This window comes from Rhododendron vialii, chromosome 9a (assembly GCF_030253575.1).
Source record: "Rhododendron vialii isolate Sample 1 chromosome 9a, ASM3025357v1".
In the NCBI taxonomy this organism is placed as follows: Eukaryota; Viridiplantae; Streptophyta; class Magnoliopsida; order Ericales; family Ericaceae; genus Rhododendron; species Rhododendron vialii.
Window position 1 is genome coordinate 193880 of NC_080565.1, and position 119756 is coordinate 313635.

Consider the following 119756-nt stretch of genomic DNA (forward strand, 5'->3'; position numbering starts at 1 on the left):
GGGCAATTAATGTTATTTGATAGTTTGATATAAATTTATGGGGCCATTTCCTAATAGTTTAAGCTTTTAGGACAAATGGTAACTTAACATGGTATCAGAGCTCATGTTCGTGTTGGGAAAGGACTTGGGTTAGGATTTTTGGTTCATCAATGGGGAGTTGAGGTCGACAAGAACAAGGCGAATGCCTTGATGGAAGCAAAGCCTCCATCAACGAAGAAGGAGTTGCAGCAGATCCTTGGGTCCCTCAATTATTTGAGGAGGTTTATCTCGAACTTGGCGGGTAAAGTCAAGGCTTTCTCTCCTTTGCTGAAGATAAAAGACCGGGAAGACTTTGTTTGGGAGGCCTGTCATCATGAGGCCTTTGAAGCAATCAAAGGATATTTAGCACAGACCTCGGTCTTGATGCCTCCAATTAAGAACAAGCCATTGAAGTTATATATTTCTGCGGCTGAAGACTCGATTGGAAGTTTGCTGGCCCAAAACAATGAGCAAGGCATGGAGCAGGCGGTTTACTATTTAAGTAGATTGTTAACTCCTTGTGAAAAGCAATATTCTCCTATCGAAAAATTGTGTCTTGCCTTGTACTTTTCAGCAATAAAATTGCGGCACTACATGCTTCCCGTTTCTGTTTACATCATGAGTAAAACAGACTTGATTAAGTACTTGCTAACTCGGCCCATCTTAAGAGGCCGAATTGGTAAATGGTCTTTGGCTTTAATAGAATTCAGTTTTCGTTATGTCCCTCAAAGGGCAATAAAAGGCCAGGCATTGGCAGATTTCTTGGCCGATCATCCATGTTTGGAGCTCAATGACGAAGTCTGCCCAGGCCTAGACGCGTTTGAAATATCTGTGAAACCTTGGAGGTTACTCTTTGATGGATCTAAAACACAAGAAGTATCAGGCTGTGGAATTATCCTAACTTCCCCAGAAGGCCTGAGAACTGAACTATCATTCCAATTTGATTTCCAATGTACAAATAATCAGGCCGAGTACGAGGCAGTAGTAATAGGCCTTGAAATTTTGAGAGAATTGGGGGCTGGAACTATTGAGGTAATAGGGGATTCAAGCCTTGTAATAAACCACTTGGCAGGAACGTTCAAGTGTTACAACGAGGATTTGGCACCTTATTACATGGCCGCAATGCAGCTCATACAAGACTTTGATGATGTAATGGTGAGGCACGTTCCACGGAGGATGACCGAGGAGGCTAATAGTTTAGCTCAGGCCTCAACAAGCCTAAGGCTTTCTCCATGCACCTTCTCCAAGGCCGTGACGGTCTAGAAAAGACTGTTGCCCTCTGTCCGAAGGAAAGGCTTAGGCCTACCAGCACTTATAGTAGAACCTCTTGAACCAACAATGGAGAGGGACCAAGAGGAAGGTGAGCAACAACGGGACGATTGGCGTGACCCCATTATTTCATTCCTTAAAAATCCCCGTACCAAGGTCACCAAGAAAACCAGGAGGAGGGCTGTTAGCTATCTTTTGGTAGGAGATGAGCTATACAAGAAGAGCCTAGAGGACGACCTACTCCTTAAATGCCTTGATGGAGTGGAAACATTGAGGGTCATGGGCGAGGTCCATGAAGGTGTTTGTGGCGCCCATCAATCAGGTATCAAGATGAGGTGGTTGATTAGGAGATATGGATACTATTGGCCTAGGATCCTTGAAGACTACATCCGATATTCTAAAGGATGCCAGGCCTGCCAGGCCCACGGTCAGGTCCAACACGTACCAGCTGCCAACTTTCAAGCCGTGATCAAGCCATGGCCTTTTAGGGGTTTGCTTAGACAAGGGTAGATTCCACAACACTGATCCCCATTGTTTTTCCTTGTAGGGCAGTCGCAGCAGAAAATTTTCCCTCTTGGTGTCATGTTCACATTCATAACCATCTGCAATTGTAGAATGAGCTTAAAAAAAAAAACCCGTTCCACTTTCTCAAACTTTCTCAAATAAGTACTTAAAAAATAAGGACCTATTTTTAAGCTTAAAAATAATGGGCTTACGAAAATAATTTTGTAATTTTTTTCAAGATTTGATTGATCTCATCGAAATCTATCAAACAATATCCATATTGCATATTTTTTTATTTTAGTAAGCCTATTATTTTTAAACGTGAAAATTGCAAATATGTACTTATTTTTTAAAGGAAGAATCTGGAACACTAGTTAGATTTCACACTTTAAAACTCCCTCCCTCTCTATATACCTTGTATCTCAAGCCAAAACTTGCACACTTCTTTTATCACTTGAAGCCTACCAACTGAAGAGGTTTCCTCTTCCATCTTTTGCTTTCCCTTTTGGTGTGCCAAGTCCACAAGCCTCAAGTTTCACTTACAAGTTTTCTTTTCAAATACTGTTACAAGTTGTGAATTTTGTCCTTGTTTTTACCTAGTTGGCAAGGCAATAGCTTGCAAGGAAGGAGTAATTTGATACATATATAGTGCCCTGGTTCGGGAAGTCCACATTTCAAACTCGTGCTTCCTTTCTGCATCAGTTTCTAGTCTTCTTGGCGAAGCCTCCTGGCACATGTCAATGTCAACTTATTTCATCCAAAAAATTTCCCATAAAAAACTCCGTGTCTTGAGTTCTTTGTTTCTTTTCTCAATTATTTTCACTTGTTGTGTGTTTGTGGTATGGTCGATTTCTGAACACATGATTCAATAAAAAAATATCTAAGATGAGATATATCATCTGCATCTTTTCGGGCTGGTAGCAATTTAATTCATAATATATTTTCTCAAGGTATAGATTTTGCATTCTCGCTATTATAAAATGCAAAAAAGTGTAACTTCAAACTTTTGATAACTTCTTTGAAACAGAAAATTGACTGACCTAAAAATTCATATAAATCATAAACTAAGTGCATATGGATCCTTGTCTATCACTTTTGATCACATCCCATGCAATTATCAGACAAGGATCCAACTTGTCCATCTTCCAGTGATAGATGCTGACTTTGAGCATTCTTCCGCCTCCGTTCCAACAAGGATCCAACTTGTTCATCTTCCATGATAGATGCTTGCGTCCTCCCATGGCTTCGGCTAGTCGTGCTTCGTAATTTGCCATCAGTTGTTGGAGAAAAAAACCAACCCTAGACTCCAAACTTTACTTCACATAGCGTTTGTTGCTCCGGAAGCTATTTTCTGATACTTTGGGGACGCATGCTTTCAGCTACGAGAGAGCAACTGCCTGTATAAGCTGGTGGGGCGGGAGAGGACGACTGACTGTCGAGGATATGGCCGCAAACATTGGCATCATGGCCACAAACTTTTGTGAAGTCGTGTTCATCATTTTGCTTTTAAACTTGAAACTTCCACTGTAGACTTTTCCATCGTGGCTTCATTTTTTGACACTATCGCCGCGAACTTTTGCATCATAGTCACGAACTTTTGCAAAATCGTGTTCGTCATATACGCTCTTGCACTAAAAAAAACAGGAATGCTACGTAAACTACATCACTCACTACACCAGCCACTACACGCCCCAAAACAACGTAGGGTAAGAGAAGGAGAAGGAGAAGAAGAAGAGGAGGAGGGGGACACCACAGCCAACCCAAACCACAGCCAACCACCACCGCCGAAGAAACCAACGAAGAACACGCCTCCACGATCGCCGACCACCACCACCAACGTATGCCGATGAGCTTCGAACCACAATCACTGGTATCGATTTCGAACGCTCAAAAAGGTCTCGACCACCACCATCGCCGCCATACGCCGACAAAGGTATCTCTCTCTCGATCTCGAACTCTGGTATCAATTGACCAAGGGTTCCAATATCAATTCGTAAATATTGGGGATTTTTGCAAAAAAAAAAAATAGGGTTCCAATTTTACTGAAAGGCTGAGGTTAAATGGAGCAAAATACTGCAACCCACCTACATTCTCACCTCATTGTGTTGAATGGGGACTCTGGTGCTTCAAAACCAGTTCCGAATGGAGCAAAATAATGTTATTTTTGAGTGCATTGAATAGTTTATAAATAGGGTATCTCAGTTTGCAATGAACTGTGCTTCAAAACCAGTTCCGAATGGTAGTCTATTGGATTGTATTGATTCTGTTGAGGTACCAAGATTCTTCATTTCCCATTTGATGGTTGGTTTCATGTGTAAATCCTGTACAGTGAGCGAGGATTGTCTACAAAGTATTATGATAGTAAGCTGATGGTAAGTCTGTTAAAATCATTTTGCATCAGACTTTCTTATACTGTATGTTTGTTTTGGAAAATCCCCATGTTGTCGATGTACTTGCTGCTCATCAAGAAACTTTTGTTGAATTTAAGCCTAGCCCGCTTGTGGTCCCCCGACATCAAATACACGTTGGACACATTAAGGATACGGCTTGGATACCAGACTCTTATGTCCTGCGTCTAAAACACAAATGGAGGACTCTTACATAGGTGTGCTAACTGAAGTCTTTAAGATGCAATAGTCTGTTGATGAGGTTAGGTAGGATATGTTGTATTTGTATGTTCATAATGGTTTTCTAGATTTAGGTGCACTAGTTTATTCAAGAGGTTATATAAGCTTGTCAGTTGCTCTTCTTTAGGTGCACTATGTTCATATGCAATTTTATATGATACATTGACTGCAAATCCACAAGACTTTGTCTCATTCCACACGAACCCATCTTTTACATGGTATGTGTTCAACTGCTCCACCAAGTGTGAAGCAAAATCTATAGCTAATCCTTAACTGATAGTTGAATTATTTGATAACCGAAATGTTTTAAGCACAATTTTCTTGCCATTCTTGTCATGGTTTGAATTTTCTTATTATGTATTGAGGTAATTTAGATCGCCAATAAAGACAGAATCTCATTTTTTGCAAGTTGTGTTCTGTTTTTCTGCAAGGTGAAGGTCATAGGTTCAAGTTTCTTTGTTTGTATCAATTTCCATTTAATTATGCTTCTGTATTCTTGGCGCACATTATCCAAACTTTAAAATTTGCTTCTAGAAACTATAGCATGATCTTATGTTGATCACTTGTTGATCTACTTTCAGATTTTTAGAAGAATCCTACCAAAGATCAAGAACAAGGAGTACCACGACACCACTTTGAATGGTGCTATGCAAGAGAGAGGGAGAGCACAAAGCAGTTCCACAACTCCAAAATCCAGTTCCGCTTGGTGTGTGGAGCATCCAGCCAAGAAGAGATGCTAGCTACACTTAGGATTTTTCTTTTTCATTTTGCTTGTAATATAGCTTAGGGTAGACGATGATGATGATGTTCGGCTCATGGCCTTTGCTCCAATTTGACAATGTTTCATGGCTTGTTTAAAAAGACAAGTTTGTACTTCATTTTTGTTGCTGTATTGGTTTCAGAGTGGTATATTTTGAGATAATGAGTAGTACATTATGAAATTCAAATATCACTATGGTGTCAATTTCTTGGAACTTCTCTACATAGGTTTCTTGATGATTTATTGCCTTGAAGCTCTTAAGGCAAGGCCTGATTTATTTATTTATCCTTCAGAGGTTCTATCTACCTTGAACATTTCTGAAACAATGGGAATGATGTCTTGCCATGAACTGATGTTTTTGCCCTTTTTTTGTTGTTACTGCTGCTGACTGAGACGCTATGACATCAGGCTAGACTAAAAAAAAGGGAAACTCTGTCGAATTTTTCAAAAAATACGGATACGGATACGACACAATACATCTTTCAAGATACGATACGAATATGGATACAATACGGATACGGATACGGATACGACACAATACATTTTTCAAGATACGATTACGATTACAATACATCTTTCAAGATGTGTATATTGAAAGATGTGTCTCAAGGTCTTTTCTAAAAAATTCGACAGAGTTTCTCTTGTTTTCGGTCTTGCCCGACGTCATAGCGTCTCAGTCAAACGCATTGTCATCTTTAGTCAATAAGTTGCCGCAATAACAAACCATTCTAGATTGCTATGAATTAAAAGAAAAGAAACCAACAGTGCCATCCATCAACCTTATCAACAAATTTGAGCATTTGAACAATATATCTTGACCATGTGATAGCAAAAAGAACTAGATTGCTCTCCAATGAAAAAAATACATAATGTTTTACAAAAGAGGCATGAGCCAAACATCATCATCGTCGTCTACTCTAAGCTATATTACAAGCAAAATGAAAAAAATCCTAAGTGTCACTAGCATCTTTTCTTGGTTGGATGCTCCATACACCTAGGGGAACTTGATTTTGGAGTTGTGGAACTGCTTTGTGCTCTCCCTCTTGCTGAGACAGTAGCAGTTTTGATGATCTTGATGATCTGGAAGCAAAAAGCACCCAATTACAAGATTCTGATCTTCAGTTTTCAGCATAATAAGCATTGTCCTTCACTTCCATGCACTTTAAGGCCATTGGCCATCCTTGTGACTGAATAGGCATTGGCTCAACAAAGCCCAATCTGGTGATAGTCTCCAGACAATAACCTATCAACCACATAAGATCAAGAAGTTAATCAATAACACATCTTCAAAAGCTGTAGCAAGAACTTACACGTTTAATCCAAACTCCAATACATGACAATTGATGCATTAACAATCTCAATGTGCAAAACTAAGTAGGAAGAGAAATAATGCGGAAATGATTTTCCAATTCTATGCTATGCTACATCTTTAAATAACATAAATAGATTTTCCAATCCAGGAAGCCTCTCAAGACCAACACCATCTGTCTATGAGCTCCCTTTAGGCACTTCGACACTAATTAGAACCCTAAACGACATGAAGCACGCTCTCAAAGCTGTTCTAATCTTGACAATAAGGGCTTCATGAAGCCCCTGCAATTCCTTTCACGCCATAATCTACAGATTACAGTAGCCAAAGAAAGCTTCAATACAGTATGCTTCTTGACCTTGGAACTCCTACGATGCAAGTAGAATATGCACAACTGAAAAAGAAAAGAAAAGATGATCATGGGTTTCTTGCTCTGATCCACACAGATCACACCCATCATTATTGACAACTCCCCATGCACATTGTATCATCTCAAGTTGGTTTAACTTCTCAATCATCCAGAGTAAATTCCACAAAAATAATAAGTTACAATATGGCCATGGGCTAGCTATTATCGCTAAACAAGCAATAATTATCCACAGGATTTACCGAAATCCTGACAATTGCATGTTCATGACTAATGGATAAACTACCCTTTGAGCCAACAGGAATAACCTCCTCCTTCAATCCACCACCAAATTCTTGGCCTCTTCAATAAAGCAACAACTGCCTGCACAATCGGGTGCAACAAAAATGTTAAAAAAGAAGATTATATCGATAAGCAGAGGAAAATAAAGTCTCCTGCAATCCTTTTTTTAGTCTCATGTAATGTAAATTATACTAATAAATACAGTTTCCTGACCGTGGGGAGTTCAGTCTCTCAAACAGAAAGAGGAAAAATGGATATAAGTGGTCTAAGAAATTGTCAAGTCTCAAAACTCTCTGCATTCGAACTATCATCAGACACAAAACTCAACAGCCAAAACTGATTGAAATTGAATCACTAATTGGAACCCTAATTTTTTGTGCTAAAATCCCCAATATCTACGAATTGAAATTGGAACCCTAGTTCGATCGATACAACTGAGAGAGAGAGAGAGAGGAGAGAGAGAGAGAGAGAGAGAGAGAGAGAGAGAGAGAGAGAGACCTTCGTTGGCGTACGGCGGCAACGGTGGTGCTCGAGTTCTTCGTTAGCGTTCGAGATCGATACTAGTGATTGTGATTCGAAGCTCATCGGACAACGGAGGCCGTGGTGTTCGGCAGTCATGGAGGCATCTTCTTCGTCGGTGTCGTCGGCAGTGGTGGTGGCGGTGGTTGGCGGTGCGTTGGGTGCGGTGCTCTTCTCTCTCCCACTCTCTCTTCCTCTGGAACGACTGAAGCAGAGGGGAGTAGAAATTCTGGTTTTGAGAGTTCGTTTTTTTTTTTTTTTTTTTGGACCCCAAAACGACGTCGTTTTGGGGCGTGTAGTGGCTGGTGTAGTGAGTGATGTAGTGTACGTAGCATTCCTGAAAAAAACTCCCGGCCGCAAACTCTTCCATCCGATAAGCTCATGGCCCCGAACTTTGTGATTGTCCTTAGTCGACACTACTGAAAAAATACAGACCTAATCTCTCTCTCTCTCACACACACGCAGAGTAACCGGTGGAAGAATCAAGCTATCTCTTTGCACTGGGAATTCTTGGAGGCTGCCATCACTTCCATTGTCTTTCTCAAAGGAGGATATCCTTCTGGTGAATCGCCCTTTTTTTCTCATATCTTCACTTGAAAAAAAGACGAATGAAAGGTTATAGTTGATCTTTTATAGGCATGTGAATGTCAATGTGTCATATGAAGAGGTTTTCTTTGGATCCCATATAGGAACTGGATTTTCCTGTCTCTTAAATTTCTCTTGCGTATTCTTTGATCCAAGATTTTGATTAAATTTGGTCATGATGGGTTACTCAAAGGAGAAATGGTTAAAGGGTAGGGATAGGAATGGGGTGGGTTATTCGGGTAACTTGTCCATATGTGAAGGGTGTATAAGCCAATACACCCGGATGAGGTATTGACGTGACTCTTTTCGCACCGTTTGGAATCCATCCAAACCCCTATATTTCCTCATCCCCCTTTTTCTATTCTCCCGGCGAAGCGGGATTTGGGGCCATAATTTTTGGCTACCTCTTGAGATCGCAATAGCTCATCCGGCCTAACACACCTTGTTTTTTGACCTTTCTACCCTCCCTCATTTCCCCTCTTCATCTCCTCTTCGCTTTACAAAAAGGGGGAAATAGCTTTTGTGTTGTGGTGCGCGATTTGTGCAATTCTCTGGTGCGATTTCTCTGTTGCGCGATTTTAGTTGTGGATCGATTTCTGCTTTGGGTTTTTGTACAATTTCTGGTGCGCGATTTGAGGTACGATTTACACCTGTTTTTTTGTCCGATTTCTGCGATTAGGGTTTCATTTTGTTGGTATTTTTGGATCGATTTCTGGTATTTGGGTTTCGATTTCTTGCATATGGACTAGAATAGGGTTGCGATTTCTTGCATATGGACTGGAATAGGGTTCAATTTATGGTATTTGGGTTTCGATTTCTTGTATATATTTCGAACATAATATCTGGTTTATTTAGGGTTTCAATTTGACCAAAAATCATGTCAAGTGCAGGCTTTGTTTGTGTGTTGGGTGCAGGTGAGTGTGTAAAAAAAATGGTGAAAATTGTTGGCTGAAAAATAATCTTTATTATTACAATATTAATTCGATAGGTTGTTAGAAATGGAAAAAATGGTTGACGTATTTCAATGCGGAGTAATTTTCGAACATAGTAGTAGTTGAAGTTTAATTGTTGTAGGCTTGATAGGATGACAAGATTAAACAGAACCCAAACAAAGAGAAGAAAAAACGAAGTGGCATTCATGGCGTTATACACCTTTGTTACTGCTGCATTGAGTTTGTTTTGCCTCTACTTCTTCATCACCTCCACAACACGACGTGCCTGTCCAAACTTGTCTCTGAATCCGACGTGCCCTCTCTCTACCGGGGAAATTCAGAGTACACTACATGGGTTAGGTTCAAGGCATGGGTAAGGCATTTGTAACCCATCAGGATATGGGAGGGGTTACGGTTTGGGAGTCACCCCTAACCGGCTAACCCACTGTGTATGAATTTGTATAAGTCTCCCATTGACAAACATAGAGAAGTATGGCCTCTCGTTTCTGCTGGAGTTTTTTTTGTCCATGTGGGTCCCAAGTTTTTAGTTATCCTTTTGTAGAGAATTCAAAGGGTCAAAGTTTGGGGTATGTCCTTAGTTGCAGGAACCTTCAACTATACCCACGTTTCTTCGACTGAAACGCGTTTCCGCGTTCCCGTCGAAGGAAACTCCAAGAAACCCGTTCTAATGACGACGGGAACTCGTTCCTTACCTATACGGGAACTTACACCCAAAAAACTATTGAGAGACTTACGATTCAAGTTGCAATTGGTACCTTTAAAGTTGTTTTGATCTTGTTGGTGAGCACATCTGATATTAACCTTCTAGAGTCATATTAATGCCCTTAACTTTTACGCCTACTTAATATGCACAAGAGCTCTATTGTGCAATCATGTGCTATAATAAAAATGTTGAAATATAACTAGAAACTTATAATTTTAATAGTAATATTTTATGTGGTAGAATAATATTTTTATATTGACATTTAACAATATAAAATTCCAAAATATATTTATAATTTTAATAATTTTTCCTAACCGCTCCCGATGGCGCTCCCACACTTCTGTGATCATCCGCTCCTCCGCTCCCGCCCCCGCTCCCGCTTCATGTAACTAAGGGTATGTCATTGGTCTCCTGGGAAGCTCCCATATTCTTTCTCGGAAGTAATTGTTCCTCTGGGAAATATGTTGTCATTAATTGGTTTGTCTTCATGGGTAATGCAGTTCTGGCCACATACGGGGGTTTATAAAGCCATGGGTTTTCCTTATCTTGGATATGTGAAAAAGAGAGCAATTAAGGTTTAAACAGGTGTGGGATAGGACTGACTGGACAAGGACAGGGCTTGCCATCACAATTTATCCACTTTGAGAGCATTGTGGGATTTAGCAAGTGAAGAAAAGGGGTGTGGGGAAAATATCAATTGGGCCTTGGGTATTTGTATATCACCGTTGTGATCTTCATTGTTATAGTGGATTGCTCTCTTTCACCTGTGGAGTACACATTGAGGTTTGAGGCTGAATCACGTAATTTCTCGTGTGTGTTTTTTTTGTGTGCGCGCTTATTTTTACTCTGGTGCTTCTGTTGCGAGTGGGACTAAAATTTCAAGCAGTTTCTATGGTTTTGTTTGGTTGAGAGTTTAGTTTAGTTTAGTTTTGATAGTGGGTAGAGAGAGAAATAGGGTAATGATTGGAAATAGGGGTAATGATTGGAGAGAGATAGAGAGAGATGAGAAAGTAATAATTGAAAAAATAGGATAATGATTGGAGAAAGAAGTAGGGTAATAATTTGAAAACAAAACTAAAACTAAAATGAAATGGGAACCGAACATAATTGACTCGTTATTTCCAACAGTTATAGCCTATAGGGCTTTACTTATAAATCTTCTTTGCACCCGCTGCGGAGTTGTCAAAGGCGATTGCCTAAGTGAGAGGCGCCTCAAGGCAATGGATTCTCGCCTTGAGGGGTGCAAGGCCAGGTGACTTCAACTAGGCAATGCCTAGGCAAGAAAGGTGTGAGAGGCGACAAAAAAGCTTGCCTTTGTCAAATTCGATCACAACTGTAGGATTTAAGGGTTTATGGTGTTACCTTTAAGTGATTCCAGTCATCAGTCAGATCTTCTTCTTCTTCTTCTTCTTCTTCTTCTTCTTCTTCTTCTCTCTCTCTCTCTCTCTCTCTCTCTCTCTCTCTCTCTCGGCAGCTATCAAAGCTCTCTCTTTCTCATCTCTAGCAAACAAGAAGGTAAACTTATCCTATCCTCTCTTCTTCTTTTTTTATAAATGAACAAAGTCTACAATCATTTACAGTCATAGATGATTATGAATTGGGGAAAAAAACCCCTAGCGTTTTGTGGATTTGAATGGTTTAGTTCTTCTCTATGCAAGAGTTGTTGGCTATTTGACATTTGGTGTATGTTTTTATGGATCTTTTGGATGATACACTTCATAAAATTCATTGGCTTAGTGTTTATTATTTGAAATACTAGTGTATGCTATTTTTTCTCGTTTAGGTTCGCCTCCCTTCAAAAAGGCTTTCACCTCGCCTCTCGCCTAGACCCTAGCAGACTTTATCGCCTCGGAGTGCCTTTCGCCCTTGACAAATGACAACTATGCCGCTGCCCCAAGTTTTGGCGCAATTCTCTTTCATTTTTCCAGTGATCTCTTGCAATCTCTGCTTGAGGAGATACAAATAGGATCATGAAACACCTCCCTTCTACGTTACATGGGAAATTTTCGTGACAAATATGTCATTTTTTTGGTTATTTTAGAAGCTTTTTAAAGTGTATATATATGTTATGAACTTTTTTGCTTAGTGACGTATGTTTAAACTTAGTCCTGTCTCATTATCCTTGATTGTGGGAAGTTTCTTTTAAGTTTATGATCTATAGGCGCCCCTCTAATCAAAATCGTCGATCCACCAGTGCTACTATTTCTTTTTTTCTTGCAAAATTTATGTGTGCATTAGCATTCCTGTTACTGAAGATATTTGAACCATAAAGTTTGCAAAAAATTGTGAGATGGACAGAATGAGTGCAATATAGTGGTTGGAGAGGGGAGAAGGAAGCGGATTAAAAAGTGGAAGTGGAGAACAGAACAGAACAGGACCAAAGCATGGCAACTGTATGGCATCAATGGTTAAGAAAGAGTATCCAGTCTTCATCAACCTTGAGGGCTGTACATACCTTAAAGGTTGACCCCAGTCAACCGATGTTAAAGTCTCCTCCTCTTATTTCCCTAGACCTCCCTGATGTATGGACTTCCAACGTCATGGATTTTGATCCTCCATCAATAGGAGAATGCTGTAAGTACTCTCTCTCTCTCTCTCTCTCTCTCTCTCTCTCTCTCTCTCTCTTGAACTTCCATTTTATGTAATGCAGATTCAAACAATTATCTCCCATTCCCATTTCTGTATTTGTTTCTCTCGAGCTTTCTATTGCTTTTGTTCTTCATCCACCCACTTGTTAATCTATTCTGATGTTTGATTTTTGGGTTCAAGACAGCTAATGAACGAAGAGCTAGAGTAATTGATGGGAAGTTGATGGCAGAGAAAATTAGAGCAGGAATAGCTGCTGAAGTAATCCGGATGAAGGAGTCCATTGGGAAGGTTCCTGGCCTAGCTGTTATTTTGGTGGGTCATAGAAAAGACTCTCAAACCTATGTTCGTAACAAAAGAAAGGCTTGCGAAGAGGCTGGAATCAAGTTTGCGATGGCCAGACTGCCTGATAGTTGTACCAAGGATGAAGTTTGTGAGGCTTTGTCAAGCTTTAATGGAAATCCCTCAGTTCATGGTATTCTAGTGCAACTTCCTCTCCCAGATGTAATTTCTCTAACTCTTTGCAGATTATCTCTTACCCTACTTGTCTTCCATAACAGCACTATCTAGTGAAGACAAAGATAATTACCATGTGTACGAGCCATTACACAACAGTTATGGTATCAATATTGGTCAATCATAACTTCCTTTAATTACGAGTTTATCTGTTTATTTTCCAATAAGGCACGACATGTCGTGTTATCTTGGGGTTCTGCGAACATATAGCCCCGTTTGTTGCATACGAGGATATTGCAGTTGTAACGGCCTTGCACGCTGGTACACGATTGTTATGGGAAATCGGGAATCAGAGTTGCTACACCTAATTTTTCATATTTTATATGGCTGTGTTAAAATTCTGAAATCAAACCATGAACTTTCAGATGATTGAGATACTAATTTGAAAAGTTAAGAATCACATCTTATTCTTTGATGATATTTGATGGCATGCAAATCATTGAGGTTTGGATGTTAGGATGTTTTAACATGCCTTTTTTCAGCCAATTGTTTTAATATATATACTATTTAAATCACGATTTCTCCACCCAATGTTGGCTTAAGTTTGCTTTGTTCTTAAACCAACCAGGGTTAGTGCAGTTGGTTCCCCTTTTACCCTTCCTAAGGGAGGCCAGGGGTTAATCCTTGTCATAAACAAAGATTGATTATTTCTTCCCTTGAATGAGGGTTCTTTGTTTACTTAATTTTCCATTGATGGCGCTATCAGTTTGGCTAAGTGTAATTGTGGGCTTATGTCCAATTTGATGTAATTCACATACTTGTATTATCCTACCATGGTGAAAGAAAAGTTTGACTTGTTCTTATGTAAGTTCAATAAAGACATCATTCTATTTATTCTAGATAGCAGGATGAACTTTGCTATAAGAAATTCTTTCCTTTTTGGTCTTGACCCTTCAAAGAATTCACATAAATTTTTTTTTTTTTTTTTGGGGTGCCATGTGGATTAGAGCCAATTAAAGTCGTTCAAGTTATTGTAGATAAAGTTAGAAGAAGTCTATGGTTGTAGTTTTTAGAGTTTGTTAGTGCTTAAAAATAGTTCACGACTTTGAAGTTTGATTCCTGTTACACATTCATTGGTACTCCCCTATACCATTACACTATTTGCACCTCGCTGTTATGCTGTGGCCGACAGATTCAAAACCCTTAGATGCTCCCTATGCCACCTACCTTACATGGACTTTCGAAATTGTATAAAGTACTCGTGTCTGTCAATTGACACTCAGATAAGGGCATGAAATACATGTCTGCCACGTTTAGTTGGATATTCATCTAGCAAGTCTATTTTGCAATCAAGCTTTACAGTGAACTCTTGCATGAAATTCCCCAACGGAACTTATAAACACAATTCTCCTAGAAAATGAAAGGAACATATATATAAGGATATGGATATCTTAGCATTTCCCGTGATGAATATTAGACTCATACTGTACCTATAAGGCATACCCAAGTCCTTGTAAATTCAATATAAGTCCATGCTACTTATTTTACAAGAATTATAGAAGCACTAGTAATTTCAGCTTCTGGGAGGCTCTTGCTAGATTTCTGTTGCGTCTTCCTCGGTTACCTGTATCAACAATATCGAGATAGATCCTCTCCTTTATAGCCTTGGGTTGGAATTTTAAACCATGGATAGCTACTGCTTGTGATTCATGTGAACTTTTTCCCCATCTAGATTTGTTAGATGGTCAGAAATCCTGTTTTCCCAGACTATTTGGTAGTACGCTAGTCACAAGTAAGAGCAAGGCAAGCGTACAAGACTTTGAGCATGAACTGACACAATGTCTTAGCGGAGATGCACTAAACAACGTTATGTGTAAGTCTGTTGTGATATATCTCATATGCATACCAGTGGCCATTTGTTTGAGGTACAGATTGAAACAAGAAAATTTGTTGGCATTATGTGGATGTGTAACCAAATATCTGGTACAGCATTTGGATGAGGAGAAGATTTTGAACTTGGTGAGTTTGGAAAAAGACGTGGACGGCTTTCATCCACTGAACATGGGGAATCTAGCCATGAGGGGAAGGGAACCACTGTTTATTCCATGCACTCCAAAAGGTTGCATTGAGTTACTGGTGAGGTCTGGTGTGGACATCATGGGTAAGAAAGCAGTGGTAATAGGGAGGAGCAACATTGTTGGATTGCCTGCATCTTTGCTCTTACAGGCAAGACCGGATATTCCCTCTCCTCCTGCCTCTTGTTCATCGTCCTTTTGAATGTTTTGTGTAGCTTATGCTTCATCATGGGGATTAAGTTCGCATTCATTGGAAAAAATTTGTGCAGCGGCACCACGCGACGGTGAGCACTGTGCATGCACTCACAAGTAATCCAGAACAGATCACCCGTGCAGCAGACATTGTAATCACAGCGGCAGGAGTGCCCAATCTAGTCCGTGGCACTTGGCTTAAGCCGGGTGCTGTTGTTATTGACATTGGAACATGTCCTGTTGAGGTATCAGTAGATTCATGTCAATCCTTAAGTGTAGAAATTGCATGAGCTCACTAATATGTTAGCTGCGAGTTTCAAAAAACTGAGAAACTGCTAAATATGTTGCTGCCTGTTTCATGAGTAAGAAGAAACAATGATCAGAATATGCATCGACTGTTTATGGAATAGCATTTTTTTTTGCTAAGCATATGGAATAGCATTTTGCAAGGGCCTTTTTTTTTTTTTTTCTCCCTTTGTTTGAAGTATTCATGATGGGCAGGATCCAAATAGTGAGCATGGGTATCGTCTTATGGGAGATGTTTGCTATGAAGAAGCAGTGATGGTGGCATCAGCAATCACCCCTGTGCCCGGAGGAGTGGGACCAATGACAATCGCTATGCTGCTTGTCAACACACTCAACTCCGCCAAGCGTGCATTCAACTTTCACTAATACGGACTGCAGTTGCAGGGTAATGTAAGTTATTATGTCGTTCATGTTGAGATTTTCTCAATTGCTCATGTATGTGTGAAACTTCCATGAACACTTGCTCGCATTTAGAGGATTGGGTTTCAGATGTGGAAGTTGAAGATTGTCAGAAAACTATAAGGTCATTGAGAGAGGTAGTGTGTGTAAAGCCAAATCAAAAAACTTAGACAGGGAACTTCGCCCTTGATATTATCTCAAATAGTAAACGAACAACAAAGTTAATTGGCCATTGTATGTCAACTCATGTCCACTAGGAAACCTTTGAAAGCAAAAAAGAAACATCATTCAGAATGAACAGCAGAATAGAGCTAAACGTTGAAAGTACCGGAAAGGGACAGGTTCAGGGTCGTCATTAGCATTTACACCACCGAGCGGCAAGTGCACACATTTTAATGATCACAATATGGTTTCATGATTTTTCAGAAGGGGCGGGGAGAAGCCACAAAAGCAGTATACATACCAACACTTCTCATCTCTATCCCGACGGAAAGCAGGGCAGCTGGAAGAAGGATTTGGTTTTGGGAGAGCAACGACTACCCATTCATATCAGTAAAGGATCTATCAATTCTCCATTGTGGATGTATATCATCAACTCATCAAGTAGCAAAGTTCCATCTTTCTTATCTCTCATGATATGTGCACAAGGTAGACCCATAGTTCTTGAGAAATGGCCAGTACAAGGACCCAAGACATAATCTGTCCGAGCCAATTCACATTGCTTGAAAAGCTCTCCAAGTGCAAAGAAGGAAACATGACTAACAAGTTCCTTTAACATAGGAATCTGAAATTTATGGGTAACGCGAAGCTTTTCACTAGCAATTTTTGTCTTGATTTCATTGTATTGATTGTCAATTGCAAGACAAATTTTTTCCCTTACCTCACGGAAATTACCTATGGAAACTGTCAAATATCTCTTGAGTGTTGAATGTGCACCTTCAACCCTTGAAGTGACACGATGCCCAAAGTGTGGATGTTTCCCTATCCATGCATTTACAAATCTCTCTTTGAAAGGAAGCCAAGTATTCTTGAGATAATTGATAACATATTCATTCTCCTTGTATTGAACTTCAAGCAGATGCCAAGCTTCATGAAAGGAAGATTCATCAACCGTCTCAATCACATTAGTCTAAGTTGATAAAAAAGTCTCCCAATCTTTTCTACTTTCAAATTGTGACTTACATTTCGATAAAACTTTTTTCTCAATGTGCCACACACATAAAACATGAGCAGTTCTTGGAAAAACAAGTTGAATAGCATTCATTAGTGATAATTCTCTATTTGATAAAATCACCAAAGGTTGTTGGTCATGACGCAAAAGTTTTTTGAATCTTTCCAATGCCCACACATAATCTTCTTCTTCCTCTTTTTGCATGAAGGCAAAACAAAAATAAAATGATCCATTAAAATTTGAAACTCCCACTATATCAAGCAATGGCATCTTATAGTTGTTCGTCTTATATGTGCAATCCATTGCAAAGACATATGGATAACTCTTGGTTAGTGCAATTGAAGAAGGATGTGCAAAAAACAAATGAGTCAAATGACCATCTCCATCACGTTCTACGTCGAAAGAAAAATCTCCTTTACCCAATTCATCAAATAATGCTTGAACCATTGTACGACCTGCTAAAACTTCTTTTGTGATGGCATTTTTTGCATTATACACTGTCCTTGCTATCGCTTTACAACTTGGATCACTCAGCCGCAATGAAGAAAGAACTTGTCGAGGTGGTATACCGGCCAATGTCATTTGTCTTATGCTTTAACATATCTTCTTGTGAAAAACGATGGCAATAGGGATGTCCGGACATATCGCTTGACAATCATGATTATGAGATGCATTTTTAATCTCCACTTTCCAACTCTCACCAACTTTCTTTTCTCCCTTTATCTGGAAAGGACAATCTATAAGGCGAGATGCCAATATTTTTTTCCTTTCATCCAATACTAGTGCCACGAGCTCGATATTTCCCACCTTTATCACAACCAATATCAACATAACGACCTAGTTTCAATCTCCTGATTGTTGTGACATAGCCTTCCATTAATCCCACCTTGCAAACCCTATCAAGGAGCTCTTCTCGAGTTGAAAAATTCTCGGTTAACAATGATTTTAGCCATTAGACTCGACATTGTCCGCTTTGGTCATTTCATTTTCTATGTCACCACCCGTTAAAGTACGAATCCACAAAGTGGATATTCAATGTTAGAGTTCTAATGTTATCATACGAATAAGAAATTAACCTAAGCAAATTAGTAGGTATAAAAAATTGAACTAATTGAAGTAGTCAAATTATAATATGAATGTGGGGTCTTGATAGTAGGTATAAAAAATTGACTTAATCAAATTATAGTCCAAAACCAAGTTAGTAGGTGGGGACCAAACCAGTCGTATATAAATGAGGTGCAAAATACCCATAGTGTTTCCAGAAACAAGAAGAACCTAGAATTAGTTAGAACTTGGAAAAACTTCACAAGTAAAATTCCTCTATTTTAGCATAAGCCGAAGAAGAATAAATTTCAAAAAAAAAAAAAAAAAGCCCTAGATCTAGAACCCAAGCATAAATGAAGGGATATTACCAAAATCAGTTGTAGAGTTGAATGATTTGTACATCTCTGATATTTTTTCAATGTTACTTGTGGCGGTGAGATTTATTATATCATTTAGTTTAGAAAAATATTCATGAGTAAATTCCATGGTTTGTGGCAAGTCACAAAGGTCTTCACCATCATCATCCATTGTGGAACTTGCAAACAAAAGACTGACTCAGAAAGAGAATAGACAATAAATTGGAAGGGGATGAAGAAGGAAAATGGTCACTGGTGAAGATGGATTGACACTTACCTGGTAGAATAAGGAAGAATAGTGGATGTGCACTGGCTGGAATAGGAACAATGAGTACCCTTCTTTGCTGATGCAACCTCGCTGGAGATTGCAACCTATCCAAACCTCTTTCCTCCCTTGCTGCCTTTGAAAAAGGGGATTCCCCAGATTCGAATGGGATCTCGTTCTTGAGGGAAAAGAAGTGAATAGAGGTTTTTTTGTAGCAGGAAAGAAAAGGGTGAGTCAGTCATTTGGCAAGTGAGAGAAAGTAGGCATCATAAAGAACAAGGGTATTCTACTAACTTCACACAATAAAAACAAAAAGGGGAGTGGCATTAACAATTTAGGGCGTGGCAAAATCAGCTCCCAAATTTTAATGCATTAAATAGTTGATAAAACTATGAAAACCAAGTAGCGTTTGATTTCGTGCTCAAAAGTAGTGTTTGATAATTTGATCTTTCCTTGGGTGCTTGTTGAAATAAGTCAAAAGTCTGTAAATAGCACTGTGAAACCCAACTAGTACCGGTACCTATGTTTTAGGTGGTATTGGTGCTATCACAAATTTTTTGATTTTGTTATCGGTACTTATGTTTGCCCCAGTACCGGTACCACTTGGAAATTTTATGCTATGTTCTTTCTTCCATTGTTTCGACCCTCGATCACTTCTAACACATTCTCAACACCTCCAAATCACACGCAACATTGAAATAACATATGCCAATGACCCTTGGACATCCGTCTTCTTAGATTCATAGAGCAAGATTCGGACCTCAATATATTTTTTATGGGAAAATGAAGAACAAGGATGTGTTTTGATAATTAATATCCGCCAAAGACATTTTCAGCATTAACAAATGTTTAATGCTGAAAATGTCCTTAGCGGATATTAATTATCAAAACACGTCATGGGCCGTCATTTTCCCATTTTTTATTGAACTCTTAGGCACATCTTTGATGTGTGATGACATAAAAAGTCGAGTAATGATGATATGATATGGATGTTATGAGAATTTGTGAGGTATAATATATTATATTTGTTTGAAATTGAAATGTGGATATCTAATGCAATAAACAGACTATCACTAGGTCCACCTTCGGGTGTGTCACTAGGTCGACGGACAGGGTCCCAAATGTCCGGACTAGGTCCACCAAATGTTGTGTCGCTTGGCAGGGGATGTACGGGGTCCTGAATTCCCGGAATGTAAATCACCCATGATGTATCAACATTGAAATGGAAACTTCAACGGGAATGATTCTATAAATGATAAATTGTTGCCCAGATAGTAAAGTGTGTTCATTTCAATATTCGATTTCCAAAGATATGAAAAATCTTTACTTGTCTTCCGTTTTACATTCTACCAGTCATCTTATATGCATATAGAGTTAGTGTAGATTTTTCTACTGAACTAATGTATCTCAATCCTTCATTTTCCAGGTACAAACTAGGGCCAATAGCATGGAGTGTTTTGGCGTGGATTGATTGACACATCTTTTGAAATCTAACATTGAGGATTCATTTGTTCATCTATGTAAATCATATTTTGGTGATGAAGATGTTGTCTTATTTTTATTTCTTTTGACTTGGAAAGATGTAAAATGTCACGCCCTCGTTTTCCAACATAAATAACAATACCATTTGAAATATAAATCCTCACAATAGTACATATAATACCTCAAATACAATACTATTCCCAAGTCCTCAAACTTGTCCACAAATACGATGTTCCAAATTATGGCATTCCAGTACAGTACAATACAATTTATTTTACAAACATATAGGTAGCTCGTGAAAACAACCTTTAAAACAAAGATGCCAGTCATGCACTTCACATCACTGCTCCTGTATTGTACCTGAAATGATAATAGGTTTGAGCAAACACGCACCCAGTAGAGAAATCTTTACACAAGTTATAAGAAAATGCGATGAAATATACACCAGAGATGAATGAGTTTTCAATGAACAAACACGAACAACGGAGATTTGCCACAATAGACAGACATACTTCGACTTCAAAGCTCTAAGCATCTTATCGAGATTCCTATCATGGCACATGTCAAACTAGAAATTGTACTAAGTTCACATCAAGCTAAACAAACCTACAACAGACTCTCAACCACTTCATTTGCTTCATGCGCGAACACCATAATCTGTCTCAATTTCACATTACTGATTATCAGATCTTTTTCCCTTGAAACTTTCCCTTTGATTTTAAAATGACTTGTGAAAACAAAATCAGACCATTACGAGTCAAGCTCCGTAATTGGAGCTTGAATACTAGAATCCATTCATTTGTGCCCAAATACCGGAAACCGTGATTCACTCAAGAATATCGGAGGATTTTCATCAAAATCCTTTAACCATAACCAAAATCCTCTCATTAACTTCATAAACCAATAACGTATCATTAAAAGTCTGAGCTGAAGCTCCTGCCAGGCACTTACTCGACAACGAGCCCTGAAGACAAATGATATGAGCGTTTAGCTCCTGCCAGGCATTTACTCATTAAAGAGCCTTGAAAGCATACAATATGAGCATTTAGCTCCTGCCAGGCATTTACTCATTTAAGAGCCCTGAAGTCCTCTTTGTGTCCATTTAACATTTACATTCTTTCCACATTCCCATTTCATAAACATCAAATCATTCAATCGAATTCAAAGGCCGTTCAATCAATCACAACTTAATCATCCCAAACAGTTCTATCACGACATCGATTAAACTTCAAGTATTCTAAACAATCTAACAATACACCACATTGATTACATTTCGAAACGTTCCAAACTGTCAACCATAGCATGACTCCGACTAATAAATTAATACTCATCCTTCCCTTTAAGTAGACCATAATACCACACGTTACATACTAACCCATCACCATCCTACGGCATGTCTCTTGCTATTGTTGACACCTAGACCTCATGGGATAAACACCCAAAGAATTGAAAGAAAAACAACAAGACGGATCATGAAGACACAAATTTTTATGACACCTTTCGATTCACTCAGTCGGCTCACCTCCACCAATCATACCCAACACAACACCTCGTGGAGCCTACGGTACTCCTAAACAGTGATACGATGCGTTTTTCTTTCACAACGGTACTACGATTTCGCTCAACGAGTGTCTCAGGGATAGGAACGATCAACGAATCCTTACTCAAAGAACAACCAAGCTACGAGATGCTTTATAGGTATTTTAGAGGTGTTGGAAGTGATCGGGGGTCAAAACAATGGAGTCGAAACAAGGAACAAAACTTGGCCTTAAGGCATTGAAGTATAGATACTACGAAATTCAGTATCCATACAACTGGCCTTAAAAACGTTCCAGAGGCGATTGTATCGATACTGATTTAATCAGTATCGATACTTCAATAACTAAGTTCGTTCCAGAGATTATTGTATCGATACTGAGCAGAGCAGTATCGATACAGATGGGTGTTCGAGCAGATTTTTTGCAGATTTCAAGGAATCCCACTACAACTACAACGATAACAACCACAAGCACGATTTATGGCACAAACTCATCTCATAAACGTTTAGAGAGTGTAAGAAACCCCTACCTCGAGCATCAAAGTTGAACCCCAACGAGAGATCGAGCTCTAGCTTCCAAAATCGACTCCGAGAGCAATACACCTCCACCGAGCACTAGCCACCGATGTACGAGCTCCAATACGCGCGTAGATGATGGATTGGAGGTTGGTTGTCTTGGGTTTCGAGTTGTTTTGGTGAAATTTGGGTGGAAGAGTGAGAGAGGGAGAGGAGCCGAGAGAGGGGAGAGAGAGATCGGGAGAGTAGAGAGAGAATGGGATTGGGGATTTTAATCCCCTACACCCCTACACACACACACATATATACTAGGACACACACACTATCACACTTGCACTCCCTCCACTTTCAATCTTTATCAATTAAGCCCCAAATCAAATAAATCCAACAAATCCCTCATTTATTCCATATTCTAATATTAATAAATCCTTTAAACTATTTTCGAAAATACGGGTCTCTACATAAAACCTAAATTTTCTTTTCACTCTCTACTACTTATCTAATGTAGGGCCGCGAACCCTTTTTGAAAGCAAACTTGAGACATTGACGGTGTTACGGATGGTGTGAGTATGGCATTATTGGTTATTTATGTATTGAGTCAGAGATATTTTATTTATTAAAAAATTATGAATATATTACGTTTACAATCGAAGGCGGGCATGATGTGTAGTTAGTCCACGTTGAGAGTGTGACTTCATTTTAATTTCTTTGATTCTGGTGACTCGTCTTACTCCTTCGATTTATTTCTAGCAACAATAGAGAGAGAGAGGGAGGAGAAAGAGAGATAGAAGAAGAAAAAAAATGAGGAGGGGGCGATGGAGCTAAACGTTAACAACTCTTTTGTTGCTTGGATGAGAAATGAAAAGAAATGAGTGGTTTCTCTTGATGGTGAGAAAATAAAAGAAATGAGTATGTTTTCTCACCATGCCATTTGGATAGACCTTCAACTTTCTCTTCTCACCAAATCTCAACAATTTTAGTGAAAAAAAATGGCTCCATGAGAGGTTTTTTATTTTCACCATCTCTCACCCTTTTTCACCTCTTTAATCATCCAAAGAAGTGAGAGAAAGCTTTCTCCCTCTATTTCTTTTCTTTCTCCCTCCATTTCTTTTCTTTTCTCTTGAAATCTCTCCATCTAAAAGGGTTGAGAGAGAGAGAGACGATTGTAGTGATAAATTAGGGGCAATTAGGGCATAATAAAGAGGGAGGAGAGAGTTTGTGGTGATAAATTAGGTATGATAAATAATGTAAGGTATCGATCGTCTGGCGGCCGGAGAAGGCCCTGCACGACCCTTTGTACAATTTCGATAGGGACCCGTCGGTCCCTATAGGTTTTCTGAAATAAATTAGCCAAGTCAATACAGACTTGTAGTCAATCGGTTATCTCCTAGTCTTTCTATAAGGAAAGCGATTCAAGCCCTGTCAGAGTGTTTGGGTTCAGGGCTATGTACAGCTGCGGTTATCTCTTAGTCTTTCTATAAGGAAAGCGATTCGAGCCTTATCGAGATGTTTTGGGTTCAGGCCTATGTATAACTTTGAATCCCGCTAACAAAAGATGTATACAAATGAAAAATGATTTTTGCACTCTAATTTTTTATAATTTATGATGGCACTCCAAAATTTATCTTTCAATATGCCTTGATATGTATAATTTTTACGCTACTGACAAGTTTTGGAGTGCTATCATTAAAAAAATGGAGTGCCAAAATCATTTTCTCTCACATACAAATATAACGGCTTATTGACATTTTGGTCCCCTAAGTATTCAATCCATTCCGTTTTGGTCCCCAACGTATCAATTGCACAGATTTAGTCCCCAACGTTTTCAATTTGACTTTAAAGGGTTCTTGAGGCTCACGCTGTTTAACTTCCCCGTCAAACTGAGGGGCAACCATGGTATTTCACCACCCCTCTTCGCGTGAATATCACGTGCATGAAGATTACCCACCCCCACTCCCACCCTCTTTTTTGTACGTGATCTAAAAAAATCTCTAAATAGTAGTAAAGAGGAAGAGAGAGGAAGAGACTACTCCACTGTAGTCGCCTTCTTAACTTGAACTGAGAATGGATTTTGAGGAATGGGATGCAGAAATAACAGGTACGATTCTAGGCTGAATAAAAAAGTTTTGAGGTCTGACTGTGTTTGGTTTATTTTTTTATGGTCTACTAAATGAGTGCGTGAATATCTATGTCCATGACTCCATGTACACATGGACTCGGGGGGCCTGTGGTGGCCCAAGTCACCACTGGGTTGTAGTGCCTCAATACGGCGACATTTTGTGGCAAGAAAAACTAGGGAAAAAAGGGCTGCAAGGCCCTGTTTGGTGAAAAGCAGATAAAAAAATTAAGTGCTCTAATTTTTAATTCGTTTGAACCAGTACAAAGATCTTGTTTTTCTTATCATTTTATCCTAAAGGGTCATAATTAATTTTTGATTCTAGGACTCTCGTTTGTTAGTCCTAAGAGATATTTGGTTCTATGACTTTATTAGGACTAACCAACAAGAGCCCTAGAGTCAAAAATTAATTATGACCCTTTAGGATAAAATGATCAGAAAAATAAGATCTTCAAACCGGTTCAAACGGATTAAAAATTAGAGCACTTAATTTTTCAATAATCTTTAGACCATTTATATATATCGCATATACGCCATATGCATGCATAGTTTTTCACGTGTTTGTTGGCCTTTTTAGGGCATAAAAGAATCTTTTTATTGGTAAAGGATTAAAGTAGGGTTTTTTCTGGGAATATGTTGCTTTCCCTTTTGTTTTGTTATACCATAAATGGAATTATGTGGTCACATTCCTCTGTTTTGACTGTATATTTATGGATCTGTGCACATGTGATTTTTATGTAGGGGGTTTTCAAAGACCTACTGACTTTGCCCTTGAAGTGCATCATGGTGGTACTTTTACTTTTAGGCCCATGAAAGTGTATAATGGGGGAAAAATAGAATCAATATATGGCCTAGACCCAGACTATATTTTAATGCTTGAATTGGAAGCCATGGCCCAGATGCTTGGGTACGCCCCTCCTGTGTCCTTTTACTATAAGAAGCCCAAATGTAATCTAGATAATGGGCTTGTACCAATTATCACTAGCAAAGATGCATATGGAATGATGGAATTTTTGCACAAGGATAGGATTGCAATAGTGTATCTGGAACATGTAGGAGAAGTGAACTTAATTGAAAGCCAAGTGGGTAGTTTTAATTGCAGTGTAGCCCATGAAAATGACCCAAACTTTGAAGTTTTTTATTTGGATCAAGAACCCCAAAATATAGGGCCTTCTACTTTAGCATCTCAGGTTGAAGTTTTTGATTTGGAATCAGAAGTTGATGTTGGGTTAGGGCCTGTTAGTTTGGAATCTGGGTTTGGGTGGGAGCATGATAATATGGAACAGGGTATTGGGTTCAATGTTGATTTTGGTATTAAAGTGGATGATGTAAATGAAGAGGAGGAACCTAGAGATTTGGAAGACAACACCGACTCTTCAACTGACAATATATATTACAGTGACCACTCTTATCATGAGAGTGATGATGATGGATTGTATGAGGCATTTGTGGATGAGGAAGTAGAGTTTGTTGGAGTGTCGTTGAGTAATGAGAAAATGGCAGTAGTTGATGATGAGATGAAGGCTGAGAACCAAGAGGCTTATAATTGGTTGGCCAAAGAACCCCCTAAGTATTGAAGCAGGTCTCATTTCAAAGACATAGTGAAGTATGACATGGTGTGCAACAACCTGTGTGAGGCATTTAACGAATCAATATTAGAGGCGAGAGAAAAGCCCATAATAGAAATGTTATAGTGGATCAGATGTTATTTTAGCAGGAGAATGTTGATTAGAAGGGATTGGATTAGGAAGTTTACCAATGAGTTGCTACCTAACTGTTATACTAAGTTAGAGGAAAACCTGCATTGGTCAGCAACATGTCAATCTTGCTGGTTTGGAGATCTTCAGTTTCAAGTATGGTGTGGGGAAGGGGAGCAATATACAGTTGACCTTAGCAAAAGGTCTTGCACCTGTAGGAAATGGGACCTAACTGGCATACCATGCCACCATGCTATTGCTGCAATCCAAGAAAAATATGATAAAGTTGAAAGGTATATCAGTCCTTGGTACTCTAAGGCAAGCTATATGAATGCTTACCAACCACTTATCAACCCTATCAATGGGTATAGCATGTGGCCCAAGACTGGATTTACCCCAGTTATACCCCCATCTGGGAGGATAAAGCAAGGAAGGCCTAAGAAGAAAAGAATCCTTGGGGCAGAAGAGTACATCAATCCCAAGTATCCAAACAAGTTAAGGAAAGTTGGACAAAATTCGGTTTTCTGTGGGAGATGTGGTAAACATGGTCATAATAGAAGGACATGTACTGCACCAATACCAAATAGGAGTGTCGAGACAGATGGGGTTGGCACTAGTTCTGATGTTAGGGGTGGTACTATTGATGTTCAATTGATAAGTGGTGAGACTAGAGGGAGGGATGGTGGGACTATTGTGTAGTTCAGGTGTGGAATGAGAGGTGGTAGGTCTGGTGTGACAATGAGAAGTGGTAGGTCTGGCGTGACAATAAGAGGTGGTAGGTCTAGTGTAACAATGAGAGGGATAGGGAGTAGAGGGAGGGGTGTTGGTGCTGGTGTGACTATGAGAGGTGGTTGGACTGGTATGCCAATGGCAGGTGGTGTGAGTGCTCAATAGATGAGGGGTGGAGGGAGAGGGAGTAGATGGAGGGATGGCGGAGCTGGTTTGACTATAAGAGGTGGTGGGACTGGTTGTTTGCCAATGGGAGGTGGTGTGAGTGCTCAGCAGATGAGGGGTGGAGCGAAAGGGAGTAGAAGGAGGGGTGGTGGAGATGGTGTGACTATGAGAGGTGGTGGGACTGCTTGTATGCCAATGAGAGGTGGTGTGAGTGCTCAGCAGATGAGGGGTGGAGGGAAAGGGAGTAGAGGGTGGGGTGGTGCTACTGGTATGCCAATCAGAGGTGGTGCTGCTGCTGTGCCAATCAGAGGTGGTGCTCAAAATGGAGGCCATCAGGTAAAAACCTCCTAATCATGCTATTATATCACTAATTTAGTTACATTTCAGTAATTTTGCATTCCATTTGTATCTCATTTAGTTACATTTCAGTAATTTTGTATTCCATTTACAGGTCAATATCCCAACAAACTACGATCAAGCAACACAGGCCTCTCAGATATCAACTATCACAACAACTACTAATGACAAGAGGTTTGATTCAAATTATGGAAGTAGGCCATAATCTGCATGCAGGTGTTGTGTCTTGCATATTTTTGTTAATGGTGCGCAAATAGTTGTCTTTTTGTATGGTGCACAAATAGTATTAGGTGGCCAGACTTAATCCATCTTCAGTCCACAGATATATGTATGTGGTGCAGTGTTATTATGCACATTTGGTGTAGTTTTTGTATGAACTGGTATGGTTTGATGGAACTGCTTGGAACTGCTATGGTTTGATGGAACTACTATGGTTATGCTTTGTTTTGTAAGCACCAATGGTTTGAATGAACTTGTTTTCCCGGTCCTTGAGCTGGCATTGGTGTTATTAGCATAGTTAAAGCTAATCTCCTTTTGGATTCAATAATGCATCTACTGCTCCGGTTTGTTTTGTGGTCTGTTTGGCCTTGCATTGTTCTTGTATAGTTGTTACTTATTACATTGGTTTTGTATAAGTCAATTGTGCATATTATGTATTCTATATGTCCAGGCACATTAGGGACATCAAATAGGCAACAAAAGAGTGGGGATTTAATTACATAAAATAGGCTTACATAATGAGGTTAAAGCCCTTTTATAGAGAAAATGCATAACCCTAGCAAAATTCTAACTCAAAAAATAAAACTTTTTAAAAATTGGGGAAAACAATAAAATTGAAAACTAGATAGAAATATAAAACTTTTCCAAAAAGAACCAACTAAAAAAAAATTACGATCTAAGAGTTATTAACGTTTCAAAACTTTCCTAAAATGGCAAAAGCATAAATTGAAGGCCTAAACGAATAAAATAGGCCGAAAAACACCATTGATCATCAACTTAAGGTTTGTGAGTATTGACCGGAGAGCGAAAATAAGTCAGCCGACCAAGTTTGGGCCTAATTGGAGCTCGTCCAAATTTTGCCAAATTGGGTAATTTGTAATTAAGTAACATTTGGACTTCTGAGGCTTCGATCGGTCCAATTGATCATAAAATTGGGTCTTCACGTGTCCTACGTCAAAGTTTTTATCTTCCCAAGGCTCCCACAATAGCATAACTTTTTTTTTATCAGCATAATAGCAAAACTGACTCTCCATTTTCTTCTTCTTTGTTTTTTTTTCTTCCTGTTTTGCTCTGTTTTTTTTCATGCCAGGTGTCTGATCAATTGGCGAGACGTTTTCCCTCCAAAAAGAGGGGTGGTGAAATACCATAGTTGCCCCTTAGTTTGACGGGGAAGTAAACGGCGTGAGCCTCAGGGACCCTTTAAAGTCAAATTGAAAACGTTGGGGACTAAATCTGTGCAATTAATACGTTGGGGACCAAAACGGAACGGATTGAATACTTTGGGGACCAAAAATGTCAATAAGCCCAAATATAACTACTCCTATATAAGTACCTTATTGGAAAATAAATCTCCTTTTAAGTCTTCTTTCACAGGCTAGGGTACGATAAACTCTCACCAGTTCAACCCATAAACCAGGTTCCGGCTGCTCCTATCCGGTCAGACGACGGCGGCGATCGTTCCGATAAGTCCTGGTATCTCTCCCTCTCCGACTCTCTCTCGCTCCCTCTCTCCCAGTCTATGTGCGTGGTAAGGATAGCTTATAGTTTGTTGAGGGGAAAGTAGGTTTCTGAAGTCAAATGGGTGAACTTCGGCGAAAGCTTTTTCCTTTCTTTAATATGGTCTCTTTGTAAATGGTTTAATGGATTTCCGTGCCTCTTTCATATCATATTCAAATTTGTCTTAGTCTTGTTCAAATGAATTATTTTGTACATATTCATAATGTGAAGAAACAAGCACTGATATTTCATATCATCTTGATTTCCTTACCTATTTCATATCATCTTTAAAGATGTCTTTGGAATTTTTTTTGCTCTTCTAATATTTTAGCTTGGTATTAGTTCATTATAACGGTTGTGTGTCTTGTTACGTGTATGCTTATGTGTCGGAGGATTATGTTGGTTGAGTACATACAGGAAGGCATTACTGATGGACAACGGAGAGTTGAATTCTGTACTTTCAGTTGAAGAAAACGGAACATCAAAAATTGTGGAGAAAGTAAATAGTCTGGCTTTAGATGAGCCATCAGGTACTATTCGTGAACTAGCTGTTGTTTATATTTCATTTTAGTCGCTAAATTGATGCGAGATTTTAATCAAATCATTTGAGGCGATAAAATGGATAAAGAATTTATCGAACTCCTTTTGGATATTCTTTTACATTGTAAGGTTCTAATCTCATTCGGTCGAGCATAATGATGTTTTATTTCTGCGCGCGCATACTCTCTTGTTTCAGTATTCGTCTAAAAGTTTCCAGGATAGTGTAAGCATATTAGCATCATTAGTTCTGGATACTTTGTTGTGTTTTCAGCACTATTTTGGGGAAATTTGTTTCATTGTCATCAATATTTGATGTTAGAAGCACGACTAGTTTCCACTCTTTAGTGCTTAAGATTTTTTTTTTCCGGAACTCCTACATACCGCACCCAAAAAGATCAGGCTCCATAGAAACTATGGTGTGCAAAGGCGTAAAGTAGTTTGGAAGGCTCAATAAGGTGCTCCTAATGATGAGGTCGATCTCCCTAAAACCATTCATTTGATTCTGATTGACGAATTAGGATTGCCTCCCAGAATCTATAATTGCCTCAAAAGATCCAATATATATGCAGTATGGAATATTTTGAGTACAACTCCCGTTGATCTTAAGAAAATTAAAGATTTTCGCATAGAATAGATAGGTATTGCCTCTAGATTGTATGTATCCACTGGCGATCACAAGATTTGTATCTAGGGGTTTCCTGAACCACATGTATTTACATTAACAACAAAGAATTGTATTCCATCAGTGTATGTTTTCACTTGCTAGGTTTGACGAAGTGACAGAATTATGTGTATAAGCGTAAATGTGTATATGTAGACAGCCGAACCGGAGAAAGTATTGGGCCTAGAGAATAGGTAGCCCGCAAAACAGATCGCGTTGGGCTGAACCGGAACCGGGTCACGATTAGGCCATTATGGGTGTAAAAGGCATGGAGTTCGTGAGGCCAAATCCATGGAATGGTGGGTGTGAAGCCTGGTGACTGGACCAGACCAGGTTAAGCCCAACACATAGTATGACAGCCAATGTGGCTCCACGTGCTGAGTGGCATGTTTCACTGACATGGCTTCCGTCTACGTGGCACTAGGTTTGTCTGCATGATGTCATTCCCAAAGGCGGTTAAGGGTGGCGTCATGAGCATGTGCCTAGTATAAGACCCAAGTACAGTTCCTTTATATAAGGTGCAAAACAAACCTTAGAGAGGTAGGCCGTTAGTATCTTGCTAGAGCTTTGGACTTTTCCTCCCTTGAGTTGAGACTTACTTAGGTATCGGAGTGCCTTCTGACTATGTATGGCCGGTTAGGTACTAATTGGTATTTGGTGGTTCATCTTGCAAGCTTAGGAATGTCTCGAAGAGGAGGATTCAAATCCAATCTGTCCCGTTCCTGAATCATCCCCCCCTCCCCCCCCCTCCTCCCCCCTCCGCCCCCTCAATAACTGTCGTTTGATTTTAGCCAAAAAATTGTTCGCACCTTTGAATTTTAGGGTTTTTTCGGCATATACATAGGAATTTTAAGTGTATTTATGCACCCAAGGGACTTATAGGGGCCAATCCCATAGAATGTTTTCAAATTAACTTGAAAGTTTAGTACAATCAGTATGAACATTTGGAGTTGTGCAGGGGTCGGGCACCCCCTTGCGTCCTCCCCTGTATGAATCAAGTTTGGGTGGCTTAGAAGGGTTATGTGGTGGGTCTCTATCTCTCCTCGCACTAGGCCATACCTAGAGCTTACAGACAGAAGACGAGAGACAACAGGTCTTGGGACTTCGACGGCAAGACCAAGTAAGATTTGGCTTTGATACTATGAGGAACATTAAGGAAGTAAAGATGTATCAAATCTAATACAGAGGGGAGACACTAGGTTTACATGATCTGATGTGGTTCGACCATAGTAGCCTACATACAGAAGGAAATTAAGAATACAATATAACTTTCACGGTTAGAATAGCTACATGAATATGATTAGACTTGCTAGAGATAGAGAAAGATTGAGTGGATATCTATCGCTTAAACTGTTTCAATCTACTAATCTCAAACAATAAGGTCATATTTTGTCAACCCGAGTACTTGCCTCTATCACCCCTTCAAGATGAGCATGGACCAAAAGGAAATGCTCGCCCTGATAGTTTTTTTGGGAAAATTGTCCTTATTCATTTTAGCATGAAGAATCCAGAATGAGAATCATCTTTGTGAATCTTGCAAATCAAGATGGAAAGTAGCATAAAATATCATTTCAACCAGGTGTACCTTTCAAACTATAGAGAAACAAGTGTTGCTGAGTGCATTGTAACGAAGAAGTTTACAAGAGCAGAAAATTTGATCATAGTATGACGTCACAAAGCTGGCAAAATTCCACATTTTGCTTTGAAGCACAAACAAACTTATGCAAGACAACAAAAAATCTGAAGGGAAATTGACAACGGGTTTGAATTTCTTTTTGGATAGAATTGATTTGTATGCAAGATAAAACAGGTAGAAGATTGTGTGAGAATAATTAGGACTAGGTCTAATTGACCCGCTCGGAATCTAGTAATGCGCATAAGAAATATACAAATGGAAGCTGGGGACAATTTATGATCTGACATGAATCAATGCTGTGGTGGGGGATGTTAGGTTCAAGTTCATCCATTTGCATTTGGTTTTTTAACTTCTGTGTCTCTTGGTAATGATCCTGATTCGCACACCAATTTCTCCATGGTATTCCTTCAGCCTTACAATGGGGTTTCAAAAGTAGCTCAGATGTAACATGTAGCTAGTGTAAATTTTCCTTATATACCACTTACTCCACACATTCTTCAGACTTGGGACTTTAGGGATGTCACAGTCTCCCCACCTTTGTCAGCAACGTCCTTGTTGCGCCAAATGGCCCAGCCACCTTTCCTTGGTTGGCTGGCACCAAGGATCCCACCCATGTGGGACTGAGATTGTGCTATGATACCATCTGCAATGAGTCATATCCTCCACCAACTTGTCCATGGTAATCCTTTACAATTTGGCTTCAAAAGCTATAGCTCAGATGTACTATTTAGCTAGTTTACATTTTTCTTATGTACTGCTTCCCTGTTCACACAAACCACTGATGTGGGACTTGAGGGTTGTCACATCTTTGCATATTACTGTTATCTCAACATGTAAGATGAGGTTTCAGTGAGAGAGTATGTGAATAGATTGATATAGAATAGCGGACCCATATATTCTAATATCTTAAAGCATCTTCAAATGGAGTTGTTAATGAGCTCCTGGCGTCGTATCTCATAACTAGCCAGTTGAGCTAGCTAACTTGAACATTTTAAAGCTCAATGGGACTAGCTAAAGTTATTGCTAAAATAGAGTGGCTAATTCATCCCTTTTAGTAACTAAGTGGGTCCCACTAAGACGGTTTTAAAAATTGGCTGCTACTTATCGTTTCAGCCTGGCCGTTATGTAACAGTTTTTTAGCCTTCTGAGACCGTTACGTAGCAATATACCGATGAGATAGAAAATTGCACGCTTATTGGCCGGTTCCCATTACGTATCAGTCCATTTCATACCTTTACACCACGAGCATTAGGATTATAATTTACATGTCCCGACACTGCTATTTAAAACCTTGGCCCCACACATTCTTTTTGTTTCATTTACGCTGGTACATTGGAGCTTTCATGATGTTGTGAAAGTGGCTAAGACTTAATAAATGGAGTTGGGGACCATTTTTCTCAGGTGTGTACACTTTAATGTATCAAAATCTCAGTTTGACTTATGGAATGAGTGGGTGGTCAATAATGCAACATAATTTCAGAGCAGACAATATAGCGTGTTCAACTAAAATACTTGTACATGTTTGGCTCACTTCTCGAGAGTGTCCACTAGAGATGGCAGGTTTGAGAATAGAAATCATAAAGCTAAGAGTTTTAGTCTAAGAGTTCAAGCTGTTGGGACAATAGGTGATCTAACACTTTATTTGAGCTAGCTGTTTTGTATAAGATTTCGGTTCATGATAATTGGTTCCCTCACGAGTCATGATTTGTGCCATTAGTGCACTGTGTTCCATTGTGAATCTGTGATACGTATGTTATGGAACTCTTTACCTCTCCATATCCGTTAGGTAGACGCGCACGCGCGTTAGTGTCAAGAGCTGGTCCACATTCGTTATCTTATGTCTCCCAAACTATGGCAGGATGCTTATCCTGGTGGGTCTCTCTACTCATGCCAGATGGTTTTGAGTTCAGATTTGGAGTTTTCAAAGGTTTCAAACATTGAAGAGCATCAGTTGGAACCACAGTAATGAGATTTTATTGAGGGGAGTGAATGTTTATTGTGAGAACCATGAAATATAGATGCAGGTGTGAGAGAATATTGGTTTGGCAGAGAAATTGACTGAAAGATTTAAAGAATAGAGAGTGCTTGTGGAGCAGAGAGAAGAAAAGAGAAACGATTGAAGTATGATATCATAGACATAGATGACATGAGAACATAGGAAACGAGTTTGGAACCGTGATTCAATTTAATACTCTAATCAGGAAAGTGTTAAAAAGTTTGCATGAGCATTGGGTTATGTTGAACTCAACACTCTACGAATCTGTATTCTTGCTTTTTCACAAAACAATAAAAAGGTTAAGAAGGTTCTGAATTTCATTGGATGTGACAATTTTCTAATTGAACCATGATGCGTAAGTTTCATCAATTCTCCCCCCGCATATTTGCGTACAGAGTCGTATCCATTTGGCATGAATCATGATTGTGAACTAAACCGCGTATTGTACAATTTGGACAAACTATGGGTACAGAGGAAATACATGGGTTTTCTGCCGCTTGGGGGGGTTGGTGCTGCCCCTCTCCTCCTCTCCCCGGGCATTCCTCCACCTTATTCAAAAACGATAGGCGATTAATGTGAAGTAGGTGGCGGCGGCGCTGGATGCGGTTACCAGTGATATGGGTTTCGACATCCGGGCTTCCCCGGATCGTTTTTTGGGGTCGAATCGTTGGCTTCACGGCGATCAATGACGGGGTGCTCGGACGGCGACGAGATTGGCTTCAGTAAGTTTCATCGGTTTCTCTGTCTTCTCCCTCCCCCTCTTTTTTCCGACCCCCCTCTTGGATGTTTGGTTGCACTTTTCATCTCTTGTCGTCTTCTCGTTTGCTCCTCGTCTCGGCTGTGTTTTTTTTCCAATGGATCTGCCGGCCTGGTAGTTCCTGGGCTTCCTGTGCTTTTGCCTAACGGCGAGGCAGATCCGACTGGTTTGGGAGCTTGGCTGGCGGCCTCCCGCCGGTATAAACCGTAGGGGGTTCCGGTCTTTGCCTAACGACTTTGGTTGAGTGCTCACGTGTGAGATTTGGGCTTCCCTCCGTCGATTTGTGTTCCAGTGGTGGTGGCGTTTTGGTGCTCAGCGGATGTCTGGATTGGCTCGGCGGTGGGGTGGTGGTCAGACTGATGTGGTGGCGGCAGGTGGAAGGCAAGGGCTTGAAATGTTCAGTAGTTTGGGTTAGGGTTTTGGGTATTCTTTGGGCTGGGCTATATTGTAATATCTGGGCTTTTTGGCCTTTTTCTAGGGCTTTGTTACCTTTTGGTGGTGTTTTTGGGCTTCATTGTTGTATTTGGGCTTTTAGGCCTTCGGGTGTTATGGGCTTTGTTCCCATTTGGATTTATTCCAACTTTTGGTTGGACTCCCTCCCCCCCTTTCTCTTAATAAAATGTTACTCTTGCCTATCAAGAAGGAAAAAAAAAAAAAAAAAACAATGGGTGCATTGCGTGCCTTTTTCGTCTTGCCTCCTGGGAAGGGGGAATAGGGTTGGGGAGGGGAAAACACTGAATTTTAATCATCCTAGGCCTCGGTATGTTTTGTTCCAGAAGTGAAAATAAATTACAGACTCACAGTTGTGGAGGCAATGGAAATCTACAATTATTAGCAAGAGAAGGAACTCAAAAAGTTGAACGCATGAGTTAGAGGCCTAAATTTGAAACTTGTCTGGCACTTGCTTAAGTTATTATTGTGAGCGACTGTAATGGATTCTTGTGGTGGACCCTCAGGCTTCGAGTGTTTAGAAGTAAAGAACAATTGATTTTCTACCAGACTTTAAAGCTCATGTCTTATGCCAGGTTATAATTCTTGAATTAAGCTGTAGTCTTGTAGACAAAGCGTGTGGCTTTTGCAATTGGAGTTCTATTTCTTGTAATGGTTTTTCTTCGATTCATGTTTGTACATTTCTAATAAACTTGATTGAAGAAAGAAATTTACTGTTTTTAGAGCATCAAAGAAAGTGATGCTTCAAACGGTTGTACACGGGTGCATCGACATTCCTTATGTTACTGCAGAGCAGTCAATGCTGTTTTCTTTGTAGGGACATGTGAATAATTTCCCGTTCTGATAAATGGACCTCTGCACTTACAAACAGATATGACGGAAGCTGCGAAGAAGAAGAAGAAGAAAAGCAAGAGCAAGTAGGGTCTATTCAATTTCAGTATTCACAACTTGCTTAGCATCTTTAGGGCAACATTTCTGGAAGATAAAGGTTGATTGACTCGTCTAGTTTTACCATGCACAGGAAGAAGAAAGAACTGCCAGAGCAAACTGATCCACCGTCCCTTCCAATTGTTGAGCTTTTCCCCTCTGGAGAGTTCCCTGAGGGTGAAATTCAACAATATAAAGATGAGTGAGTATATGCTAATTTTGGTTTACTATTACCCATAAACTTTGTCTTGAGCATTTTCAAGTTCTTGTTTTGCAATTCTATTGAACTAGGTTCTTTGCTTTTCATTGGTGCATGGATATTGTTCACTGATACATGTTGGTCATACTTTTGATCATCAAATTGTTTGTATGTCCTTTTTCTTTGTCCATGTTCTTTGCTCTTTATTGGTGCATGGATATCGCTGACTGATGCAGGTTGCCATACTTCTAATCATTACAATTTTTGGATGTCCTTTTTCTTTGAGCATGAACTTCCTTACAACTCCAGGTTTCTCTAAATGTAGAGAATCGTCTTTGATTGTAACTGCCCATCTTACCCAATTGGTTTTTGTGCTGCTATGCTTTTGATAATTTAGGCCATCATATTCTACTTAGTATTCCAATAGTGAAACCAACGGCATAGAATCAAGGGCAAGTCTCATACATAAAGCATGTGCGTCGTTGTTGGTGTTGCTATCTTTGTAACATAGCTCCAGCCAAGCTAAGCAAGCTTTTGATCATTGACACCTACTTCATTATTACCCGAACAGACCTTTAGTCAATGACCATGAGTGAAAGTAATACACGAAAACTGTTGTAACTAGTGCAGATGGCTGCGTTACAGCTGAGGTTTAGGAAAGCTAATAGGTAAACAGTCTTCCCCTTTTTCTATGGGGAAGTTGATTCCTATGAATACTACTTAACAAATAGATTGAGAATAATAAAGAATGTTTCCTTTGAAATAATGTCTTTTTTGTAGTATTATTTAAAATTGATAAAAAGTCGCTGTACATTTTCAAATAAAAAATAGATTCAAATTCAAACAAAAATATAGTGAAGGAGCAATGCCTCATGGATGGAATCGTTTTTTCCTTGCAGCTGTGCCACGATGCTAATAGCAGAGAGCACATATCATCTCTCTAGATAATCATTTTTTTTTCTTAAACAGCTCTAGATAATGACTTTCAAGTCAAAATAATTCATTTCAACAATCAATTTATTGCCTGGCTTGCATATCGGCTCTTCCCTCTTTATTAGTTCATGGCTTCCATGAGGCACATGAATTTTTAGAATGGGATCATCCAATGATGACAGTGTTCTTGCAAGTGTCAGAGCTTGTTGATCAGTTGAGGGAGTCTTACATAGTCCATTATGCATGCTCCCTTACCTTAAAAAATCAGGCAAATGTGTTGCTTTCTAAGCTGTTCCTTCTTTGAAATTGGGATATCATTTGGCTAGCATCAGATTTAGCACGGTTGGTTTATAGTTTTTGTATTTTCCCATTCTTCAGTTTTTCTGATTTTTCTATCAACATCTATGCAAGGTATTGCCCTACAATGCATTACTCGAGGTTTATAATAGGCTTAGTAGCTGTACCATTCCTTACAAAAGAGGCCTATACAACTCAATGGAAAGAAAGACAACTATGGCAAATGGGAAAGCAGAAACTTTTTTGCCCTTACACCTGCTTTTCTGAACCTTGAGAATTCCTGTTTAGCTTCTTTTCGTCAGAGACTCAAAGTCCTCGTCGTTGCTCTTTATGTCCTCATGATTGTCAACTTCTCTGCTATGTACTGATTTGGTGTCGAAGACTTGGTCATTGTTGATTGAGAATCCTTGCTTTCCTTTTTTGGGTGGTCAGCAATTTCATATGGCATCAGACCTTGGTTCCAAGAGGTCTTGGTTTGAATTCTTTTTTCTGTGTGCGCCATGACTGCCATCTACTCCTGTATGTATGGTGTTGGATCTCTACATGCAAATCTGGGTCGCTGGTGAAGGAGGTCGTTGGATATATCGGTGTCGGTGGTTGAGCACATTGATCACTGACCAGTAATTCCTTTTTCCTTATTTGTGCCGAATACGCTTTGTATATTGTTATCTGGATGAAATGCACTCATTTTTTACCTCTCTCTAAGTCAAGGGCCACACACTTTGGGGAGTGATTTAGGAGGTTGCCCATGATCAGTCAAGTCACTCCTCTGAAACTAGTAGATGAGCTTGGTTGGACTATCCACTCTATGCCAATCGATTTTGAGTTGGATGTTTAGACTCTCGATCTTCAACCAAGTGCTCCTTTCTAAAATTTGGGTGAACAAAAGCAAAAGGGTAGGTAGGCGCTCGAACCCCGAGGGCAGTGGCTCAAGTGGGTAGATTGCCTCTTGAGAGACAGATTTCTTTGGTCTACCAAAGGAGCATACATTTTTGGTTGAAACTCTGATTGGGCAGATATTTGGGATAGTATTGAAGCCCTTGGAGTCCAGTTTCTAATGGGGTGGAGTCCAGTTTCTAATGGGGTGGCCTCCTCGTAAAATTCCTTGTATAGTATTGTTTATGGCTGAACAACCGCAATGGCCATTCTAGACCACCAAAATGTCATCTGAGGACTACATATTAGAGTCTTCTAAGGTGTCAACCACACAACTTTCTACGCAGATGTCAAAGAGGTCATCAATCTTTTGAGATATAGATTTGGCCCAATATAATAGAGTTAGGCAAGCATTCGAGTCTCACAATGATATTCATTCTAATTTTTCTACTCACCTAACTTTTTCGGCTCACAGGCTCACAAACAAAGTTTCTTGGACAAGCAACTGTCCCAGGTCTTCATTGCCTTTAATTTCTCTCGAATTCCCACATTGTCTAGGAAGGGACTTCTCTTGCCTGCCTCGCTCTCAGTGTCAATCCATGCTTAAAGAGCCTATCATGAGTAGCATTTGCTAGCCATCTCCATACCCTACTTTTCAAAATAGATTTTTCCAGTCTGGGGTCCATCTAGATTGTTCATTGTTTTCCATGTGCTATCTATCGTGTAACTTGTGATGTAAACTAATGCTCATGTATATGCCTGACTATATAGGTGAAAGTTTATTCTGTGTATCCCCCACGTGTTTGTGCCCCACTTTAGATAAATAATGTATCCGCATGTCCGTGTTGTATCTGTGTTTTTTTTGGGGTGGGGGGAGGGGGGTTGGTTCAACAGTTATCAAGGGAATAAAAGAATTGCGTAGAGCATTTACAAATTCTTCAATTAATGCAAAACAGATCAATGGAATGAGGAAAAGTGCACATCTGTCGTACTTAGAAGAGAAAACGAAGATCTTTACATCTATTGTATGTGACGCTTTTCTCTCTTGAAGGAAAATTGTAACATCAAAGTTCGGGACTAAAATTGTTTTCTCGTGGCGTCTTTTAACCTTTGTGCATGACCTTCTTATATTGTTTTCTGGGATTGTCTTAAACTGGTATAATATTGTTGTCTCTTGCTAGCTTTTTCCACTTGTTTTCTCACAGCTTCCTGATTGACATTTTTTATTTTGTTTGTTTTTCTATACTCATGCGTCTTGTCATTATCCTCCTGCTGCTCATCTTTTTGGGCTGCATGATAAACTAAATCTACCTGTTTCTTTCCTGAGTTGCACTAATGAATGGTATCATACTTTTGTGCTGGTATATTTTGGTAATCTTTGCTTTTAGAGATGAATTTTGAATGTTGACTTCTGTTTTAGTAACCTCTGGAGGACTACATCGGAGGAAAAGAGAGAGTTGGAGAGGCTAGAGAAACCCGTATATAACTCAGTTCGTCGAGCAGCAGAAGTTCATCGCCAGGTTTCTAATACTTCCTATGTTTTCACATGCAAAAAAGGCTAGTAATAGGAAAAGAAGATAATCTCCTTTCTTTTAGTGGCTGTCAAAATTCTTCATTGTGAGTTTTGGCTTCTGGTTTATCACATTTACTTAAAAATATTTGTGTTCACGCTTTTAGGTTAGAAAATACATCAAAGGTATTTTGAAACCTGGGATGTTAATGATTGACTTGTGTGAAACATTGGAGAATACCGTCCGTAAGTTGGTGTCAGAGAATGGTCTTGAAGCGGGTGTTGCATTTCCTACGGGGTGCTCTTTGAATTGGTAAAATTTTGTCAGCTGAAAATCCATGTGTGTTCCTTTTCGCTTGTTAATTTGTCATCGTCCTTGTATATAAAGTTCTTTTTGCCCAGGGTTGCAGCTCACTGGACTCCAAATTCTGGAGATAAGACTGTGCTTCAGTATGATGATGTGATGAAATTGGATTTTGGAACTCATGTTGATGGTAGTCACTTTTTCATACATCTTACTTTACTGCATATACCATTGGTAGAACATTAAATCATGATACAGTGCCACTTTTTTGCTGAATGGACTCTTTTACTTGCAGGACACATAGTTGACTGTGCTTTTACAGTGGCATTCAATCCTATGTTTGATCCTTTGCTTGAAGCCTCACGAGAAGCTACAAACACCGGGATCAAGGTGGTTGAGCTGATCTATAACAGATATAAGCTATTTATTTTTTCATACTGCAGTCAGACTGTTGAATATTTTACATAAAGAAATGGCTGACATATTCCTCGAGGCGTGTAGATTGGAGGGGGCTTAGTTATCGTGGTATTGTTCGAGAATTCACAAGTAAGGTTAGAATTAGGGTTGCTGAAGCAGTTGAATATCTGCCTTGGCATTAATTGAATTGGATTAGTTGTTGATCCTAGATTAAATTTTTTCTTTTATTAAAAATATAGTTTCCAAAAGATAAAACATTCTAAACCAAAAACTTTTTTTTTTAAGAGTAAATAGACGGTGCAAATTCTTCGTGGCGGATGTAGTTTGCCAATTATACATAGGGAAGGCATATGACGAGGTGAACTAGTAATTTTGCCAGAATGTGATGGAAAGTGTTGAACCCGGAGTGCCCCTATGGATTTGGTTACACAATGTCACTCCTTGCGACCGCTCTAAAATCAGACTTGCGGGTGCGATATCGAATGCCATAAAAGACTTAATTGAAACCCTTCCTACCACCGATTGGTTTTAGGAGAGATGGTGGAAAAGCCGTCCGACAGAAGACGTCTAGGGAGGCTGGTACATATAGACCCAGTATATCCTTACTCTTTATTTTAGGGATGGAGGTACTGAGCCGGATGATTCACAAAGCAGTGGAAAGAATCTGGGCTGGTCAACTTGATGTGTCAGTGGGGGAAGTCTCACTTGTTTGTGCTGATGACAATATAACTTTTTATTGGGCAGAGGTGACTCAAATGGATTGTCTGATATGTTTTCTTTTTTGCATTAAGGCAGTTTTGTGCCTTATATCTATTTGTGTCGAATCTGCCCATTGAGGTCGTGTCCAACATTGACTCCTCAACTTTGGTGTTGTGTTGCTTTGTGTTGTTTGGATCAGCCTTTGTTCTCTTGAACCAAATGTAGTGTGAGACTATGTTGTGAAAGATTCCAGAAAAAAGGTTGGCAAGGTGGAGGAGGCTATAGTTAACCTCGGAAGAGCATTGCTCCTGTTGAAAACACGGGATATATTTAGTCGATATATAGATGGCTCCAATTCAATTTATCCATCATTGATGACTGAACCTCAAGTTGATGCGAACATGAATGATTAGAATGATAGAACTTGCCTATATAAACCTTATGTTGTAAGCTTGTAAATTGTAGCAAGAAAAATGTAAGGGAGAGAGATATTGGGTGGGTTTCCTGTTTTGAGCTCAAGTGAGTGAAAGCCTTTGTAAATTCTTCCCAATATTGAAATCTGCTACTCATGGTGTAGGCGATTTACCGAACGACGTTAAAATTGTTGCCTCTGACTCTCTGTTGTTTGGGTGTGTGCATGTGTATGCTTTTGGGTGTCCTTGGACACAACACTAAGCTTATACACATTTATTATGGCTTTATTTTTCGTCTCGTGCCAGCAGCTATAATGTTGGAGGAGAAGCGGTGAGACCTTTATCTGAGGATGTTATTAGGGATTGATCGTTTGGAGCTTAGGTTAAGTATATAATTCTTCCCACGTACCCCACTGGATCTGTTACCCATAATTTAAGAACTTGTAGTGACTCATGCATGCAGGGGTTAGGGGCTGCGAAAGGTCAAGCATAAACGGATCAGGTGCCAGATCGAGATAACTGGTGGTAACAAAAAATTAAGATATATGATCGATCATATACTTGACAATGCAAGTGCAAGTCGAGTGAGGTAGAGCATCATTATGCAAGCTTATCCTTGACTGTTTTTTAGAGCATACCGCCTACTCTTTTGATGGCCCTTCATATGTCCCTTTTTTGTGTGTGTTTGTATCCTCATAACTAGTTTGGTGGTGGGATAAGTTAGCCGGCAATGTGTGGTACCTAGGGAGAGGTTGAGGGTTGTTTTCCCTTCTCTTTTTCAGATAACAATTGATTGGTGTACCCCCATAGCTGACTGTATTCAGAGGGATGGTGATCGAGTGGCGTGGGATATTTTGCTTCGTGTTGAGGTGCATGATTGGGCGGTGGACAAGTTGAGGGCTCTTATGGAAAGACTCTACATTGTGTTGATCATTAGGTTTGGCCTTTGGGCAAGACACGATCAAATGGAACCTTTAGGAACTCGGCTTTAGCCGCTTTACCCTTATTTTCTCGGGCTGATTTGATTAGGAAGGGATTCCTCTAGCACCCTATTTCCCAATATCTATGGATGGAAAGACACCAAGCCCATCAATCCTGCTGCCTAAAGGCATGAATGCATGAAAAAAAGAAGGTATAAATGGTCTCTCCCAGTTAAAATGTTAATTGCCCTTTACTTGCTTTGTTGGATGTGCGATGCTGAGCCAGATTGGCACGATTATATTTTAATTTGGATCAAAAAGTTTAATGAAAATTGGTATTGCATGTGTAAGCGGGGTGGGGAAGCGGTGGATCATCTTATGCATTTTACAGTGCTTGCGATCTTTGGATGACGGTTTTCTTTGGGTTCTGTGAGTGTTGCGTTTTCCCAATGAGTGTGACGGAGTTACTTCATACTTGGTGTAAAGCTAGGATGGGGAAGAGGTAGAGGAAAATTTGGAGTTTGATACCTCTTTGTTGTGGACCAATTGGCGCGAGGGAAGGGATCTGGAAGGCAATTTGAAGGCATTGGGGATCTATGGTAGGCTTAGAAGTACACTTACTGTGTTGTTTTTGAGTAAGTCAAACTTTTAAAGGCACGGTGGTGCCTTTAGGACTTTTGGTAGGTAGCCTGTTTGTATTCGAGTGGCACCCCCTTAATGGCTTTGTAACATTGTATATCTACTTCTGAACAAAAATTACGATTTGTTGCTCAGAACATTTACCATTGGTGTAAATACTTTTGCAGGAGTCGGGGATTGATGTGCGTCTTTGTGATGTTGGTGCTGCAATTCAAGAGGTCATGGAGTCTTACGAGGTTGAAATAAATGGAAAGGTGTTCCAAGGTATTGCGTCTTTCTTAAGTCTTAGAAGATATGTTTTTGGGCGATACTTTTTATCTTGAAAGTGCCAATATATATAAAAAATTATCATCCTGTGCATAGAAGGGCCTTGCCGCCTTCATCTCAGTTGGAACTTTACTGATTGGCCTTGTGTCCTTAAAGGAAGGGATGTTAGCAGTCGACTGTCCAGACTAAAAGCTTGCTTTCTTCTTTTTTTTGGTACAAAGACCAACTTTTTTTTTGGTATGTCGGAAATTGAAGGGTCGGCCTAGCGCAACAATAAAGTTGTTCCATTGGTCACAGGTTCGAGTTGCGGAAACAACCTATCTACTTGCAGGGGTAAGGCTGTGTGGGCGCCCCGTCCCGGATTGATGTTTTGAGAGTCGCCACCCAGATTTTTGAAATGGTTGATCCTAGAAACCGAAGATTTGTTTAGAAAAAAGGCTTTTAGTCCGGGGAAAACCTAAAAATCTTGGGTTCAGGAGCCAAGTTACGAGAGGAGAAAGTTTGTTGAAAAATCACCCCTCTTGCCCAATAAAAATTGGTCTCTACTAAGCGTTTTAAATGGGTGAGTTCAAAATCGTTTGAAAATCTTAACTTTTGACTTATCTATTTGTTCAGTCCATAAAATTGATTTGGAAAAAAACTATAATGGGCTATCACTCAAGTTTATATATAATCAATACGTATATACACGCTCCTTCCGGCGCTCCAAAGTTAGGATTTTCTACATAACCCTGCTTCCGTTCCTGCATCGTGCAACGAAGCTCAAAACCAATCACAAAACAACACTATGTGATCCCCAAATAGGATTCGCTTTCAAAGTATATTTTCGAAGCAGGAAGGAACATGTTATGAAATACCCTCTCAAAAGGCTCATCACAGCACTATTTATGATGGCAGAACCTATGCTTATCTCTTCTCCAACTTTGAAACTAACACACTTCGATAAGTCCTTCAAGAGCTAAAGCCATTTCCTGAGCCTTTGATCATGAAAAATTGTCACATCTAAACAATATCCCATGGGGCTACCGTATTTAACTGCAATAGCTCTTGAGGAACCTATCCATTTCACGGACAGTTCTCGTTGGGTACTTAATCAAAAGTCAAAACGACCTTATTGAAGAAGCCATGGTGTACTAAATATGATGAGGCAGATATTTGTGTACCAAAGTAGGAAAACCAACAATCTAACTTTGTGTATAGTGTATATGTGTGTAACCTAGCTCTTTTTTGCCCTACACTTTATATAAGAACTTGCTCTTTATTTCATCACCAAGCACCAAACTTTTTTCTCTCTAGGATCTCTCTGTTTCTCAGTGGTTTGGAAATCAGGCCCATTTATAGTGTTTGTGGATCGATTGATTCATGTTAAAGCATCCAATTCAAAACCAATTGGCAATGATGAAGAGGCCCTAGGCTCATATACTAGTTTAACCAAAGTGGGACAAGCTCTAACACTCCCTCGCACGTGCGATCACTGACCCAACATGGGGAGGTAAATAAAGTATCCATACTATAGGGATCACAACGAAACAAGGTGCGCTTAAGGCACAAAGAATGAGGCAATCAACCAAGAGAGTCTTGTCCAAAAGCCGCCAAAAGCATAGTTCTGATACCATGTAAAAGCATCCTACTCAAAACCAATTGGCAAATAGTGAAGAGGCTGCCCAAGCTCTTGTACTAGTTTTAAAGGTCAAGCTCTAACAATGCATAATTGCAAAAGTGAGATACCAAGATCCAACTGATCTTCCATTTCAACTGTAAGCAACGCTCATAAGATCAAGCACCAAACAATACAAATTACAATCTAATCCCTAGAACTCCACCATGCTTTTAAACATTCATAGAACGCCGTTTGTGATGGTCTTCAATGCTGTCCCGACTTCTGCAGTGGTAACATATAGGAACTGATTTTTCTAGTTTACCTTCTTTTGTTTCCAGATATTTAGAAAGGAAAATGGAAGAGAGTGGAAGAAGAGGACCTCGAAGATGATAATTGTTAAAGATTTAGTCTAAAGAATGCTACATCTTCCGGAGTTAGCATTATTGCCTATGCTGTTCTATTCTTCTTAACGGTGTACAATTACACATATGTAGCCAGAAAGTTACATATGTCTTGTGACTATAATTGTAGGATCATGAATTTAACTTGTTCTATTCAATTGGAACATGATACATACAATCACTTACGTCGATTTGGCTGATTTGGCAGTTAAAAGTATAAGGAATTTAAATGGTCATAGCATTGGGCCCTACCAAATTCATGCTGGAAAATCTGTTCCCATAGTTAAAGGAGGAGAGCAGACAAAAATGGAAGAGGGTGAATTTTTTGCAATCGAAACTTTTGCATCAACAGGTAATGTTTCTCATTTGGTAGGGAAGATTGATATTTGACCTGCAGGTGTTCTCTATGGCAGACATAAAATTATTTTTTGTCGTCAACCTTGTGTTTACTTTTGAAGGCAAGGGATTTGTCAGAGAAGATCTAGAATGTAGCCATTACATGAAAAATTTTGATGTTGGCCACATTCCACTGCGGCTGCCCAGAGCAAAGCAACTGTTGGCAACCATTAACAAGAACTTCTCCACATTGGCCTTTTGTAGACGTTATCTGGACCGACTTGGGGAGACTAAATATCTAATGGCACTAAAGAATTTGTGTGATGCTGGTATTGTTCAGGTCTGCCTTTACAAAAGCTTTGTTAGTTTCTAAAGGAGTTATCAATCGATTGAACTTGATTCATCTCCATCATTTGGTGTGTATTTAGTTTCTCTGTGAGTAGATCACATCAATATGTTATGCTGTGGTATTTTTATTTGTTTTTTGTTAGTAGTCCCGGCATGAGAGAGCCGGGGGATTTGTTTTTTGTCACTTGTTAGTAGTCCCAGCATGAGAGAGCCCGTGAGATGTATAATATATCTCATCGTTTCTAGGTTTGTTAGATTGTAACTTTTAGAATTGAGACCATATTTAGGTAGATCGATAACTAGAGAGATGGATGTCTATAAAGAGAGAGGTATAAAGAACAAAATTGCTGCCCATGAGAACCAATGTCAATTGAACCGTAGAGGTCAAGCTAATGCGGGTAGTGATGTGGACTGTTAATGTCCTAGTCGCCGGAGGAAGATTTTGGTCCAGGAAATGTTTCAGTAGTAGTAGCTGTTGTTGTTATTATTATTATTACTATTATTATTATAGCCATTGTTGATATTATAATTTAGTAGGATAATATCTTGATTAGTGTTAAGATATGTTAATATAATATAATGATAAGTAGTTATGATATGGTTTGTTATGAGAATGTTATCGAGTTCTAGTAAGGATTCTATTTTCTTTTTTGTTAGGATGCTAGTTCTAAAAATAAGAGCTTATTTGATATATTGTGGGAGTTTTTAATGAGAATTGAGTTTTAGGGTTGTGGGCTTGTGTTAGGGCTGTGGCCCATTTGTGCTACCCTTCTCATCCCTCCACGTCCTCCATCAATTTTTGTATCAGAGCCTAGGCTCCTAAACCACATCTCCCTCTTCTTTTATCTGTATCTACCATATTCCTATTTCTCTCTACAAATCATCTGCTCTTGAACCCTAACAGCCCGTGAATTCACCTTCCACCAACCATGGTAACCACTGCAGAATTGAACTCCAAATTTGATGGCTTTATCAAGAGCAACATGATTTCAAACGATCACACCAAGAGTTAACAGAAACTGTCCACGATGTGCAAAGTATGCAAATCTCAGCTCTGATTCACAATCTTTCTTTCCAGTTGCAATCTACCGTCCTGGTTTGATATTTATGCAGTCCATGGAATGCAACAGGTGGTTTGGAAGATTCGCAGTTTTGGGTTAATGTGTATTGTATTGGGGGATGCATGTGCCTTGCGACTTTTCATTTAGGGAGCTTTGACCACACATTCAATGTATTCAACCATCATACCACACATTCATCCTATCTAGCCATCTAGGGAATGAGAAAAGTCTTTGGTATTAAACGCATTAATCCTACCCAGCCATCTAGGGAATAGGAACCGTCTTTAGCATTAAACACATTAGGAGCCTATAAATTGGTGTACTTTAAAATTTTGAGATAAGAATGATTGTATGAATAAGAATATATAAAAGCTTATAGCTTTGAAGATTGTGTGATGCAATCCTTTCTTTGGTGTGATACTAAAGAGCCCCTAGGTGTGATGCCTTGGGTTTGCTAGGTGTGATGCCTAGATCTATCCTTCTCTCATGGTTTACTGTTCACTTCCCAAACAGCCCCTGTTGTCAAGTATTTCCATCTTCCTTAGCCGCATTCAAATTCTGTCCTGTATCAATTTCGGTATCAGAGCTTACGGTTTCTCCACTATGTTCTCACAAAGTGAGAGATCCTGTGGGCCACAATATGCCTTGAGCCATCCGATTGAAATTCCAGATTTTGATGGAAGAAATGATTGTAGGGTGTTCTCCAATTGGCTGGCATCAACTGAGAATTTTTTCGAATACCATGAGATGACGGATGATCGAAGATTAAGATTCGCGAAGATTAAACTCGTTGGCTTGGCATAGATGTGGTGTTATGGTCTTGACATAGATGTGGTGTTATGGTCTTCAAGGTCATATTAGAAGATTGGAATTGCCATGGATAAACACATGGCTAGCGATGAAAGCTAAGCTCCAAGAGAAGTATATGCCTTTTCATTATCCTATAAAGGACTGTCTTGTAAAGGTTTGTGAGCAGCATGTTAATTCTAGACCTATCAGGGTGTGTTCCACTTTCTTCTTAAAAGTTCTTTTTGAAAAAGAAGGTACTTTCAAGCTAAAAAATTATATGTTTACGCAAATAATTTTTATACCAATATGGATCTTATTTGATAGATCTCATTGAGATCTTTTAAACAATGCAAAAAAAATCGGAAAATTATTTTTCATTTTCATAATATGTGAGTTCGAAATTATCTTCTTTTTAAAAAGGAAGGTTTAGAAAGAAAGCGGAACGGGCTCTCAGTAACGTGTTTGAAGAGTGTATGCAAAGACTGGACGCCATTAGTCTCCGGAATAGAGTCATGGAACACTCACGCCTAAACATTGCTAGACGGAACACCAGAGTTGAGGCCATTACAAAACCGCCACAACCAAAACAAGCTAGCATGGAGTATGCAGATCAAGTGACTCAAAGACCAAAAGGGGTTGTTAAAGATACAAACTCTCCAAAGCTTATGTAAAAGAAACTGATTATGTCCTAAATCCGCCCAAGGTGGAAGAAAATCAGATTTTTAAGGCTGAAAAGCTCCAATGTTTGAAGTAGAAGACTTGAAAGAGGTTGCCAATACTGTTGCTGAAGTGGCTAAAGTTGGAATCCAAGAATCTAGTGTTCCTTGTGCTCTTGAGACCGACAAACTGAAGCAACCAGCTGCTGGTTCAGAAAGTAATACACCATCAGAAGGCAACAAATTGCCTTTGAAGCTTTTCGACATAGAGCCAGATGACATTAGAATGAATGGGCCCTAACTCTGCTCCTGAGATTTGGTTGAATTCAGAGGTTTTCCTATTACTTCAACTGATTTTATCATTCCAGGAAAATTCACCACAGGAGTTGGAGTCTCATTACTTGCTTTATTTGAAGAGGATGTTAAAGCATCCAACTCAAAACCAATTGGCAAGGAGTGGAGAGGCCGCCCAGGCTCATATACTAATTTTGGAGGAGATATTTATCTGACGTGGGACAATTTCCAACACTCCCCCTCACGTGCGACCCCCGACTCGCACGTGGAGAGGTCAACAAAGGATTTGGAACACACGGATCACAACGAAACAAAGTGCAACTATGGCACAAACAAAGGGAAAAAGCCTCCAAAAACCTAGCTCTTATACCATATTAAAGCATCCAACTAAAACCCAATTGGCAAGGAGTGGAGAGGCTGCCTGGGCTCATATTCTAGTTTTGGAGGAGATATTTAACCGATGTGGGACAATTTCCAACAGTAGGCGATTTCAATTTCCCTTTGTAGATTGTGATATGAAGTCATCGTTGCTATTGAAAAGCATTTGGATTCTCATTCTTCAAAACTCGAGGTCGAGTTTTCTCCAACCAAAGGAGAATGATGCAGTCCATGTTAAATGCAACGGGTGGTTTGGAAGATTGACGTTTTGGTTTAATGTGTATTGTATTGGGGGATTCCAACCTGAAACTAATTGGCAATAGGTGCAATAACCTCTAGAATATATTAACCAAGTTTAGGTGACTTAAATGAGCGATGTGGGACAAGTTTAACATTCTCCCTCATGGGCAGCCCCTGGAGGTGACAGACCAGGCAATTGAATCGGGTGACAGAAATGACAGAGACTTTTCCAAGAGAGATGAGGCCATCCAAGACCTAACTCTGATACCAAGTTACACGGTCTTGGGTAGAACTCAACCCCAAACTCTAGCTATTAAAGTGAGGGTGCCCTCATGCTTATATTCTTCATATTATTTTGGTACCCAAGCGATGCGGGACTTCGCTTCACTCCCAGCGTGCTTACTCGGCAGCACCTGCCGCGTGCAGGCTAGGGACACGCACCCTACCCATCCTTGGCATACCCTGCTCGGATACCATGTTAGATTGGTTCCGTATCATGTTAGATTGGTTCCTGGCAACAGAACCAATCTAACATGGTATCAGAGCTAAGTCTTGGGTGGTCTCACCCCTCCTAGGAAAGCCTCTGGCATCTCTGTCGCCCGAGTCAATCGCTCAGCTCTTGGTCTGTCACCTCCGCGTGCATCCGGGCTGCACGTGAGGGGGAATGTTAAACTTGTCCCACATCGCTCATTTAAGCCACCTAAACTTAGTTAATATATTCTAGAGGCTACTCCACCTATTGCCAATTGGTTTTAGATTGGAATCCTCCAAGAAATCTAACTGCATGAGCCCTGTGACTTTTCATTTAGGGAGCTTTGACCACACATTCATTGTATTCATCACACAACACATTCATCCTATCTAGCCATCTAGGGAAGAAGAAAATTCTTTGGTATTAAACAAATTAATCCTATCCAGACATCTTGGGAATAGGAACAGTCTTAAGCATTAACACATTAGGAGCCTATAAATTGATTTATGAATGATTGAATGAAAATTTGCAAGAGCTTTTTAGCTTTTATGATTGTGTGATGCAATCTCATTCTTTGGTGTGATGCTAAAGAGGCCTTAGGTGTGATGCCTTTGGTAACCTAGGTGTGAGGCCTAGATCTATCTTCCTACAACCCTTCTTCTCCTCTTCTCTTCTCTTCTCTTTCTTCTGTTCACGTGCACTATTCGCAGTCCCCCAAAACAGCCCCTTTCTGTGTGTTTAAGCATATCCTTAATCCAATTCCAAATCTGTCCTCCATCAGATATAATCCCAGTCACCCTTGGAAGTCCCACCTTCGGAGCAATATGACTGAAAAATCTCCTCTTTTCCTTCAATAGGGAAACCAACTTTGAGAGAAAGCCTATACTGATTTTTACTGGTAGTATGGAGAACTGGTTCACTAGCTTGATAGAAGAACCTCTATCCAGACATTTTATTTTATTTTGATAAGTAAATAATTATATTAGAGAAAAGGCATTAAGGGAATGCCCCCTGGAAATGATGGAGCATTAAGTACCTCAAGTGAGTGACGAATCAAGAGAGCTTTCATCTTTCAAGGCCTGTTAAACTCGAATTTCTACCAAGGATGCCGGGTTTTATTTGTGCCTTGAGAAATTCATGCTTCTATCTGTTTCTAATGTTTGTAATTTTCGATATCTCACTCTTAAATCAATCTGTATGGTATGCCAATCGAAATTCTGTAAATGCTTTTTGTTTTGTTGTAACTTGTACATCCATCTATAACATGCCGTTTGGAAATCGTGTGATTTACACAATGCAGTTATTATGGTTTACGTTGCTCTTGTATATTCTAGATCCTTTTTTTTTTGGAGAACGAAAGATGTATACAAATGATATCTTGCGTATAAAACAAGCAAATAGATCCACAAGTAAGGCCCAACAACTTCTTGATGCCAATGGACCACAAAGCATAGTTCAGAATATTGTCAATTTGTTGGTCTAAATTCTGCAATGATGTAAGGTGTGATCATTTTATACGCCAATCTTAATTCAGATATTAAGCCTGAAGAGCCTTTACCTTTACTTTTACAGCCTTACCCTCCTCTCTGTGACATCAAAGGCAGCTACGTGTCTCAGTTTGAGCATACCATATTACTCCGACCAACTTGCAAAGAGGTCATTTCAAGAGGTGATGATTATTGATTTTGGAGAGACTTGACGTGTTGGGTTGGGTAGACCGTTGATGGATACCAGTATATGGTGGTTGTACGTTCTGATCAGGGTTATGATAAAGGCATTATTAGAATTTTTTGTGCAGTCTACCCCTGTCCTTTCAGATTTTTTGCACTCTGTATTGAATTCAATTACGTTATATTACTGATGTTGGAGAATTGATGGTACACTTTGTTCCGTAATTGTATACTTGTCAATGTTTTTATCTAGTCTCATGCACGTTAAGAGTTGTATCGATTTCTCAAGGAAAAAAATAACTTGTAGGCTGATGAAAAAGAAGTGGAGTTTGGGGACAAAGAACCAAATTATTAATCATTCTCATTCTCCTTTTGTATTTGTGCTTCTCTAGTTCTCTTTACCTGATATATGCACATTTACAAGCTCTCATCTACTTCAGGCTCTTCTAAAACATTCATTTTCATTCTTAATTGGTTGCCAACTCGGTAATGATCTTCAAGATATTGCAGCTCCATTATTGTTTTATTTGTTTCCTAGGACAAAAGTCACATCGCTGCGAGTTTGCTCTACACGGAAGGATGCATCTTTAGCAAGCAATAGCATCAGCCTTGTATGCTGCTTGCACTAGAATTTCTTCTCGAGGAATCTGGCAGTCTTGTATGCATTCCTCTGATTAATCTCGACATCTATTCCTAACTTTGTTGCTGACTTAGTGGAACTGCTATGGATTTATGTTATGGCTAGTCCAAGAAATTTGTCGAGACCCAAGTCAAAGGCTTCTGATAATTAGGATTAGCACATCTAATGCCCACGGCAAGCACCCACCAATAAATGAATATGAGCAGAGGAGAAATCTGCTATAGAAAGCAATGATATGTGAGTTGGAAGATACTCCAATCACCCGTCTTTTTACTTCAAAACGGCAAGCAGAGGAGAAATCTGCTATGGAAAGCAATGAATAGATGTGAGATGTGAGTTGTGAGTTGGAAGATACTCCAATCACCCGTCTTTGTACATCAAAACCTTAGCTTCCTGTTCACTGTATATGTTTTCCCGTCCCTGCAATTTTTTTCATTGGCTCATCTCTCTCTCTCTCTCTCTCTCTCTCTCTCTCTCTCTCTCACACACAGCCCAAAACCCATAGTCCCCTTTGGACGATGTAAACCTTGACCACCTATATAATGCTTGGGAACAATGGGCACTGTCCCAGGGGACTCTAAGTCATGGCCACTGCCCATGTCAATGTGAAGAAGCCTTCGTTGGAAAGCAGAAACCCCACTTTGAAAAACCCTGAATGCCATGGGTACCACCTCCAAATGTATTTCTATTGCCTAAACTAATGTTTCAAGGGAAGAGTGAAGATGGTAGGGGAAAACCTCAATATCACCATCTTTTAAATTTTTCCAAGGGAGGGAAGGTGCACGAAGGGGTCAGTGCGGGAGATGAGCTCCCAATTTTTGTGTGTGTGTGTGTGTGAGAGAGAGAGAGAGGGCACTGGAGTCCGTTGGGGTACTGACTCTCAAACTTGATGTCATATCCAGTGTTAAACACTGTTGGCCAGAAAATCATACTCGTGTTACGAATTAACAAATAGATGATCTTAGTAACAAAGACATCACCTGGTTTAGCAATGATCGAGAAGCAACAGTGGTTGGACATGGAAAATTACGGCGTACCAAAAAAGAAAAAATAAAGTAATGCAGCATCTAGTTGATACACAACTCCAACAATGAGCAGTAGGGTACCATGCATTGACTGTTGATATTAGTAGTCAATCAGTTTCTCAATCTCAGATTGTTATTTTGTTGATTGGTCATAAATAAATTCACAATGCCATCAACTGCCAAACCATATGCAATTTCAACTACGATTGGGAAGGTACCCAAAGCCCAAGGATTGCATTATTACATAGCCATTAAAATAGAATAATCCAGCAAAACAGAAAACGCAAGAATCAAGTCCCACTGAAGCCAAAGATTTTATTCCTATGGCTTTGGTGGATACTAGAAGGAGACCACCAAAGGGTAATCCGTAATCCCCTCATCTTAGAAATCTCTAAAAACAGCAAATAAATCACTGTTAACGTAATCATTCTCTACCAAGTTGACCAGGAAGTAACTGCTCTGCACCTGCAAGCACAAGAAGAATACCAACCACGTCATTCGCTTGAAAATTTCACAATTCATCGATATGTATATATCAGGTAAATGAGGAGCAATCAAGAGAAGGATAAAGCATAGGGAGGAGGGGAAGCACAGCACTGTACCTGCTCCAGCAGCTTCCTGGATGGGTCACCATCTGGGTACAATTGAGCCCATCCTCTGGACCAGATTTCAAATGCCTCATCCTTCCACACCATGAAGCTGGTGGGATCTACAACAGTCGGTTGGATGATCTCCTTCGCCGGGAACACTCCCCATGTCACTGCATTCACATCAGATTGGCTGCGGACGTTGGATATCCAGCTTCCTTCTTTGTTCACAGCCATGTAGGTCAGAAATGGGAATGACTTGCATTTCTCAACAAGAGTATTCAACTTCTCCTTGGAGCAGAAAAACTCCACATATGCCTTCTGGTAGACGTATCCATCAGGTCCCCCCCATCCTGCAAATGGCACATTGCCCAAAATAAATTAATCAAAACAGTGCCCGAATATCTTGATATTGCTTCGCCAAGGTACATGGACTCTTCTCTGAGTACCCATATCGAACAATAGAGACCGACTCGCCGGGCCACCCCTGACACACATTACCAGTCCATGTGTTTAAACTGCCCATAAAGTAAAAAAAGTGATCTCCAATAAGAGAGTAAATGGCATTAATCCCATACATTATGATAAATGGTACTCACCAAATTTACACACTATACTCATGGCAGGAAAGAAGCCAATCAGTTCCTTATAGAAAACAGACGATACTCATTTCAGGGATAGTGGACAGTGACATTTAAATGCACACAATGTGCCGACATGCCAATGTAAAATTGTCGTCGTAATCAAGCCAGCAGGGTAAGAAATTTTACATCCCAAACAGAATTGAATTGGATTTTGCATATAAAAAGGACATCAAGGTTTATTCTTGTGTAGCAAATTAGGTAGATATTATATTTTAATCTTGAATAATTTAATCGACATGAAATTCTGCTATATATAGTGGTTCAATATTTTTTAGGTAAAGAGAGTCGGATTACGGTCATAGGTTCATAGAGAGAAGCACGGCTGTCCAGAGTCGCATAGGCACCGGGATAGAGAAATTTGGATCAGAAAGTCAATATAAACCTAAACAGATTGGTCAATTCTCCATCAGCTAATTTATGGCAAAATCCTCCATCAGTTCCTCAATACGTAATGGGTACCAAGAGAGATGGTAAATGAATGTGAAGAGAGAATTGCTAGCAACTACTATGAGGATTCATTTACTGGACTTTTGAGAGCATATGGAATAGGATACACATGTGCATCTTTTGCAGAGATTACGCTCACCGACAATAGGGGAATCAGACTTTGCTCCATTCACAGATGGTTGGCTATTTATTGTGAGAAAACCCTTTGAGTTGATGCTCCCCAACTGTTCATTAATGATCTGTGTCTCTGGCTGAAGGCCATCTAACTCAGACCAGGGACTGCTTCTTAGATTCCCAAGGCAGTACTTCAGGAATCTCTGACGAATACCAATTCCAGAAGGGACACATAAGCATCGATACTATTGTCATTGAGATATAAAGGTGGAATAAATTAGTTGAAAATCATACCTCGTGAATATCTTCAACATCCTTCAAAGGGACAGCCCATTCATCATGAAGTTTCCTGTCACGTGTGCGGGCTCGCATGAACTGTTGGGATCAACCCAAATTAGTCAGATGACGAAGTATAGATCAATAAAGAGGAGCTATTTTTAGCAAGACAATTCTTTAAGGTCTTAATCCTGTCTCTTAAACAACAAAAAAACTACACCAATTGATGGATAAAGAAAGAGAGAGAGAGAGAGAGAGAGAGAGAGAGAGAGAGAGAGAGAGAGCTAGTCTCGTGGACATTTCGAAAAGGTTGTAGGCAAAACATAGATGATCAGGGAAAGCAATTGACAATCTGGGAAAACGTTGATAATCACGGAAAACATTTGACTCAAATTGTTTATTGCATACTTGTATTGTGTCCATAACCATACGTGGTTTCTAATAGTTTCACACCCAAAGTTAGACGAAATCCACGTCACATAGACTAACACTACCACCAATATAAAAACATTTTGGAAAAAGAAAATATAAGGACGGAACATCCAGCTCTATGTACCCAAGTATCAACCATTAAACATACTGCCTCGTAGACCCAAACTCATTTTTCTATTCCACCAGTCCAATCCATACAAAAATTAAAGGCAGTTGAAATGAATATCATCATTAAACGAAATTAAAAAGACTGCTAGACAGATTACCAGCCAAAGACGGGAAAAAATGGAGAATCTAGAGTAAGAGGCGCATGCAAAAGATAATGGTGCGATACCTGGCATCGTAGAATCATAAGTATAAATAAAATTAAAAAGAAGAGCGTAAAATAGTTCAAGAGAACGCCAGGGAAAACTGAAGCCAAAGTTGTGAAGCAAAGTCCCACATCGCTTGGGTACCAAAGTAATAAGAAGAATATAAGCGTGAGGGCACCCTTACTTCAACATCTAGCTTTTGGGGTTGAGTTCTACCCAAGACCTTGTAACATGGTATTAGAGCCCGGAATGGGCTAATCGCATCCTAACTGCACCTCTCGATCTCCTCTCCTCTTCTTTGTATCCGACGTAGTTCTTGTGCTTCACTGCCAAATAAACATGTAGTGAAATTACGCGGAGAGCCCCTCATCTATACGTGTTTATTCGAAACCCATGTTCCAAATCCCTCATCCCAATTTCGATTTCCCATTTGTAACCCTCAAACCCAACCCAAACCTTTACGCCTCAAACCCAACCTAAACCTGGACTACATCTACAATTCTACGTCTCCCTCGGTTTCGCCCACAACGCCACCGTTACCCACAACAGCTTCTTCGTCTAGATCGCCGATGTTGGGCCTGGAGTGCCCCATGGATTTGGTTACACAATGCCACTCCCCGCAACCGCTCTAAAAACAAATTTGCGGGTGCGATGTCGAATGCCATAAAAGACTGAATTGAAATCTTTGCAAACACCAATTGGTTTTATGAGAGATGGTGGAAAAGCAGTTCGACAAGTGGTATCAGAGCCAGGAAGTCATGGGTTTGAGTTACGGGAGCGTCATCGTGAGGAAGGGATTGTTGGGCCCGGAGTGCCCCCATGGATTTGGTTACACAATGTTACACCCTGTGACCACTCTAAAAATAGACTTGCAGGTGCGATGTCAAATGTCATAAAAGATTGAATTGAAGCCCTCACTAACACCAATTGGTTTTAGGAGAGATGGTGGAAAAGTGGTCCAACAGCCGGCAACAACGGGTATCCATGGAATTTAGCCATATGAATATATATGTTCACATTATATACAAGACATAAACATAACCCATCTACCCCTCTCTCTCACCAAATGGGTTCAATCTATGGCGTGTTGATTCCAATTTCTTCGGGCAGCGGCGGCTCATGTTTGAACTTGGAATCCGTCAGCAATTTCGCCAATAAACATCAGCGAATTGTGAAGCCGACAAGGATGTGGAAGGCGCCGATAGTTGCTAGAGCTACGAAGCTTTGTTGGATTCAAGATCTCTCTCTCTCTCTCTCTCTCTCTCTCTCTCTCTCTCTCTCTCATCACTAAAGTTCAAACCCAGTTTCGCTCTCTTAAAATTCCTCTGTTCTTCATGATCAGAGCTGTAACCTAGGTTTCGCCAATTGAAAGCGCCCATGGACAAATCGAAGATGAAGACAGGTATTGTGGTTTGTCGAATGAGGGAGAGAGAGCCAGAGGGAGGATGGGGACAAGGAGAAGAGGGGGGTAGAGGGTTATGTTTGTACGTAACCAACAAAGGGTATTTTCGCCCAAACGAAAACATTTGCCCTAGATATCCAACATTATTTAACCGACATTTAACAAAGGGGGTCCATTTGGGTAATGTTTATAGATGGGGGGTTAGTGTAGGCGATTTTAAACGTTCGGGGTGTCTGCAAGAAAAAGGTATAGATGAGGCCATGGGGGGGTCTCCATGTAATTTCACCTAAACATGCTTACACATATGCAAGAAAATAATACTAGCTCCAATAAATGCCTAGGTTGTTTCATTATGACTGGCTAAAGTTGGCTCCTAGCCAAAGCAAATGTTTCTCAGCACTAGAACATGTTACATGTCTAAAAGAGCTCCTTTGGCAGACAAGCCCATCTGCTTGTGTGGGCTTGGGTTTCTGAAACAAAAATTTGGTGACTTTTGGACATGTTATTCATTTGCACAAATTTCAGAGTCAGCATAACCGTAATAAAAAATAAAAAATTTGCTGATTTCAGTTTGGAGCACCATAACAGAAGAACAATAACCTATGTAGGATCGAGTTGTCATTTGCCATTTTCTTTTTTCTTCCTCTCTACAATTCAATGCTTCCATTCCTACTGACTTTAGGCACCATAAAACATTCAATAGTTCCCCTTCCATACAGGGGTTCATTTACAATTCTTTGCATGTTAAAGTATTATAAATAGCTATGTGAGAAGATCTGTGAGCCTCTTATGCGACACATTCTCATAATGTTTGGAATTTAAATTGCAAGAAGTGAAAAACTTTTTTCCCTAAAAAAAGACTTCCATATTACGTGACATAAGCATTTAAGTTACAATCTTTTCCTGATTACCAAGATAATCATGTATGTTTGCTAGTTAAATGGAGCAATAGATCCTACAGAACCACTGGCTTCACATCTTCTGCACCACCTTCTGGAAATCAAAGGCAGTCAAGATAAATAAAGTAAATGCGGCAGGCCTAAGATGTCATGGATAAACAGACCCACATATGAAGATGAAGCATAATTTCAATACCATCAAATAAAATAAGAGAAGGTCCACATACAAACTGCAGAATAATAAAATCAAGTTATAGTTAGCATTTACAGCTAAACAAGAAAATATAAAATTTGTGATGATCGTTACCTGATAATCGGTTAGTGCTCCATATGATGCATTACGAGAATCTCCCCATCGGCCTTGTGGGTATTGTTCCCAACCTATAGTCCTTGAAATGTAACTTTTTGGACGATTGGCCCTATAATCATGGTCCGAACCACGTTAGATATTTTGAGAGATATCCCTAAGAATTGGCATAATGAAGGGCACGAGTAAGCAGTGTTAAACTATTTTGAACATGATATCAGTTTTGATGTTAATGCTTACCAAAATATTGGCCTGACATCTTCCTTAACACGGAAAACATTTGTAGGGCGTCTCCATGGTAAGGACCTCGAAATTTTGGCTTCTTCAATTAGTCCAAGATTCTGTCAAGGTGAGTGTACTCAGTAAGGCACAGCTTAAGACATTGACACAGGTTAATTAAACAACATTGATGACTTTTTAACATGATATGGGAATCAACCATTAGTATTGCCAATGCAGATTTCTCCATGTTCAAGGTATAAAGATGCACTGTCTTAATTCCATTAGCTAATATGTTCCTGCACATTTCTGTTCCAAGGTGAATTCCGTAGGCTCTGACGGCTTCTTCATTATCCTTGATAGGCTCCAAGGCAGCAGTAATCTCAGATGGTATCTGCCAATATCATTAAACACACAAGTATCAATAGAAGGTAAAGTAGTAGTTTGGAGCTTCTGTAATCTCAGATGGTATCTGCCAATATCATTAATGACACAAGTATCAATAGAAGGTAAAGTAGTAATTTGGAGTTATTGAAAAGTAAGTTCTCCTGATGAGTCCATAGTGTTCTGGCATCATTCAGCCATGCTTAGAGATTACACCTCGAACTTGATGCTCTAAAATTCGAGTATGCTTGCATAAATTTCGTGATGTAACAATCTATGTTGCACAGAATTTGGTGGAAGTTTGGAATGTGGATATGTGCTTAACTGTTTGACATTCGGACAAGAAAAAATATCCATATTCCAGTATGCATAAAGTTTTCTAGGATAAAACTGTGCTTGCAAGGTGTCATAGGGCATCTCCCTGGCATGTTTTGCATAGTTTACTGGTGAAATAAGATAACCAAATAGGCTTGACTAGGTAATTGTCCAACTAAAGATGTCGAATGGGTATTCCACACCGTGACAGTGTCCAATACGAGTACTTTATAGGATTACAAATATACATGGAATAGAGTTCACAATCATTTGAAGGCAATGATGGAAGGCATGGATTGCCACTTGCAGCATCTTTTTAACTGATGGTTTCCTAGAGCCCAGCAAAACATCAACCGCATTTTATCATTTCTGGGATGAAAAAAAAAATAGAGGATCCACAGATTGAGCCAATCCTTCTAAACCAACCATATGACACACTTCTTTGTGTAGTTCTCGGCAAGCGGTCAAGTGTTTCACCAACGTACTTGCTAAACAAGAGATGCATTACTCTAGTTCACTTGTCCACAAATGTAAGCCAATTGTTGCGCTATCAATTTCGATATTCTATCTAGTAGTGAACAAATGATAGAATAGATTGCGAGATTCGAAGGATGGTTAAGCACACCATAACATAAATAAATAATTTATTTAGTAATGATTAAAACAACCTATAAGTGAATAGGTAAACCTGGACAAAGCTCAATGGAAAAACAGGATTCACGTAGCCGATTCCAATTGATTGGGACACAAGGCTCAGTTTGGTTTGGTATTAAAACAGTCTACGTTGGAAAATTGCATTACCTTAGTTTTGCAAAAACCAGTCATGCGGAGGAAGCCCCTATAGTTATTAATCGGCATAATCCCAGGAACGATGGGACAAGTAATTCCAATTTGACGGCAGTCATTCACAAATTTGAGGAAGATATCAATATCATAGAAAAGTTGAGTAACAATAAGATCAGCTCCAGCGTCAACCTGTAAAATCAACACTCCAAACGATTCAATGGTGTAAGTTTAACAAAGGCAATTAATTCTTAACCGAACATATATTTGGTGAAACCCCATATTGAATACTACCTTCCTCTTAAGGTAAGCAAGGTCGCTCTGATATGCCTCTGGTGTGGCCAAACCCCCATCACTTTGGATGACATCAGGATGTGCCTCTAAAGGAAAAGTAACAACATAAGTAGCTAGCTATGTACTACAGACACGCACAAAAAAGCTGTTGGCTCCTCAAATGACAACGAAAACCAACGTTGTGGATGGATGAAGAGACACAGACCAGTCCATTAAGATTTATTTAGCAAATGCGAGACAAAATTGAATTGTAAAAAATGCAACCACTAATTAATCCGTTTACTACGAAAATAATAATGCGTCACCCCACAATCTCTTGCGTAATGGGGAAGATCTTAATTATATAATAAAGACAAGCAAGAAAAGAATGAAAAGAACAACCTGGATAACCAGCTACGGTTATGCCAAAGTAGTCACCATATGTGGACCGAATGTGCTTTACCTGCAAAAAACCAAACATATAATAAGCCAATTAAACAAAAGGAAGTAGTAGTAGAAAACAATGCAAATAGAGAGATTGGACAGGATGAAATCGGATAGCATCAGATCAGATCAGATCAGATCAGATCAAACGGAATTATACTATATAAAAAAGACAACGCGAGAGAGGGTAGATACATACGAGATCGAGGGCACAGGCGAAGCCATCCTGGACTTGAACGAACTTGTCCTGGCCGTGAGGAGGGTCACCGCGGAGGGCGAGGACGTTCTGGATGCCGTTGGACTTGATGTGGTGGAGGGCGTGGTCGATCTTGTCAACAGGCATGTTGGTGCAAGTGAGATGCATCATAGTCTCAACGCAGACCATGTTCTGCATCCTGTTAGCAATCTCGAGAGTGAGATCCGCGGTTGAACCCCCAGCTCCCCAAGTAATGTCGCAGAATGTAGGGTTGTGAGCCACCATTCGCTCCATCCTGTCGAACAGGTTGTCCACCCCATCCTCTGTCTTGGGCGGGAAGAACTCGAACGAGAACACCACCTTCCCACCGGATTCCGCCTCCCGGATCTTCTCTATCACTTTCATTTCCACCGGATTCTTTTCTCTCTCTCTCTCTCTCTCTCTCTCTCTCTCGCTCTCTCTCTCTCCCAAATGAGTAGCACTACTATTTTTTATTTTACTATAATATAAATAAACGAGAGGAAGGAAGACAATGGGTGAAAGAAAGAAAGAGAGAAATGTCTGTCGCTCCTACGCCACTCCGCTCAACTCGCTCTACGAAAGAATAGATAGATAGAAGATGCACAAATCAAGATTTACGATTGTAGCTGTTTATATAATACTCCAATGAGTAATAATAGTACTAGTAATTAGGAGTATATACAGTAATAATAAATTAATTAAGCACCTAACCCGCAATTGTATTTGTGATTGATTCTTCAATCCTCAGCAGAAAAATAGTAATTAATACTATAGGGGAGGAAATTCGAGATCTACTTCGGGGGTCCCACTCACCTACCTCTTTCAACAACCCACCCCGACGACGACCATTCACTGCTTTTGCCTTTTGACAAACAAACAAACCCACTCAGCAGCAATGCATCGTACTGTACAAAGCAAACTAGTATATATTCACGTTCGGAAATGTGCCAAGACTACTAATTAATTCAATAGTCTCTCCCCGCCAAAAAAAAAAACCCAAGCATTTTCAATACAACAATTATTTGTAATGACCAAGTCCCATGAGGTAGGACCTACACATGTATGAAACACGTATCAAGAAGGTATTACAAATAATCATAGTTTTGAAAATATTTTTCAAGTGCCACCTCAAAAAAAAAAAAAAAAGGAGCCTAACGTATAAACCAAATAGTGTAGCACTAGTATTTTCCAAGAGTATGCTTCAGGAAACTAGGAGATAAATACATGATGCATGTTATTTTTTTTTTCTTTTTTGTCATTCCTTAATCTTAATCTACACTATCTTAAAGGACTTGAGGGAGGGGGATAGGCTTATGAAAATCGAACTATGCCCATATATATGAGAGTATATAAGGGAGGCTAACTGCACTCTACTCCACTTGCTACATGATGTATGTTCACATAATAAAACATTTCACACCTTCCTTTTGTGAAAAATAGAAAGAAAAAAAAAATTATACTTCACACATGAAGCAAAATAATTGTCCCTTTACTTGTTGAGAATTCGTACAAATGAAATGAATCAAATGATGATTTGTAGATGTAGAAAACGAAGACAGAAAATGATATACATTTTAAAACAAGAATTGTGTGACAATCACTCACTAAAAATTACGCTAATAAATTGACGTAGTGGAATTGTTTGGATGCTCAAATTGGGTAAGATAGATATATAGTGCTCAATAATAAAATAGTAAGCTACGTTAAAACTTGTCTAGATTTCTTGTACTACTCTTTATTACTTATATTTAAGTTATTTTTGTTCCCATGTTAATGAATGAATACCTATGGTGACGCCACTGTTTTTTGGTAATCAAGCTGATGAGCGGAAGACACATAAATAAATGTACACGGTTGAGAACATAATAATCTTTCCATTATCTTTTTTTTTCCCCCTCTCTCAATATGAATATTTATCTTAGCTAGGTAGTAGGAGGGGATTGGGAGATGGTGGTGTGCGCAGTACCGTGCTGCGCACCTCCGAGCCATCGGATCTTGCATCCGATGGCTCAAGTCTCATCTCGGCAATGAACGGCTCTCAGCTCTCGATCATTAATTGTCGATATGAGATCTAAACTGTCGGATGCACGATCCGACAATTTAGAGATGCGCAGCACGGTATTGTGTACCTCACTCACTACACAGAAGCAACCCGAAGTTGAGTAGGAGGAGTATTTCTTTTTGAGTTGAGTTGAGTAGTAGTACAAATTAATGGAAAGTGTAGAGCAATCATGAATCACCACGCCCTATAGCATTGTTGTTTAACACCCATTTCCATCCATTTTCCAAACCAGCGCCCCCACCTCCCCTAGCAAAAATGTGGACGTCAAGTCAAGCTATCATCCAGACTAAAATACGTAATAAAGTAAAATGTGGACGAAATCGATCGGACCCAAGAGTGGGTGGGGGTGGGGGGGTTGGTGAATGCTATAGGGGATATGTTGATACTCAAACAGGAACAAACCTTACCAACCATCCCCAACTCAATCCCACTTTTCGGATTGGATTTAATTAATTCTTACTGTATTAAAGACATTCCGTATTATTCAACTTTTAGTTATCTTTCTTCTCAATTTTCGTCGTAATTTTTACATCATATCGTTCATTTTAACAAGAAGAATAAGAAAAACATAATCAGAGTTCAAAAAGTTTATATAAGACGAAGCTAAAGAATTAAGACACCTTTTTTCAATCTATTTCTTTCGTGACAGCCGATTACCCTGGCGTCGGTGGTTCCCTCCCATTTGTTTATCTTCCAGAGCAGAATCATTTGCAAACAAATTTGCTTCTTTTTCAATTAGGAAGATCGGTCTATTGTTTGCAGTACTAGCAAACCAGACGGAATTAAATTCAGCAAAAATATAATCATCTGTGCCGAAATTTGCAAAGGAAACACAAAAAAGATTATGGGGAGAAGGGAAAATAACTTAACACCCACAAGACTTTCTTGTTCTAATAAAATTGGACATTGAATCAATTCAGACACCTCAAGTTGGAAAGTTTTGCACGATAGTATTATTTCCAGTCTCGTCAAGATCTTAAAATAAAGATCCTTCCGAAAAGTTACACTTTGTATGTTTACATGAAGGAATCAATGAGCAAAAAACACAAGTTTAAAAAAGACAAAAGAAATGGGGAAAAGGAACAGTTCAGTTATGAATCAATCAAAACTACTCAAAGTACAACATGACTAGACCAGTATCAAGTACACAACAGACAGTCAATCATGGGCTTCGCCAAGAACCGCTGACACACTTTGGTGGTATACCTGCAACACAACATAACATGGTTATACGCCAACCTATTTGTCTTTGTGGCTCAAAGCCATTTTTAAAGGCTCACGAGAAATATGGACATACCACCACGTTACAGTTACAGGAACACCGCAGCAGCAGCAGCAGCAGCAAACTTTGATCCCACAACATATCCTTCAACCAAACATGTTTGCACCAAAGAAAACAATCACCGTGCAGTAAAAAAGCAGCAAATAACCAAATAACATTTTTCTCGGGCCAATATTCACGATGCTACATTAAAAACTGTGTGATGAACAAGCATATGCAAATTGCTTATTAGACTAGTAGTTTATCCTGTAAAGGTCTACTTCAAGTTTCTAATCTAATCATGTTAAAATGTATACAAGCATTTCCCTCTCTCCCGCCCATAAAGGGTGAAAGACCTACATTACTCCTATGAGAACAAGCTATCAACTTAAACAAAAGTCCAGTGGGTTAAGCTAAGGATAATGCACAGGATACAGTATCACTTTCATCTCTGCATAAAAGAAACTCGACACTTTGACCATAATTCCAAAGAGCACTGGACGAAAATGTAATTTCATCCAATAATAAGCCAAGGCTAGCACAGGACATCATACTGATGAGACTGGACCTACCAAACCACAACATCAGGAAGTACAGAACTCCCAATCTTCTTTTGACATGTCAAGAAATTCGACACCTCCATCTTCAAACATGACCTAGGAAAACAGTACATCACACAATCATTTAGACAGATCATCTGTCATAGACTCATAAAAAAAAAAAGTAGGAACTTTCCCTTACCATGTGCAATCTGGTATTCTTCTCAAAACGTTTGATGACTCCAAAGGACCTGGAAGTGTGAAACATACATAACAATTGAGCCCCCAAATAACGAATAAAATGGGCAATAAAATACAATGGGCGCAAAATACTGGTTTACCTTGTCCCAAAGTTTTTTTCTTTTTCTTCTTTGATTGCCACCTATTCTTATTTAACCAACTGGAATATTCTATTGGCTTTGGCCAATCATTCGGCTTCTAAGGTTGATCCTATAAGGCTCATTTTCTTCCCACCTTGATTTGTGGGAATCTTGTTGTGGATGGTGTGAACTTGTGACCTTAAGACTCCCTTTGTCCGTGCATTTAGTTCTGTATCTTGGCAACAATTTCATCAACCTTTCTCCCCAGACGTGAAAAGGCAAGGGTTCAAATGCAGAGGATAACAATGCTTTCATTTGCATTTAGATGGTTAACATTTTCCTTGTTCCTCTAGAAGTCTCTGTATCTTTCCAGTTATACATTCCTTCTCTAACTTAAATAGCATTCTGTGGTTTCTTACCATAATTTCGAAGAGAAAAGGAAACCAAAGAAAGTCAAAAACCGAGTGTATTAATACCACATAAGGAGCTTACTAACTCGAGTCATCGAATTCCTGCACAAGAATGAATTAAACAAACAGGGGCTTGTAGCCCGGTGGTATCTGTAGTTAGAAACTAACTACACATGTGTGAACATGCAAAAACATGTATCTGTAGATTACGGAATTCTTAATTACCTAGCAAGCAATACGTTTATAGGAACAAAATTAACATGCATTTACAGGCAAGATATCACATCCCATGAACAAAATCAACCAGTCATTCTTATATTTTAGTTTATCAAAAGACCAGGAAAAAGTATAATTGCCAAATTTTCCTATATAGAGGAGCAACAGGAAAAGGGACGAAAAGGATTAAGTACAGAAAGCCAAAAACTACAACTAGGAAGAAAAGATTGCAGGACATGTTGAGAAACACAGAAAGCCCTCCTCCTGTAAAAATAATGCAGCTTCCTTTTGGACTGATCTTAAACAGTCAATTTCAGGAGACAACTTCAGGCGCAATAAACTTTTGCAATATAAAAAGGGAACTTGCAAAAAAGAAGGGCATATGCATTTTGAAGTACCTCTTGTCTGTGGGGCGAACTAATCTAATCACTTCACCAATGCAATTGCGAGCGTATCTCCTCTGAGTAGGATCATATTTCGAAGTTCCTAAGCAGGAAAATGAAGGAGCGACATCAAGCTGGAGAATATTGGTTAAAATATAGGCTCAAATATAAGCAAGTATAAAAAACATAACAATTACACAACTAGAGTTTGCTTACCTATATCCAAAATACCATCTTCAGCAACCTTTCAAAGCAATAATTCCACAAATTAATCCACAATAAGCAATTATTATGTAATAAACAAAGAAACGATAATTAAGCAAAAAGAAATTGGAATGGCTTCAGAATTATTAGGTGACAAAAATTAGATTAACCAACTACAATGTTTCAATGGTTTAGCATCAACTCAAGAATTTTGGCGCTGAATGAGCCATTGTTCTCCAGCTGTGGTTTGCCTGAGTTAAGATTAATAGACCAACTACCAACTCTGAACTCCCAAAAGATACATTCATATGAGACAAACAACAATCTTGTGAACTTGTCACTGAAAAACACATTCTTTCAATTGAATCAATGATTAAAAAAACCCCACAAAACAGACAGATGGGTATTCTTTTCCTCCAAATAGAAGATATGAAAGGGAAAGAAAGAGATAAGTAAGACTTCCAAGGCAAGTGCTTACCAATTCTCAAGTGCCTTAGAATCTATAGGAAGAAAAAACTACCTAAAGGCGCACCTTCATTCAACCCCAACTATTCATCTATTCAAAACAACTCTACACAAAATCAACACGACAAAAAGAGTTAATAGGCAACTGGTTACATCACTTGAACATCCAACACAGAACACTAGAAACAGTTATGATCTCACTAATGCTTGATGTTTCACCCAGCACCTTTTCTTCAGCTTCCAAAGTCCATAGAAGTGTCTTCCATTGGAAATTTTTTTATAAGAATCTGATTAACCTTTTATTCTTTCTTTGCATAATCCGTTCCATCTTAGAGATTTACATGCCTCGCTGGAGAGCATCAGCTTCATCAGAATGATACATCCTTATGGACCATCGTAACATATCGCAGATTTTTAAGTAATCATTTAGAAAACTCCAGCCATCTTTTTTCCCAGACTACTTTCTCATTTCTTGTCAACTCCACAAAGCTAATTTCAGCATAGTCCAGAGCTTACTTCACATAATTTGGTCAACCTATCAGAACTCAATTAATTTTATACTATATTGCATTTTATATCAAAAACTTTTGATAATGGATCGAGGATGCCAAGATCTCACGTATTAGCACTATGAGAATGTTACCAGTCAGCCTTGAATTCTAGTATATGCAGTTCAAGTAAGCACAACAAAGCCTCACCCACATTACCAAAATTAATATACTCCATTTCCTTCCCCATTCCTTATGACTATGAGACCCTTAAGAAATATTCCAAGACTACTGAATCATGAGTTCAGAAGTCTCTACACATATTCATCTCCTGTCAATTTACCACTATATCCCACTCATAAATGGGAGTATCCTGAGTTTCCACTCCTAAACTGGCCAAAATGTTTAAAGCATATGCAATTACATGTTTAGTTTGAAAAATAAGACAATTTTGCAATGAATGGCCAATGTTGAAAGAAACAACGATTGAGGTCAAAATTAAACTCAAACTCGATATATTGTAAGACGGTGATTTGTGTGCAACTGTGTAAGCCTACGTCCAAATGCCTGACTCAGTATTGTTGCATCATATTCATGTCCCGCTGGGCCAACATGGCAATATCTATTTTTCAAGGTTTGGAACATAGATCTCACTAATACCCTAGCGAATTAGGTTTGGACCACGTGCTCCGCAATATGATAACGTGTGTTCCATAAAGGTGGGTTAAGCAATGGTAAGCAATCCCAAAGTTTTACCAATTCTATCGAAACTTAAATACTGTAGGGGGGAAACTCTAGTGTATAGGATGCTTTTCTCTTAAAATAAGCATAATCTCAAATAGGAACCTATAAAAGCCTACCAGAACCGTAACATAAATCAGGGCATTTACCGTACCACATTCCCTTCCCCGTTCCTTGTATCAGAACAATCTTTGTTCCAGGTAACATAGTGCGAAACTAAGAAGAAAAAATACTTCATTGGAGGAGGTAGTCATCCCAAACACTCTGAAAAAGCAAGTGCGTTGAACACTTCTTTAACGTGTCTTAATCAAAACCTAAATGGCCAATATCAGATGGAATGAAACTTTTCACTTGTGCTTTTTTGAAGCACAACATATACACTTTGAAATTACAACAACACACCTATAGGATGAATAACCGTGAATGATTTATAAGATGAATAAACCTCATGTATTACGATGTTTGGATATTGTTCTGCATCCTTTCCAATAGGAGAGTGAATCATGTCGATAATTAAGTGCAACGACTTGTTATTTATATTCGCTGTTATGTTGCATACTTTTCCACTAATTTTGGATCAATCCTATATGTAACACAGATATTGGAGCTATGAAAATAAAAACTTTCAAAATGTCTCGAGTGTGCCATGTCCCGAATGTTCTCTAAAGTCCATTTTTGGCCTCTCCTCTCCGGTCATGGTCTGTGTTGTGTGTCCAAGTCTGTACTACTTTAGCTTCCCACTTTCAAGGAACATGAGCAAGAATGATGAGTTTACAGAATAAAAACAAAAATGTACTCTCTCATAATATGGTCTACGTCAAAAAAAAAAGTTGAATAACATGTCCCTCAATGACAGTAGTCAAGAACCATCATTTCCAGTTGCCCTATCTACGGAACGTTTCTAATTCCATAAAATCAAACCGCACAACAGAATAGATGGAAACCCTTGGAATCTACTTCTATAAATCACTAGCATCGGTAAATTAGATAAGAAATACAAACTGAAAGAAGTCATCAAATGCCATGAGTCATACTCATCAATATTATTCAAAAGGCAGCAATACATACATCATTAATCAAAAGGCAGCAATACATACATCTTTTCTGGATAGAATTGCTTTCACTTTGGGAGACAATGCAGCCACTTGACATGCAACAATTTTCAATGCAGCATCTGAGGAAAGCACCTTAGGCTTGCTAGGCTTAACCCCCAGCTTTTGCCTGCAACCTAAAGCACCACAGTGGCAATCTTGATCTGCACCAAATTGGACAAACCTGCCAAATTTATTAAATTGGCATCAGCAGATACAGGACATAAAAGAAATATACCAGTGATAGGCAACATGTCCTAACATGTGCACAAAACTGGAAAACGCACGAGCTTACCAGAAAAAAGAAAAAAGAAGAGAAGCATGTACACATCATCTGATGCATGCATGAAGAGAAAGAAGCTCATACTGATAATCATAGGTTAGATGCTCGCCCTTTTTTATGTCCCGGGTAGCAAAAATGCCAATCCTTGTTTCACCTTCAATTATCCTGACAGATAAGTTGGTATAAGGCCACGATAACAACTATTACAATATGAATCAGCAACAAGGAACGGTAGAGACCATTTCTGCATCTCAGTGTTTGGACAGCAACTATGATTTATATATCTTGATTTGTTTCCTTTGTATGTGGCATCAATCACCATGTCCCGATTTATTTCACATAAGTAAAAATTTGTTTCCCCACGGTGTTTCATTTTCCAAAGCCTTTCCTCGCATGTTTTGTCGTCAATAACTGCATTGGTGAAACACAGTTCTTCATGAAAGAGTCTATCAAGTGAAGAGCATTATTATAATGAAAAGTACAAGCAATACCGACAAAGCACAAAAGATTATGACCTTCTCCCACATATTCAATGACAAACTCTCCTTGCTTAATATCTTCGTCCGCCACAATCCCTGATCCACATTTCTCGGTCTACAATCAACACCTCAACATCACATTTAACCAGATATTTATACCCGTAAAGAACCATAAAAAAAACATATATGCCTGATAACATTTATAACATTATTCTACACTGAAGTGCATCAATGAAAATGGACAGCAATAATTATAGGTAGACCCGTCTGGGAAAACAACTTGAGCATTACAGAGAGAGCCGAACATTTCACCAAAACTTGAGTTTGTTGATAATCTTCTCAATCGAGCGCTAATACAATTTCTTGTAAGAAACTAAGTGTGAAAACCGATTGAATTTGCAAAACTAGAAAATGGACTTCGCGATACTTCTCAAAAAGGGAAACAAAGAAAAATCCAGTGGAGTATGACGAGAAATACAAGTACAATACAGATTGCCAAGATAAGTTTGAAAGTGGCAGCGGCAGTCTCCTGAATCCATCACCTAGAAGCTAGGAAGCACGAACACATTTATCAGCCTCACGAATCCGTGTCTGACACATGTTGTCATTGACAAAATACTGACACCCTCCAGACACGTGCCGGGACATGCCTAAATACATGTCCAGTTTTTTATGATAGTTCTTTTACTCAGACACATTGTGGACACTCTTGGAAAATACTAAGCACATATTAAGAGGTTAAAATGCAATTTTCAAACTCAGTGCAGAACGAAAATTTCCGTAGATGTACAGACCATGTAGACTCATGTAGGGACCTTTGATTTGTATCTTCCAAGTATTAATCTTAACTCGGCAGAGACAATATTCATACCTTTAACAGGAATTATTAAGATACATCCACAGTGTAACTACATATTATACTCGACGAGTCCCAACATATCCAGTGTCCTAATTTTTGAAGAAATAATGTGTCCACGTGTTCGTGTCATGCTTGTATCCGTTGTCCGTGTCCATATCCGTTCTTCTTAGCCTAGAAGTAGTTTACGATTAAGGAGAAGGATTATGCAGAAATAATGTTATATGGTAAGATGGTAAACTGCTTCCTAATGGCGAAGAATTGTCCAAGGTAATGGGAAGCTCTATAAAACAGAAGTTTGTGCTTCCTAGATCAAAAGGTGGGACAATAATAGAAATATTACAGGAGTGCTTGTAGAAACAAGGACGTTCAGATGGGCTCACAATTTTACATCTCTATTATGTTGTCTGACATGCCTAATCATCTATGTTACATCCACATCATGTACTTGAGCAAAGATTATAACTTCACTAATCTCATCTTTTATCTAAAGCCGCACCGGAATGGCTATTGAGAGGCATCCACACACATCAGCTAGTAGCCTAGTACTACAATAATAGAGCATACATAATACCTTCACTAATTTCATCTTTTTCGGAAGCCTGCAATGGAATGGTTTATTGAGACATGAACTCCCACATTTACAGCCCGATGAGCAGGTTGATAGCAGCATGCTGGAGAAAACACAACAATTGAAAAGTGGGATCACATATTTTGTTTGCCGTAAAGCACAGCAGTAATGTGAAGGGCATAGATTACGACGATAAGATAAATACTATCGTTAATCTTTTACCATTGTACAAGAGCTGGAAATAACTGTTAAGAAACAAATGATGTCATATATATAGCCTTTTGGATCTGGTGTATAAGTTGGATCCCGAAATCCAACTACAAACCATATGGGAGTAAACCTCATAACATTATCTCAACATGCCAACATTTGCCCACATTTCTTCTGGGTCGGCAACAATAGCTTGGTCAAAGATGAAAATTGAGTACACAAGGAAAACATATAAATTGGATCATTAATTTTCTTGTGAAAGAAAGACTTCCAAGAGGAAAACACCACTGGATGAATAGCCCACGGGCTACTATGAACAATCCACGCCTCAAAGAAACAGAGTTAAGGATACTTAACAAACAAAGCTAGTTATTAGCATCGTAGTCATAAGGTCTCTAAATGAAATAATTCTAAGACATAGGCGCCTCATGAGATCAAGCAATGGAATATAAGCATGGAATCAAAAGACTAATCCCCCATCCAAACATCCTCCCATGACCAAATAGTCCAGCCATCTCCAAAATGGAATCATTGATTTTTTGGAAATGAGCAAGACCTTGAGGCAGGCATTTCCATGGAGGTACAAATAAACTACATCATGATTAACCTACAAAGCACCGACACTCCTAGAGATCCCCCTATCAATGTTGGACACTCTGGGGACACGTATGTCCATTGAATATTAATTTCTTTAATGGTAAGGGACACAAAGGAGGGCACAGCAAGGTGATTTTAAAATTTTTAAAGCTTTTCAGGGGCAAAAAAATTTAACTTATAAAGTATTGGCTAAGTGTGGCAAGGGGGATTAATGATAAATTAGAAATTTGGAGAGAAGCACTGGATTTCAAAGGATTTAGGATAAGTAGGAGTAAAACTATAAGATTAGCGACAATAGAAGTGAGGATTCAGGATCAGGAGATAACAAAAAGTGAGCATTTTAGGTATTTAGGCTCAATTTTTAGCAAGGATGGTGAGATTACGGACGATGTAACCCCTAGGATCCATGTTGGGTGGCTCAAGCGGAGAACCGCTTTTGGCGTATTGTGTGATCGAAGGATGCCTAACATATTGGAAGGGAAATTTTACGGAACTACTACCCGACCAGCTTATGCATACGGGACGGAATATTGCCCTATCAAGAAGCAACAAGTGAGTAAGATGAGTGTAGCTGAAATGAGAATGTTGAGGTGATGTGTGGTAAGACTAGGAGTGATAGAATTAGAAACGAAACTATTCATGAGACGGTAGGAGTTGTACCTATACAGGATAAGTGGAGAGAAAATAGATTAAGGTGATTTGGACATATTTACCGTAGACCTGCAGACGCAATAGTCAAGATGAGTGACATGATAGTAGATTAGTAGTGGATAGTCGGGCTAGGAGAAGACCTAAACTGACTTTGGATACTATGATACGGAAGGACTTGGGCCTAAGTGAAGACGTAGCTCTAGACAGAGCTCAATAAAAAAACAGGATTTATGTAGCCGACCTAATTGATTGGGACACAAGCCTCGGTTCGGTTTGGTTAGTATTGGCTAAGTGTAGAGTAAAACAGGTGTATGTATATAGGCCTATACCACCAGTCCATAATGCATTTGATAGGAGTCCAAACCTAAATATTTAGTCATTACAATGTAGGTTTGCTTGCTAAAAAAAATTTAAGAAATGATTGTCGTGACCCCTGCCGTGTGCTTGTGCCCCGCCATGTCTGTATATGTATCTGTGCTAGATAGAAATTAACCATTAGAATGGAAGTTATGGAACCCATAGTTGCTCACTTGCTCTTGGAAACAAAATGCTACAAAATGATTCACTACGCAAGGAATTCAAAACCAGTTGGCTAACAATGCCTCATTTAAAGCTACAATTTTGAAATGGTATCCCAACTAACAAAGCGGTCTTCTTCCCTCATCAGTACCATGTAGCAAAATCACTCATAAATTTTGAATCCAGTTAGCCAAGCTCAACGGATCTCCAAATAGGCATAATTAGTAAAGGAAGAGGAACATTGAAAAAAATATGATTAAACCAACGTCAATCTCACTCACCTTAAAATTCATGCCCTTTTCCACCCTCCAATTTTTCCCACTCTTCTAACTCCAACACTTAGATTGCCTTCCATAGGTAACTCTAGGGGTGATAAACTATCCAAACGAGCCAAGCAAGTAGTTGATCAAGTTTGCTTTGATAACTTAATGAGGTTCAAAAATATGTTTGAGCTTAACTTGTTTTTGAGATGAGCCGATTTCAAACGAGCTTTAATCAAGCCAAACATGAGCCAATCTCAAGTAGCTTGAATTTTTTATACATAATAAGCCGAACGAGCCGAATAGTAGCTTGTTCAAGCTTGGCTTGAAATCTTAACGAGCTTTATAAAAATGCTCAAGCTTGGTTTGTTTGTTTATGTAACAAACTAATCTTGAACAACTTTTAACGAACGAACACAAGCTCAGACTCAAGTAGCTTGGTTCGTTTAGCAGCCCTAGATAACTCAAATTATTCCGACCAAACAGGTAACCTAATTACTTAAAGGACCAAGACTCAAGGTCGAAACCTAAAAACCTAAAATGCCAGAAAAATCAAATCTTGAGCATAGATGTGTTAGACAGCTTGATATACAATATTGGGCCTATACAATATTGGGCCCATTTTTAACAGCTTAAGCTTTTGAGACAATTGGTAACCAAACAAAATATCAATGCTGGTTTCTCAGAGGTCATGGATCCGGTTCTCTCCATTAGCATTCGTCCCCCATTATGCATTATTATTCTCCCCTTTGCATTCTGTTTCGCTCTTTGTCAGGATGTCTGCATATTCATGTGCAAGACGGGATTGCACGTGAGGGAGGGTAATCGATAGCTTGATATATATTGTTAGGCCTATTTCGAAACAACTTAAGTTTTGGGGACAATTGGTAACTTATCAAGATGTACCCATAATATATGCTAGGCTTCAGTGAGCAGATTCTTGCTAGATCTATTTGTCGCACTAAGAAGCTGTATCTACACCCAGTGATTTAAAAAGCGCGCGCTATAGCGCGAAGCGCAGCGCAGCGCAAGGAGCGCGCTTCGAGAATGTGGGCTATAGCGCAGGACCCAAAGGCACACGAAAGGCGCTGAAGCGCACACTATAGCGCGAGGCACTAAGGCGCGCGCTTTTTGTTTTGAACTAAAAAACGATCTCACAAAGATGCGATGCACTGAATAATTTATACCTTTAAAGTCGTTCTCAACCCTATTCTTCAAATCAAGGCCATCGAGCAGCCTCTTCTTCAGCCGATTGAGACCAGGACGCTTCTTCAGTTCTTCTTCTCCCTCTGATCGTCGTCAGTTGACTCTGTCCAGCCTCCAAGTAACTTCTTCTTCTTCTTCCTCCTCCTCCTCCTCCTCCTCCAGTCCTCCTCCTCTCACCATCTCTTCTTCTTCCTCCTTTCTTCTTCTTCTTCCTCCTTTCTTCTTCTTCTACCGTCTCTATTCTTCTTTTTCTTCTTCTTCCACCACCGACGGACCGACGACCCACCTGTTTTTTTTTCCAGGCACGGACCTACCCACCCACCTTTTTTTTTTTTTTTTTTCCAGTCACGGACATATCCACCTTTTTTTTTTTTTCCAGTCACTGATTCTTCTTCCACCACCGACGGACGTCACGGAAAGGAAGGCAAAAGTGATTATTTGCTCAGTAATAGGGTTTCTAGGGCTTCTATCTGCTGCCTTGGGTTTTGCTGCCGAGGCTAGGAGGATAAAGGTAATTAATTACCCATTTACTCGTACTCATCAGGGAAGCGATTGAAGTGGAAATAAATATTGTTGGCAGTCTTTGTTCAGTTTGTTCACTTTGTTGAATTTATTTGTACTTGTTAATTGTAGATGACATCTGGAAATTCTAGTAAAAAGGACCCTGGTTGGAAGTATTGCGAAAAGGTTGATCCACACAATAATACCAAGTTGAAATGTATTTTTTGTAACGAAGTGAAAAATGGAGGTGTGTCAAGAATCAAGCAACACCTTGGGAGCTAAAAGGAATACGGCGGCATGTCGCCGATGCCCACCTGAGGTTAGAGAGGAGATGAGGGAGTTTATACATAAAAGGGATGAAGCAAAGAGTCAAATTAAGTCTATACCAGATTTTAATGATGCAATGAATGATGATGATTATGACCTGGACCTGGACGATGATATTATTGAATCCAATCCCCGTTCTAAGAAATCATCTACTCACAAAAGCACAACCTCCGCATCTATTCATTCTAAGCCTAAAAAACCAAGAACCATAGGGCCTCTCGACACTTACTACACTCCTGAACCAGAGGTGGTGGTAGAAAATAGAAAAGCCAGGGGCAAACGGCCAAAAATTGATGAGAATGAACCATATACGAAAATATTGAAAGACCGGGTTCATCAGGCTATTGCAAGGTGGATATATGATTGTGGGATATCTCTAAATGTTGTGAACAATGATAGTTTTGCGCCAATGATAGAGGCTATTGGGCAATACGATCCGGGATTGCCCCCACCAACTTATCATCAAGTGCGAGTTCCTCTTCTAAAAAAAGAGGTAGAACATGTTAACAAGTTGATGGAGGAGCACAAAAAAGACCAGGAACAATATGGGTGTACGCTAATGAGCGATGGGTGGACAGATAGGAAAAATAGAACATTGATGAATCTTTTGGTGAATTCACCAAGAGGGACCATGTTTCTTAAATCTAAGGATGCGTCTGGAATTGTAAAGGATGCAGAAATGATATATGAATTGCTTGATGGGTGGGTGGAGCATATTGGAGAAGCAAATGTGGTTCAAGTTGTTACGGATAGTGCCGCGGCAAATGTGGCGTCAGGTGAGAATTTTAATTTGCTATTTGGTTGTGTTACTTACTTGAAGTTATGAACAATTAAAAATCACTTATTATTCTAGACATCTAGTTCTAACTTCTAACACCACTTATTTATAACAATAACCAGGGAGGTTGTTGGAGGCAAAACGACCTCACTTGTTTTGGTCTCCGTGTGCTGCCCATTGCTTGGACTTGATGTTAGAAGACATTTTTCAGTTACCAAATTTGAAGACAACTTGGGAAAGGGCAATAATGATTCATGGTTATATTTATAATCGACCCTCTTTGTTGAATATGATGAGGCAATTTACCCAGAGGAAGGAGCTCGTTAAGCCAGCAAAAACTCAATTTGCAACCGCTTTTTTGACTTTGCAAAGGGTTTATGAACAAAAGGGAAACTTAAGGAAGATGTTTACTTCAGAGAAGTGGACCAATAGCAAATGGGCAAAAGAGCAAGGAGGAAAACATGTAGAAAAAGTCATGTTGATGGCCTCATTTTGGAGGAATGTGTTCCTTGCCCTCAAGTTTGCATCCCCACTTGTTAAGGTACTTAGATTGGTTGATGGAGAAGACAAGCCTCCAATGGGATACATTTATGAGGCTATGGATCGGGCTAAAGAAACTATTGCAAATTCCTTCAATCAAAATAAGGAGATGTATGATGAAGTCTTTAAGATAATCGACAAGAGGTGGGAATCCCAATTGCATCGGCCTTTGCATGCAGCTGGTGTTTACTTAAATCCTGAATGTTTTTACAAAGATCCAGAGGCTTGCAAAGTTCCAAAAGTCATTGGAGGCCTATACAAATGTATCACAAAGTTGATTCCCAATAATGATACACAAGACCTTGTTTGTGCCGACTTGATGAAGTATGAAAGAGCTGAAGGACTCTTCGGTAACCCAATGACAATAAGGCAAAGAAATACAAGGGCGCCAGGTATCACCATGTTAACCTTAATCTAGTAACTAATTTAAGTCCTAAGAGTTGCACTTTAAGAATGTTTTCCAATATCAATATGCTATGGTGTGCAGCTGACTGGTGGGCCTCTTTTGGTCATGACACTCTCGACTTGCAAAAATTTGCCGTCAAAGTTCTTAGCCTTACTTGTAGTTCCTCGAGATGCGAGTGTAATTGGAGTGTCTTTGAGCATGTGAGTATATGATAATCAAGTTCATTCATTGACTTCCTTTAGTTATGTATGATCATGAATTTAAGTCCCTTGTATAATTAATTGTTAATGCAGATTCACAAAAAAAAGGAATAGACTAGCTCAAAAGCTTCTCAATGATTTGGTATTTGTTAAGTACAATTGAGCATTGAGACGCCGATACCTCAAACGTGATCAAATTGATCCTATATCCTTGAAAGATATTGATGAGAGCAATGAATGGTTGGTTGGGAAGATGGAGGAAGAAGCTGTGTTTGAGGGTGATGATTTGAATTGGGATGATGTTGCTTTAGCTTCTGGAGCCGAAGAACCAAGGAAAACAACTAGAGCATGAATTTCAAAGTCAACAGACTCAACACCTATCGCGAAAATGGCAAAACCAACTCCAAAGGCTAAGGCTTCAAGAGGAAAGACATCTCTTATAGATGAGGTGATTGAAGAGGGAGAATGGGAGACGGATGATGAGGAGGAGGAAGATGTGGAAGGCATCAGATGATGATGATGAAATTGAGGATGAAGTTCTTGGTTCTGAGAATGATGATTAATGTCTATGCATGACTCTAGATTTTATTGCCTTTAATCCTTTTGTTATGTCTCTAAGGCTAAACATTATTATGTTAGCTTTTCATGGATGATATATTATGTTTTGTGTTTGGTACTTTCGTTTAACCATTGACATGTTATGATTTATGACATTTGAAAGTTTTACAAGTGTTTGTGTTGAAAACTTGTTCTAACAAAATTTGCCTCGTTGCGAAGGATTTTATTTTTTTTTGCGCTTCGCGTCAATAAAGCGCGCGCCGCGCCTTGCGCTAAAGCCCCAGGGGACTGTTGCACCTTTCGCCATTTAATACACCGTCTACACCACAGCGATTCAAGTCCAAGAAACTAACCAACAAATGCTACAAAAATCTTTTTTGAAGTCAAAGACTCAGAAACAGCAAAGAAATATGTTACAACCGTTTACTATCACATTCAAAGTTAATAAAGTCTGGTTAGTAAAACAACCATATCAAATGTCAATATCCTATTTTTACAATGTAATGGACTCTTATCAGCTACCATTAAAAATTAACTTAAATATATTGTCATTTACCCAATAATGATATCCATGCAGCCTATCTTCTGCGTGACAATCAAAATAAGAGAAACTTGTTCACAACATTGGGTGTGTGTGCGTGAGAGAGAGAGAGAACAATTCAGATTCCAGTAATTCATCACAAAGAAGTCATGTCGTAAAAATTAGGTAGGGAAATCGAGATTTACTAAATGCCTTACCCACAATGGCAATCTCTACCACATGCACCAGAAACTCCATTTGATGAGCTGCAGGAACAGAATATCCCATCATCCTCCAGACGCCTCTTAATCTTCTTAGTGAGATAGATGTCTAAAAGTGGTTAATCTTGACAAAAACACAACGAGATAAATATATAATGTATAATAAATATAGGAAGTATTCATATATATCTATATATAAATACACGGGCCGGTTCCACCCATACAGTTTTTAACACAATTTTTGACACTCCATCTCAGCCATATACATACATATATATATATATATATGGGACCAGTTACGCTAACACATAAAATGGCACTAATAAAATCGGAGCACCATGCTAATAATCAGAGCCGTTCCGTTTGTTTAAACATATTTTTAAGAGTTCCTGTAAAAAATCAACGCATGTGGATATCGGTAAGGGCTTGATTGGTTCATTCAAGATAAAGTAAAATTTGACACGAATAAACCAAATAAACCAACCAAGCCCTTACCAACATCCAAATGAGTTGATTTGAACTCTTAAAAACATGCTTTAAACAAATTGAAAGGCTCCAATCAATTGCGTGGAGTGGGACTCCAAAATGAGTTTCACACAATTTGAGTCATTTTATGAGTGCACGCGCCTCTGTGTGTGTGTGTGTGTGAGAGAGAGAGAGAGAGAGAGAGAGAGAGAGAGAGAGAGAGAACCAAATGATTCAAGAAACAGTGTTTTTTAAGCATGTAGTGCAACAAAAATACAGAAAAGGAGTAAGAAAATTACAGATGTGCTCTGTGCTCTTTCAGCACACAGAAACAGAGTCAGGAGAATGTCAGAAATGAAAAAAAATGAAGTTAGGCATATCCAATAATGAAGAATAAAAAACATAAGAGCCAAACAGACATAGAACAGAACAAAATACTCCTAAGAGGAAAAAAGGGAAACAGAGAGAGAGAGACAATAAAACTAAATGATTAATAGAACTATGTACTGTGGTCAAATGGATACTGCGCTTTATGGAGGTGTAGGAAGGCTGCCAATTATTAAATAACTCCGGAAGTGAAAACTCAATTGGATTTCCAATCTCCTTCAGCAATTTGTTGAAAGTGTTCCCAATTGCGCTGTGTTCACCCTTCTGATTAAGGAACAAAAATCATCAAGAGAGAGAGAGAGCAGTACAATTTGTTGACGTGAATCACATGATCAAAGTCCGAACCTCCTTCTCTAGAAAATAAAATATTAGTTATCAGCACAATAGGGATTGTGCTTTCGTGCGCGCAAGGGAGAATGAACATGCGTCCCGGGAGCAAATTCAGTAGGTTTCAGGTAAAAAGTCCAAACATAAGCTTAGTCGAAACCTTTTCAAGTAAAAAATGAGGTAAGCTTTGGAAAGGGTAAGCCTTTCGGCAGGCACATTTATGGTGATTACTGAAAAGTAGGGACTTCAAGGAAGCATGAGGAATTCAGTGTCTGAAAACAGTAATGTTCAAGCTCCACATTCACATTGAAACAATGATCATCATCATGTTATTTAACCACAGCAAAATCATGTCATAGTAAATACTGAACACATCCCTGAATGAAAATTGCTGACACCCCTCCATGGGATGAAGATATTAACAGTTTCTCTTTTTCACTACTGTATATTTTCATTTGCAACCTGTCTTCAGCCCTAACAACCCATCCACCCGCCCCCAAAAAAAAAAAAAACAATGAAAAAGAACAAAAACTCATCTCATCTACTTAAAACAAAACATGGGCCACATGGTTCAGATAGAATTAGAATTAGAATTACAACAAGTGATGCATGAAGACAATAAAGAATAAATCTCTTTTTGTTGCTAATCGAAGAGGGAAAAAATGTCAAAATAGAAAAGCAAAGACACAACCTTCTTCATTGAAGGCATTGCATTGTAAGCTTCACCGAAGTAAGCAGTACTTGCCTACACAAGCAACGAGAGGAAGTGAGTTCTCTTTACTACAAGTAAAGAATTTTAATGGAAAGGCGTCAACCAAGGAATAACTGACCAATTGCCGAAATGCCCCAAGACGAGAGAAGAACGGGGACGCGTTACGAAAATACTGAAAGATAGAATCAAAAAAAAAAAAAAACCTAGAGGGATCAGATTAATTTAATAATGAAGCAAAAAACGGCAAAACAAGATGAAACACTACCTCCAAATCTCGAAATGTGATTTTCTAGTAGGGGCTTCTGTAAGAATGATGGCTTCGATTGCCCAGTGCCCAGTGCTTGAATGAGTGCTTCTGAAAGGAAAGGAGTTTATGGCTGGGTAAAATGTTAGAGAGACGAAGTCAAGAGAGAGATCGAGAGAGACAGAGACATTTTGTGATCGAGAGGGAGAACGACGGGGCGAGATACCGAGAGGTACAGAAAAATAGGGCTGATCGGAGCGAGGGCCGCCGGTTTATGGTCGGGTTACCGTCGCCGGTGATGGAACGCGATGGGGGAACTGATGGAGAAGGGACAAGTCTCGGATGATGGGTTAGGAAAAAAACCCTAGAATGTGGGAACTGAGAACAGAACACTCTTTCAAAATTGGGTAAATTTCACTGGTTCCATGAGGTTTCCGACAACTGCATATACCTCCACTGAGGCTTCTTAAACTACACTTCCCACTCTCATTTTTGAACTATTCTACATATTCTCCCTTCCGTTAATTTACTCATTAACTGTGTTAAATTTTAGTTCCTAAGTGACATAACGGTCTAGCTAACCTCCGCCTACTAGGCGAATGATAATATGCCTATAATTCCAAGCAAGTTCAAATAACAATATATATCTCACGGATGTTAATACACTTTCATAAATATCAATACACATTTCTTGAATATCAATTCATTTTTTACCTATTATCCTACATCCTTTGGACAGAAGTTAAAATAATTCATGACATAAATGTCTTCAAAATATGTTAACTTGTTTCACTATTGTTTTTGTCATTTCCAATTTCAATTTCCTTAGTTGGCTAGTATTAACTACTAGTTTTCATTAATTGAATTATTGGTTCTTCTTTTTTTTTTTTAGTTACAAGAGACTTTTAAGTCCTCACGTCATTTTTTTTTTGATTATTTTATTCCTTGGTATTTATTTTACAAACTACTAGTAGTATTTATTTTCATTGACTTATTTTTTATTTTTTTTCATTCTCTAATTTTTTCCTTCACATCATGAACTTTTATGAAAATGCGGGAATGAAAAAGAAACAAAACGTATTGTAATTGAGTTTCAAAAATCAAATTACGTACTTTGAATATTAATCTATACCTTTTAAGAGATAAAAATGACTATGTACCACTGCTAATTTGTGAATAATAAAAGGATAGTGTTCGAGTCTTATTTCATGAAAAAAAAAATTCAAGAATTACTAGTTAACTAATGAACAAGTTTTTTTTTATATTGATTTTGGGGAGAGAAAAAAACGGAGAAGAAGGTGTAATGGGAATTCATATAATTAGAAATTATAGGAAGATAATGATAAAATGAGGGCATTGTAGTCATTTTTTGTCAAATTTAACACCATCCAAACATAAATTAACAGAAGGGAGAATTTGCATAGTAGTATTAAAAATAAGGGAGTACAATGTAATTTTAGAAACCTCAAAGAAAATCTATGCAGAAGGGGGTGACTATTCGCAACCCTCTATTTTTCGGGGGCGACTATTCACAGTTTCATATTTTCTCCCTTAGCCTACTACATTTCGGTAAATAGTTGTTGAAAATCATACATAACATTTTGGTAATTAGCTGTTGAAAACAAGATTATATTTCGGTAACTACATGTCGAAAATATGTTCAACATTCGATAAACAACTGCCGAACATACATTTTCTGTAAATAGCTGTTGAAAAAAATATTATATTTCTGTAATTGTATGCTGAAAATGTATCTCAATTTCGGTAACTAACTGTCGAATATAATTGAAAATTTTTAACGGGTTAAGGGAGAAAATACGGGGCTGCAAATAGCCGCCCCCCTATTTTCTCTCTTAGCCCGTTAAAAACCCGTTAAAAAATTTCAACAAATTACAACATAACCCCCAATGCAAAATGACCTACTGGACCTTATACATATACATAAAATGACCTACATGCCCTTATGACCAAAACCCTAAATTATCTTCTTCCCCATTTCCCTAACAATCAGTATTCAAGTTTCAAAAAAGCCACCAGGCGTGTTCTTCATCTCTTCTTCTCCTCTCTATCTTAAGCTCTCTATCTTGTTCATCTTCATCTTCTCTTTTCTCCTCTCTCTCTCAAATTTTCCAACGGGTGAGGAGCAAGAGCCAAATATTGTATCAATGGAAGGTTCAAGTCCTTCCATTGATACAATTTTTGACCCACTTGTATGTTTGGATTTTGAAATTGAAATTGAATCAAATTCTATTGGCAACTATATGATGGCAGAGGAGAAGAAAGATACTGTGATGGACATTGTATCTTGGAAGCCGCGTGAGGAGGTAAGTTTCCCGTTTGTTTGTGGAAGAGGTAAAATACTGTGATGGCCTCTACTTTGTTGTTGTTGTCCATCTGATTTACAAAATTTTAACCCAGTTTTTCGGTGTTTAGGGTTCGAATAAAAGTAAGTAATTTTGGTAGCTAACCACTGTAAAATACTATCATACTCGACAGTTAGTTACCGAAATTGAGATACATTTTCAGCATCAAATTACCGAAATATATGTATCTTGTTTTTGTTATACTGAAGTTCGGCAGTTAATTACCGATATGTGTATGCGTTTTCGACATGTAGTTACCAAAATATAATCTTGTTTTCAATAGCTATTTACCGAAATGTATGTATGATTTTCGTATATAGTATAGTTCGGCAGTTGTTTACCGAAGTTTGAACATATTTTCGACATATAGTTACTGAAATATAATTTTATTTTCAACAGTTATTTATCGAAATGTATGTATGATTTTCGTATATAGTGTTCGGCAGTTGGTTACCGAATTTTATACATATTTTCGACATGTTCTTACTGAAAGTGATACTTATTTGCAACAGTTATATACCGAATTCTATGTATATTTTCGATATTCACTTACCGAAACAGATCTAGAGAATTAGAAAACTTATTTTAATGGGCTTTTGAATTTTTGATACTTTCTTTAGGGTGATACTTCAACGCACGACAGCCACAAAAGTCCAGTGGCCCTCTAGCAAATAAATCTCAAAGAGACAAAAGAAAAGCTACAAAGTAAGAGCATATCACTGGTTTATAATTGCACAAAAAGAACAATTTTTTTTGTAGACATCAATCTTCTAAAATGTTCAAAGAAAAGGATGTTGACATCAACCTTCAGTATTTATTCAAACATATAACTTAGCATTTATAATAATTTTTTTTCTTCAAGGTTGTGGGTGAGGAGGGATTTGAACCCATGACACTGTGGTTTGTAGCCACATGCTCTAATCCTCAAAGCTACTAGCCCAACCTCATCTCACTCAATATGTTCGTGGAAGTAGACCTAAAAGAGAAACATTCTTATTTTAAACTATAACTGTATATAATATGAACGCTTCTACAAGCACTCCCAACCCTAAGACTCTTTTATGTGCCCCTCGCTACTCCACCCTGCTCCCACTTGTGCAATCAAACTTCGGTGTGCTACAACTTAAAGATGTTCTCTTTACAGAATTGTCATGACCCAAATCAAGCGGATTTGAAAATCGTGACCGGCTAGTGAGTTTATCTCACCAAAGGCCTCTATTTTTTTTTTTTTACAAATAGAAATAAACTTAACATTTACGGAAGCTATTTTTAATAATAATAAAAACTACTGGATTAATTCATTGCCAACAGAAACATGGCTACATCCTCCCTTATCCGGTACATATCCATGATTTAAGCTTAATAGTACTTATATTTGGCCCATCCTTCTAATTTTGATTACCTGAAAAGAAGAGATTTCAATAACATAAGCCACTGCTTGTGTGAAATTATGAATTACCAGAGTTACATGAGCTACCATGGAATTCTTTTTATCAAAGAAAAACAGAAATCATAAATTCAGTTTTTCATGGCTTGAACCGTAACCAAAACCATAACTTTAGTTTTTCATGACTTAAACTGTAACCAAAACCATAACTTCAGTTTTTTTATGGCTTAAACTCTAACCAATATCATAAACAAGTTCATATATAACATAACATGCTGTAAAAATAATATGATATACCATCCAACGATTACAGTTAGTAACGAGGGAGCGACCCCCAACATAACATGATGAATTGATCAATTCAGTTGGACACCTGGTTGTGCCCCTTTTTCCGTTCCGTCCTTATAACACCATTCTAACTTGTATCTTTAATGTCCCCTAAATTCAAGGACATCGTTCATATGTATCGATAATACCTTCTTCTTTTTTCCAAAAACTGTCAAAACATCATAATTCCACGGTATGTTTGCTACAAAAGAACTTTATTGTTAAATAACCATAATTTAAAAATATAAACTTCACAAAAATTCATGTAACATCTTGTAATATCTATTCAAATCTAGAGTAATCTAATAAAATCCAACTATAATCTTATCATATCTTGTAATATCCAGAATAATCTATATATAATCTAATAAAATCTAAGTATATCCCACAAAATCTAGGGATATTCTAATAGGATTTGATCCGATTCTCCCTATAATGAGATGTCGCCTCTTTTCGGATTATTTTTTTTCGGTTCTCTGCCTCACGGGAACTTATGTCATTTCCCTTGGCCACAATGTCGTTAATAGGGTTGGGACAATAACGTTTTAAAAATTGACACATATGCAGAAAATACTCTAATTGTTTTATACCTTAAGTCACAAACAATTTACTTTCTAGATCCTAACGGTAAGCGGCCCGTTAAATGATTACCCCCTTACTTTTTCCTTATTTTTTTTTGTTCTAAAAAGTCGGGGTGTTATAAGAATGCTATTCTTGCTTTGGATTCTTTAGCCCTGGACATTGACCAAGTGGAGAATCTCATAAAATTTTGTCCTACAAAAGAAGAGATGACAATTCCTAAGGCACTGCCCTCCTCCCTCTCCTCCTTTGTTATCTAATAGCACTGCTTTTTTATTATACCAGTGCAAGTGCACGTGCATTGCATGTGGTATTTTCTTGTTATTGTTCATTGTTATTATGTCCGTTTTCTTGTATCTTTTGAATGGAAATGAAACAGATATAGGAGATGAGATAAAATGAGTCTTTGTCAGTTGAACTGGGTCCCTCTCTCTCTCTCTCTTTCTCAATGTGTGAGTGAAAGATAATTAACTCATGTTAGACTTACATTCCAAAATATGCACACAGTAGGTTAATTGAGAAAACATTTCTACTATTAAGAGTATGGACCGTGCGCAATCATGTGAATGAACAAAGAAGTCGAAAAGGAAGGAGCAAGAAACCACAACAGTTTCATAGCCTTTTAACTAATTAACTCATTTTGTTTTTTTTTATCCGCAAAAAACGTATCATAGCCTTTTAATTAATATTCATCTCTGAAACTGATACAAGATTGAGAGGAGATTACTAATCCAATTACATGGAAGCAAATTACATAAAGCTGAAGCAACAACTACATGAGGAACTTTGTTGGCAGCCCTGCTGATCAAACTGAAACAAAAACTACCATCTGTCGCGAGTTGGCGACTGTCTAGAACCACAGCTCTTGAATCCCAAGAAGGAACCAGTTCGGAAACACTCAAAAGTATGGCCTGCTTGTTGTCCGACTCCACCTCCACGCCTTTAAGCCCCAGGTTTACTGCCACAAGACAAGCATCCCTGGTTGCAAGGTTCTCCACGAAGGCTGGAACAAACTTTAACAGTTCTAGCAAAGCCATTGAGCACCAAGCCCCTACAATTCCTTAAGACCCCTGTAATTCTGCCCTCTTTTTTGTTGAGAGGAACAACTGCCCCACAATTTATCTTGAAATTACCAGAGTTCGGAGCCCTCCAGTGACGTGAGACCGCCTGGTTTGTTGGGCTATCCATATGGACTTGGGATATCTCTTGAATAGATGTAAACTCCAAACTGTTGAACCTGATGAAGGCAAGTGTTTCTAGAGGATTGACTTTCTTTCCTTTAAAAACACAATTGTTCATAAACTTTCAAATGTTCCCCGCAATCTGAGCAATTAGACCCGAATCTCGAAACCCCACGCCCCATCCTCCTTGGCTTCAAGGGGGAAAAAAACTATAGCAATATTTTTTCAGGGAAAAACACACACCAATTGAAATAAAAAAAACACCAACAGTTCAATGAAGCCTGACTTCCTAATTTCATATTCACCTTCAGTTTTCTTTGCTCAAACCTCAATCAAGAAACCAAAAAGTCGCAAATTCATATATGAAGCATTAAAAGACTACAAAATATGCACCAAAAGTTTTAAGGGACCAAAAAAATAAATGATACGAAATTGCATAAACTGATGCCTGTTTCCATGGGACAAAGAATTGAGTCTGCTTATCAAACTTTGTGTACAAAATATGTAAACACCTTGTTGTGAGGACATCAGCCCCTTATCCAATCTCACCCCAAATGATGTAAAAGAGAAGATACAAATATATGGTACTTGTTATGAATTTGGGGCAACGGAGTCCGACTTGCTCGACACTAACCCAAAACCCAAAGACCACAAGTAACTAAAACTGTCTACAAGGAAAAGAAAGCCTTATTACAACACCCAGGAATGTTGAGTAATTCCATCGAACAATTGGTGTGCATAACATCAACAATTCAGTTTTTTTTTATGGGATACCAATTTGATGTTGAAAGTAGAGATATCCATAGTTGATGTAAATGTTTACAGTCGATGAAGATGGGGAAATAGAGGGTGGGAAAAATTAAACTTACTGTGCAAATATTATTGGAAGCAGAAAACTTGGCAGTCCAAAGAGGTCATCAAGATGGCTATAACGGGCACCGTACTCGACTTCGTTGGAGGTCGCGAGGATAGGGTCTGAGTAACAGTCCACAAACGGATTGAATGTCAGAGGGGGTAGGCAGACTCAGAGGAAGACGGAATTGGAATGAAGGTGGGAGAAGTAGATGGAGGGAGAGTTAGAAAGAGGGGTGTTTGTAGTTGACAACCGGTGGAGCGTTCAGAAAAGATACGTCATTTGGGGTGTATTGTGTCATTTGGGAAGATGATAGGTATTAATTGTAAGTGCTAGAGGCATTTGTGGAAAGTAAAAAGTAGAAAACATCTTCATACATTTAAAAGAAGTTATAATATAGATTCTTTGGCCTACTTCTGTGCCTCTATGTGCAAACTACCAAGGCTTTATCATCCTACAATAGCTTCAAGTTGTGTTGGACATGTAACTATGTGCTGATCTTTAACTTAGCAGTATATTTTACATTTAGGAAGATAAATTATAGCCTGCTTGCCTTGGGATAGGAAGTGTTTAGGAAGGAAAAACCATCAGTTGCACGTTTGTGATGAGTGGTTTTGTTGATGAGATTGATAAGTGTTCGACACTTTCTCAAAGTGTTTGTTTTCTTGATATGTAAAACTAAAAGTACAAGGAAACTTGGTACGATGCTGCTGCCTACATTTCATACTGTGTTAGAAGTCGAAAAAATTTTCCGGTTCCAAATGGAAAGTAGTGTTATTTAGATTGGTATCTTGATTGATTAATTGTTTGGTTTCTCCAAATTACTTTAGCATTTCAGGATTCTACAAAGCCAAATGCGGATATATAGGACGGAGTTGTTTCTTAGTGTCATGCTCAATTTCTTCATCCATAGGTAATTTTGCTGATTTAATTTATAGTAGTTCTGCATTTTTTTTAAGGAATTAAGTTGATGGAAATTTGTCAATTACTGAAAGTGGTAAAAAAAAATTGGTTTTTGGTTACCGAAACTTCTTACATCTTTCGGTTTCCTGTTACAAAAAGTTCTTACCAATATCGGGATCTAATTACTGAAATCGCTACACAAATATCGCGTTATTATCGTTTTCGAAAACAACGGTGTACATATCTCAACATTCATGGTTTTTGGCAACCAATTTCAGGATCTAATTACCAAAATTTCTACACAAATACGGGATCTAATTACCAAAATTTTTACACAAATACGGGATCTAATTGTTCTTATTGTATATATACATACATACACTCAGAGAGAGAGAGAGAGAGAGAGAGAGAATATGGCACCTTGAAGAGAGGAGGGAAGGGTGGCGGTGGTACGTCGGTGGTGTTCTGGCAGGAGTGGCGGAGGTGCAGTGGTGGCTATGGAGGTGTGGGCGATGGAGGTGGTGGCTATGGAGGTCAGATGATGGGAGAGGTGGGAGACATAAATGGGGGGTGAGGGCTTAAGGTTTGGTATTTGGATTTGGGTAGGGTGGGAGTTAAAAGTGTAATTTTTGAGAGGGAAAAGGTATAATGGGAAGATCTGATACATTTAATGGGTTATATAGAGAATTTAAAAAAAAAAAAAAATTGGGGATGAATTATATAAAGAAGTGGGCTAAGGGAGAAAATAGAGGGCTGCGAATAATCGCCCTCATTGTCAAAAACCTTGGGAGAGATCAGTGAAATTTACACATTAAACTTTCAAAAACATCGTCTAAAGTCAAATGTCAAGCAAATTTGAGGGATCAAGCAAATGAATTTTGGGACAAACTTTCCTCTCTCTCTCTAACTTTTCCTCTGCCTTCTCTCTAACTTTTGCAGCGGCTAGGGTTCTCTCCTGGGGGGTGGGGGCTGGCCCCTCCTCCTCCATCCCCCCTCCTCCTCCCCTCCCCCATCTCCTGACCTTCCACTGTCGTTTCCCCGTTGTTATCCCGTCCTCCCTGTTTAGCTTGTTTTTGTTTTCTGATTTCTTGACCCAGAGATCCGGCTCTTGTGGCGGTGCTCGTCCGTGATGTCCGGCGTTTTCTCCTGGTTCAAGTCGGAGCAAGGAAAGCGGCGTGTGGTGGGCGGCCCAGCGGTGGATGTCGATGCGGTTGAATAAAGGAGATGTGTTCCGGGATGTGAGTTTTTTTTTTCTATTTTTTCTGTGTTTTCTACTGGCGGGTCTCCCCGTCCAGTTTCTGTACCAGTCTGGGTGTTCCAGATCTGGTGGGTGTTGGTGGTGGGCAATAACTCGGCGCCTATTGAGGAATGGTCCGCTCCTGTTGTTTTGTTTTTCTTGTTTTTTTTAGTTTAGTTGGGCTGGTGCTTGGATGCCATCTGTGGCCGCCGTGGCCGGACTTGTCCCGGTGACAGTGTTCCTGGAGTGGTGTTGGTTTGAATTGGGTTTTTTGGTTGTGGTATTCAGTAGCCGTGGGTACACCGTGCGCTGGTCCGCCTGCGGGTGCTGGTATCAAGGCCGTGAAACCATCCAGATTTCATATGCGCTTCTCGGGTTTGAGCTGGGGTCCGTTCCGTTTGGGATTCTCTACTATTTAGATCTAGATTGGTTCTCATCTGGCGATTTCGCCGGTCTTGCTTCTGCAGGGGGTGCCTGTGTCGAAATCTAGGTAGTTTTGGCTCATTCTTGTATCTTTTGATGAAATCTGTATTACCTTCGGGTTTTGTTATGAAATGAATTGAATGTGTTCAAAAAAAAAAAAAAAAAAGCAAATGAATTTTCTCTCTCCCCTCCAATTTAGAGAATGCCCGCTTTAGGGGATAATGCACTACAGGCTTGTATAGCGTTAAGAAGCTACACCTACCTTTTTACTAGCATTTGTTCATGTAGCAAAGAAGCCAATCAGGCAAGGTCGTAGAAAAACACCCACCTTCTCTCTCTCTATACACACACCTCATAACATCTATGGGGGCAGTTTTGGGGATGCATGCATATTTTTATACATAATTTGTGTGAAACTCATTTTGGAGTTCTACACAAATGATTGGAGCCCTTCAATTGTTTAAAATACGTTTTTAAGAGTTCCTAATTAAGAAAAATTAGCTCATTCAGATATCGGCAATGCTTGATTGATTTGTCCCCAAATTTGATAGGATAAAAACTAGGGTACTAAATAAATCAATAAAGCTCTTATCGACACCCAAATAAATTGATTTTTCACGGGAACTCTTAAAAACATGGTTAAACAAATTGAACAGCTCCGATTGTTAGTACGTGACTCTTATTTTTTATGTGTTTAAATATGTTTCCCCTTAACCACCACCATTGTAAATATATAAATATATAATATGATTTTGTGACATTCAATGTTTGATCAACTTGATTTTTTTGTACAATTTAATATTACCTAAAGAATCTTACAAAACGTACAGTCCGGAGTTGAATTGTCCCAAACCGCAGAAGGCTACAGAAATACAGTATGGGATAAAATTCTACCCACCCCCTTTGGGAAAGTTTTTTTATTTATTATTAGGAATGGTATTTTCATTGACAAAATACATGTATTAGGAATGGTATTTTCATTGACAAAATACATGTGGGTGTATGTGTGTCCATTTTTTCCATTCTTCAAACCAAACTACGACCACAGAAAGGGAATATCCTGAGGCTGATAGATACCCGGCCCTGTCCTCTTTTTCTCCATCCATAGCCCAATCGCTCCTTGACACAAAAATAAATGAAAAATAAATTCCCAACATCAACACCTATTTCTAGAAGGAAGGACTAAGGAGTGTATATCTACCTATTCCACTTTTACGTACGTACTACTTACTTGGTATTCCAACTACATGTACATATATATATACGTATCGACATATATACCCCTTGGCCTTGTACACACTGCGTATGTACGTACGCGGTTAAGACTTTAAGACAAGAAAGGGAACATAAACATCCTAGCTAGTACTCCAGTATAATAAGCTGGAGAGAGAGAGAGAGAGAGAGAGAGAGAGAGACCAGAGATGGCAGGCGGAGGGGAAGCAACAACACTAGAATACACACCAACATGGGTGGTGGCACTTGTGTGCACAGTCATCGTCTCCATCTCTCTGGCTGTTGAAAGGATCCTCCACTATCTTGGCAAGGTATTACTATTACTTTAATTAATTAACTTACTGAATCACCACGAGGCAAGCTATATATATACATATAGCGAGCTCCCCCAATACGGCAATACAATTTCCCTCTCTCTCTCTCATCTCCTGCATCCTCTGTTAGTTTAATCTAGCTCTACTTTTTAGTACTACTTGTATAGGAGTACGTATATACATACAGTAGTTGTCATCTGTTTCTGATCATAAATCTCGATTCCTTATTTACATCATGGATGATCTATATATATCATCTATGTACTTTTATATATATATATATATATATATATATATATAGAGAGAGAGAGAGAGAGAGAGAGAGAGAGAGATGATTTATACTAGTATATACTTATTCTGGAACAATCAATTGTTGCGGAAGCGCAGTACTTCAAGAAGAAAAAGCAGAATCCTCTTTATGAAGCCTTGCTCAAAATCAAAGAAGGTAAAAATATTTCTATTATCCAAGGCGCTCTCTTTCTGTGTATGTGTGTGTAAATGTGTAATATCTGTTTTATTTATATATATGGCGGCGTGGCGTGCAGAGTTGATGTTGTTGGGGTTCATATCGCTGCTGCTGACAGTATTCCAAGATAGGATTAACGAAATATGCATGGCAAAGCATTTGGCAGATGAGTGGCTCCCTTGCAAGAAAAAGGAGGAGGCGCAATCATCAGAATCCAGTACTGCTGCCCATTTCCAGATCACCGCCGCTCACCGCCACCTCCTCGCCGAGGCTTCTGGTGGTGCTGATTTCTGCACCCAGAACGTAAGTAATTAATTTCCTACTCTTTTTTGGTTTGATTCATTTACTGATAGATCGGGATGTTAATAATTAGTAGTAATTGCTGTTACTAGATCATACAGTACATTAATTTTATAGTAATAAGGAACGCTAGCTAGCTGTTTTCCTCCGAGAGCTTTACCCTTTTGAAAAGTCATCATGATCACCGTAATAATACGCGGCATGCCTGGGACTTCTTTTCACTTTAAACAGGACTAATTGCCTGCCACTAATGGAGTAATAAAGAAAGAAAGAAAGAAAGAAGGGAATATTAGAGTGACGGACGGCTCAGTAAAGTACTAGTCAACTACGATGTTGAGTACTCGAAGAATTATCCGACGTACACCACAAGTGCTGCTTCGCTGGTCTTTAACTAGACTTTTATCAAGAAAATAGTGGAGTATTAGACTTTTACTGTCAGCCATTTTGTTTTGTTTTGCTTTGTTTTCCTTTTGTATGTAGGAGTACTATTTTGCCAATAATGTCTTGCTCTAACAATTAGTTAACACCAACAGCAGTTTGTTGTAACGAACGCTATGAATGCAAGTTAAGAACGAGAAATTGAAAATTAAACAAGAAATCACAAAGACACAAGATATACGTGGTTCCCCAAGATGGATACGTCCACGGGCGAGGAGAGAGAGCGAGGAGAGAGAGGATTCACTAACCAACGTGAAGAAGAGATACAAAGAGCCGGCTATAATCCGTAACTCTAGAAAGGCCACAATATGAAAGCTCAAAAGATACTTTAGAAGTTCCCTAAAAGCCCTATTTATAATAGGCTATAAAAACAGGAACAACATAATTAACCAATGTGGGACTTAGGAATACAAGGCATTCCTAACAATTCTCCACCTTGACTTGAATTCCACTGAACCAAATCACCAAATATAGCTATCCCCTTCTAACCTCTCACTCGCCAAATGCCCCCGAGGGGCGATCAACTGCAAATACCAAGCAAGCCAAGCAATGCTTGAACTTGGCAACCGGAACCGGTTTAGTCAACATATCTGCTGGGTTATCTGCCGTGCCCACTTTCTTCACCTCAACTTGCTTCTGTGAGATGATATCCTGAACGAAATGATACCTGACATCAATATGCTTGGTCCTCTCATGATACATTAGATTTTTAGTCAAATGTATAGCACTCTGCGAATCACAAAATACTGAATTCACACCCTGTGCAAGACCAAGCTCATAAAGCAAACCTCTCATCCACAATGCCTCCTTCACAGCTTCAGCAATGGCCATATACTCCGCTTCTGTTGTAGACAGCGCGACTGTAGCCTGTAAAGTAGCTTTCCAACTAATGGCACTTCCGGACAGAGTAAAAACATAACCTGTCAGAGACCTCCTCTTATCATGGTCACCGGCAAAATCTGAATCGACATAACCAATAGCTTGATCACCAGAATTGGCAACCCCAAACAATAGACCAACACCTGCAGTTCCGCACAAATACCGTAGTATCCATTTCACAGCCTCCCAATGTGCCTTTCCTGGACGCCCCATATAACGACTAACGACACTAACTGCATGTGAAATATCAGGACGAGTACATACCATAGCGTACATAAGGCTCGCAACTGCGCACGAATATGGTACCTGAGACATATACTTCTCCTCATCCTCCGACTGTGGTGACAACTCAGCTGAAAGTCGAAAGTGTGCTGCCAAAGGGGTACTGACTGGCTTCGAGTTCTGCATGGCAAAGCGCTCAAGCACTTTAAGAACATAAGACTTCTGATTCAAAAATAGTTTGCCCGCTACTCGATCTCTGCAAATCTCCATACCAAAAATACGTTTTGCCGCACCCAAATCTTTCATCTCAAATTCACCACCTAACTGTTGTTTCAACCTGTTGATTTCTGACACACTCTTGGCAGCAATAAGCATATCATCAACATACAACAGTAGATAAACAAATGAACCATCTGGAAGTTTTTGAAAATACACACAACTGTCATACTCACTTCTTGAATATGACTGGCTTATCATAAATGTATCAAACCGCTTATACCACTGCCTAGGGGATTGTTTGAGGCCATACAAAGACTTACGAAGTAAACAAACGTGATCCTCCTTACCAGAAACAACAAATCCCTCAGGCTGACGCATATAAATCTGTTCCTCAAGCTCGCCGTGCAAAAACGCAGTTTTGACATCAAGTTGCTCTAACTCAAGATCATAACATGCAACAATAGCAAGTAAAGTGCGAATGGAACTATGTTTTACAACTGGTGAAAATACCTCATTGTAGTCAACACCCTCCTTCTGGCTATATCCTTTCGCCACTAGCCGAGCTTTGAACCGAGCATCTTCTACCTCTGGAATACCTGGTTTGCACTTGAAGACCCACTTGCACCCAACAATCCTCTTCCCTTTCAGCGGTTCTACTAACTCCCATGTCTGATTCTTCTGAAGAGACTCAATCTCCTCATTCATAGCAACAAACCACTGTGCAGACTCAGCACTCAAAACAGCTTCCGTATAGCTTGAAGGCTCCTCATACTCAACTGTCTCAGCAACTGATAAAGCATAGGCCACCATCTCAGAATAAGCCGAATACCTTTCAGGAGGCCGAATCTCCCTCCTTGGCCTATCTTTAGCAATAGTGCGTGGTTGCTCAACTAACGCATCAACCTCTGTGTTTGAAATCTTGAACTCCTCTTCAATTGGCTTCTCAATGTGCTTCTTCCCTGAGTCAGAAGATTCACTCAAAAACTCCACCTGCTTTGGAACACTCTGTTCCTGAACTGTATCATCAACCTGCTTAGACCCCTTAATTAGATAATTTTCATCAAAAGTCACATCCCTACTAATCAAAAACTTCAAATCATCAGAGCACCATAACCTGTACCCTTTGACACCTGCTGCATAACCCAAGAAAATACACTTCTTGGCCTGTGGCTCCAATTTACCCTCATTCACATGAGCGTAAGCTGGACACCCAAAAACACGCAACACGGAATAATCAGCTGGATGACCTGACCATACCTCAAACGGAGTCTTACACTCAATAGCAGTCGACGGAGACCTGTTCACCAAATAGCATGTTGTGGAAACGGCTTCAGCCCAAAATTCTTTGCCCAATCCGGAATTGGATAACATACAACGTGCCTTCTCCAAAAGAGTCATGTTCATTCGTTCAGCCACACCATTCTGCTGAGGGGTTTTTCTCACTGTGTGATGCCTCACAATGCCCTCATCACTGCAGAACCTATCAAACTCGCCAAGACAAAACTCCATACCATTATCAGTTCTCATACATTTTATTTTCTTACCAGTCTGATTCTCAATCAAAGTTTTAAACTGTTTGAATGTATTAAAGGCGTCACTCTTATGTTTCAACATATACACCCAAACTTTACGAGAGAAATCATCGATAATACTCATAAAATATCGAAAACCACCTTTAGAAGTTACCTCTGCGGGACCCCAAAGATCCGAGTGAAAATAATCCACCGTGCCTTTGGTGCGATGAACAACTGTACTGAATTTTACCCTGCACTGCTTGCTGTAAACACAATGCTCACAGAAATCCAGCTTCTCAATTTTCTGGCCACATAGCAAACCCTGTTTGCTCAAAACTGTCATCCCCCTCTCGCTCATATGCCCAAGGCTCATATGCCACAAACGAGTCAAGTCTGAATCTGAAACCTTGGATGAAGCAACCGTTGTTGCAGCACCTATAACTGTATTGCCCTGGAGTGTATAGAGGTTACCACGCTTCTGATCCTTCATCAGTACTAATGCACCCCTTGAGACTTTCAAAACTCCACCTTCACCGAGGAATTTGCAACCATGAGAATCAAGAGCACCCAGGGATATAAGATTTTTCTTCAAATCTGGAACATGTCGAACCTCAGATAAAGTCCTAACAATACCGTCATGCATCCTAAGTTGAATCGTTCCTGAACCAACAGTCTTACAGGCCATGTTGTTGCCCATCAAAACTGTACCACCATTGACCGCCTCATAAGTAGAAAACCACTCTCTATGCGGACACATATGGTATGAACATCCAGAATCTAGAACCCACTCGGTATTAGAGCGAGAATCGCCCTCTGTAACTGATAACACATTATCTGACTCATCTGAACTTTCAGCAATTCCAACAATTACTTTACCCCCTTTCTGGTCTTCTTTTTCCTTCTCCTTGAGTTTTAAACAGTCACTTTTCCAGTGCCCGGGTTTCTTGCAATAATTGCACTTTCCCTTCTTCTTACCTGATGATCTGGATCTTCCCCTATTACTCGACTCCACCCTTTCTGTTGTTCTTCCCCTAACAAACAAACCCTCCGCATGTGCATCACCCTCACCTGACACTTTTTTCCTCAATTCTTTCGAATATAGGCTGGCCTTAACATCCTCCATGGATATCGTGTCTTTGCCATACAATAGAGTTGTAACAAAGTGCTCATACGAAAGTAGTAAAGAACATAGCAAAATTAGGGCTTGGTCCTCATCCTCAATTTTACTATCAATATTTTTCAGGTCCATAATAATACGGTTGAACTCGTCTAAATGATCTTTAACAGGTATACCTTCTCGCATACGAAACGTATAAAGACGTTGTTTGAGATATAACCTGTTGGTGAGCGACTTCGTCATATATATACCTTCCAACTTCAGCCAAATTCCTGCTGCTGAAGTTTCTTCTTCCACCTCGCGAAGAACGTCATCTGCCAGACTCAACTGAATAGAACTCAGAGCTTTGGCATCCGTATCATCCCAATCTTCCTCTTTGATTCCAGAACTAGTCTTGCCTAACAAAACCTTGTGCAATCCTTGTTGGGTTAACAGCGCCTTCATCTTTACTCTCCAAAGACTGAAACTGCTGCTCTGCCCATCAAACTTCGCAATCTCGAATTTAGCCGCCATAGCCACAATCGGAAATGAAACCCTAGTTTTTGCAACTTAAGGCTCTGATACCAGTTTGTTGTAACGAACGCTATGAATGCAAGTTAAGAACGAGAAATTGAAAACTAAACAAGAAATTACAAAGACACAAGATATACGTGGTTCCCCAAAATGGGTACGTCCACGGGCGAGGAGAGAGAGGATTCACTAACCAACGTGAAGAAGAGATACAAAGAGCCAGCTATAATCCATAACTCTAGAAAGGCCACAATATGAAAGCCCAAAAGATACTTTAGAAGTTCCCCAAAAGCCCTATTTATAATAGGCTACAAAAACAGGAACAACATAATTAACCAATGTGGGACTTAGGAATACAAGGCATTCCTAACAACTTCGACATGACCAAATTAATTTAGGCAAGTGAAGTCATCCCGGCCCATCCCGCCAGTTAATTTAAATTAAATATTCTCACTCAATCCGTCTAATTTGTTCTATCAAATCCTCTAATGCCATTAGCTTAATCCCATGTTCCAATCAATCGTCTAAAGCTTAATGCAAAAATCACATTCCGAAAGCATACATTCAGCATTAAGGAATACTATTAATTACAATAATTTACATGGCAAACGTCTACCACTCTTCGAATATATGGAACAACATATCTGTTCTCGCCACATCTTGCTTTGCTTTGCTCTCTCTTTATCTTTTTTCTATTTACTCCTATTTGTTTGGCAATGTTTGATCAGGGGAAGGTCCCATTGTTATCTACCACAGCACTGCACCATCTTCACATCTTTATCTTTGTGCTAGCTGTTGTGCATGTCGCTTTTTGTGCTCTAACAATACTCTTTGGAGGAGTAAAGGTATATTTACATTCTTGCTTAATTGCTCACGTAAACTTGTTTCATCCTTTCCGTTTGGCCAAAAAAGAAAACTTGTTTCATTATTTTTTTACTGGTCTATTTGCATTTTTGCTTTGTTTTTCATTTTTTGCCATTTTTTACTTTATAGATACGTCAATGGAAGCATTGGGAAGATTCTATATTGAAAGAGGAATATAATCCAGAAGAAGGTAACGTATACTTTTTGTCCAATTAATCTGAGTGCATTCCAGGCCCATCACATATTGTATACTGTTGCTTAGTCAGTGAAATGACTCGACAGCCGGTTGCTTCCGCCTTCCATTTGGACCATTTCTGTATTACCATGGGAATTGTGTTGTGATTTTGTGTGTGCAGCTCTGAAAAACAAGTTGAAGTTTACACAGGTCAAGGACCATTCTTTTATCAGGGGCCGTTTCTCAGGGCTTGGTAAAAATTCAGCTTTGCTAGGGTGGTTGGTAAGTCGGTCAACAAGCACTCTCTTCTATTGAAGCCTCCCTAATCCCCTCTTTCGTTTATTTCACAGCTAGAATGCTAACTGACAGAAGAAAAATAAACCACAGCTCACCGTGTGTTTTCTTCGTGTCACATGGAGCCAATGGAAATGTCTTAGGGTCCTTTGACCTTAACAGTAATTGGTTTATGCTTTTGGTGCTTTGTCCTTTGTTGAACCACTGTTGTGTTGAGTGCATTTTGGTTTCTTGTTCTTTTTGAATTTTCAGCAATCATTTTTCAAGCAATTTTATGGATCTGTGACCAAATCAGACTATACCACTCTTCGACTAGGCTTCATTATGGTAATACGCAATCTTTGGACCTTTTATAAGTTTCATTCATTAAGTTTGTACTTTTGGTGTTTTTCTTGCTTATTCTGTTATTATGTTGCAGACACATTGCAGAGGGAACCCAAAGTTTAATTTCCACAAGTACATGATACGTGCCCTTGAAGCCGATTTCAAGAAAGTCGTCGGTATAAAGTAAGTTAAAACGTGGATGGCTTGACATTATAGTACTATAGCTTGTATTTCTTTTTCTTTTTCTGAACTGGTTATAGCTTGTATTTCTCGTATCCCCTATGTTGCCTAATTCTTTCCCTGACAAAGCTTTCTAAACTGCCTATTAGGTTCACCTTAATTCATGGATTCAACTGATTTTAAAATCATTGTTGCAGTTGGTATCTCTGGTTGTTTGTGGTTGTTTTCTTGTCGCTGAACGTTAATGGTAAGCTATTCTTCTAGTTTTGTACACAACTAGTCAGCTGTTCTTCTTTCATGTCTACTTGTTCTGACTCCTTTAAACCGCAATGCTGCTCAAGTAAGTTCCCATAGATTCTTTTGCAGGAAAGAGTTCATGTCTACTTTGTCACCGCTGGGCAAAAGAGCCACCTCATGTAACATATTTTCCTAGCTGAAACTCGTAGATATATAGTGCTCCAAGAGCTTAATTTTTTTCAATTATGACTTTGACACGGGACTATTGGAGTACATTATACTGCCCACTAGTCTATTCCATATATATAGTCCCTGGTCGAAAAATATGAACCATGATTCTTTTGTATAAAATTTATTTAACACCATATCAGTTACATGACTCGAGGCATCAATGTACTTGTGAGTTATTTCAATAAAAGTTGCAGCCTGTTTTTGAATTCGATTCTGAAATTTGCACAAACAGGATATTTCTTCTAAAGAGTTCCCATTCTTTTGCTCAGGTTGGCATGCTTATTTCTGGATAGCTTTCATTCCCTTGATCGTAAGTAGTACCAATTCAATTAATTCCGTAATAGCTATATGCACAAGTGGTTTAAGGACTTTAGTTCATTACACCATGCAGTCAGCACATCTTATTGACCAAAGAAGATGCAAATTCATCGTACAATTTTTTGTTAAATTTTGTCTTCGTTATGTACCTGCCTTGGTTTAGTAGCCTGTTCCATCCACAAAAAATGTAGAATGCATCACCGCCTAATTTTTCAAAAGAATGAGCTAAACAATAAAGGCACTACAATGCCTTGATCCTAACTACTCTGAAAAAGATACTAGTACCCAAAAGGATTCTCATTACAGTCTAGGATCTAGAGGTAGTAGGCAGGCAGGCTTACCGTTACTATTTAAGTTAGTTTGATCCTAAACTTCAATGAATTATGGTCTACGATTTTATAAACACTAAACAGTGCTTTTTGGTCATTTTGGGGGGATGAGAAGATATAGAACATGTTTCTTGTAAGAGTCGAGTCCCCTCTTTTTATGATGAACTAAATCACGATTGAAGTTTCAAACTTGTCCCCACTGTTACTTTAACACTTACCCTCACTAAATTCCCGATACTCAATTTCATTCAAGCACCTGATGGTTATAGCAAGTTGATACTATCGTGAATGCAATAGCGCACTTGTTAAGGAAAATAATCTCTCATGAAACGTACTTGTTCAATCTTTGCAGCTTTTACTTTCTGTTGGGACTAAACTGGAACACGTTATAAGTCAACTGGCACATGAGGTTGCTGAGAAACATGTAGCCTTAGAAGGGGACTTGGTGGTGAAACCTTCGGATGAACACTTCTGGTTCCATAGACCTCGCCTGGTCCTTTTATTGATTCATATCATCCTATTCCAGAATTCATTTGAGTTTGCTGTTTTCTTATGGATTTTGGTATGGGAAAATGTCTCGTCTCTTGGCATTTGATTGAGTTTTTGAAAAATTAAGGTACTAATAATCTGACTTTAGACTGATTGCATTCAATGGATGACAGTACCAATATACTTTCGACTCCTGCATAATGGGGAATGTTGGTTTTATCATCCCAAGACTTGTCATTGGGTAAAACTGCTCATCTCTTCTCTTCTTTTCTTCCATTTTATTTTCATCACGTCTGCAGATTGTTGTTGGAGGTATTTTGTTGTTTTTTTCCCCTCCTTAATTTCACTGATGAACAACAAAGAACATTAAGTGTTCCGCTTGCCTTGTTCGTTTTCCTTGTGTAGGATATTCGTCCAGTTCCTCTGCAGTTATAGTACCCTACCACTCTATGCATTAGTCACACAGGTAAGTTTTGTTTCAACCCTAATTCTGATATTTGTATAGCTTCTAGAAGTTCCAGTCTGACAATCTATCCTCTCTCTCTCTCTACAAAGATGGGAACTTCATTCAAGAAGGCTATATTTGTAGAACCAGTTCTAGAGGGCATTGATGATTGGGCACAGAGGGCACACAGGAATAAGGGTTTAAGGAAAGCAACTAATGGGTCTAGACAAGTGGGTCCCAAAGTGCCTTCTCCCGCAGCAATTCAGATGGTTCGAGTTGTTGAGGAGAAAGAATCAGAAGTGGAAGAGGGCAATACTATAGCAGCAGGAGAAATTAAGCCTGCTAGGTAGGGAGCATCTCATTTGGACAGAAATGAGCAACCTCCCATCACCTATCATCTCCTTGAAATGTTTTTTGCACTTTAACTTGCGTATAATTTTGTCCTAATAATTTTACATACGCTGCACGGAAAATGGTTGGCAGCTGAGCAAGGCTACTTTGGTTTCCTGTAAATTGTTCTGCGTTGACCCCAGTGGTTGTCTTTCTCTCGTCAGTGATTTTCCTGCACACTCTCTTGTATTTTTAAAAAATCCCATATTTAACTCCCCTAGTGATTCAGAGAGATGGAGTAACAATTTGTGCAAGTCAGGGGAAAACAAGTTGCTTCAAAGTCAAACCAAAAAATATATCGTAAAACCAACACTCAAAATATTTAGGGATGGCAATTACCTCCGATCCGCCCCCGCCTCCGACTGATCCACCCCGATCCGAGCGGATATTCTCCGATCCGATAGGCAAATGGGGCGGGTATGATATTTGCTTCCCCCGCCCGGTTTTAACCCGATCCGAACCCGATTATAGATATTTATATTTTTGTATGTATATGTCTAAATAAATTTTATTGTTTTGATATAATAAGAGCAATATACCAATTAATAAAACACTAATTTATGTCTTTGTTTTTTTTATTTCTATTTTTTTCAACTCTCATAAATCATCAATATCTTGTTTTTTTTTTCAAAACACTCTAAAAAGAACAAAACTAGTCAAATTATTATGGTGAATGGAGACCCGATTTTTCCCCGACCGCGACACCTCCCCGATTTCCCCCACTCCGATTCCAGTCCGATATAGAACGGGGCGGGTTTGGGGGACGCAAAATCCAACCCGATCCGCCCCATTGCCATCCCTAAAAATATTAAGGTCTCTAGTATGTGAATGGGGATTGAACCAAGGGCCTACTCCCCACCCCTGACACCATTAAGCTTCATTGTCATTCCCAACTTTGCAATTCAAATCCGAAAAATTGTAGAGCCACTCTTATACACATACTCACATTCACGAGTGTGTAGGGCTCTCACATGAAAGTAAGTGAGTCCGTGTGGATTGCGAGCATGTACTTAAAATGTGCTTTAGCAGAAGAGTTGATTCTCTCCAGGATCACTTGATCCCAAATCTTTGTATCACCATTCAGCTCTGTCTTCTGACCTTGCATATTCAGTCCAGCTCCATCTGAAACCAGATCTGGTTGATAATTGGGCTTATTTTGAATCCAAGTGGTTTGTTTGTATCTCATTCCTAATTTCACAGTTACAGTTCCAAAGTTTGACCTCATAATGTAGAAATTAAGTATTTTCAGTTAAAACTACGAACACTATCAAATCAATCCTGTATTGATGCTCAGAAAGCACTTTCATAGCACCAATAGAAATCATACCCTGAGAATTCTGAATTTCGCCAAATAAATAGCACCAGAAAGTACGTTGCTTTAGGGTAGTTTGCATTGTTCCACTTCTTTGTAGGTAATATCCAAGAAAAGGCATCTACAATACAGTCGGTCATATCAAACAGGCCAAACATGAAAACAAGTATATTTCAGAGTCTACAGTCTACACCAAGTAAACAAAAAAACTTTTATTCCTCCCCCAATAATTATGACAATCAATCAAAAGAAACATAGCTGCTCAAAACCAATGAAATCCTGTTCAGAACGGGCACGGCCATAAAAAGATTTCGTGACATACTGTTTCAGGAGGACTATTAACAAAATACAGCCTCTCAATTTTGAGAACAAGAGAGAAAAAGACAACTTTAATAAATATATATATATATATATATATATATAGAGAGAGAGAGAGAGAGAGAGAGAGAGAGAGAGAGAGAGGAAAACATAAATATGACCTATTTTGCAGCCCAGAGAGAGAGAGAGAGAGAGAGAGGAAAGCATAAATATGACCTATTTTGCAGCCCGACCGACTCACCACTTTGTCCCAAGCATCTTTTGATGCAGATTGTGATGTGAAATGTTGCTCAACGTCCTACAACACAAAATCATGGTAGTTTTCCAGCAACTTGTCCTACTTTGGCCTCAGATGAAAACAACATAGGGAATTGAGATAACTCAATCTTGCATAGCTATTTTTCTCGTCAATTTACTAAAGATAATCATTTCTGCAGGATCACACCAGGCTATAAAACATTCTCGCTAACTTTTGTGTGGGATCTTAGCATACCTCACCAGCTGCCCAACTGCTTTTGGATCTTGGAATTACAAGAGGACTTGCCACCCTTGTCTTTGTACGAATTTCTGGAAGCAGAAGTCTTCCGGCCACCACCATGGGCTGCAGCTATGGCTCGCCGTCTCTGCTTGTTAAGGCGCTTTGTTAAGTCAGGATTATCTTCGTCTTCAAGTTTGTCTTCTTGCTCCTGGAAAAGAAGCCAAAAAGGACCAATTAGTTTCAGACACAAATATAACCAGATATCGAAAATAAACTATGAATTACTAACAGGGCAACTTCCACTTTGCACCTTGCTGTCTAGAGTACCAAACATATTGCCGGACTATGAACTTTGCCTGCTAAACAATTGCAGAACATCATGAATTGGAATTATTCATGTCTTCTTTGCCAAACCATATCTTCATTCTTAAACAATGGAATGAAGACCGGCTACGCATGATTGAATGGAGTACGATAACTTGGGCTTATGAGTGGGGATCTGGGAATTTCAGCCTTGTTTGAACTAGGGACTCGGGGGCTGGTTCGAGGATCTGCCGTGGGACAGGGATGGGGCAGGCTGCGGCCTGACTGACAGGTTTTGGGTGGAGGGGTTAGTGGGTCGGATGTAGGATTACGGCTTGGGAGGTTGAAGATGGGTTATTCTTGGGACGTATGTGATTGGGATGAGATAATATCAAAGTACTAAACTAGGTAAGGTTGGAGTAAGAAAGTGGCGTCATAGTGTGTAATGAGGTGATTTATAAACGTCATGGGCCAAAAGACAGGACAAATTGAAATTTACGCTTATGAATGACAGATCTTCCCCAGCCATATGTGCTTAATAATTATTTTTCTGACTTACTGACTGATTATTATTTTTGCGCAGCACCTGATATTATTGTAGAGATGGGATATCATAGATGGCTGAAAATTCAGAAAATCCAATGGATACCCAGGACCACATTGTAGTGGGCCGAACCCGTTTTTACGAGGGCCTGTCAATACGGGCAGCCCAAGCCCTACAGGGGACTCGTTGAGGCCGAACGCCTATGGGCCGACCACGTGTCCACCGAGCATCATCAATGACGTCACTAACCAAAATGGTTACAAGTGACGTTAGGCACTCGTGCCGGGCACGGGAGACTTGGGGAGCAACTACCAACCTCAGATCTAGATTTATTGTACTCTTTCCTCTTCTCCTCCAACTACTAACTTAGGCATCGAAGTGCCCTCTGGCTGGCTACAGCAGGGTGGCACTAACGGTTGTTCCTTAAGCTCGGGGAGAGGCAAGGAACGGTCGGATCCATCCATTCAGCCATCCAAAACCACCACACCACAAACATTAGTAAGAGTATCGTTAGTGAACTTCTGCAAAGAACTATAGGACAAGATGACATTTAGATCTTCCCCATTAGACAACCAGCTTAATCCTTATCTAGAAGGGATTGCATTAAATAGATGGTTCAAAGCTCAATAGCCAATAGAAACCAGATCCCACAGCAATTGGTGCTTAATTAGTGGCATACACATCTTTCCTTGCTTCATGCTTGCCTTTCACCCATTGCCAAAGAAGCACCGACATTTCTAAGAGGGTTGCAACTTGCATGTCATGTCTGACACCAACACTCACCAGAAACTCTAGGACGCCATGCAGACACTTGTCTTTCTTCCATTTCTGGAAACCCTTTGGAATTCACATTTCCGTTACTTGGGTAAACATGAAATACACTATTTGGAAGCTTAAGCTTACGTTTTCATCCATCACTGTCTTGTAAGCTGCAAGGTACACATCATTATAATTTACCTAGTGTTATGTAGAATTTCCCTATTATCCATAAACAACAAATTCACGCATGCGCCTTATCGTAAAAAGTAAAATATTGTGGTGCGTCCACTTTTTTTTTGAAAGAATGCGTTCAACGTGTCCATACCCATGCTACTTAGCATATTTTCCTCCATGCTGCAGTAAGGGAACTTTCTTCTATGGATTCAGCTGAAATCAGGGATACAGTATCTTGGATCCGGCACAAACAGGTGTAATAAGTCAGAAGGAAAAACACAGAAGAGACTGGAGTGTTTACTGGAAATATTATTCATGACAAGTTTACCTTATCACTCGCCTCAGAATTCTCCATTCCATTGCTCTGCCCTGCTTCAGCAAACTGATGCTGCTTCTCTTCCTCATCTCCATCATCACAGGTCGCAATTGGCTCATGCTGAATTCCAAAAGAGACGAGAGATATCATGATCAAAGCTAAAACAGAGATACATAACTATCTCTATGTATGTCAGGACCAAAACTAATCTAGACAATTCTATGTAAGTCGGCAGATTAGTTCATGTAAGATTAGAACCAAAACTAATACATGCAGCTAGGGCTGCAAACGATCCGAGCCGCTCGAGCGGCTCGGAGCTCGGCTCGACAACGGCTCGACTCGGCTCGGTTCGAGACACAAACGAACGAGCTCGAGCTCGAGTCCTGGGCTCGTTTCGTAAACGAGCCAAGCTCGAGCTAGTCGAAACTCGGCTCGAATTGGCTCGCGAGCTCAATTATATTATATATATTTATATTTAAATATATATATATATATATATATTTACATATTTATATTTATTTATATATATATTTATATATATATTATATATATTTGTTTCATAAACGAGCCGAACGAGCCGAGCTCGAGCTCTGTAAATACTTCTCGAGCCGAGCTCGAGCTCGAGTTCTGCAGCTCGTCACGAGCTCGAGCCGAGCTCGAGCCAACTAAATTTTTGGCGAGCCGAGCTCGAACACTCTTAAACTCGGCTCAGCTCGGCTCGTTTGCAGCCCTACATGCAGCATCAAATTGGGCACAAATCGAACTGAAGACAGAAGCTGAGACATTAAACCAACATCTACCCAATGCTTGGCATCTCAAATGTTGTCAAATTCAAGCAATTCCAGTTCAGTTTTAGAAAGGATCTCAGTTACATTATAGTAAGTGAACAAAGAGCTGCATGTAAGGGGGAACCAGACAGAAGCACCTTCAGAGTTGTGGAGGTATTTACATGCTTGTGGCTAGAATAGAGCACGATACTATAGAATTATTATTTGTGCAATGTAACAGAGATGAAGACTGGTATCAGAGAAGAAGAAAACAGCTTGCCATATCAATTAATAGTAAAAAAGAGTCATAATCATACTTGTTCACCAAAAGCAGAAAAAAATTGTAGTAAGATTCCTAGAACTACCACTCTCCTGCCTGCAAGCAGCAGTAGCAGCAAAAAAACCTCGCGGCTATCAGTGATGGAAAACTGTCTGCTTTCATTTTTCGTATGTAAGCCATGCACTTCTGTTCTATCTTCTAGCAGGACTCGTGTACTTGTAAGAAGACAGGTCCAGATTCCAATACTAAAAGGTAGAACTTAGGCTACGGGATTTCAATCTCAAAATTGCAGTTCAAGCGACTTAAATCCAACTGTTATACCCTTTAATCACAATATCAAATTGATGACTCACAGTGGTAAAATGACAATTTTAAGTCAGTAAAATACTTGTTGAAACCTACCTGCTCCACTAAGCACAGAGAATCAAAATGCTTGATATTGGCATCAGGTGAGGCCTCAAGAATATGTCCTTCATCTCCAGTTCCTTCACCATCAGAATCTAAATCCTTCTCAACATCTCCTTCAATGAACTGCACAAGTCAGCGAAAAAGAACCTTTTATCAAATCCCATGTTGCACAGGCTCATAAAAGTTCATGTGGTACCCAAGGTCAGACACATGACAATTGGTCAGCATTATCCAACACGTCAAGTTCGACATGAACCCAAAGTATGTTTAGGTATTTGTGAGTACTGCCCTATTCTAATTTGCAAAATAGGTTTATCCTAAATAACCATTTATGAAAAAGAAGATTAAAAAAAATTATGAAAAAAGGAAATTTAGCCTTGTTTTGGTGTCCTCGGGCATGAGAATTAGAGGAATCCAAACCTATAACGTCATGCAACACCATACCTGAGTCCATGTAGCATGATTTATGACAGGGCTAAACAATTACACAGCTATAGTTTTCTCTAGGGGAGAGAGGAGAAATAATCTACTCCAAATCAAGCCAATATAATGCTTCAAATGTGTAGTTAGACTAACACGGCCAACATGGAACAAGCAAAAGACAGTCACTAAGAATATTTCAGCAAATCGTACACACCATAGGAAATAGGTGGATAATTCCTGACACAAATGAGTTTAAAGAAGTAAAAGAATTCAAATCAAGATTCAGAAGCCCCCTACTATGAGTGCAGGTTATCAAGGAATTGGTTAAACTTCCAAAAGGAAGCCATGGCGTCTTTCCTCTGGTAAAGACATTGTCACAAGTGATGAGACCAACTAACAGGAGAGGCAGACTCAATAGTTGCAGTTACCTCCTATGTGGAGTGACAAATCCCCTCTACAACCTTGATTCTACGCTTGAAAGGAAGAACCTTGCCGGGAGTCGGGACCTTGCTCACAACCAGGATGGAACATCTAAACCGTATGAATCCCTTAGTTCACACATATTAGTACTTACTTCCTACGAAATATTTATATATACAAAAACAAGAACTAAATATAGATGCTACATAGGCCCTCTCAACGTTCGACTCTCCTGCGAGCACTCCCTTCGCTCCCCAGGCCCCTCATTTCCACTTCCAGAAATTATTTAAACTTACAACAAATGCTTTAAGGTCAATGTCTCAGGATAACTAGACCCAGAGAAATCACATGAAATTGAAACCATGCTCTGTTCAACACAAGCTAAGAAACTAAGCAAAATGCTAAGACTAGATCAATACTGCTATGCACTCTCATACGAGTTGTACGATGAGAACAGCTGAGAGAGAGAGAGAGAGAGAGAGAGAGAGAGAGAGAGAGAACAGCTGAGAGAGAGAGAACAGCTATAATTGGCATCAAACCTTTTCAATGTCATCCTGATCCTTTCTGGTAAACCCACTGGCAGCAAGTTCCTTGTCCAGGGAACCAGTGACTTTCTTTATTGATGAAAAGCGAGGCCGCCCAGTTTCATCTGAATCCACATCTGAGCCATCAGATTCTTCGGGTGTTTCTTCAAAAGATACATTGAACCTGGAAGGTACAGGGGGAAAAGGAGGAAAAATTATAGAAAAGAAAAAATACAGCATTAAGTACAATGAGAAAGCACATTACATACAGATCTGCACAATCCATGGAACAATGTGATTCGTGGTCTAGTTTCCACTACTGTCATACACATGATTAGAAAGACTATGCTAGCTGAAGAAAGGAAACTGACAAACATATGTACGTGTGTATACGACCATTGTTGGCTTGCTTATGCATGAAGATCAGTTTCGGTAATAACCTTATAGTAGGCAGCAATCTAAAAGCAGTAATCTTAATCAAATTCTACACCGTAATTGAAGGATTTCTCTGGCATAAGCTTGCCTTTTCACTGGTTGATCTAGTAGAAGGAAATTTGGACATGCCAAAACACCCAAATTTACTTGATAAAGCTCTTGTGATGCCACAAAATCTTTACGTCTTTCTTCACCAACCAACAAAGTCATACGAAAGCCCTCTGCCAGAAAGTCTTGCTCCCAGGACATCTACAACCTTCACGAACACTTGGTATGTCTTGTTTAAATGTATTCCATAGATCCTCCTAGCTTTTTTAATAGGGAGAAATGGAAATCATGGGATTGTTTTGCCTTAAAAAGGGGAGACTACAGAATTTCCACAAGCGGATTTAGCTTTAGAAGAGCACTTTTGTTCTTTTCTAGTTAACTTGCAAGTAGATCAGCCTTGTGCACGTTTATCATATGTTATAAAAGGTATGCGTTTTTTGCACATTTATGAACTGCCAAGACCTTGTTCAAGGATCTTTCTTTGGTCAATTTAAGATATTGGCTACTTCATATAGACTGTAATAGATCTATTTGACTTTGCGAATCAAAATCTCTAGGTTTTCGAACCTGGAATCAAGTTACTTTGCTGGTCAAAATCCAAATAAGTACGTACACAACAGTTTACCTCTATCAAATCAACAGAGTTCTATTAACAGATTATACCTTGGAAGTGGATGATCAATTCAACAAATGTTCTAAAACCTAGCGAAGATTTAAACTTGAAGAAGCAACCGTGAGTTGCAAAAGCGACACATCAAAGGCAACTTCAACTAACCAAACATTCAACAAGGATTACACGCAAACAGAAGATAATTTTATAGTACAATTCAAGTTCGTAAATATCAGTTAGACTTCAAAAACACTAGGAATAAATATTTAAAGGCGCACCCACAACTATTAAAACATAATTCAATAAAAGAGTTACTAACTAAAGCGATGTTTGGAATGTCTAAATTAATCATTTTTACTTGAGTGTGAAAAAAAAAGACCACATGTTTGCCTTCCCTACTTAACCCAACAAAGAAAGAACTTGACTTTTTCGATCCAAACAATTTATCTCTAATAGCCCCACTTCTTTCTCAAAAACCAAAAGAGCCAAAAAGCTTGACATTTTAGCTCAAACTACTTAGCTATCTAGGGCTACCTTTTTAGCAAAAGCCAGCAAAAGGAGGGGAAAAAATTTGACCTCTTAGACATCCAAAACACAACCTAAGTTGCACAGCCTTCAAAATTTCATCATCTGGGGTATCATAAGCTCAACTAAACAACATTTTCACACTACTTTTGAAGATCTCAAGGACTAAAGAAAAGCACCTAAGAGAAACCAACAACTGACCTCTTTGTGAAAAACTTGAAGATGCATTCAACATCTCGGTCAAAGTACCTAAAAGACAAGTATATGATATGATAAAGTATAAGCGGATCAGACATGGAATACGTTGTGGAAGATGAAGCATTAACGAAGCATCAACCAAAAATACTTCATACATCTGTGCATTACGATGAGATACTGATACCATTTGCGGGAAATCAATCATAGTGACATTCTCATTCTCATCAATCTGTCAACAAAATGCAAATAAAAAATAAATGAAAGAGAGTTCTCGCCGAAAATAGTAAAATATTCAGTGAGAATCCAACAATGCTGTGAGCGCAAAAAAAGCTGTATGAAAGACAAACTTCATGAGAAAAGGGTGGATTATAAGAATAACAAAAATATTACTCTAAATCGCCACATAAGATGTATTGAAATGGAAACTCATGGCATACCATAATGTTGAATTCATTGAAGTCGCAGTGAATGAGGCCATGCTCTGCCAGCCGAACAACAAGACCAAGGATGGTTTCGAAAACTGTGTCTGGATTTTGCAATTCCTTCACCTGCACACTACATTGAATGCCATTTGATTGATAATGTAATGACAATTGCAACTCATCTAAGCAAATTATGGATGTTTAATTCTGCATAAAGAGACCAGAAAAAAGGAAGAAAATGTAAACATCAAAGTGTTGACACTCAAGCTTCATGTGATGTAAACATCGAAGTGTCTTTTGTGGTCTGTCTACTCTCCATATTCAAATTTCAGATAACTGGTGACAAATGCTACAATTCTACCGTCAGTGTTTGCAGTAACTTTTCAAGATCAACGCTTGCCCCCAAGAAAGTTTCTTTGCATATTTTTATGCGTAATTGGTCTCATGTAGAGAGATATTCCTCGTCTCTTGAATACTCAATAGTCTTGTGGAAATTCTTTTGAATGTCTATTGTGCTCAAAAAATAAAAGAAGTGCAATATAGAATCATATAATTATATCCTAACCGCAAAGATGTAACATGGACTGGCCCTTACATGAGAACAACATACTCCCTCCGTCCCTATTCTTTAGTCCCTTTTGGGAGTGCCACTTTTCAATTGATTATATCTTGCAATCTATAATTTTTTAGGTGATTTTGAAAACATAGTTCAAAAGAGAGCGCACTGAGATATATCAAACAAGATCCATATTGCATATAAATAGTATTACCAATTCAAAGTTATAATTAGTTTTTTATCCGGTTGGGATAGGACAAGGGACAAAAGAATGGGGACGGAGGGAGTACAAAATAAATTTTCATACCTACCATACTCGATTTACAGAAACACAATAAGTAAGATGCATTGAAGTATACGGTGCAAAAGCAGTAGCAGTAGCAAGAGATATCTTACAGTGGATAACCTTCAACAAGGGACATAATCACGCAATGCCGATTACAGTCCACAGCATTTGGAACAGGGAAGCCATGTTCCTCCAAAGCCTGCTCAAGCATGGAAGAAGTCTCAAAAAGGTGTTGCCTGATAGTACAATCACCAAACACAAAGCAATCGAAACGGCACAAGATGGCAATAAAAGAACCTTCATAAAAGCAAACTCCTTGAGAGCAGCAAGGCGGGACAAGTATAGCCAGTTAAAACTACTTCGGTGCCTTAAGTAATCACGCTTAGATTTGACAGCCCTGAAAGAAGTTCTACCCAACCTATGCAGCTTCATTGCAAGCACGGTACCATCATCCTTGGCAACCTCAAAGATATCTGGAACACACAAATGTTGAAATTGCTAAGTGACATGAACAACATGCAAAATTACAGAATATAAACCATAAACTGAACGTGAAAGTAATTCTCTCCTACCAGACTCTTTCCCAACGCCAATTTGACGACCGACAGAAGAAAAAACTCCACGGTTAACCATTGTCTTAATTGCAAGAAAATCATAACCAAGGTAGGTGAGCCGGAACCCATCGTCTGGACAACAGAGAACCGATTAAAGCATGACTGACAACGCACAAGGATATGCAAGTTTTTTAAATTTTAGTTATTGTTGTTTAAAGAAGAGTAGGTGAACCCGCGATGACTCACATTTGGAAGAGTCATGATGCAACAGTTTATGCTTGAGCAAGTTCTTCAGCACCTTGTAAGTACCTCCATGCCTTTACAAATACACACGGAGACAGTTCATAAAGAAAGATGGCAGTTTTCATATGGGTATATAACAAAATTTAGTAACATAACATCTGAACATTATCAGAACCATATAAATATCTATACTTGTATAGTTAAGATCGTAAATTTTCAAGGACTTACGTGGACTATATGAGAGAGAGAGAGAGAGAGAGAGAGAGAGAGGCATACTTGAGAGAGGCAATGCGGTGGATGAGCTCCGAAGGTACGATTTCATGCTGAAGGCAAAACATGGAGACGAAGTATTAAAAACAGAAATAGTCAATGCTTAGAAAGTGGGAAAACAAAAATTTGAACACTGATAAAAATTGGAAATTACAAATACGGGGGAAGTATGTACTCCGTAATAAGTGAATGAAATTGAAAACAAGTAGTAGTAGGAGTAGTAGTAAATAATTGAGAGAGAGAGAGAGAGAGAGAGAAAGAGAGAGACATTTCGCATGCCCATCTCGACGGCGGTGAGAACCCTGAAATCCTCTTTGGAGAGGTACCTCAGAACGTCCACATCCAGCTTCATGATGCTGCTTGTTGTTTTCCTCTCTTCTTCTTCTTGTGCCAAAAAAACTCAGAGGATTTATAGCGCGTCTCCTGGGTGGTGCCGGTTGTGGGTGATGGTTGTTCGCACGCTCGCAGAGAGAGAGAGAGAGAGCCGGGGGGGGGGGGGGGGGGGACTTTTCTCCGAGCCGACTAGGGTTCAAGAGTCTTCAGACTTCGTTTTTTCGCGTTTGTTTGTTTCTGAGATAAATTCTCGAGATAAAAAAAAAGTTTAAATTAGGGAAAATGAGAGAAAAGATAAGTTAAACTAAAAAATCCCAAACCCCCCCCCCCCCCACCCCCCCCCCCCCCCCAATGTTTGGATTGGAGAGAAAGAGGAGAGAATTGAACACAAGTTTTGAGAATAATGAAATTTTCTTTCCATTTTCTCCAAATTTTCCTCTCATTCTCTTTTTTCTCACTTTACATCACTTTTCCTAAGTTCCCAAACAAAGTCATCCGTTTGCGTATTTCTTCGTCTTTGGTCAAATTTTTTTAACATTTAAACAAGGTAAATTTTCGTACTCCCTTATTTGTCCTCTTGTGATGTGAATTTGCAAAATCAACATTTTATTTGTATACTCTTTCATACTTAAAAGGGCAACAATGTCAGTGCACATCACAAGAGAAATGTGAAAATCACTTTTTAATAAACTCTTATGCTTTTTGAATAGAAGTACGTTATATACACTTGGAAAAAAAATAATTAAAATTTTGATAAAAATATCACTAAAGACAAAAAAAAAAATACGGATAACGAAATAGTCAAAAAATTTGGAGAGAATATTTCTGTATGAAAAACTAGATAAAGTGTGTTTCAGTTTTTTAGTGGTTCAAAAAATCAGACTTCATAGTTATAACCTGCTATTAATATTAACGATTTCGCCTTATAGCACCCATTTCGCCACTCTCTAAGCTAAACTGAATTCCTATATATGGCGGGCCCATTAGTTTACAAGTTAACTTATTCAGCTTATTTGCTTGAAAACAAACGGTTGAAAAGTGTTTGCTGGCAATTATACGTAATTACTTATTTAGCTTTTTCAGCTTATCAAACTAAAAAAGTGAGATTATTTTAAGCTTTGATTTGTAACTTTTTTTTTGTTGCTTATTTTAAGTTGACAAAGTTAACAGATGAACAAAAAAAACTTCTTGACTAATATTTATAGAATTAATAAGGACAATTTAGACATTCATGCGATAATAAGCTATTTTACAAATTATCTAACCACACAGCTTGAACTTATATTTAAGCTCGTAAAAAACTACATCAAACATGGTTACAACTTATTTTAAGTCTTTTAAGCAAATAATCAATAATCAAAAAATCTAACTAATAAGCAAACAGAGCTCTCTTGTTTTATGCTTGCAATGCCAAATGCTACTTTAAGCTGGTGTTCCACTTTTGTGGAAAAGTTACTTTTTATAAAAAAAAGATAATTTCAAACTCAAAAATTATGTGTTTATGTAAATAATTTTTCTACTAATATGAATTTTGTTTGATAGATCTCATTAAGATTTTTTAAACGGTGCAAAAAAAATTGAAAAAACATTTTTTATGTTCATTATATTTGAGTTTGAAAATTGAAGAAAAATAACTTTTGAAAAAAGAACTTTTAACTGGAACGGGATACGTACGTCGGGAACAGTTGATCTATAAAGATGTCAAATGACCAAAGAAATGTCAATCTAGACCTCCTTTTCTCTGACGTTAGCAATTGCTTGATTTCCGTTTAAAACCCGTTTGGTTATGCAATCACTTAAAACTAGTTTTACAAGTACTCAGTAAAAACCAAATTAAGTTCGTTCAAGGTAGGATTTCAAGATGAATCAAATAAGTTGAACTCCAACTGATGTTCTTTTTTGTTTTTCAGTGAAAAAAATGCTCACACTTTCAAAATTTTTAAAAAAAAAAGGTGCGTGGAAATTAAAAAAAAGTGTGAAGATCACTCCCCTTCTCATGTTTTTATATCACTTCAGCACATTGGTTAAAAATGGTGTCTTTATATGACACACGTATAAAGTGGGTTTCATTTTTTGTTTGTGGTCCTAAACTTACTGTTTTACTTTTTAAGAGTGTAAATTTAGGAAGTGGACGTGTGTTGTAGCGATGTAGTTAAGATGTTTGGTAGTGTATAAAAATATGTTTGTATTATTTACCCACGGCAAATAATTTTGACACTCCAATTTTTTATGATGACACTCTAAAATTTGTATTTTATTGTAAAAATTATGCATAGCAAGATATATTAAAAGACAAATTTTGGAGTGTCATCATAAAAAACTAGCGAAAATGATATTGGTACCGACGGGGTCGGTACCGAAATAGTAGGGACGGCCGCGCTGGGCCATCTCCGGCCACCGGACGGCCGATCCGAGTCGTCCAAAAATTCTATTAAAAAAAAACGAGGGGCCAAACGAGGGAATAAACGGCATCCGAGGTGTGTAGGGTGCTTGATCTGAGCACCCATTTTTCTTGTATATATGCATATATACACGAAAAATGGGTGCTCGAATCAAGCACCCTACACACCTCGGATACCGTTGATTCTCACGTAAGGCCCCCTCGTTTTTTTTTTAAATTTTTTTGAACTGCTCGGATCGGCCGTCTAGTGACCGGAGATGGCCCGGCACAGCCGTCCCTACGATTTCGGTACCGACCCCGTCGGTACCAATAGTGCTACTAAAAAATTAAAGTGTCAAAATCATTTTCCTTTGCCCACCACTCAGAGCCCGTTCCAGAACATCTTCTTAAAAAATAAGTACTTATTTCACATTTTTAAACTTAAAAATAATGTAAACGAAAAATAAATTTTTAATTTTTTTGCACCGTATTAAAGATCTCATTGAGATCTCTTAAACAAGATCCATATTGCATATTTTAGATTTCAATAAGTCTATTATTTTTGAACTTGAAATTATCTTTTTAAAAAATAAATACTTATTCGGCTTTCTAGAACGGGGCCTCAATCCTCTCTCACTTCCCCTATCACTCTCTTGAGTTCGGCTCATGTCTCCAATACACTAAAATCCCATTTGGCCAAGTGAACGGTTGAGATTAATTCTACTAAATCCAAAGCTCCAAATTACTGGGTTTTTTTTTTGATCCGCAGCTCCAAATTACAGTTAGGTGCACTGCAAGCAAAGGAGAGCTGGCTTGGTCAATTAGCAACACACTAACCTAGGATTCGGGGTTAGTGCTGTGCAGTAGCTGCACAGCACCCTGCACGACTTAGATGCCATCCGTTCGGTAATTCAATGGTTCAAATCTCATTTCGGCAATGAACGGCTCAGATGCAACATGAGCGGAGATAAGATTCGAACCGTTGGATTGCCGACGGACGGCATCCGAGCCATGCAGCACAGTGCTATGCACCCCAATCCCCATGCACTAGATGCAATTTTTTATTTTGTCATACGGTATACATGAGCAAGGATTAGCGGGGTGTAGTATGTTAGTCAACGGGAGTTTTAAAGGCTATCTATAGCCTTGAACCCCAAACCTGCTCCCCGCGAGGGGATTAGCGAGGTGTTAGTATGTTAGTCAAGAGGGGGTTCAGAGACTATCTATAGCCTTGAACCCCAAACCTGCTTCCCGTGAAACTCGAACTCAGGTCACCACTGAAAAAAGAAATGATACAACCAACTTTTTTTTTGAGGGAGGGCAAAAGGGTAATTTCACCTACCAAACTCACTTAGGCCCCGTTCAGTTGCCAGGAAAGTACATGAAAGGATGGGAAAATCAAATTTTCCATGATTTTTGTAGTGTTCAGTTAGCAGGAAAGTAGTAGGAAACATGTTTTTAAGTTTTCCTGCAGGAATTACTTTCCTGCAAAAGTGATCCTGCAAAAAACACAGAATTTTGCATCGCGGGAAAAGGAAAATGAGTGAACACTCACAAAATTTTTCCGAAAGTTTCTTTTTCCTGACAAATGAACAACTAAATCTTAATTATTCTTGCAAAATTCTTTTGTCAAATGAACACTCACAGGAAAATAATTTTCTTTTTCTTTTACTTCACCTCACTTCACTTTTTCTGGGAACTAATTTCCCACACAACTTTCTCGACAACTAAACGGAGCCTTAGGCAATTGCTGACTAGGGAGAGGTAGAGTGAATCCTTTAAACACACACACACAAACCCAAACTCTCGATGTGGGAGCCAGCCCATCTGACGCAGGCCCAAGAGCCTCGCCGCAAAACGCAGCACAACGACAGCGGGCCCAAGGGGCCTACAACAGAGGTCGGATCCCTTCACAATGGGTGGGCACGACTTTTTTTTAGGGAGGGCAAGTGGGTAATTTCACCCACCAAACTCACATAAGCAATTGCTGACTAGGGAGAGGTAGAGTGAACCCTTTAAACACACACACAAAAACCCAAACTCCCAATGTGGGAGCCAATGATACAACCAACTTCACAAACTTGATTTCTCTATTTTTTATTTTTTTCTGTTAAGTCAGTTAATTTTCTGAGCAAATGCACTTGCTAACTCAAGCACTAGAGATGCCCTTAGGAGCATAATAATAAGCTTGTAAAGGCGGCTAACCCGTTCTGACAAATAAACAACGGTAGCTTATTTTTTGTCCTTATTCAAAAAAAATTCGTATTACTTGGCTTATTGTCATTTTTTTGGGAATTATTGCATCCTCATGTCAAGAGGAATCTAAAAAGTAAAAAATTTTGACCGAAATCCAATTTTTTTTGAATAAAGACGAAAAAAGTGGCTTATTGATTTTTTTTCGTCTTTATTCAAAAAAAAATGGATTTCGGTCAAAAAAATTTACTTTTTAGATTCCTCTTGACGTGAGGATGCAATAATCCCCAAAAAAATGACAATAAACCAAGTGATACGAAAAAAATTTGAATAAGGACAAAAAATAAGCCAAAGTGGCTTATTTGTCCGAACACCCAAAGTTCCGCTAAGGGAATTTAGGAATTTTTGGCTTTTTCTCATTTTGTCCTTATTTAAATTTTTTTTCTGAATTTATTAATTTTACAACTAACTTGTATAGATTATTGATTCGTCTAGCGAAACTTAGCCGCATTACAAATCACTGCCCTAATCCATGATTTCTATGTCTATGATTAAAAAAGAATCTCTTCCTGATCATGTACAAAACTCACATACTCCCCGTAATTTCTAAAAATGACCCTAGTTCGGTCAGTTTTCTGTTTAAGAAATTAGTAGAGGTGGCAAATGGACGGGTCTGAGCGGGTTGAAAATGGGTCGCAGGTCAAATATGGGTCAAATAGTAAACAGATTGAAATGGGTCGGGTCAAATATGGGTCAAGTCAAACCCAAACCCGTCCGGCCCGCCCCGTTTCCCCTTCCCCCCCCACCCCTTTTCTCCCTCCGCCTTCTCCACTGTCTTCCCTTGGGTTGAAACACGTTCATAAAATAGGCAAAACTTCGTGGGGTTTTTCGGCTATATAACCCAATTGGTTTTTAATAGACACTTTTTTTTTTAAAACATTTTCAATAAAGAAAAAACCGTTGTTTCACACTTCCCTTTCCTCCCCATCATACATATGTCCCAGCTCTTGAAATTACTCGACTAAAGTATTTAAGAAGCAATTACTACAATTTTTGAACTGAATTTTAGAAATACAACCAGGAAACCCTCTGCTTTTTTCTTTTTTTTTCCTGCTTGGATCCTCAGAAAGCAATGGAAAAAGAGAGAGAACATGGAAAAAAATAAATAATTGCCTTATATTCTTCCACTTGCTCCGTTCTTTAAAACAAAATTTCAAAATTTTTGAAACAATACCTTTATAAACATGATAAACAAGTACCGTGCAATTCTGCTTTTCAAAAAATAAAAAGTAATTCCGTACAGAAAAATAATTATGACATAAGTTCACTTATTTTTGTCTTGTATTTCTTCAACCAAGACAGAGTATTACTCCCTCTGTCCTAAATTGGGGGACTCTTACAGAAAGACCTGCAATTTTGAGATTAAAAAATAAAATACGTCTGGCCGGGATTTTTTGAATTTCTTCGCATCA

At 39.0% G+C, this 119756-nt stretch overlaps 8 protein-coding genes and 1 long non-coding RNA gene across 19 annotated transcripts; 6 read left to right on the top strand and 3 right to left on the bottom strand.

The window, feature by feature from the left end:
* Positions 1-3434: 3434 nt before the first annotated feature.
* On the top strand, positions 3435-5367 carry LOC131301781 (uncharacterized). Its single transcript, XR_009191428.1, has 2 exons — positions 3435-3724; positions 5000-5367. It is a non-coding gene; the product is annotated as an uncharacterized LOC131301781 (long non-coding RNA).
* A 2727-nt stretch (positions 5368-8094) lies between these two features.
* On the top strand, positions 8095-16821 carry LOC131301782 (bifunctional protein FolD 1, mitochondrial-like). 4 transcript variants are annotated; one of them, XM_058328211.1, is made up of 7 exons: positions 8095-8217; positions 12169-12470; positions 12670-12986; positions 14928-15164; positions 15283-15450; positions 15707-15905; positions 16340-16821. In XM_058328211.1, exons 2-6 carry the CDS (start codon positions 12281-12283, stop codon positions 15875-15877), a joined length of 1083 nt encoding a protein of 360 aa, XP_058184194.1. In that variant the 5' UTR covers positions 8095-8217; positions 12169-12280; the 3' UTR covers positions 15878-15905; positions 16340-16821. The 4 variants fall into 4 exon arrangements, with proteins under 4 accessions (XP_058184194.1, XP_058184195.1, XP_058184193.1 ...); XM_058328212.1 differs by lacking the exon at positions 8095-8217 and adding an exon at positions 8500-8877; XM_058328210.1 differs by lacking the exon at positions 8095-8217 and adding an exon at positions 11068-11411 and having other exon boundaries at positions 15707-15901; positions 16337-16821.
* A 9297-nt stretch (positions 16822-26118) lies between these two features.
* LOC131301559 (uncharacterized) lies at positions 26119-26793 on the top strand. Its single transcript, XM_058327921.1, has one exon. The coding sequence runs from the start codon at positions 26119-26121 to the stop codon at positions 26791-26793; it is 675 nt and encodes a 224-aa protein (XP_058183904.1).
* A 2110-nt stretch (positions 26794-28903) lies between these two features.
* Positions 28904-52126, top strand: LOC131301784 (methionine aminopeptidase 2B). 3 transcript variants are annotated; one of them, XM_058328215.1, is made up of 12 exons: positions 28904-29037; positions 29479-29591; positions 35973-36018; positions 36123-36230; positions 39754-39853; positions 40011-40156; positions 40246-40337; positions 40443-40537; positions 43403-43499; positions 45712-45855; positions 45962-46179; positions 51612-52126. In XM_058328215.1, exons 2-12 carry the CDS (start codon positions 29492-29494, stop codon positions 51774-51776), a joined length of 1311 nt encoding a protein of 436 aa, XP_058184198.1. In that variant the 5' UTR covers positions 28904-29037; positions 29479-29491; the 3' UTR covers positions 51777-52126. The 3 variants fall into 3 exon arrangements, with proteins under 3 accessions (XP_058184198.1, XP_058184199.1, XP_058184200.1); XM_058328216.1 differs by having other exon boundaries at positions 51650-52126; XM_058328217.1 differs by lacking the exon at positions 28904-29037 and having other exon boundaries at positions 29484-29591; positions 35919-36018.
* Positions 52127-53527: 1401 nt separating this feature from the next.
* LOC131301783 (methylenetetrahydrofolate reductase (NADH) 2-like) lies at positions 53528-62272 on the bottom strand. Its single transcript, XM_058328213.1, has 11 exons — positions 61449-62272; positions 61208-61268; positions 60827-60912; positions 60551-60724; positions 59271-59444; positions 59072-59172; positions 58832-58943; positions 55499-55579; positions 55230-55407; positions 54015-54352; positions 53528-53877 (listed from the first exon to the last, which is right to left on the bottom strand). Exons 1-11 carry the CDS (start codon positions 61848-61850, stop codon positions 53794-53796), a joined length of 1791 nt encoding a protein of 596 aa, XP_058184196.1. The 5' UTR covers positions 61851-62272; the 3' UTR covers positions 53528-53793.
* Positions 62273-64458: 2186 nt separating this feature from the next.
* LOC131301786 (histone-lysine N-methyltransferase ASHH3) lies at positions 64459-81882 on the bottom strand. 4 transcript variants are annotated; one of them, XR_009191430.1, is made up of 16 exons: positions 81486-81882; positions 81339-81392; positions 81200-81253; positions 80319-80445; positions 79327-79438; positions 71839-71938; positions 70445-70523; positions 70169-70340; positions 70014-70094; positions 69653-69830; positions 66874-66901; positions 66673-66760; positions 65531-65579; positions 65362-65445; positions 64832-64894; positions 64459-64734 (listed from the first exon to the last, which is right to left on the bottom strand). XR_009191430.1 is itself a non-coding variant. In XM_058328219.1 (14 exons), exons 3-14 carry the CDS (start codon positions 81215-81217, stop codon positions 65374-65376), a joined length of 1104 nt encoding a protein of 367 aa, XP_058184202.1. In that variant the 5' UTR covers positions 81218-81253; positions 81339-81392; positions 81486-81882; the 3' UTR covers positions 64935-65373. The 4 variants fall into 4 exon arrangements, 1 of the variants encoding a protein (XP_058184202.1); XR_009191429.1 differs by having other exon boundaries at positions 64826-64894; XM_058328219.1 differs by lacking the exons at positions 64459-64734; positions 64832-64894 and having other exon boundaries at positions 64935-65445.
* Positions 71861-79316, top strand: LOC131301785 (uncharacterized). Its single transcript, XM_058328218.1, has 2 exons — positions 71861-76882; positions 77007-79316. Exons 1-2 carry the CDS (start codon positions 76021-76023, stop codon positions 77840-77842), a joined length of 1698 nt encoding a protein of 565 aa, XP_058184201.1. The 5' UTR covers positions 71861-76020; the 3' UTR covers positions 77843-79316.
* A 9973-nt stretch (positions 81883-91855) lies between the features above and the next one.
* On the top strand, positions 91856-102433 carry LOC131301787 (MLO-like protein 1). The gene is made up of 14 exons (XM_058328220.1): positions 91856-92261; positions 92652-92709; positions 92810-93033; positions 98658-98774; positions 98923-98983; positions 99150-99250; positions 99515-99589; positions 99681-99769; positions 99964-100013; positions 100504-100544; positions 101234-101443; positions 101544-101611; positions 101776-101836; positions 101926-102433. The coding sequence occupies exons 1-14, from the start codon at positions 92139-92141 to the stop codon at positions 102163-102165; spliced, it is 1518 nt and encodes a 505-aa protein (XP_058184203.1). The 5' UTR covers positions 91856-92138; the 3' UTR covers positions 102166-102433.
* Positions 102434-103705: 1272 nt separating this feature from the next.
* Positions 103706-113955, bottom strand: LOC131301788 (uncharacterized). Of its 3 annotated transcripts, XR_009191432.1 has the most exons (14): positions 113647-113921; positions 113385-113431; positions 113112-113182; positions 112884-112997; positions 112609-112784; positions 112422-112510; positions 111485-111602; positions 111203-111276; positions 111051-111098; positions 109247-109415; positions 107859-107987; positions 106422-106529; positions 106245-106327; positions 104349-104518 (listed from the first exon to the last, which is right to left on the bottom strand). XR_009191432.1 is itself a non-coding variant. In XM_058328221.1 (13 exons), exons 1-13 carry the CDS (start codon positions 113728-113730, stop codon positions 104330-104332), a joined length of 1419 nt encoding a protein of 472 aa, XP_058184204.1. In that variant the 5' UTR covers positions 113731-113955; the 3' UTR covers positions 103706-104329. The 3 variants fall into 3 exon arrangements, 2 of the variants coding, with proteins under 2 accessions (XP_058184204.1, XP_058184206.1); XM_058328221.1 differs by lacking the exon at positions 106245-106327 and having other exon boundaries at positions 103706-104521; positions 113647-113955; XM_058328223.1 differs by lacking the exon at positions 106245-106327 and having other exon boundaries at positions 103706-104518.
* Between the last annotated feature and the right edge of the window lie 5801 nt (positions 113956-119756).

Coding starts and splice junctions, on each gene's coding strand:
- LOC131301782 (XM_058328211.1), top strand. CDS start 12,281: ATGGCAACTGTATGGCATCAATGGTTAAGAAAGAGTATCCAGTCTTCA. Junction 12,471..12,669: donor TCCATCAATAGGAGAATGCT/GTAAGTACTCTC, acceptor GGTTCAAGACAG/CTAATGAACGAAGAGCTAGA. Junction 15,165..15,282: donor CTGCATCTTTGCTCTTACAG/GCAAGACCGGAT, acceptor AAATTTGTGCAG/CGGCACCACGCGACGGTGAG.
- LOC131301559 (XM_058327921.1), top strand. CDS start 26,119: ATGTTGATTAGAAGGGATTGGATTAGGAAGTTTACCAATGAGTTGCTA.
- LOC131301784 (XM_058328215.1), top strand. CDS start 29,492: ATGGACAACGGAGAGTTGAATTCTGTACTTTCAGTTGAAGAAAACGGA. Junction 39,854..40,010: donor CAGCAGAAGTTCATCGCCAG/GTTTCTAATACT, acceptor TCACGCTTTTAG/GTTAGAAAATACATCAAAGG. Junction 40,157..40,245: donor ACGGGGTGCTCTTTGAATTG/GTAAAATTTTGT, acceptor CTTTTTGCCCAG/GGTTGCAGCTCACTGGACTC.
- LOC131301783 (XM_058328213.1), bottom strand. CDS start 61,850: ATGAAAGTGATAGAGAAGATCCGGGAGGCGGAATCCGGTGGGAAGGTG. Junction 59,445..60,550: donor CTGGTTTTTGCAAAACTAAG/GTAATGCAATTT, acceptor TGATATTGGCAG/ATACCATCTGAGATTACTGC. Junction 53,878..54,014: donor CCAGGAAGCTGCTGGAGCAG/GTACAGTGCTGT, acceptor TTGTGCTTGCAG/GTGCAGAGCAGTTACTTCCT.
- LOC131301785 (XM_058328218.1), top strand. CDS start 76,021: ATGGAGGTGTGTCAAGAATCAAGCAACACCTTGGGAGCTAAAAGGAAT. Junction 76,883..77,006: donor CGCGGCAAATGTGGCGTCAG/GTGAGAATTTTA, acceptor AACAATAACCAG/GGAGGTTGTTGGAGGCAAAA.
- LOC131301786 (XM_058328219.1), bottom strand. Junction 71,939..79,326: donor GGTAGAGATTGCCATTGTGG/GTAAGGCATTTA, acceptor TGTTTTCTCCAG/CATGCTGCTATCAACCTGCT. Junction 70,095..70,168: donor AACACTGAGATGCAGAAATG/GTCTCTACCGTT, acceptor CTTATCTGTCAG/GATAATTGAAGGTGAAACAA.
- LOC131301787 (XM_058328220.1), top strand. CDS start 92,139: ATGGCAGGCGGAGGGGAAGCAACAACACTAGAATACACACCAACATGG. Junction 98,984..99,149: donor GGAATATAATCCAGAAGAAG/GTAACGTATACT, acceptor TTGTGTGTGCAG/CTCTGAAAAACAAGTTGAAG. Junction 101,837..101,925: donor TCTATGCATTAGTCACACAG/GTAAGTTTTGTT, acceptor CTCTCTACAAAG/ATGGGAACTTCATTCAAGAA.
- LOC131301788 (XM_058328221.1), bottom strand. CDS start 113,730: ATGAAGCTGGATGTGGACGTTCTGAGGTACCTCTCCAAAGAGGATTTC. Junction 112,998..113,111: donor GCATCATGACTCTTCCAAAT/GTGAGTCATCGC, acceptor TCTGTTGTCCAG/ACGATGGGTTCCGGCTCACC. Junction 109,416..111,050: donor TTCAAGTTTTTCACAAAGAG/GTCAGTTGTTGG, acceptor TGTACCTTCCAG/GTTCAATGTATCTTTTGAAG.